Below are 137,271 nucleotides of genomic sequence, written 5' to 3'. Positions count from 1 at the left end.
ACATATTGTAATACTGTTCTACACTTATCCAATGCTTATTCATAACATGCAAGAAAGTGGTTGCATAAAAAATAGATAAAATAGCAGCCAGCTGTTTAAAGATAGCAACTCTGATATCGAGCTGGTTTGTGTTGATAAGTCTGTCTTTTTTACCTCCAGTTCAGCAATATTTTGCAGGTGCTCCATGCCTCTTAAATGCTGCCATTGGTTAAAAACTCAAAATATTTTCATTATACTGAAAATGAAGAGAGGGTTTCCAAACTCCCTGCAACAGTTCAAGACTGATGCCTCTCACCATGGATTGTACACATTACTGTAGGACTACAGAAAACATAACACTAGCCTAAAAGAAATATTCTTCCTTCCACAGGAACTGAAATGTTGATAACATAACTGTCAACCTAGGCACAGAAAAAGTATTTAAGTGTCATACATCACATTTACTCCTTTTCACAAAATGTTCTCCATGGCATGGGGCAGTGTGTATAAAAAGCTTGTTATCTAGTCTAAGAGTGGACATGCAAATACCTGAGGTCAAACCTAGTGACCATCATACTGACTGTTTGTAAGTACATATCAGGTTACACAATCTGAGAAAATAAAACCAACAGCGCACACACACACACACACACACACACACACACACACACACACACACACACACACACACACACACACACACACACACACACACACACACACACACACACACACACACACACACACACACACCCTAATTTGCTTCACTTTCCAAATCAACCTTGACATGTAATGACAACAATTCTGCCATCATTTATGCATCTTACTGAAACTTTATTAGGTAATTTCTGAAAACTTAAATGACTGTATAAAAGACATGTACATACTTTAAAGTCTGATTGTTTTTCAGACCTCTTAGCACAAGAACACTCAGTACAAAACCTTCCATAAATGCTTCAAGGCGCAATTTATAGGAAATGAATTTATAATAACTTACAATTTCCACACTTTCCCTCAGCAGAGAAAGAGTGAGGTGGTGTGAGGAGATCAGAGAATGGAGAGAGGGCTTTACTCTATTTCTATCTTACTGGAGCACTGGATCATTTGTTGACACTTGGACCACAAGTTTTAAACGTTGTTAAGTTTTACATTTGAAAGCCAAACTCCATTCATCTACTCTAGAAAAGAATACAGATTTACAGATGTCGGATTATCATATACGGAATATGTCAGGGCCATGGAGGTAAGGCAAGACCCATTTCCATCCTTGCAAGGGAAATAAATGACTTAGACTCCACATGCAATGCAAGTCAAAATGAAATTTTTCGTGTTGCATATAGTACACATATGATTTTGGTATATCTAAACGTTTTAATGTCATACACAAACTGTCATCCAAAATGCCACCAGTCACTTTAGTGCAAACGTCACTCCAAGACGAAAGTCACTACATGAGTCAGCCGGAACCAAGTCAGATCTGCGTCAAACATAATTTGTTACTACCTCTTCGGAGTCTCTTGAGACCATTTAGAGAGGAGTAAAATCTGCCACACCAACAATGACTGTCAACATGATTATTTGCTAGCTAAAATCTTAAATTGAAATGGGATTTTCCTCCCTTTTGGACTAATGGGTAACAACTCACTAGTTATTACATGTGACTCTCTGTGACATACTTCAAAGAAAAGAAAAACTGATGAATTTCCTTTCTGTAACATGTAACATCTCAAAACTTCAACATCACTAGGTATAAAATAAAATACTATGCACTATCCAATACTTGGCTATTAAATCAATTTAAAACTAAGCACTATGTTTTATAAGAGGTATGCACTCAAAATACTATAGGGATAACAACATTTGATTATTCCAGCTTTCCCAGATGTGATCTCATATTTTCGTAAAATAAATATCTTAAGGTTTTAGACTGTTTGTGGGACAAAACCAGCAACTTGAAGACTTCATCTTGAGCTCTGTGAAACGGCCCTTATTTCTACTCTAAAGAAATGGTGTTTTGTGGGTGGTAGCATGCAATGTGGATTTCTGCTCACCAAGAGTCATGTCCTCATGTGGTTGTTCTGTGTCATAAATCAACAGGAAGAGAGGATGAGGCTCTAAGAGTGGTTCCTACATACCTTATACTCTGGGCCTGTAATGTGCAGTGTATATTAAAATACATTTGCAACTAGCTTGGAAAGCAGCAGTCATATGAGATGCCTAAAACAGTGGAGTCAACTGTCTGGCGTCATCTGACTGCTTAGACTAAGGGCGTTATCAGAATTGATAATGCAGAATATAAGGACTTTATTGAGACTAGACAGTATGACGTGCTGGACAGTATGCAGAAGGAAATGGGTGTGTTGTGACACTTCATAGCCAGAGAGCCAAACGGTCATCACCAACTATGTGCCAATGGGAATAGTGCCAATATAGTGAATCTCTACTGTGGCCTATAATTCAGAGCATCTACTTTAGGCTCTATGTGACCTCTATAGTTTAGATAAAGCATTGTCCTCACATGCACTGATGAGACTGGCATATTTAGACACATAATATTTTTATGCAAACAGGTCAATACATTGTGTGTCACCTACTGAATTCAACTGGCTGACATTCCTATTTAAAATGTGTGGATTTCTTAATGCTTTCTACTAGTTTTATGTATCTGACACAATGTGCGCAATCTAAGAGTATAAATGTGGGTAAACTCAGTGGGTCATGTAATGACATATACAATCAACTACTGTCAAAAAATAGAGCAATGACAGGCCATGTAAAGGTTTGGCTAAAGACATCAGACATATACTCAGCTTAGCAGGTAGTCAATCACAACATGTTTTGACAGTCAATGTTTGCAGAGCCAACAGCAGGCCATGGTGGACCAGCAGCATCCTCTGGAGTACACCTGCTGTAATCGTCTTTTAATTATAGCTGTGTGCAAGTTTTTTTTTTCCCCCCCAAAGGAGTGTGTGTAACTAATACATTTAAAATCAACACACACTCATAGTCAAGTGTAAGAAGGAATAGTCTTTGGTTCTTGTGGAGGAGGATGCTGTGCATAGCTGTAGGTGGTGGTGGGAGGCTACTTTTCTGCACATTAGGGTATAACTAGTACAAGGGATTCAATTTAATCCCTAGAAAATCATGTGGTTGTCTCTAGTTTGTAAGCCATTAAAATATGTTTGCATCTTTTCATCAACACTAACCCCAGTCAACAGAGACAAACCTCCACTGAAAGTCTACTTTAAGGAAAGTCAAGAATTGAAATGTGTCTGGGAATTAGCATCCAATAATCACAATTACTTCTTTGCCATGAAAGGACCACTAATTCTTTTGAAGTTTATATTTAATATTCTAATTAACTGTACCACAGCAATCAAATCACATGCAATAAAAAGCAAAGTAAGTGTTAAATAAGTAGCATCTTCATCTGGTCAAGTGCTGAAGCAGCCTTTCATAGGTGTGCAGAGGAATCTAGCCCAATAAGCATTGCACTTTATGATCTAGTTACTGCAGACACCTGTGTTCACCCTTTCATACCTAAGCCAAGCAGTGTCCCACACGTGTTAAACCCTGGTTGGAGGAAGGATCAAGAAGCCTGGCCAGATAACATTTGTTAACCAAAAGGCATATTTATCCCAGGTCACTGATTTGGTCTGAAAGCTGATGCTTTCCATTTTCCTAAATACTGACCTTGTGTAGAGTATAGCAGGATACTGTATAATGCCCACCCGAGTCTCTGTGAGCCCAGCAACGTTTCATTAATGCCTTGCCAAGCAACAAAAAGCAACAGGGCTACAGCATGAGAATCTAAACCTCAGCCTGAGATTACAAGACGCAGCATGCCCTCCTTCACACCAACCAGCACAGATCAGGATAGGGATGGTACATCATGACCTGCTGGGGAACACCAGGGCAACAAAAGCTCAACCTTGGCCAATAGCCTAACAACTTTTGGTCCCATTTCCACCTTATTGGTTTTACCATTGGCACTGCAGCTTATCTCAGGCTGGCAGAAAAAAAACACATTTCATCACAAAAATGTTGCCCCAAAAAAATTATAGTTATTATATGCAAAGATGGCTGGCAAAACCAAACTTTCAGTTGCTAATTAAAATTCCACAACAATTAGCTGATGCTGAATTTCCATCCTAGCCCTCACCACAGCCTGCAATCCTTTTGATTATGACTGGCTCAAAAGGAACAGTGAAACTGTGGCATGTGGTCCAGTAATTTTGGGTATAATTCTGACAGCTAGTCCTTGAAAGTACAGTGAAAGTACAGTGCTGTCTGACAGCAGACAACTACTGTATGTTAAAGCAGCATTAAAGAAAACATCAAACAACAGATGTCACATCTTGATAGAAAACTGTCTTTTCATGAAAGAACATTCATGCATCATAGTTGACTATGCAAGAGAGGGGGGGCTGAGTACATCTGCGAGTTTGGCTTAATTTTGCTACAAAGAGCATATTAACCCTGCATTAAGTGTTTCAGATAGTTACTTCTTGAATACCCAGCAACAGGCAACTATGCTTGCAACAGCTGCTCTTGCCAAACTGGCAGTGCCACTGAGTCAGCCTGTTCTTGTCTCTTAGGACCATAACATACAGACAAATTCTCCAGCTAATGTACAGTACATGTTGGATTCACACATGACATGAGGACTAAATCTGAAGGTAATATGGGAATGTATAGCATTCATCATAGATTTCACCTGCTTTGATTCCGCCCAGAATTAACACAGACCAACAAAAATAAAATACAATATTTAAAACCACATGCAAAATTTTCTTCCCTCAAATCCAATGTTGCTGAGGACAGCACACCCATCTCCATCTCCTCAGACACTACATGACTTTGTACAAACTGAGTGCATGTCCTAAGCAGTTAACACTTTGGCATTACATGTACAGTATCTGACAGAATATTACAGCTCTGTTATTCTCCATAGTCTCATCTTTTCCACAAGAAAAAAAAACCTGCTGCCGAGTGCACTTCCTCTAAAAATTTAAACATTCAGATGAGGAACAATACTATAACTGAGTAGGCTGCATAACAATGTATGCTTGTATACTATGCACATATGGCAACTGGCCAATTATGATAAATAACATTGCAGTACCCATTGTACTGTGAAGACATATAGCTTCTCTGGAGCATCTTAAACAAGAAACACTGGTCCAGCCCCTGTTACAACATGACAGGTTCAGAAGTATATTTAGATTATACTTGATTGGTGTCAAAACCAGAGCTGAAACAAATGCACCCAAATAAAGAGGCAGTCATCTTTTACCATTTTACCATTCTTTTACCATCCCTTGTGGCAACTAAGACATACTCTGATGTTACTATTTTACAAGATTAAAAGGGGACAACGTATAATCATCACAATCTAGTGAGCAAATGTTATACAAAACACAGAATGTGTGTGTTATGTAAAAAGAGGACTGAAAGTTGTTCGGGCTAGCAGGCAAGGAGTGTGAAGCGCTGCATAGGTTTTTGAAGCAACATCTCTTAATGGGAGTAAGAATGGTCCTATTTGACCCAATTTTCTATCAGGACTTTTCTTAACGCAGTACTTACTCCAACGTTGCTTCAAAAACTTATGCAGCACTTCACACTCCTATTTTTAACAGTAAGAATAGCTGTTACCTAATGTTAGTGCTTGCAAGCCAGCCACTTCATAGGGGCAACAACAAATAGTTTGGCGGGATACAGTGGATGGACACCTGCCTTGTTTTTAGTGTCCAGCCGTGGGATCCTACTACAGAGGCCACAGCTTCGACTGCAGCACAGTGGAGGAGAAAGCTAATTTTATAGCTGATGATAGAAGGAGAAAATAACATCGGGTGCTTTCATACTGACATGCCGTTATTTGGCTTGACAGTATCGGTAGCAGCAATGTGTAGAAAACACGGCTACACAACTTGCAAATTTCTCTGAGCCCAATAAATAGATATCAAGAGAACACATACTAATAAATAGAAACATTGGGAATGACTTGTTTCGTCTTTTAGGGGGTAATTATAGCTGTTGTTTGTCTGGTAAACTTGTCATGACTGTTGCAAGTCAGAGCGATGACGGCAGCGTTACAAAGCCCTGAAAAAATGTCCCCACAGCGTTGGTTAACTTACCGTTTAGGTTTACACAGGGTCAACAATGTTGCCACTAACCAGAGTATGCGTAGCTAACAGTTAGCTTGCTAGCCAAAACACGGCCTTTCTTGGCACCAAACTGGCAAGCTCACAACAAGAATAGCTGGCTGGTGTGTTAATGTTAGCAAGCTAGCTAGCTAGGTTCGCCGAAACAAAACGGGCTCGGGCCTGTAATTTTGCCACGGTGTTTAGGCGCATATAATTGATATGACACTGTGTTGTTATCCATGCATGAACTCAAAGCATTCGTCATTATCATAATGATTTATGGAGGGGATTCATGTCACTGGCTTTGCGATTAAAAAGACAACTGAAAGGGCTGAAAATGGGAAGTCAACACTTACCTAGCTTTACTTTCTACGCCATCTTGGATCCACTTGTCAGACCATCGCAAAGCATAGTGGGATGTACTGATCTGAAGGTTGAGAGGACTGGTGTGTGTGTGTGTGTGTGTGTGTGTGTGTGTGTGTGTGTGTGTGTGTGTGTGTGTGTGTGTGATGGCAGGGATCTTCCTTGTCAAAAAGCGTTTGTTTTAAAATGCGGTTGATTTTATTGCTTTCAAACGTATAATTTAGGGATTACTATTGTTGCTTTTGAATTTATGACAAATAGAAGTTAAAATGTTTGAATTGCCCATTGTATCTACAACTGGGACAATAAAAAAGTAAATTAATTTGTATCTATTAACTTGTTTATTTATATAAAGGGCTGTGAACACACCTTTGCCACACAGCTGCTTTGGTTTATGTTGGCGTGAGAACTAAAAAGAACGTGGCAATATGCCCTGGGGCCAAACCTTGTTTTTGTTTTTACATTTTAAGACATGTTGAACAACCAAAGGGAATGATACTGTTAACTGTCTTTGCTTTTTCATAAATCCAATATCAAGATTATCAAACTCTATGTTGGATGCCATCAGCAGTATGAGTGTCTCATAGCACAACTGAGAGTTCCTGGCGTACAAACTATATTCGATATCACACATCCCAAAAGTGAAGGAAGTAGATCAAACTGATCAAACTGAAAAATACAGTATAAATTTCACAATTGGCAAGGGACCTCGAACTTATTAAAGACCTCCAATAACTCTTTTGTTTATTTTTGTATTTTATTTATTTGATTTAACCCTTTCATGCATGAATTATGACAGCCTCAGTCAGGATTTTGACGAAGTGTTTTTATTTCTCTTTAGGCATGAAAAAAAAAATTTAACTTAATTTTTTTCAAATGTTCATTTCACACAAAGTTCTTCACATGCATGGACAGCATGCGTTTGAGTTTTCAACTGAAGAAATATGTATTTAACACACCAATGAATAAAATGGAAATTTTAACAATTGTATTACTCCTTAGTTGTTACTTGATGTTACCAAATTTTATTTACTATTTATTATAAATTATAAATTTATTTAGGGTCTCCTACTATAGAAGGATTGGCAAGGTATTCCTGAGCTGCTCAGCGTTTCTGGCCTTCCGTTGGCCATCTTGGTTTTGAGACATTTGTGTTGCGCTTACAATGGCTGGCCAGTGGGTGGCAGTGTATGGGATGACGCACTAGCGTCCACTGTGGTGGTTGATGTGCAACTACACCATTAAAACCCATGCATATACAAGAAAACAGCTTTTGAATAGCTGTCCACTGTAGTGACCACTACGCGTGAAAGGGTTAATTTGTGTCTGTCTTGTGTTCAGTATTTCGATACTGATTTCAAGACACGTTTGCCTTATCATTTGTACATAAAGCAAATAGTTAATAAAGAAATTAAAAAAAAAAAACATACTGAAGAGTTTCAGGTAGCCACTCAAGTGCTGAGGCTGACATTGTCCCAAATGCTCAATGCATAATGCATATCTTCTAAGCTAATTGAGAGTGTGAGAATTGACAGAGTTAAGAATAACTTAAAGACATTTTAAAAGTACCAAAATATTATAATGATTGCTAAAATACTTCAATAGTTAGAAAATATTTCAGAGCAAAGACAAAGGAGAATCAGTAGGACTGAAGAAAATGTTAACGGTGTCAATTAAACTATAAGAATCAATAAGCATGAACATTATGATAGTGTGTAAGCTATGTGTATGCAGGGTTAAACTATTAGACATGGAAAAACTGTGAGGGGGAAAAAAGACATCTCAAAAATAGAATTCTGATTGCTCTAAAATGTACATTGTTAACAAAAGCAGGTGTGGCTGATTGTGTACGTGTATGAATAGCGGAAACAGCAAGTGAGGGCAGTTTAAATATGGCTTATCACAGTCTGTTACACTTAAGATAGCTTACAGTGTGATTGACGCTCTAGCTTTTCCCCATTAAGAACCATTATAGACCTATTTCACAGCAGATATTTTCAACCTGCCATAGCAGGAAAAGCTCAGGTGCAACACTGATGATTGCTCGTTTCCTCAGGTAACATACACAACGCCAGGCACAGGAACTGGCCACCTGATCAGAATACAGCCATTGTTAATGTTATTAATTGCACCTGTGTTTGAACAGTCAATATGTTTGCTACGAAAAAAGTCTAAAAGGCCTGAAGATAATTGATGAATTTCAGTTTTTTTAATTTATTTGATAGACCACTATGGAGAATGACATGGAAACTATGGCGAGGGGGGGGCATGCAACAAAGATTTCGAACAAGGGACATTGTGTCTGCTACACCAGCCATTATGTGCCAAAAAACAGTTATTATTATTATTGCTCACCATTACAATGCTATTACAATACAACAAAATCATACAGTAATTGGTCAGTCCAAAGGTGTGCCATCGCAGCAGTAAAAAATAAATAAATGAACTCAGAGATTGTATGCATTGTTGATCTGAAAAGAAACCAAGCAGGTAACACTATCATCAAATATGTAACACAGGATGTACAGCTTCATGCAACGAAGTGTATCACATTTGCAAATGAGGTTTCATATTTCCACCAGACTTTCGTGGCAAGACATGCTCACTCAAGACAGGTCAAACTAGTGATGTAATTTCCTGCCTGATGCTTTTTGTTTCACTTAAATGTGATTCATATTGTAGCCAAACACAATATATCACACAGTATTTCACCACTGTGTTTAGTGTGTAGCCTAGGTTACCCAGTAATGCTATCAAAGCTTAACACATATCCATTAAGATAGAATCTCAAGTGGTGCATGACCTTGTGTGTGACTCCTATAGAGTTAGTCATTCTAGCTGGGAGAGGGCGCATTAGTCAGGCATGAGGTTATGCATCATTTAGGGCTGTGCAGTGTAAATGTGCAGATGGGCACCAAATTAAAGGGTAAGTTGTGAGGTAAATAGATATGAATTTTAAAAGCCTGTGGCTCTCTACTACTCTACTGCAGGGATGATTGTCCATCTTCCAAAAAATATTCCCTCATTTGGTGTTTTGATAAAGGTGGTGTAGAGCGCTGGCTAACTTCCATAGATGTTGCACTGGGTCGAGATTTGGTGACTGTAAAAGCCATTCACATAATTTTCATTCTCAGTGACAACTCATGTCCTGAATGGAAGTATGAGTAGGCACTCCTTAATACCTAATTAACTGGTATAAAAGAGAGACAGGGCTGAGATCTTTAAAATCTTAAATCATGGCTGTAATCCATTGCACCAATATTACAAGAAAAGTCAGTGTCTCACTATGTTGCTGTAAAACTGCAGTAGACTTGTTGTTCCAGTGTTTTAAACCTTTAAACTTTGACCAATAGTTCGATAGCGGGAGCATTTCTAAGATGGAAGGAGGACAACGAAAGAGTTCAACAACAAAATAAAATCAATGTGAGTTTAAAGGCCCCCAAGGTGCTAATTTGTGATTGTCTCCTCTTTTTGCCAATATTGTTGTTTGACTGTTATCCTGTCACCAAAATAGAAGTGGAACACTTCATGAAGTTAACCAAATGATCAAAAGATTTCTTTTCCATATCATGAAAATTAAACTAACATGACCAGATGGGTAACATACGTTATGATCAGTAACAGAATTTGAGTAGAAGCGTCAATTTAGTTAACTAAAATTTGGTTCTCAATATTGTTAAATTAAATAATATCGGATTGTAACTTGCAAAACTCTTGAATGGGCTTGACAAATAATGATTCAGCAAGTCAGTTTCAGTTGAATGAAACTGAAAGGGAAGATTTTCTATATGTGGCTTAACAGCAATCTGATACACTAAGTGACGCCAGAGCAGTACCATTCTGACGCCTTTCTTCTAACCAAAACAAGTTTCACATTACTGCATTTCTATATTGCGTTTACAAGAACCACAACACTTGTCATATTAGAATGTACACCAGTCAGTTTAAATGCTATACAAAACCTACTTACAACTGTTAACCAAATGTGAGGAGTTTATTGTTTACATTGCAAAGTATACATTTAAAAGAGTTTTCATACAGCAACTAATGTATACAATGCATTAAACTGCAATGGGAAACATATCTTTCATGACACCAACAGAGGGATGCGGGGGGGGGGGGGGGGGGGGGTGCTTATGTGTTTATTGTTAATGTTTTCTGGACAGTAAAAAAAATGAACAAAGTTGGGTTGGGGTGCAGTGCATGTGCTGCAGATTTATCTCCAGTTATATGACATTGGAAGAACGCAGCATTCACAGTCCACCAATATACTGTATATTCAAAAACGTTCCCACAGAAGGAAAAAAAACAAAACACAAACAATTATGAATCAAAACATAAAATAAAGCACTATGTTCTTGTTTCACTGCAGGTTGTGGATCATCTCCTCCTTGGCAATGAGATGTGTGGTCTTGTTGACCAGAGACATGAGAGAGTTGAGTTTGTGCGACCAGTCGTTGAGCAGGTCGTTGGGGTCTTTCGGCCTCTGGAAGTTGATGATGCCAGCAAGCCGGTCGACCTTGGCATAGATGGTCTTGCTTACAACTAGGCTGGAGAGGAACTCCTCGGATTCCTAATGAAATGTTTGAGCACAGTCACCATGTTAGCGTCTTTCAAAATGTTCTTCGGTGAGACCAAATCCTGATAATGAAGTTTCCTCACTGTACAAAAGCAACTCTGTTAGTCATATTGGCTGAATTAGGATATTTTTCAATGGAAAATATACCACAGATACTCACACACTGTCCTATGCAGCATATCAATCTGTGATATGAGATCTGTTATAATATGTAATTTTGGTATTCACTTTTTGTTGTACCTAGTTATCCTCAACTAGTACAACTAAATTAGTGATTTCATACATTTGCAATGTATGCATGTAGAGAGAGCCATAGCTATCCAGACAATTCAGAATTTATGATATATTTCAGGGTCTATTTTGATCATACCATAACCTACCATAAAACCTGTACTTTGTCAATGACCAACAATTACCCATGTCAGTGCATTTAATCAGTACTGATCTCTTTATGTGTTTTTTTTCTGTGCTGTTAACGTGAGCTTCAGTTTACATTAGCTAATTAGTGAAACTGTTGCTTACGTCAATAGAGAGGTCAAGGAGTCCGGCCATCCTCTTCATTGTGATTCTGGTGTAATATTTGGCCATTATTCTGATGTTCTGGGGGGGAAAGGGGAGAATTTCATTAATATACACATCTGCAGCAGAAGATTTGCATAAATTATTGAAGGTTAGAACAGGTCACATCAACACGTACAGCTGAAAAAAAATATTCATGAGTGAAATCCAACTATTCATTAGCAATCTAATTTGAAAGTACTTTAACATCGCACAGAACAGTCACTTAGCCAGTTTAGCCATGCTGCTTGCATTGCATTTCTACTGCTCTCTGTAAAATTGACTCCAATTTCATATCCACTTAAATGGATATGAAAACCTGTATTTTCTGCATGGTCTTTGCATATATACCACCATCTACAACTGATATGGATATATCACAAAATGCAACAGTAATGTTTTAAATTTGAATCAAGGGATGTTTAAATCAGAGCCTCATAATAAAATTGACACAGTTCTACTTTGACTGTCATTGTGAATGTTTCAAGATTTTTCATTCGGTATTCACAAACTCACTTTTCATAATCAATTCTGATTCACAATGTACACACATTTTGGCCCAACCATATTACAGCTAAAAGGCAGTTGAGATGCTACTAGAAAATGTATTCGATTAGGCACCTCCCTGCTGCCAAGCACCAACAAATTCTCATTAAACCCATCTGAAGATGTGTGTATCAGGTCCAAACGAGAAGAGCCTACACTCGACTGTGGGACTTACATGCTCCACCACTCTGTTCTTCAGGTCCTTCCACCTTTTCTCCCCCTCCTCTGAATAAGTGAAGACGTCTGTGGCAGGGCTGTCAGGTGAGCCCTCTCTCAGCTCCTTCCCATAATCCTCCACCAGGGAGGCCCAGCGCATCAGCTCCATAGTGGTGAACTGTTTCAGAAGGTCCCTGGGAATGGAGGAGCAATATAGTGAACATTCCCGTGTTCCCGAGTCAGTATACGTGAAAGTTGTTATGATCATTCCGCCTGAGTGGCAAACACACAACAGCCTCTTGCCTTCTTCTCATCTTGCATTTAAAACATTAAACACTCAGCAACAGACTGAACACAGATTCACACAAAATTTAGTCAACGGTTATCTAGCTACATATACTGTATGTGTGTGTCAGGAAATTCTTTGCTGGCCACAGACATGGACTAACTGGTGTGTTGATTCAAATGGCCTTTACTAAGATATGTGTTTTCCTTCCTGTATCACACTACTGCCCATTCATAGCAGCAAAAGCCTCTCTCTTAAAAAAGGGCTGTAATATAATATATACACACTCTATCCACATCACAATTAGTCACAGGACTGTCGTATTTATGGTAATGCCAACAGGCAGAAGAGCCCAAAGTATGTCTTACTTGTATTTAGGGATTTCTTCCAGTTTCTTGTCCGCACTGATTCTGTGCACAAGGTCTGACTGCTCATTGTCGTAAGGGGAAAGAATCACGTACAGCACCACACTCTTCAGCGCCTGAAATACAAAATGCATTCATGGCTTTTCTAGCAACACTCAAATGGCAACAAGCAAAGTAAAGTTTCAAAACACAGATATAGTGTTGTTTTTATTGTTATTATTGTAAACTACGCTGTGTGTACATCATTGTGCATAGAAAAGAGCACTGGTGAAAAGGATGTTCACATCCTGGGTATTTGCTCATGTACCATGAGAAAAATTCCTTCATCAGCAATGTTTGTGCTAAATTCTAGATTTCAGAACCAATACTAAACGCAAACCTCTACAGCAGCACATTAGAGCCATTTTATGTAAAAATAAATACATTATAGAGCCGGGGGAGTGGGGTAATATTCCGACTAAAAAAGAAAAACATCTTAAAAGTCGGGAAAATTACTCGAAAAAACCCCTCAAATTCTCACCAATGAAAAAAAAAATTGCAATGTTGGATGCGTGCTATTTCCTAACTCTATGTTCTTAGGGTGTCTGGTGTTGAGTAATGGGATATGTTAATTCTGAAGGACTATGAGTTAACCGTTTGAGAAAAGAGTCTGTATTATGTGTAGCTCTAGTTGTGTCACTTGGTTTATAAAACAAACAGCGGCGGTGCTGATACAGCGGATTGTGAGCTGTTGTTTCCCTAGTAAACACACTCAAGTAAGCGATGCGTTTCCTTTGACGAAAAACATGTAAATTTAATCTTTAATCTCAGAAATCTGTTTTTTCTCTGAATATTACCCCCCCTCGGCTCTGTAATAGTTTTTTACCTACAACGGCCCACATACGCTGTGGTAAACCTCTCCCTACTAAATAACCGTGTTTACACTCATTAAGTCTAAGACAGGGTTGGTACAGTAATACAAGACAGTGAGCTACTGTATTTCCAAACATTGTTTCTTCTGCAGCCATGGTACTGTGTTCCAGCAGAAGGGCAGGAAAACAGAAAAATAGTGCCACACAATTCCTATTGTTACTGCATCACATTTGATCGTATTTAACTGTATTCTGCATTCATAATATGTTAAAAATCCACTATGGCCCATGTACCTGTTGCCACTTGCTGCTGTCATCCAAGATGCAGGGCGTGTCATAGATGGCCCGGTAGTGTTTGCAGATCGACAGGTAGGAGCCCTCGTGCTGGTCCACCTGAATCATCAGGTTGTAGTACTTCAGCTTTGATTCCTAAGTTGTTCATTACATAAGAGGGAAGAGTTAGTGTTCAGTTACACCAACCTACTCAGTTCAGATCAACCAAAATTACACCATGGCTTCCAAAACCGTGCTGTAAAAGCAAACACAAAGTCCAGTCACCAGGTGCTTTTCAAGATCAGTGGTTGTCAAGCCAACTAGAGGAAACGTTGCTGTATTTTATTAACGCTCAATTTCTGGCCTCTTTCTCTAACCTCGTTGCCCTCCTCCTGGAAGAATTTGGTGTTTATCTTCTTGCTGATGATCTGGGTGCGAATGTAATCCTTGACAGCAATGCAAAGCCTCATCTGTTCCAAGATAAACTCCACCTTCTCCTTTTTCTCCATGGAGCCATATGTCTCCACCTGAGCATAAAAGAAAAATTATTTCTGAGCAGCAGGCCATGAAACCCCCCCCCCAACAATCTAATTCTTTCAAACCTCTTAAAACATAGACGTATTCCCATTTGTCATCACAACAACTGTACAGATTTTTCTTCCTCCTAAAAAGAAAATAAAGGCCAGCAGTCTCTTACCTGCAGCTCTTGAAGAATGGAAGCTGCCTCTTTGACCTCTCCGCTCTGCTCCTTGATAGTGGCCAAGGTCTTTGTCAGCCTCGCACGCTCAATCTCTACATAGATCTGTGATGGGGGACATGTTTAGTGTATCTCGAGTGTAATGGTCATCTATTTGTCAACAAATCCTACCCTTTATTTACCTGACCACATCTGCATCCGCTCATCGGCGCAAGAGAATTTTCCATGTAAATCAGACACTCACCAATTGTGTAAAACATAAAAATTTAAGTGATTACACATGAAGAGTGCCTCAGATAAACAAACAAACTACGCCTGTAAGACACACATCTCTGGGTGCCTCCTTCATTGTTAACCTGTGACTGTCAAGCTCCCCCCATCTGGCACAGAGTGGCATGCAGTACGTAACATGACAGCTGATCAAATCTACACAGCTTTCCCTTTGTCTCTAGTCTACAGCTCCTTTCTAAACACACAAGAAACAGATTCCACACCTTGCCAGCAGTCACAGTGCGAAGTGTGTCGATGAGTCTCAGCTTGATGGTCAGATCAGTCACAGCATCCACATACTTGTAACATTCTTGCACCATCTTGGCAACAGCCTGATAGGACAGAGAGTAGAAAATAGATTCAAGTCTTACTAAGAGCTTGACAAAAGAATAGCTGCAAGGTATTAAGTAAATCATGTTTGTTTAAGGTCCTGCATATTTATTTATAATTATATTATATTTGCCATTCAGGGATCATTTGAAAAGTGGAATCCAAGGCTCCAAAATATATAACAGTCTGAATATTGTAGAGTGTACAAAGTGCTCACTATATCTTATCATCTATATCTCTGAAAACAGTGTTTGTTATTGCGTCATTTGATTAATCAGTTGTACAGCTTGCAAAAATATATTTTGGGGGCACACTAAGAATATATTTGGACACAACTGATAGAAATGAGCCATCAGGGAAAAAGAAGTATCTGACCTGTTTCAGCTGACTCCTCCTTTTGGTGAGCAACATGATGTTTTCATTTAGGGCATCCCAGTCTTTGGCTTCATAACACATCTGGACCACAGCCACGAGGATTCTGGAGGTGGACACCATGTCTGACGCCTGAGCAGGGGTTGATGGCAGGTAAGTAAAACAATTACTAAAATATCCATAAACATACACACATTTTCTGTATTTGCAAATCTTTGACACAGACGACCCATCCACCTTAATTTATCTAGAGAAACTCTACTACTATAGGTTGATACTAATGCCATGCTTCAAGGTTCCAAGGAAACTTGTTTTCCAGGACATTAATTTCATCCACTTTTCATGACATGAAAGCAGAGGTACAGAATTACAGGTTTTCCAGGATAAGTGGGAAGAGCTCTTTCTAGCCAATTTACTGTGTGTCCTTGTTTTTCTAATTTACGTGGCTTAACGTTAAATCAGTTCAAGCTGATACCACAGTTTAAGATCTGCTCTGAATTGGACATTTCTGATCCTCAATGTATTTGTGACGTTCACATTTGGGGCTCAATTTCCCAGCCACAGGACCTTCCACAGCAAAATGAGAGGAAGGTAAACAAGTTGTATGAACACTGTACAGAGACACTTACCGTTCTGGTTTGCTTCTCCAATGACAGCAAGCTCTCAATGGCCTCCTGCAGCTTCCCCTCCTGCGACAGAAAAATACACATACTTATCGTTAGTTTCACTTATTACTTAGATAAACGACAAACGTTAACCTGTATTTGGACTTACACAATACTAAAGGCACTTTGCCTATGTTAGCTACCAAGTTAGCGTTAGCTAAAGATGTTGCCAATGACTAACGTTACACTGCTAAAACTGTTACCATGCCTGTGAGCTTAAAAACAAACATAAACGTCTATGTGAGAATAAAAGGGTAACAGAAATGTGTGAAAGTTGAAAAATAAATCGACATTTATGCGTAATTTACGATCAATCTATTGGTTATAGGAGGTTTCTAGGTGGTGCTGAAGCAATTCGATGTTAGCTTGGATGCTAACACACTGATCCTGATGCACCATGACTCAGCCAGCGCTGGCCTCTGCTTACCTTAGCCATTTTTTCGCATTCCGGGAGACGTTGATCTACAGTTGAACTGTAGTCAACCTCCATCTTCACAATCTTCCCATCGGATCTTTCAGATCGCTCCTCAGACATCTTTGCGGTATCAAGGTTAAGATAATGTACGATGCTTTTCTTTTCTTGTGACCAAACTCAGCCTAGCACTATTTTGCTTGTCAAATGAACGAAAGGGGAAGGTGACCAATCAGAGGAGAGCGCCAAACGGCTGTCCAAGGCGCCTGAAGGACCCAGTGAGGACCCCCTCCCCCACGGAATATTTCAGGCAGGCGTTAAAAAAGTCTAATTTTAGCTATGACCAAAGGTTTCTTTGCTGTGACTCTGCTGGGCAGTCTACTTATACATTTTTCTTAATAAGAAAACTCTCTATGCAGGTACACAAACAAAACCATTGAAAACCACATAACTAATGTCGTTCATTGAGAGCTGCAGCATTCTACAAATAAATAAATAAACTTTATCATAGTCTGAAGTAAATGGTATGTGAATAATATAGATACAATATAAGTTCCTTTTTGGTAGCCTATTGCATGAAATCGAAACCACCTTATTTTCTGTGGCTTTAAGAGGGAGAATACTGGTGATACTTCTGATTTTACCATAGTTATATAGGTTGTATTACATGTATGTAGTGGATGCCCTATAATGATGACACATAATGACTGGTTGAATTTGTTTGGTTGAAGTGAATTCACATTTTTACACATCCAATTTCATGTCATTTCTAAATTGTCTCAACTGGACTTAACTTTTGGCACCCCTCTCTATGGAGCTACTTTAATCCTTCTATTCAGACAGGAGGATGTGCTATCTTAAAATCAGGATTTTTTTGAAGTTCAGTGCCAAACTAAATGAGTCTACATTTAGCTGAACAGGTACCTTTTTATTCTTCAAGAGGGACACTCGATTCTCTTTGACATAATTGTTGTATTTGCAAGCATATATAATGACAAAAATGGTGAAAGGCTTTGATGAATGAATGAGAAAAATACAAACCAGGCAACAACAAAAAAATCCTGACAGATTTATAAAGATTTAGGGAACAGGGATTCACTTGACAGGGAATGTCCTGAATGAATGAAGAGACAAAGAAAAAAGACAAACACAACCAGGGAGTTGAATTTTAAATTTAAATTAATCTTAGTGATGATGATAACGACGATTGTGATGATCGGGCCAAAGAGGATGTTCGTATGTCATTTGGTGGATGCTTTATGTCAAATTGAGTTGAGAGCTTTGAGTTCACACATATAACTCCAATAGAATCAAAACCCAAATATTAGAGTCATGTTGACACTGATGGTGGTGGTGATGATGAAGGTGGAGGAGAATGGCAATAAAAAAAGGATGATGAAAATAATTACATAAACTAATTTTGAAAGTGCAACACTTGTCCTGCACTCATCAATCGAATGGTCAGAATGAATGAACAACTTTGTGAATGGACATGATCATGTGAATGAACACAGAATGCAATGATGATAGTCCACCAGTAGGTGTCCCTTGAATGTCTGCATTGTGCATTCCTGTCTTCATACAGTTCACTGCTTTGAAAGGCTCCAGTGCCCCCATAAATAAAGCTAATATGGGTCAGTGATTTTCCTGCTCGTGGCAGAGAAAGCCCCTAAGCCCTGAGCTAAAATCAGTTTGATCCCAGTGCAGGCTCAGCATAGACCTTGGAGGCCTGATAACCTGAACATGACTCAGATCCACTGAGAGGAAGGTCTAATATGGAGCAAGAACTCTAATTGCAGAGGTATAAAAATATTCTTAGTGCTTTGAGCACACTTTTCAGACTTCAAAAAACATCAGGAAGAGCTCAGCTGAAAAGGACAAATTGAAGCCTCAAATGGTCATCATCATCATCATCATCATCATCATCATCATCATCAATATTATCTTCCTCAATACCATTGATGACAATAACAGGCTGCGCAGTGCCAGGGCCAAGATCAAACATGTTTTTGAGATCCTGATAAAGCCTTGATTTATTGATGTAGACAGTTCATCACTCGCAACACAGCAAAATAAAAACCGAATGTTTCCCCTGCTAATGTTTCACCTAGTTAAATGCAATGCAAATCTCTGCAAAAAAGTGGGACAGAGGTAGGCCTGTTTGGGTATTTCAGAGCTTACAGATTTGTTTGGTATTACTGACGCAACACAGCAGTTCAGATGACATCAAGATCTAATCCCCTTTCTAATCAACACAGACCTTATTGAAATAGTTAGGTCATCACTGGATCATGGTTAGTTGGTTCTGAGATACTACTCACATGAGAGCCCATCACTGCCCCATGGCCCTTAAGCTTCGGACTATCAGAAATGAAATACAGGCCTGGTATTTTAAAAAGCTGTTCCTTGTGTTATCCATCAGAGAAAAATACATGAAAATGTTGTGTGATTGCACACCAAGCTATCATCACGTCTTGGTGGCTAAGGTAATCTGTCTTATCTAAGACATGTCTATAAACCTCACAGACAATTGTATATCATAAGATGTCTTTGTCATACTGATAACGTCCAAGGACCTCACGGCTGCTCAGGTTTTCCCCTTTTGTCCCCTCATCCAAATCTGCAGTGTAGTTCAACCTTTTACAATGAAACTGTAACTATTGACTACTCACTTGATTATCAAATTAAAAAGAAAACAGCATACATGTGCCACACAAATAGCACTGAAAAGTGCAGTGTGCATAGTATTCTACCGAGACCCTTTACTGTACAATCACAGAAGTAATTTGATGTGGTCTTGTACAACATATGGTAGTCTCTCTATGTAAACAGTACTGTATATGACAAGATAACTCAATCATACCTTTATATTGCACCTGTTAGCCCATATACAAACAAGCACTTGTGACTCGTCAGGTTTATCGTTTCCATATGCCTTAATTGTTTTGAAGCCAAATGAGTGAATACATTTAATTTGGATGATTTGGTTACATTACTTCTTGTATCTTCCTGAAGTCTACAATATGTGGCAATAGGGATAGTTTTCTGGAGTGCTATTATGTAAATGATTTCATTGTGAATGTGACTTATTTAATTCATGATGCCATCTAATGGGCTGCTATACGCAAGGGTAGACCATTTACAAGAACACAAATGGGAAAACTTTAATATAAGACTGATGTGCCGTTAATAGGACGAATCAATCAGGGCTGTACAACAGTTTGCCTGAGGAAATGCATGAAGTAAAGGTTGTACCTGTGTTTAAGACACGCAGAGAACAACCTCCTTTAATCTCAAATTTAACCGATAACTTTACTGTCTGTAACCAATATTAACGACGTTACGGACAAATCCGAACAGCTAGTCAAATCTGCAGAGACATTTGATTTCTGTTGCATATTCTATTCATTTAATGACTCTGTAAATTATTTCTACATGTAAGAGGAAGTAATATATCCCAGAGTCTCAGTAAATGGTGGTGGTGGTGACCCTGCTTTAAGGAGCTGCTTGCACATTAGTTTGGGGATTATGTGGAGAGTTTAAATTTAAATGCTGTTTCAGAGGGTTTGCCACCCTGCATGAATATATTTCTGAAGGAAAAGCTGAATGCCTGCTGACAGCGCAAAATACTGTTTGTCAGCATCTTCAATACAGAATTATGAGCGTGAATTTTGCTGAGAAGAAGGAAAATAACTCACAGGTGTCAATAAGACCAGCAATGCAACTCCTACCTTAATTAAAAGTGACTGTTTATTAATGTGTTGACATTGCTCTCTCTATTTTTGTCAAGACAAGCAGGACTCAAAAGGAGTAAGTGTGACTCATTTTATTCATAAGAGTGCTGTCTTCACAGATACAGGCTTATCTCACTTGTCACTCAGATGTGCTTTTAAGTACACTTTTGGCCTAGCATTTATTTTTATGCTTGGACAGTAATATCAGTGTCACACACTTAAGCCCTCGTTTACCAGGGGAAATCCCACACCACAGAAAACTCCAAACAGCTGAAAAGCATATTACTTCAGACCAGGACCTGAGAACAGCAGCCGGGAAAAAGGTAGGGACAAAAACCTCAGCAGATATCTTTTTCATTTGTCTGCTTCACCTTGAGGTGACTAAATGATGTGCAGTGGCATACATGTTTCTGCTGTAGTGCCCCTGTACTCTACATTGCATGGCTTAGTGGATTTGAAATGAAACATATAGCGTTAAAGTGCATCTTAAGCCTGATTACATGGCTGATACATCCACATCAAATAAACCACAGATTTCTCCCCAGTTTACATAGTCGGCCTATTCTAACGGCCCAATTATAAACCAAAAGTCATGATATTTAACATTTGCTTGCAAATCCTTTGTATTCAATGATGAGCTGAATGCCAACAAGACGTCAGTAGACACAATTACTGTCTTCCTTAGAGGGGCTCTGTAGGCCTACTGGATTCATCATCACTTCCTGCTTGCCTCTGTCTGATCTTCAGCATGTGAAATGCATGCTTAGTGGGACTGAGGTCAGGTGACTGACTTGGCTTGTTGACTAGTCAGACACATTTCACAGTTTGACCACAGAAAATGGTATGTATCAAAAGGACACTGTTCACCCAATATGTGAACACCCTCAAACACCTCCAAAACTGAAACTCAGCACTTTAACTTCACAAGTGTTTCATTTCAAATCCAATGTGCATGAGAGGAGCCAAACGAACATAAAGTGTGTCACTGTCCAAGGCCCTGTTCAGACCTGCTATTAACATGCGTCCTGGGTGATCCGATCACAAGTGGACAGCTCTAATATCAGGCGTGAATGCACCAAAGACGCATTACTTGTTAAAGTAAACGCTAGCTGTAGCAGCTGTTAGTTAGTTAGCCGTGCTGCTAGCGCTCCGCTGCCCGGACTGTGAGCTAGGAACACCGGGAGAGTGTTGGTGTTTACACCGCTAGCACCGGAGCTTTTGACCACGTGGAGGATGATGTTTACTAAAGCTATTCAAGCTATACAGCTAATAGACTGCTAGCCGCATGATTAACTGAGGAAATAAGCTAACGGCAGCTACACTTTAGCAACAAGTAACGTTAAGGCTATCTGACCATCAGTAAACTCCCTAAATCACAAAGAGTTGAGGCAGAGCAGCCGGAGGACATCAGATGGTAAACAAAATATTTCTCCATAAAACACGATTAAGTTTCACCAGAACCAGTAAATAAAGTTACAAAGTTGTGTTTTTGTACAGTGATCAGTGAGGCACGGCCCCAAGAAACATTCCGCTCTGGCGGCATATTAAGTTATTGTTTTTCCAACCTAATTCTTGTCTCATTTGTGGTCTGATAAACAGTAAATACATCAGATTCAGGTTAACCCCCACCCCCCAACGTATTTGGTCTTTGCAAACACAAGTTATGACCGTGTTTATTTGCATATCGAGTGGGGAAGTGAGATCCGATCATAATTGGTCACTCGAGACGCATGTGGAGACGCATGTTAATGCCAGGTGTGACGTACTTGGAGCTGTCCACTTGTGACCGATCACCCGGGACGCATGTTGATACCAGGTCTGAACAGGGCCCAAATGATCCTGTGCTGCCTGCACTTTGTCGTCACACTGGTTGTAAAGAAAGCATTGCTCTTTACTTTCATAGCCCTGAGGTGAACTGTGACTGTGTGCATATGTGAGACCGAAAGGAAGAGGTTGGGGACAGATGCAGGGGGGGAGTGCGCGGCAGTGAGCTGATGTTTCCTGAGCTGTGGTTGTGTCAGCCGATGTTTCCACCGAGTGCCGCGTCGTATTTCAGCGGGCCTCGCAGAGGAAAGGGGGGCCGGGGGCTGCTGTTAACCGCTTAAATTTTCCGATGCCTCTGCAAGCTGCTTTCACAAGTTGAAGAAGGACCGGAGAAAGCAGAGAGAGCCTCCTCTTCCTCCGACTCAAGGACTCGATTCGTCCTCCTAACTTTGAAGACGACAACCTTAAAATGTGAAACTATGGGGGAGGGCGGTTCCACGCAACACCGCTTCAAGATGCACATCTTTTCTTTAATAGTAGTCTGGACATTTACTCGTAGCCGTGTCCAGAATAGACCCGTGTGCTTAAAGCAATGTCACATCCGGTCAAATATTTTCAACCTATTGGTCTTTTTGAAGAAGGACTAAAAAAGCTAGTTAGTAATTACACTAGGACTGAGATAGTGGGAATGCACTATACCCAGTAAAAAGTGCAATTGTTAATCTGCAGAGCACTCAGTCATTATTATGGTCCAGATGGCCCACATGTAGATGTGTCTAACAGCACTAGGAATGTTTCTGAGGTATTCAGCCAGTATGGATACCTAAGATATATAGAGTAATAACATTTATAGGCTAACGTTTGTTTTGAACCACATCATAATAAATGAGATTATGTAGACCAGCTCTGATGGAAATGCAATGTACAGTATGCTTGGTTTGTTTATCACTCCTGAGAAGACGCTATTTAGAAATTGATGTGAAATTCATGAGCAACTCGGTTACAGCAAATGCGTTAAATATCATTCACCATCTACTCTCCAAAATGTCTTCATGAAGTGAGTTCTTCTGTCTGTTATTTAGTCCTAAAAACCTATTTCAGCAAGTAAAGCATGAGGTGAGATTATTTGTTTCCATTAGAAATAATTTAGTTTATAGTGTCTAGTATCTTGAAACAAGATGTAATAAGGGCAGTATCATAAACAAAGGTGACCTCTAGGATAAAGCAATGGCTGGATTGACCTGCTAGGGGGCCCTGAGGCAAAGATTTGCTGTTGAGCACCTACTGACCCCACACATACCACATACCACGTACCCTGTTGCCAAATTCCAAGAAAGTCCTGGAATAATACTTAATGTTACAAATGAATTTGTTTAGTTTGTGGTAATTACTCATTCGTTAAACACAGCTTCATCGAGAAACACACTATATGAGCACAATATATTTATATTTACAATATATATTTCAATTTCTTATTTTTTATAAATAAAAATTTATGCTACTTTCTACTCTTGAATGGGAGCATCGGTACTGTACAGTTTCCCCCCGGGGATCAGTATTTCTGATTCTGATTCTGATCAACCAAAAATAATAAAGCTCCGAAAAAGACAAAAGAAACAACCTAATGATGCAGGGCCTGCCTTAGTTGATATTGTACTTGAGTGGTGCAAATTCCCTAAATAATTTGAAACTAATTAAAATCACACATGTAGTTTTTGGGCCATTGCCAGCTTCAGTTGGTAACCCAGCCTTGGATACAGGCTAGTTTCAGGTGAAATAATCTGTCGCATTGAAGTATTTTGATGTATTTTTTTTTTTTTTTTAGAAAGAAATACATTGTAAAGACCGCAACAGACAAAATCAATAGTCTACAGGGATAACAGGGATATCTGCAGTGTGTTTTCTTTTCGAACGTGACAAACTTCGCACTCTTATTTTGAAGCGTCAAACCCTACGTATTCCGGTCCTGCTCGGCGCTTGCCTGCTAGAGGCTTGCCTCGTCAGTGAGATAGGAGGGGGCAATCCTCAACCGAGCTCATTTCTGCTCTCACGTTCCCGGCCGGAGTGAGTGTCCGCTGGTTCCGATGAACTCAGCTGTAACTTGGGGAGTATTTCATAACCCGGGCTAACCATCCTTCCACATGCGCTGACACGTCTCCAGATATTACACACATCCCGTCGGGCAGGCGGAGGGAACAGTTACTTGGCTGGTTTGACACACTGAGAGTACACACAACAGACGCGCAGAGAGGGAAGATGTTGCTGAAGGAGTACAGGATATGCATGCCACTCACAGTGGAAGAGGTGAGTTTTGTGCTCTTTGTTTTTTCTTTTTCGTTTTACACTTTGTGTTTGTGTCATTTTCACCACGACTGAGGTTCAGTATTGTTCAAGACAACTCTGACAGCTAAACCGCTGGGTTTGCTGTTCCAGACATGCGGCAGGAGGAGGTCACATGAAGTGTTAGAAAGGCAACTCAGATGAGCTTGAAGCACTTCACTGAAGACTTAGACTCGTTCCCTCTTTCCTGTCTTTCTTTTCCTCTGTCACTACAAAGTCTAACACTTCTCCGTGGCGCCCTTTTAAAACCATTCTGCTGAGCCCGAATTGACGTGTAATCACTACTTTTTGTTTGATCTCTCTCACACACGCTGTAGGAAAAGGAACTTCAGTAGTCCTAAATATAGCGAGAGATAGCGAGATACTACTTCACACTGTGTCACACCATGAAACACTTTCACCAAATCTGTTATGGATATTGATAGTTTGTATGATTAGGTGGTAGAATATACTGTATCATCATGACCTCACCGATCAACACCCTAGAGGTCACACTATAAGACCATAGCAATGTTGTGGTTTCAGCGCTGTTCCTCTTTCCGACACACACACACACACACACACACACACACACACACACACACACACAATTACATGTAAAATTCAATTGCATTAAATTCATGCTGCCCTATTGGTTGCATATGACACAACGCAGAGCAGGGGTCTCTGTTTTATAGCACTAACAGTTGCACTTGATTGATATCACAAAGAAAGGGCCACTGTCTGTCTGTATTTGGTCTCACGACACAGTCTAAAATTAGAAGGCGAAGATGATTGCTCTCTTGTCCTGGCATGCATGCAATACGGCACGACAGCACCTTTTTCAATTATCACCCATGTCATTGTTTTCATACTCATCTCCATCGCTTGTGTTGTTGTGATGCGGGGGTGCTGTTGTTTGCTTTGCTTATAGCTGAGGGCTGGCAGTCAGGTGGAATAATGGTCTGGCTGCAGCGCAGTGTCTCCACTGACATCTCGTCAACTCGGATGCAGAGATGAACACGCAGATGAGATTTAAAGCTTTGCTGAAGAAACATCATAAAGCTTAAACAAGCAGTGCCATGGCCAGATAATCAGGGCACTTTTCATTTAAATAAAGTTATTATTAGGAAAGAAAAGGGAGAGATGAAGGCAGATAAAAGACTGCTTGCTTTCAAATCTTTTACACATCTTTTCACATTTCCTTCCCTTCCCTTTCCTGCTCTGACTATTGGGCTCCACCATCATGTGTAACCTGCAGCTAACTGCATCAAGTTTATGCCTATTTTTCCAAGGGCTTTCTAGGAATTGAGGAGATCACTATGGGATGGCGTGGAATGAGATGCGTCCCTGCTTTGTGTTATAGGCTGACGGAATGACTGCACATTTCCACAAAACTCTTGCCAAGTGCAGGTTTAAAGAATAAGTTTGTTTTTCCTTCTGGCCACCACTATGCTGCCAGGGCCATATTTTCTCATCACAAGCGGTGAAAAAGGCGTTTCAACACTGACTCATGCAGAAACCTGCGTTTGAAAGGGAAACATCATCTTCTAATACATAGAATGTGTATGCAGGTCTTCTTGCACGTGTTCTTAAATACCTCTGCAGTGTGTGTGACATTGCATGTGTGTGTCATGTGGGAGTTTGCATTTGTACGTGCGTTTTTCCGTTCAGTAAATCAACCTTGAGCCTTTACCATGCATGTATTTCTAGTCTAGAGCAGTAGTGAGAGCTTTCTTGTCACGTCCGTTGAGCTTATGAGCAGATGGTTGTTATGAGAAGCAAGAACAGTGTAATTAAAGGCTCAATCCAGGATCACATTTGAACAAAAGGGGTTATCCCACCACCAAAACTCGAAATACAGGATTGAATTCCACTATTATTCCAAAAGTGACAGGCCTGTTAGTACACGGATTAACGCTAGATAACAATTAAATCTAAGTTGTTATATTTTCCGATGATGCTAAAGATTTGTTTACATCAGTAATGTTTGGAAGCACTGGTGTGAATAGACCAGTAGATCTCTTCCATTATACTTCTGGATAATCATACGGCCAAAACATAATGGATCGCACCAACATTAAGGCTTGCCTCATCACCACCTGCTGTATGTGTGCAACTTCCTGTCATTATAAATTGCTACAGAGAAAACTTCAACTTCCTTCTCATTGCAGGCCAAGACGCTAAGCAAGCTAAACAACCAGTTCAAGCTGTCAATAATTCTCTGTTTATGCACTGGTGTAGATTTCTTACTGGTTATTGTCAAGCTGTAAGGCCGTGATAAAGGTTCATAAGGGTAAGTATAATGAAGCAAAACAGGATACTCCTTTTGAACTCCTTTTTTGGAATACAATATAATTAGAAGTGAGGTGCATACTGTACATCTGTGGGATTAGAAAGAAATTGGGTGCAGCAGATCACGATTTTGAAAACAGTCACAAGCTTTTACACTGTACTCAGATTTTAACATTTAAAAAAGAGGATGGATGCATTAGTCTTACACATTTTAGCAAACAAGACAGAGAGTGGCCATCCATTACCTCTCAGATAGGCACTGCTCTTTGCTTTCATATGTATTTTTGCAAAGATAAAGCCCTATTTGGATGAATCCCAGGAAACAGGGCGTCACTGTTTGTCGACTGTCCTAACTTATAGAGAAGTCGTCTTAATGTTCGTAGAGGAGGAGGTGGCTTTTCTTCTTATCATGGCAGTGCACATTGTGCTGAGTGTCACATCCCTTCTCTCTTAAAAGTTGAGTCAAAGTTTCCTGTCTGTCCAAAGGCAGAGGAAGAACAGCATGGAAGAAGGAAGAGTGGAATGGAAGGATGGTGAGTGAGGAAAAACTACTTTGTGCCATCTGCTGAGGGGGTTCAGGGGAAGGGACAGAAGGATGGCAGAGAGGACTGAAAGAGAAGGGGGTGGGGGTGGGGTTAATGCGGGAAGTTCTGGGAGATTTCTTTGAAACTCCCCAGGGTCATGCACTAATGCACTGTGTGTGCTCTTAGAGTTGGAGTCATGGGGACATGCAAGGTCACGTCTCTCTGTGTATTGTCTCTGGGAAGAGATTACTGTCTGCTGCTTGGCTGTGTTGCGTCATCACAGACTTACTACTGCAGATGTTGGACCGACTATCTGTACAGTGTTTATACAAGTTTAACAAACACCATACACGTTGAAGAAACCATTTAGCAATTCCAGAGCGTATGAGCTGTTCTATGAGCCTTTTATTCTCTGTCCTCTTAATCATCTCCCGCCGGTCTGGGTGTGTGCTTGGCACGTTACTCCTGCCTTTTTCCCTCCATTTTGCTTTTTCTTCATTCTTCATACATATTTATAACAAATATTTAGAGCTAATGACTTTCCTTCTGTCTTTGGGGCCTTTGGGTGAAAACTTAAAAATACATAATCGCCAATAGTTTCTTTATGTTAAAGAAATAGTTTGACATTTGGCTCAGCCCTGGATTAAGACTGGAAACGGGGAAACTTGGGGGGGGGGGGGGGGGTTATTGTCTTCTAGAGTCTTGTTGTTACCGTGAGGTTGTCAGGCAAGCCATCCGGGAAGTCAAGTCTGGCTCCTGGCCAGGAAATGGTCCCAGACAAGTTGTTTCCAACCTGTTTTCATCCTTATGCTAAAATAAGCAAACCGGCTGCAGCTTCATATTTAATGGACACATATGAGTGGTATCGATCTTGTCCTCTAACTCTTGGCAAGATGAACTAATCCTATAAAGGAAATTCAGGGCTGCCTTTTTAATTAGTTATTTCTGTGAAAACCAAGAAGATGGTAAAGGTCGCGGAGAGAACAAGGGGGGTGTGACCGCTGAGCAGTGGTTGGAATTTAAAAGGTCAGTTTGTATGTATGTATAATATGTATTTTCCATTTACCACTATTGGTATGAGGTGAGTAGAATAGGGCTACAACTAACAATTATTTTCATTATTGATTAGCCAGCTGATTATTGATATTTTCTTCATTCATCTATTATTTTTTTAAATGTTTGAAAATAGTGAAAAACACAATTTCCCAAAGCCAAAGTTGACATATTTAAATTGCTTGTTTTCTCTGATCAACTGTCCAAAACTGAGTGACATTCAGTTTACCTCAGAGAAAGCCAGCAAATATTCACATTAGAGAAGCTGGAACCACCAAATGTTTGGTTTTAAAAAGGCTTAGATGATTTATCAATAATCAAAATAGTTTCAGCTCTCGCTTTCTATCAAAGAAATGGTCCCAATGAAAACTGCTCACAGTGAGGTGTGTGGACAGCATGCATAGACATTACTTTAGTGGTAAATGGTAGAATAGTTTTGTTTCTGGCAAGGTTGCCGACTCGATCATTAATTTTTTGGTCCTTTTCATGACCTACACAAATGTTGTGCAGAAGATAATTATCCTCTGTGGAACATATGAAATAAAACAAAATAGTCATCCTTTTGTCTAGATAGGTTTTGAAATTCCAAAAACAGTTGGACGCGTCACACATGAAAACGTTTGCTACTATCACGTTTCATGTTCGTTGTGTAATAAGAAGGGCCAGGGTGACTCAGTGTAACCAAATCAAGAAATTCAGGTCTGGATAAAGTCTGTAACTTTGAAGGAGTTCAGTAACAGTGTAGCTTCTGTGTTTGAGTGTTGCTTTAAAGTTCCATCTCAGGCAAGATTTAGATATAACTCTAACCAGAACCACTTAGCCCAGAAATAATCATTTTCTCTTTTCAGTCCCTCGGGGATAACTCTGCTCTGCTCTTCTCCTGTGAGTGCGGCCATTCATCAGCCACCGCGCCCATTTTTTTCCTGGAAAGGATGGAGAGGTGATGCATCACAGGAGAGACACAGATGGATGTGTTCCTTCTCCTGCTCTGTATGTCTGTCTACTGTTAGGTCTTTCTCCGCTGCAATCTCTCTCACTTGCACCTCCCTGTCTTTGGCTGTCATGCCCTTTTTCAAGCTCACTAGAAAAATGCTGACATCGCCCAACCTTTGGCCAACCTGAGACACTGTGTGTGTGTGTGTGTGTGTGTGTGTGTCTCCGGCTGCACGCCTGTTTTCAGAGCCCGTATTCACCCTTAACGTGGCCTTTGTTGATGAATCGGAAGTTTTCAACCACATTTCTCACTCTAATAGCTTTGTCTGCGTGGGTAATAGAGCACCGGAGATGGCTCAGAATTGTTCTCAAACGTACAAAGACCCAGAATGTGTCGCCTGAAAAAGGTTTTCACAGGAGCATGGATACTATTAGCAGAAAACAGAACTGAAGCAGGTATTCATTGCAGAAGGGCAGTGTCTTTTCTTTTTTTCCCATTAACCATAGTGACTCAGAGCATAATGCCATTCAGCGAAGGCCAGTGAAAAAGACACCCATTCAAAGCTGAATTAACTCACCATCCATGTGTTTTGAGTCCATTTGATGTAGTTGATGGACGAGTCCTACCCGTCGGCTGAATGACTGTTTGATGGCACTGATTGGCTCTGGCAATAACTGAAGGATTATGGCACCATCTGATTGTATAAGACTGTAATCTGCTCTGAGACTGGTGCTGGGGGGGGGGGCATAGGCTGTCGTATGCACAGTAAACCCAAAGGTGCAAGCATTTTTGACCCCCGTGCTTACTATTCAAATCACTGCAGTACTTGATCACAATGTGGCCATTTTTAGCAGTTGGGTCCCAAATTAAACATAGCACCTCTGTTATCACTTTGCATATTTATGAGTGTGTGTGTGTGTAGTATTTGAATGGATGCTAAACAGGTTGCATGTGGGTGTGTTAAATCGCCGTTGAGATCCTGTAATGACTTTCGCAAAGGGAAGTTGCTTGTGTTGGTGCTGTTGGTCGGCTGAGAGAATAGATGGTTTGATTTGGGGATGGATGACTGTATAAATGGGAGGATTAGGGGCTGGCTGCTTGAATGCATGGCTGGAAGGACACCTGGGTTGCTGGCTCATGCCGGAATTTAGTAACGATCTTGCCAGAATTCATTAAAGAAAATGAATATCTTATAATGTACTGCGCCCCACATTTGCCAAAAAAACCATACAGTTTATTCACCTTTCTAAAGCCTCATTTGGGCTCGTACTGTTTGGTGCTAGTTGCACACCTGCATCTGCACAGCTGGCGGTGTTGCTATATGAAAACACACACACACACACACACACACACACACACACCCCACAGAAAACCATTTGTCTAAAAGCAGCTGGCACACAGACGTGCAGTCAACACCTGATGTAGTGGTATTGTGTTGAAGTGGACCCATGAAATACTGTAATAGGATTAGAAATGCTGTGTCATATTGTGCTTTTCGCCCACGAGGGATTATCTGTCATAGATGTAGATAGAAGTGTTCACGTTGTGCACACATTGGATCAGCCATCAAGCATGACATTGGCAATTTGAAGCATTCCACGTTACACTATCGTCCGTGGCCTGAGGCATCATTAAGTGGAACAAAACAGTTTTTTATTTGTGTTAATTTTTCACAAACGGCAGTAGAAGGTTTCATCAGTGTTGGCTATATTGTCTCTTTCCCCTGGTTACTTCATTCACGTTGGAGGGGGAAAAAAACTTCTCACAGATTGCTGGTTAGTTAAAAACCCTTTTTTAATAAGGGCTCTTTAACAAGATTGGTTGCCATTGTTCAATCCCGGAGCATGTTGCCATGACGCCAGCAGTTAATTTCATGTATCCTCAGGCTGGGAGGGCTGAAAAGCAGTGAGAACAAACGTGCTCAGTGAGGACATTGAGGCTTCTTTCTAGACAAATCAAACAGTTTTTTTTTTTTTTTTTTTTTTAGGAAAGGTAATTAAAGAAGACAGTGTCCTTGGAGGGCTGGAATGGGTGATGTAATGAAATGTAATAGAAAGTTGTGTAAAGTGAGACTTTATTGATCCCTGTAGGGACATTCTCCTCTCTTGTCCCCGTTCACAGAGTTAGGTCAGGGGTTATGGTCAATTAGGTGGATGTTTGCCAACACAAGAACTTCACCCTTGGATTTTGGGTTGAACTCCCTACTTATTTCACCATCTTGCAGCCCTCTATAGAACATCAACCAAGCCTAAATAATGTCCATATTATTTTCACAAGCACTGCTACCCATTCAGAATATTGTTTTCCCTCTTTATAGTTGGACCCCTCCCACCATCCACTCCGGTGTTTGTTTAGAAAATGGGGCCTGTTAGCCGCTGTTTGTTTCTTTGGTGTCATGGTAAGGTGCAAGGCCTTTTTTGCCATCTGGTATACATGACAATGTTGTGATTCAATCAACATCCCATTTACTGCCATTTACTCTTCTAGAGGAAACCATCATGGCTTGTGATGGACCATTATCCACGGATGAGGCCCTTTCTCATTTCCTAGATGGCTGTGTGTGTGTGTGTGTGTGTGTGTGTGTGTGTGTGTGTGTGTGTGTGTGTGTGTGTATTGTATCACCAGAAAGGCTGTTTCATAACACGAGAGCTACATGAGATCGTCACGCCTTTCTGACAGTCACACTCTGGAGAGGGGCCGTCTCACTCATCTGGGGAACAAATTCTGTTTGTCTCTCTCTCTTGTACACACCCACACTTTGAGTGGAAGTGTGCTTGTTTCTATTATTTAACACTGGCACGCACAAACACATCACAGGGCCACATCGTCATTGTCTCTATCTCGTAAGCTGTTCAGCGACCTGCACTCGATAGTGGCATCCACCACTCCAGTCCTGAGATGCTTAGATGAGGCCAGTGATGAGCTCAGTGTAGCACTGTTCCCTAACATACTGAAAGACAGTAAAAGCCTGATGATGGCTTTTTGGAAAATAACCCGTCAGCTTCCACTGGGAGTGTTGCTTGATTGTTTTGCTGTGGTCTGTGTGTTTTCTCCTGAATAAAACATTGATTTGCTAGAACTGTCTTATCATATTTAGCACATCACTTTAAAAATAATACATTCATTTGAACAACTACATCAGGTACGACCTTATTTGCAACATTAATTGTTCAGGGGCACTGGCCTACTTGTGAAATATTTCCTAACTTGAAGACCGCATTACCTGGATTTGTTGTTGTCGTGGATAATGGCAACAGTTTCAAAGTATTTTTTCATTTTTGTTTGAAACTGCCTTGTGTCACCATGTCAGAAAAAAAGGATTTCTTCCACCATCTCTCCGCTGCACCGACAAATCACGGGAGGGAAAAGAGCCGTTTTCCACCAGCAGCCACAGTCTGAAGGCGGCTGCTTAATCTGTAACGTGTGGCTGAAAATAGAGACAAAGCAGCCGATTCTTTAGACCAAAGCCACTCTTGTTGCAGTGTTCAATATGGACATCTTCACTGAAACTGCTAACTGTTACTAATGTAGGTTTTCTTGCTTACACTGTATCTTAGGAATGGCTGAAACGGCATGCTGAGAATAGAATGAAACGTTAACGACCGTTTGTTGTGCATCAACATGACCGAGGAATATGAATGATTTGTCTATTAAATCTTTAGTATAATTGTGAATGGACGTTTGTATAAAAGTAATGTCACCCTGTGTACAAATATGGTAAAAGGCTGAGAGGCTGGATAGAAGATGAGTGTGAGTTAATGGAATGATGTGAGAGATGAAGCTTCACAGCCTCTTTACCGTACTTGACATTACAGACATTCATTTGCTGCACTCAGCCAAGCACCTACAAGTGGCTTCGTGCACATTTCTTTGTTGTTCGTCAGAGGAGATTTCACATGCTGTGGTTGAGCAACTCTGGCAGGAGAGATGACAGGAATTACATGGAATAGTTTATTCTTTGCTGTGTGGAATGATAAATCAGTGCCAATGGCAGCAAGGCTGTACTTGTACTCCGAGGGAAGTAAAACAGCGTCACAAATTATGACATGTTGATGATGATGTAGTGATGTGATGTTTTGTATGATTGATACAGTGTGGAGACTTGGGACAAAACAAAACAGATCTAATCATATGGGATATTATTATATATATTGATTATTGTGAGGGGAGGCTCACAATTATGCGTCAAAGTGCAATGGAAACAGACTTGGCTAATAAATCCTAACGTATATGAAAAATGTCACTTAAACGTCCACTGAAGCGACAAAAAATGGCGGCAGAAGAAAACATCAGATCTGTGTTTCTGTGTTTTTCAGGGTCTAATGTAGAGCTTAGCTCACAATGTGGCTACTGTGTGGCTTTTTTTATGGTGTCACCCTCAGGCCAAACTGTATGTTTTTTTTTCACTGTGTTTCCACAGTTTATGATTTGGAGCCTCATCTACATTCTGTGAGAAGTGAGCCATCAACTATGTTGCACACAGTGTGACTGCATGTTAAAGGCTAAATGAGTGAATGAATAATTGGAATGGATTAATAGTAGTGTTACATTGCTGGAGTCACATTGCTCACAAATGGCTTGTCTCAAAATCGGTGGGGTTCTGCCCTCCACAACAACTCCAGTGAAAGCTTTAACTGGCTCATGCACACATTATTATTTGTCCTACCACGACCAAATTTTCACAACCCCTTTGTGTCTTATGAATTATTGAACAGATTTCTGCCAAAAGCAGAGGGGGGTTTAACAGGATAAACAGAGTAAACACATCACTTTGCTGTCCGAATAAAGTGTCGGAGATGACAATGCAACCAACGCAGCACTAAGTGAATTTGGATTCTGGCTGTGATGCAGAGAAATGCTTTAGAAAGGGGAATTATGAACACTATTATGATTTTGTAGAGTTTGTTTTCCTCTGTAGGTAGGCCCTGAATGTATTTTTAGCACTGCATGGCACTAAACACTGTTGACATGGTGCCATAAAGCCCTGTATCAATATCACATTGCTGATCTAGCAATACACTGAGGACAACACACTGAGAGCTTACTGTCTCCTAACTAATGTTGCCTGTGTGAATACAATGCAATGCATGCCTTTTACATAAGTTTATATTTACAGTAGATCTTTCTGAAATGCTCCAGTTTTTGTTGATTACTTAAAATGGTAATATGCCATCATACTTTTGTTGGGACAATCATATTGTCTGTTTGCTGTTAGCCTTCTGTTAGGCTATGGGGTGTCTTCTAACTGGGAAGGTTAACCAGGACTCCACTTTTGGCTTTTAATTTGTTCAAGGTCATCTGAATATAAAACACACTCCAACAACCTAAATATAGGCTTTGTAATTTTACTGCAACCTTGTGAATAAAAGGCCTAAATTTACACGATACCTGAACCGAACTGAAGATAGGCGGTTGCTCTTGACGTGCTTTTATTCCCTGTTGCTTCAATGTCCAAAAGTGACCAAACAAAGCAGACACCGGCATTTGACAAAGCAAAAAAAGTTTTAATGCAGCACACCATAAAAATAATGCACAAGATACCATGATGTGTCCATTTTTCTTTTTTTTTTTATTATCAAACACTTCCTGTTGGACTGTAATCCTCTGGTCAGCCCTGAACGTGACCTTCTTTTCTTTTGAAGAGGTTGATGAGAAACATTATCACAAGGTCCACACAAAACATATTGTGGTGCTCAAAGCGTGATTTAGGCTTGTAATATCTCCATTACTTCAGCAAATGTTGCATTGATAATGCTATCACTTGAGCGTGAAAAAGGCTTTAAAGTGGCCTTGTGTTTATTTGGCTACACCATCAGCTGCCAGCCATGTAGTGTGTACTCTGACACTGATTAGGGCTTTGGCTGCATTGTTAACCGTTAGCCTTTATTTCTGACTAGTGTTTACCACTGCAGGCTATGCAGCGTGAGTTGTCATCTGATCAAATTTAATTTAATGTTCTGTACTGTACTGTACTGTAGTTTCACTTGTGTAGTGCATGTGTGTTTGTGTATGTGTACGTGGTCACATGCACAGAGCTGGTGTCTTTTTACAGCCTGTACTTGTACAGTAGCTGCTAGTCCCTGCTTTTATCCCCACAGAGAGACTCAGAGATGGTGCAAGTGCAGCAGAAGAGGAGGCAGAGCAGAGAAAGAGAAAAGTAAAATTGTACGTCTTTTTCTACGTTATTTTCCTACTTCTTATCTTTCGATTAGACTGTAGAGAGATGAGAAGGAAAGATTTACCAGAGATTTACCAAGACAGGGTGAGGGTAGACAGATGGAGGTGGTGAGAGTAGGTTCAGCAGATGCTTTCATGCGAGGCACTTGCTGTAAAATACATGCAAATGGAAAGCTAGAGAGAAAGAAGAGAAGTTGAAAGGGGTGGAGAGAAGCTTGAGTAGTCGCATGAAATATGAAGAAGGGTTGAGAAGAAAGTCAACTATGGTTTGATGCAGACAGTGGTTTCTGAGTAGCTCTTTTATGTTGTGTCAGGGAGACTGTGGCTTGCTTACAGATGCATTAAAATGGTGCATTAATGAGGATAAATGCACATGTGTAGGTTTTTGTGTGTTTGATTTCCAAAGCTCTTTTAATTGCCTAGATTCTTAAATTGAAGCATACCAGGTTTAAGTCCTTAGCGGTGTCAGTGCCCACGTGTGCCCAAAATGCAGTTGGTGATTGTGATTCATAAGTGCATCTATTTTGTACTTGCTGTTGGAAAGTTTTGAAAGGGTTTGCTCTCCACTGTGTGTTAAGGAGAATACTTTTACACTCAGGATAAGAATACGCTTGCACACACTGGTCATCATGCTGTTCTGCTATGCCTGCAGCCCACGCACAGGTGCAATGCATCTTTGGAAGAACTATCAGCTCAGCCCACACACGCACACACATATACACATACACACAAATTAGACAGGCTATAGATAGCTATATGCTGACACACTTCATTATCATCTCTCGTTTCTATGGTAACTAGTGCCATCCATCCCTACCATTACCCCCATAGCGGAGTGGATTATAGTGATTATAGTGTAAGACCATCCCTAGGATAACTGTCAAATAATGAGGCAGATGATGGAGTCTTACCTTCCCTCAAGCCTGGGATTTAGCACTTCCTTGCAGTGTGTTTTCTGTGTTTCAGTTTAGACACAATAATGTCAGGGTAAATAGGCTGTGCTGATATATTCCAGGTAAACAACGTTACTAATCTGTTGCTCTCAGGTGATCGAATGTTGTCTTCAATGGACAATATAGGATATTATTGTGTCCCAGTTCTGTGTTTCAGCAATATAAGGATTATGTTTTGTGTATATTTAGCTAAGACCAGTGACTCTGTGAGGCTGCACTTAGGCACAGCATTGTCAGCATGCTAACATGCTGACAATAACAATGCTAAAGTGTTGATGTTAAAGCAGGTATAATGTTTACCATGCTCAACGTCTTAGTTTGGCGTGCTAGCATGCTAACCTTTTCTAATTAGCACTAAACACAAAGTACAGCTTTGTGTACAGCTGGGATCACCATAGCTATTACGATTCATCTTGAAGGCAACAGTTATTTAGACATTTCACTCAAAGCCACAAATAATAACCTCTTGGTGGCGCTAGAGGAAAAGTCTGGGGATCACCAAAGTCAGTATGATCAGTCTGTACAAAATTTCATGCCAATGTATCCAATAGTTGTTGAAATATGGACCACAGTGGTGGACAGACAGACTGACATTGCCACCTCCACAGCCATGCCACTAGCGTGGCTAAAAACGTAATGACTAATCCATATTTGAGACATTTAAATATTCCTCTAAGAAAGAACTACAGCCGTCTCCAGCTGTGTCACGTAAGGTTCTACTGTATGTTTTTCTCACAAGATTCCTGTTGAGAAGCAAGGAAAAATCATGTTTTTTAATCCCCTGATAGCCCTCACCCCACTGTGTAGCAATTAGCCTCTCAGCAGCGGCAAATGTATTTAACTCTGGAGACCAAAGACATCCACGGGTCGTGCTGCGCACACCTTTGTGAAGTGAACAAGGTTATTTTAATTTTAATTATTTCAGCTTAGACCTCATTTTCTGACCTCAAAAACCCTTGATGTTTACATCAGGTGTATTTGTTGCTTTTGGCAAACATGAAAAGTATTTAATCACAAAAGCTATTGTAAATGAGCGTTTTAGTCACTGTTCTGCTGTTGTCACTCAGTTGTTAAGAACTTTCATCTGGCTTTGGATGAAATATGACACGGCATCGTCATCCGTGCATCCTGTGTTTGCTAAAAGTAGCAGCTGGAGTGCATTTTTTTCAGGTATCTGTCATACGGATACAGAATAACTCCCATGATGGCCATTCTAGGCCAATTGTACAGATTTCAGAACTGTGCTGGTGTCAGCTGGAAAATGAGCCAGTTTGTCTCAGTTCCCAGTAGGTTGAGATCTTGGTAGGTGCGAGGTTTTTAGGGGACAGCGGTGTTCTACAAGCCCAGGAAAGATGTAAGGTCAACATTTCGTCTGACACTTCCACACGAAGGAATTGTGATGAAGGAACACCGGGATCATCAACTCACTGAATGCCTGCTGAAATGAAGCTAATAAACTCCACCTCTTATCTAAATGGCTTCACAGTGAAGGTTGATGTTCAGTCTCGGCCACTGGCAGGAGAGCGATAGGGCGAGAGAGGGTGTGTGTGTGTGGGTGGGTGGCATGTGTGTGTATATATTCCCCTATTTTAGTGTCCTCTTCACCCGAGTCAGCCCTTGCCATGGTTGATTTGTAGTTTGATTTAGAGGATTAGGCAGCGAAAATGCCTGCTAAGATGTATTGACTGGCGGAAGGGAAGTGTGTGTGTGTGTGTGTGGGGGGGGGGGGGGCGTGTGTGTATGTGTGCAGGCTTGTACATGGTGCACAGGGAAACGGAGGAGGTGAGAGGAATAATGTTTGGGGGAACAAGAAGAGAGATGATCTTATCTATTCATTTAGATAACAGGAGCGTTAATCATATTGGGTTTTTTTTTAATCAGACAATAAGCACGTTGCCTCTGTGCAGTTTTGTAAAGAAAAGTTGATTAGAAATAAGAAATTAAGTATTTTTTGTACGATTAAGGATAATGACACTTTGCTGAAACTAGTATCAAAATTTCCCTTCACAGTTAAATCAGAATTTGTGCGTCTCTCAACTAGTCTGTCGAGTCTTTCTTTTTTTTTGTTTCAGCTTTTTATTTGTCATTTTATAGTCAAAGTCAGGTTTCGGAGCCAATTAGCCCCCAGCTTATCCTTTAGCATACTCTTTGTTTTGTTTTCAGGGTTCATCTGAACATCACATCTTAATGAATTTAAACCTCAGGTCCTTATTCTTCCTAATGCCCGTTTTTACTTTGAGAACTTTGAAATGCTGGTGAACGGACAGAAGTCTTCAGCCTTTGAGAGGTTCTGCGTAACTGTCAGTCTTTCTCACAAGTCTCATGAGTGCAGCCTTTATGTTCCCTTTCAGCCATTCCAGCCTGACTGAGCTCGACAACACACTGGTGAGAGAGTTCAGCTCTTGACGTCTGGGCACTCATTGACCTCTGGAGGCCAGAGCATTTGCGTTGTGATTATCAGAGCCATGACCTTGGGATTTGATGCCAAAATATTAAGTTAACAAGTATAAGAACTTATGAAATACTTAAGGCGAATTTCAATTGTTGCTACAAAGTGGAGCACTGTGTGCTGATGACAGACTGCCAACTACAGAGGGATTCCTGTTACATTCTTGTGGAGAAGTTATTAGTTCCTGCCTGTCCCTCATTAAAAGAACCATGCAGCCCCCAGACCAGAAACAGAGAATATTCAACATGTACAGTGCATCCGGAAAGTATTCACAGCGCTTCACTTTTTCCACATTTTGTTATGTTGCAGCCTTATACCAAAATGGATTAAATTCATTTTTTTCCTCAAAATTCTACACACAACACCCCATAATGACAACGTGAAAAAAGTTTTTGAGATTTTTGCAAATTTATTAAAAATAAAAAACCTGAGAAATCACATGTACATAAGTATTCACAGCCTTTGCTCAATACTTTGTTGATGCACCTTTGGCAGCAATTACAGCCTCAAGTCTTTTTGAATATGATGCCACAAGCTTGGCACACCTATCTTTGGGCAGTTTCACCCAGTCCTCTTTGCAGCACCTCTCAAGCTCCATCAGGTTGATGGGAATGCGTCGGTGCACAGCCATTTTCAGATCTCTCTGGCTGGGCCACTCAAGGACATTCACAGGGGGGGGGGGGGGGGGGGGGGGGGGGGGAGTTTTTGTCTGAAGCCACTCCTTTGATATCTTGGCTGTGTGCTTAGGGTCGTTGTCCTGCTGAAAGATAAACCGTCGCCCCAGTCTGAGGTCAAGAGCGCTCTGGAGCAGGTTTTCATCCAGGATGTCTCTGTACTTTGCTGCATTCATCTTTCCCTCTATCCTGACTAGTCTCCCAGTTCCTGCCGCTGAAAAACATCCCCACAGCATGATGCTGCCACCACCATGCTTCACTGTAGGGATGGTATTGGCCTGGTGATGAGCGGTGCCTGGTTTCCTCCAAACGTGACGCCTGGCATTCACACCAAAGAGTTCAATCTTTGTCTCATCAGACCAGAGAATTTTGTTTCTCATGGTCTGAGAGTCCTTCAGGTGCCTTTTGGCAAACTCCAGGCGGGCTGCTATGTGCCTTTTACTAAGGAGTGGCTTCCGTCTGGCCACTCTACCATACAGGCCTGATTGGTGGATTGCTGCAGAGATGGTTGTCCTTCTGGAAGGTTCTCCTCTCTCCACAGAGGAACTCTGGAGCTCTGACAGAGTGACCATCGGGTTCTTGGTCACCTCCCTGACTAAGGCCCTTCTCCCCCGATTACTCAGTTTAGATGGCCGGCCAGCTCTAGGAAGAGTCCTGGTGGTTCCGAACTTCTTCCACTTACGGATGATGGAGGCCACTGTGCTCATTGGGACCTTCAAAGCAGCAGAAATTTTTCTGTAACCTTCCCCAGATTTGTGCCTCGAGACAATCCTGTCTCGGAGGTCTACAGACAATTCCTTTGACTTCATGCTTGGTTTGTGCTCTGACATGCACTGTCAACTGTGGGACCTTATATAGACAGGTGTGTGCCTTTCCAAATCATGTCCAATCAACTGAATTTACCACAGGTGGACTCCAATTAAGCTGCAGAAACATCTCAAGGATGATCAGTGGAAACAGGATGCACCTGAGCTCAATTTTGAGCTTCATGGCAAAGGCTGTGAATACTTATGTACATGTGATTTCTTAGTTTTTTATTTTTAATAAATTTGCAAAAATTTCAAAAAAACTTTTTTCACATTGTCATTATGGGGTGTTGTGTGTAGAATTTTGAGGAAAAAAATTAATTTAATCCATTTTGGAATAAGGGTGTAACATAACAAAATGTGGAAAAAGTGAAGCGCCGTGAATACTTTCCGGATGCACTGTATATGCCAAGATAGATTTTTTTAATTTGAACTTTTAACCAGAAAGAATCACAAAACACGTGAGACGTCAAGAATCGCAACTAGGATTTGATAAGAAGCAGAATTGTTACAGTAAGCAGTAACACACAGCACACATGATGAGACCAGTTTCATGGAGTAAAGTCAGGAATATTGCTATATTTTCAATTTAAATATTGTGGCCCTGACCATATGAGCTTTTCATAATGAACAACCACTCGTGGGAAAGGTGAGGAATCAAAATATGAAAAACGTTCGCTTGGCGAACACGAGTGTGTTCAGTGTAGTCGTGTTGTGCTATAGAAGTTTTCTAGGTATCAAAGTCCTCAAATTTCAAACAGATGCTATTTGGGGCCACAAACTGCATAATACAGCTTTAAGGTGCTTTCTGTGTGTGCTTCAGTTTCATAGAGTTTCCATAACAACAGTCTAATGTTTCTTGACAGCCATCTTAAGTGTACCTAGCTAGTGGAAAGGGAAAAAAAACACTTGAGAAGGTTGATTTGTATGTACAAGTCCCATTCTGTTCATTTGAAGTCTGCGGTGCAAACAATCTAAGTGTGCATCTCATAAAGACTATCTCCCCTCTCTCTCACCACGGTCCACCTTCCTTTCACTTTTCAGGTTTTACAGCCCTGGAAAGGCAAACAGGGGGCAGATGTGCCGGCTCTTTAAATAGACCTAACGAGGTCTTAACAAGCAGCCTGCTAAGCTCTAGTTAAAGTCCGGCTGCCCTTCACTGCCCCGCAGAAATTCCAGAAATCGCACTTACTATTACAATTACAATCACTGAATTGTATTCACTGTTTGTTTTATTTTCTCTTTTTATATGGGGTTATTTCTGCTACACCAGTCATTCATCTGCTGAAAAACTGCTGCTGTCATTACTAAGCCATACATTTTTTCACAAGAGGAGAGTGGTGCAGGACCTAAAGCATATTTTGTTTAGATACATAATCCAATATATGTGTAATACTCACAACAAACAGGTCAAACAGCTACATGCAAATCTTTATTTACCTTGCTCTTGGGGGCTCAAGAATCTGACAAAGCTGACAAAGCTCACACTGAGGCAGAATCGGGATTATCACATCACATTGCATAAGCCATAGCACCTGTTCTTGGTGATGGAAGTCTCTGTGATTTTAAAGTCTGAGCCTTTTTCCGTAGCTTCTCCAGGCTGCATGGAGTCAATGACATGATCTCCCTGTGCTTATTTTTTACTCGCTTGCTTGTTGCTTTCTCACCCAAAATGTACTGTTTGTTTGGTGCTTACACACTGCTGATCACTTCCCACACATATTTCTTTTCTCGGTGTGCATGCTTGCGTGTTTTTGTGTGCACATGAATCACTTTCATCCCACATCCTTCTCTCCTGAGGACGACCCTTTTCAAAGCCCTGTGCCACAATCTCAGAATTCACTAGGGGGAGGGAGGGAGGGAAGGGGGTGCTGAATCCTTTTCTGCTGTGTGTAGTGCCTTTTACAAAAAGTGTTCCATAGAAACTATACAATCAATAATTAGCTTTTCCTCTCATCTTGACCTCGGAATTGCATAGGCCTTCCTCTGTGTTACAGATGTTACAGAAGAAAAGACTGGAAAGAGTGAGAGATGAGTCACAAAATCCCTGAAACAAAGCTTATGATGGCTTTGAGTGTCACGTACTGGTATGTTGCTGGTAAAGCTGGTTTTGCCATTTTTCTGGTCTGCCTGGATCAATGATCATCACCAGTATGTGTTCAATTTAAAGCTAAGACCATCAAAAGACCAGCAAACAGCTTATGCTGGTTAGGCTTTCTTTCCCTTCTCTGCAGCAGTATCACACTAAAGATTCAAAAAGGCTCATTAACAAGCAAGACACAGCAAACTTCATGTGGGATAACTGACAGTTAGAAAGGCGGCAGCATTGGCTGAATATAGATGGGGAGTAAGAAACACAAACACTATTAGGCTTTCTTTGAGTGTTTTAGTGAGATGGACAAATGTAGACACTGAAGCTCACTCAAAAAACAGCAATTTAAAACATATCATTACAAATTAACTGTGTTAAATGTAATCATTAGTTTAAAAAAAAAAATCATGATAAGGAACTGTCATTGCAAGCATGTCTAAAAAATAGAATACAACATCCAATAAGAATCACTGTGTCAGTGCAGTACCTTTCTCTACTTGTGTTACCATGATCCTGTAATTGTCAGTTGTGGTTGAGACGACTTCACTAACACGAATCCACTGATCATGGCGGCTTCATACGGATGCGTTACATTTAGTTTGAAATCTAACTGTCATAAGTGTAACTTGTCCCTTATTGTTACAATCGGTTGATTATACATGCCCTGCCTCAGACTCCCTGGTGCCTGTAGTTTTCCTGAGGAGGATAAACAAGTTGGAAGTAATTTCTTTCCAAGGCTTTTCCGTTGCTCTGTTATTGTGAGAAGCTTGTTTTAGCTCTATTTCCTTGTTGCCACAAAGCAATTTACCTTGTGTGTTGTTGATAGCTATGCAGTTGAATCTGACCTCCTGGAACACAATGTAAAATTTAACATACTTTATAGACTTTTGTTTATGGTAAGGATGCTGATGTTTTCAAATTAATGTGGTTATGTTGAGATTAAAGTAATACATGTACAGTAGTGCCTCTACCAGTTTGGAAAGAAAGACGGAGAGGGTAGTAAAACGGAGCCAAGCCAACATTTAACATTTTTTCCAAGCAGCAGTGTATTACTGGATAATTAATGACATATGACTCTGTCTTGTCTCTGTCTAACTCCAAACATTTTCTTCCCCTCTGCACCCCTAGTGATGTCATCACACACAGCTACACACACACATACATCCTGATCCACACACACAGCTCACACACTCTGGCCAGGAATCAACAGTGCAGATATTTTGGAAAAAGCTGAGTGATTTCCTCGAAATAAAGGGGAAAGAGAGGCATTGCTGCTGGGCTGATTTGGCCTTAATAGGGCTTTGACGTCAGTGGGAGGCGAAACTGGACCGAGGTGCATATTTCTGAAAGCTTCACTCAAGAGGCCTTAATAGAGGACCTTTTGCATTCCCTCGTTTTGCTGTTACTGTGAAGTTGATCACACTTGGCACTCCATCTGAAGCTCGTAGATTTGTGCTTGACAAATATTGTTATCAGTACATTATGCAGTGAACCTTCCTTTCTTTCTTTTTTTAATCGGTTGAAAACATTCAAAAAAGCTTTAACTTTTATTGTTAACCTAAATTTTTCACAATTTATTTATACAAGTATTATGGTGTTGAATACCATTATATAATAATGTTGGTTTTCCCTTGTGTGTATGCTGCACTCATTGAGCAGCTGGAGTTTTCTGACCAACTTGCATGCTTAGTTAACATTACGTAGTCAGTTAGATGGATTAATATTAACCTCGTGGCTGTCATTGTACATAAATGTACTATATCTGTTTCTGTGATTGACCCTAGACATGGGTGTGGGTGAGAAGCACATTTGCAGCATGTTTGCAGATGGATGACGCAAGCAGCCGGTCAGGGAAATTGGAACCGGTCCAGAGGGTAGAACCATATGTTGAGGCTGAATGTTAAGTTCCCTTCTCTGTTTGTTTACCTTCCCCCTTCCTTCCCTGGGTGGCTTCACTGCTCTGAGCGAAGACATGTGGAGAAGGAAAAAAAGAAGGAAAGAAGGAAGAGAAGAATTCAGGAGGAGGAAGAAAGATGGGGTGGGGTGGGGGGGGGGGGGGGGTTACAGCCGTTCTGACAACGTTGACAGCTGGGAGGAAGTCATTTGTAGAAAACAGAGGTGGAGCCAAAATGAAAGTTGGCCTCAAGTACAGTATATAACAGAGTACATGTGGATTACATTTCTACCCTGTACCCATGTTGGTATGTACAGAATGTGCTGGAAAGGCAGTTGGATATAATATCCAATATATTGTTATATACTGTTTTGTGAAAAAGTACCAACTCCTCACTTTTTAAGGTTTTAAACAGGCCTGTTTTCAAAGAGCATGTTGATATGTATTTATGCCACACACTTGGGTAGTGGGTTTTGAGAAAGGGGAAGTGATTCTGGGAAGTTCAGAACAATAATATTAAGCACTAGCCATAATAAGGTTTGACTTTGACTCTGCTAAAAGACTCAAGAGGATTTATTCACCACATCAGGAGCTCCTATCCATTACACAAAAAAACAAATGAAGATTTGAATCATAAGATACATGTCTTCTGCTGTCGTTGTTTATGTGTAGCTTGTTTATGGTTATTAGGCTGCAGTTGTGCAGCATAAAACTAAAACAGTGGCTATGAGGCTTTGTTGCTATGTTTGAATTTACGATCAGATTTATGAAGCCACAAATTTGTTACGTCATGGAAAATCAGTTATGGGCACACATACATGTAGCCTTTAGTGGTGAAAAGCTGCGGCGGATTTCTAATAAAATATGAAATGAGAAAATTAGACAGAGAAATGCATAGCTGACAAAAAAACATTATTGTTGTTATTATTGACCATGGGTGATGCATGAGGTCAAGTTGACCTTGCAATGAGGTCACGTTGACCATGGTGAGTGAGCACGGCCACGTTGACCCTAATACTGGTGTGGCCAGATGACCAATAAAATGTTGGAACCTTTATGACCTATATGTCTTCCATAAGTGTATGTCTTCTAGGTCAGCCATGACCAGCGATGGTGAATAAACAAAAATATCAGCTGTGATACGCATATAACTGGTGGTAGTATCTTGTTTTATGGTTGACTTACCAGGCATTAGGGCTTCAGAGATCTTTGATTTGCGAGGATAACAATAGGGCTCATGCTAGAGATGAGCAAATAGAGAGAGAGAGAGAAAGAGAGAGAGAACCTCATAAACAACAACAAACCTTTTCGTCAAATCACAACAAATCTCACTGTCAAACATTTATATATACACACTGGAGTCTTGGTGTCTGTTAGGTTGTTTACCATCCATCAAAGCCTGAGGCGAAATGAGGGAAACTGCACTCTGTGTTTGTGGTAAAAATTCTTTCCTTTCACATCACTGCCTTTTGTTTTAGTCCAAACGGAGATGGCATGTCATGCCCATATTTTGCAGGGTGTTTGTAGATATACGGTGGTTTGTAGGTCACAGTTCATACATTTGGTTTGAAACTGTGAGCTTGCTGTGAAAAACGAACATTATCTATGCTTTGTGACACAGAATTCACTAATGCAAAGTGTGTATGAGTGTCCATATTCCATGTGCTCAGTCTGTTTCATCTCCTTATTAATATTGTTTTGACTACTCACCTTCTTATGTTCTGCCTCCTTTCTGCTGTGTGTGTTTGGCCTTGGATCAATGGTCCCTGTTAGCGACACTGTTATGGAAACACGGTTAGTTTTTCCTTTAGCCACAGAAACACAGACAGACAGAAGGTCAAGGACCTTCAGGCAGAAGCCTTTTAGTCAATCAGCATACTGTACCAGCTGCTCTTGGTTTGACATTTTAGCTGCTGGAGAATGAAAGTGGCTTGATGAGTCAGCTTTTTTATCTTTGTTGACCCAACAAAAGAGAGACTGCTGAAAATCCCAAGTTATTGTGAACGTACACTCAAAAGATATTCTTTTTTTATGTCTTTTATGTCCTCCATTGTCACCAGTGTTGGAGCTGCGTAGCTTACAGGCTAGCTGCTAGCTTAGCAATCATAATGCAATCGCTCAATAAGTTTAAGATAGTTTTTAAAAAAATTCAAAGCTTCTTTTCCCACCTGGGATGAGCTAAATCAATGTTTCCTTTTGTAGAAGTGATACCAGGCTACCGCTGGCTTTGAAGAGAACCAGCCATTAAGTAATAAATGTCTCTCAAGTGATTTACAGGGACTGAAATGTCTTGTCTTGGCTGCCTTTCTGGCCACACCACCTTGTGCCTCCATCTTTCTCTGCTGCTTTCTCTTTTCCTGTCTTTCTTTCTGACACACACACAGACAAATTGTTCACAGGCATCAACTTACACTCCTCCAGAAAGAAAAAACAGACTTCTGCCAACCTGTAATGCAGTTCTGTTTAGCTGTGTAAGTCCATTGCAGTCCATTTCAATCCATTTATTCCAGTAGCTGTCTGCTCGGTGGCAGTGCCCCTTTTCTGTCTCTTTGTCGCTCTGTCTGCCAGCCTATATATGGGCCATATCGCAGCAGGACTGTTAGTTCTTCATACCTTCAGTGAATGAAATGTCACTCTTTGTGGTGGGTTACATTACAGCAGATGTCTACTGTTAGAGTGTGAGAGCAAAGTTGTCATAATGAATTGACCGGTAGTGGGCAGCAAAACATATCGAACACAAGCGAACAGATACACTGCAACCATCCTACTGCCTTATAAAGTTGTTATGGCTAATGCTAACAGCAAACAGTTGCCTATTTTTACATCCACATCATTAGCATTTATTTGGAGTCGTGTTCAGGCCACCTGAGGAATTAAAATCCAATATTCACAGTCCTTTTTAACTTCTCTTAACGGCATTGTTTTCCATTAGCTTAACTTTATCTTTGTTTGCTGTTAGCTAAATTTTGTCTATCTGCTGTTTAGTGCTTGGTTGGTGACGATACAAAGTTGGGAGATAATTCTCCATGACTCAGGCACTTTGAACGACGTCTTACACATTAAACAAAGTCATTTGAAAGAAATAGCCTTTTTGTTGTAGCATAGCATTTGTTTTTACTAACAAATGGGATGAAATTCCATTTTGCAAGTTTCAATCAATCCGTGGATCATGAATAGTCAGACTTCTTTCATGACTATCCTGAGTTTGGAGAATGTCTGTCTTAATGCAGTTTCAGTGGCTTATCCACTGTGAATCACTGGGGAAATACTGGTCAACAGGGGGTAGAAGCAGACTTGTGATTTTCATTTTTTTTGTTACTCAGCAGTATGTCAGAGGGGCTCTGTACTCAGCAATGTCTCGACGGAAATGTCTCAGATTCTTGTTGCATCAGTTTTCACTCCAAGACAGCTGAGAGAAATATGTACAATCACACATGCGCACACACACAAAGTCTTCTCGCACACACACGTTCACAGACAGTCACCTCCCCTCACTGCAATGGACACTCAATAAGGAGAGCTCTATTGATCTACCTGCAGGTGGTGAGCTAAAGGAGAGCCCATTACTGTTTTAATAATACACTTTTCCTCTGTGTCAGCCTGCCATACCGGCTCTGCACACTGTTGTCATGATCAGTGGCTGACCGACTCAACTCACTGAATTACACACATCTGCTATTACTGTAGATCAACAAGTTACCACGTCCCAAGAAACTCTCACGCCAGTTTTAGTGGGATTTTATTTAAGTTTAAGTTGTTTTGTTTTTCTCCTGATATATTTGCTAAAACTCTCCAAAGGCTCAATTGTGTTTAGGTCACAGCCAGAGGTGCTGAGAGGCTAGCACAGAATATCCTTGAATTTTCTGCATAATATTGCCAAGTCGTTGTCTGGGTTATTGTCTAGGCGTGAAACATAAAAATGGCTACAATCAGCTGACACAATACAGATCAATATTAACTTGCCAAATACTAAAAGGCTTTCTTCTTTATGTTGCTTTTGACATTCACAAAGCCTTTTACTTTTCGATGACATTTCAGTCAGTGTCAGTCGTTTAATGGAGATACTGTTTGTGTGACTTGTAGTTTACTACTTTGAATGGAAGCTGACAAGCCACTCTGTACCATTAAACGTTTCCCTAGTGCTGATGGATGATGGACTGAATGAATACTCTAGGAGCCGTGGACACTGCTGTGTTTTTTTCTCATCATATGTCTGTGACATTTGATATAAATGACCATGGAAGTCCCAGATTAAAACACTTAGACCAGAGGATTTGGACGTAATAGGGATCATGGGATTCATGTAGTCTAACCCAAAAACATACAAGACAAAGACTTACCTATAAGTGACCTATAAGGGTAGAGGCCGCTAACAATGAGCCCAGTCAGAACTGGGAAATCTGGAAAACAGGAAAGGGAGAGAAGGGGTGTGTTAATGTGACAAAATTAGCTTGTTGCCCAACATTCCTGACATACTGTAACCCTGCTGACTGTCATTAATTTGGTTGCTGAAAGGTTTGAGTGTATATGTGCGCCTACAGTAGTGTGTTTTGTCTTTCACTGTTATTTTTATTTCTGTTTAGTACTGTTCAAGGTAATGGTCCGAAATAAATTTAAGAAAGCTACTTTCTGTTATCACATTTCTCTGCATCCTCACTTTGATGTACAGACATGCTTTGCGGTACCTCTCCTCACCTCTGACCTTTACCCATCCCTCATCACCATTACCATGGCAATCGGCATCAACGTCCAATTAGCCAGTTCCTGGAAAATCAAGTCCTTTCTTTGCTTCCTGGAAAGAAAGAGAGGCGATTTGGAAAAGCTTGGGCTCCATATTGATACTGTGCCAACTAATTTCTATGCTTCAACTGTTCATGGGTTTTCAAGCCTTTTTCTTTCTTCCTCCTTTGGTGGATTTGTTTGTGCTGTCTAATGTGTTTGTGTTACCCAGGCAGTGGGTCAGAGGGTTTGTTGCTCAAAAGTTTGTAATGGCTCCTGGTGGTCGCCTGTGGAAGTGTTGGAGAGACTTGAGTTGCTCCTTTCTTTCTCTGCCTCTTTCTGTGTGGTCTGCCTCTCTCGTTAAGTTATGGTGAGAGGGGAAAAAAAGTGACTTCATTTCCACGTTGTCGAGCATTTTATTTGCAATTTGGCCATTTACTTGTGTCATAAAGAGATCAATGGCTGGTATTGAATACCAATAACCATCCTCTTAGCAAGTAATGTTTAGATTGTTTTCAGTGATTCTACAGACTTTTGGATAAACACTTCACTCATCCATAAGGGGTTACCATAGTAATTGCTAATTATTAGCTACATCATTAGGCTGTGTGATATGGATAAAAGTAATTTTGTATTACATACATACATTACATATAGGTTTTTGGCTAATCCAGCAAATACAAACATTCAAAAAACATATTAAATTGTCACAGTGTTGTCATAAAGCAGTCCTCCTCATGATTTGCAGCAATGCCCAATGGCCTCACACATCCAGAGATGTAAAAGGGATAGCTACCATCAAGTAAATGGTGCCCAAGCCTAATCAGTAACATAAGGAATGGTCATGGTTGTCTGTTACATGTCTGCATAGCTGCAGTATCTAGTATCGAGTAATGTTGGGGATTGGCATTGGTTTTATTTAGAGCTGAAACAGCTCTAGTTTTATTTTTGGATATTGTTTTTAATTAATGAACTGGTTTCCCCTGGTAAATATAATAACCTTGCTTTAAGCATTTTAATAATGCAGTGCTGGGGTAAGACTGTAGGTCTGCCGGGTTGTTATTGTTTGTGTATTCATTCATCATAAACTCTTCACAGGATTAGGGAAGAAATGATTTTGCTCTTCTGTGGTTTAACAAAATGTATCTATGAGCATCATTGTGCCATCTATACTGTGCTGCTGTGTGCCCTGAATCTGTCCTTCTGTGTGTTATTGTCTGTGTAGTCTCAATTTGACCCACTGCCTCCCTGAGACCCCACCTGTCTCATATTTCACAAAGATGCTTTTTTTCCATCTCTCAATGCGATGACTGCTGACATTTGCTTGATAAATTCCACGGTGAACATCAGAGCGTAAGAGCGTGTAGCTAATGAAAGATGGCCTGTGTTATCATACATACAGACCTATATTTAAACAACCTCCTGCTCTTTACACACAAAGCAGATTCTGTGCCTGCATTCACAAAGATGCACGAAATGGAAGCTTTTTTTTTTTTTTTACAACTTTGTATGCTGGGATCACACAGAGAAACTCAAGTATGATTTTGCTTCCCCACAGATACTTACACTTTTAGATAACGTCAGTCTGTGCTGTTCAGTGAATTCTGAGACTTGGTTTGTGATAAAGGCTTTTCATGTAGTTTATGTTGTAGAGGGCTGCAATGAATGATTATTAACATAGATTAATGATCTGTCAATGATTTTCTTGATTTAATAAAGTCATCGCTTGGTCTGTAAAATGTCACCTTGATAGTTTGTTGATATCTTCAAATACCTTTTTTTTGTGCAGCCAACAGTCACATTGCACCGAAAGTGTTCTGTCACTCATCAGCTACAATAATCAACTAACCGTTCCAGCACAAGTCTTTGAACTTTTTCTCATCCTGCCTTTAATTCAGTTCTTTTACATTTCCCCAGACTGCCCCAGACTTTTCCTCACCCTGTTGCTTTCTGCAATGGGTCATATTTGAAGATGAAAGGAGAAATAACAGTAGCATATCACAAGAGGAAGGGCTTTTCACGAGTTAAGTGAGAACACCATTAGTCTTATGGCTGCAATGCATTCTGGTCTCTTGAGGATTCTGAAAATCGATACATTTAATGGGAAATATAAGATATCCATTTATGCATGCTCATATTCTACTTTACAATCCATTTACTCATTTAATCTGCTATTCAAACCGCATAGCTGCACTTCAGCCAGCACATGTGCAATCATTCTGCAGCCAGAGGATTCACATTTCCATTATTTATTTATTTTTTGCCAGCAGCTGTTTAGCTGCACTCTGCGCCTATCAGGAGACTGTCAGGCTTGAGTCCAATTCAAACAGGATTAAATTCACAGTGGCAAGCTCTGTAATTCTGATTATTATCAATCCATCCACAATTGTAATCCACTATGCATCTGCCATGTCAAATCTAGAGCAAATTACCTGCTGGTTTTCAGTGAACTCAGAGGTCATCTGATAATAGCAGTGCAATCAAACGTGACTCTGTAATGCAGAAAGGTGTTGTGTTTGCGGTGGGCAGTGGATTGTGCCAGCAGCATGTGTTGGCTGTGATGTTTTGAGATTCAAGCACATTGGAATTCCTGTAGATCTCATAAGTAATTGTTGGTGCAGGTTTACTACTGTAAATCTGGCACAGCACACATTCAAAGATACAAAACGGATTGGGTTATGAAGAGTGCCATGTGAATAATGGTTCATGTACCATATACAGGTAAGAAGAAGCTAATGCAGTGTCAACACAGGTTATTAATGACTGCACCCACTTTCCCTCTGTGAGGAAACTTTAGCTGTCCAAGGTACTGAAGTGTGTTTACTGCCCAAGTGGCTGGCCTTGGCACGTCTCGTGCGTGCGCACGCACACACACACACACACACACACACACACACACACACACACTTGTAGAAAATGCTGACGTCTACGTTTCATTGAGCCTCCAGCCAACCAACTGTGTCAAGTGAAGTACGTCATTCCTTTTTTTTTTCTTCCAGATGATTTTTTCTCTTACTGCAGCCAGAAGTTAATGGTGTGTGTGTGTGCGTACAAGGGTTAGACTCACGTTCCTTGCTGCTACCCCAAATTTTCTATTTAGTGGAAAGCATCCGCAGGGCACATGATGCAGCGGCTCATTGCTGTAAGCACTGACATGTGCTTGTGTGTGTGTGTGTGTGTGTGTGTGACAGAGAGACAGTGTGCAGTTTGCTTGTGCCTGCACATGTGTGTGTGTGTGTGTGTACAGGATTGATTTTAACCGGCAATATCTACCAGCATGTACACTAAAATGGTTCATGTAGATTTCTCAAACAGCTGCTTAAATGGTACTAAAAGTGTAACTCTTCATTCATATCCATGTAAAGTCTTAACCTTTAAGATATGTTAGCATTTATTTTCTTGCTTACAGCTAGCTAATGCATCCCACTGTAGAAAAATAGGAAATGTCTGAATGAGTGTTTTGCTCTGTTCAGGGAAAACCTGCTTACCCATAGCATACAATATCCTAATTTGAGTATGAGTAAATTAGTAAATGCACTGCAGACTGTTAATCTGTGTCTGTCAGTGATCTAAGGGTACATCCTTTTTTAGTGATGTTGGAGATGGGAGTCACTGTTTGGCAGTGTTCCCTTTCTGCTTCATCATTGCCTGTGGTGGATTTATGGAAGCCAGTTACCTCAGCCTCAGGCTAGAAACTGTTTCAAGGTAGAAAACTTATCAAGATGAGTGACGAGGAGGAAAGGGGTTACAATGTATGTTGCTGTTCGGGGTTTAAAGAGTGGAAAAAAAGAAGAATGCCTCAAGATAAAGGGATGGAAATGCATAAAGAACAAGTTATAAAAGGTACCTAGAAAAGGTCAATCTATGGATGTAGATTTTAGAGAGATGAGATGATGAAAGTCAAGGAGATAGAGATGCAGTTGCAGAAAATAAAGACCGTTTATTTATAGATGTGAGCAAATGTTCGTCGTTTAAAAGGCCAAGTGACTGTACTGAGGCAGAACGTCGGATTTTGCAGCTGATTAAAGATGCAGGATTGTTTTTTTTTGCAACAGAATAGCTAATTATATATTAAATTGTTGCTTTCAGCGTCTGTCCCATCCTGTCTTCTGTGGCGAGCAGCAGACCACACACCATAGAGCAGTATGATTGTTGGTGCAACACCCAAGGGAATACTTCTATGAATTCAGCCGCAGAAGCCTGTTTATTGAAATAGTTTCTGGCCTGTTGTAAGATACTGAGAGCACTGTTTGTTCTGTCAGTTAGGCTGTTTAAAACGTGTTGTATATCCTTCAGCGTATTTTGACATCAGCTTCCTTACTCACTGAAATCTGCAGAAAGCCTTGACGTATGTTTACATTATTCAGCCTTTAAATAGAAAAAGCCCTGCCTTGATTATATTCTGTGGTGGTACTTCATATGTAGATATAAAGTGGGTTACACACTTTAATTCTACGACAGTAAAAGACATCTAAGTTGTCTAATTGGCCCAAAATGTTCTCCAAGCAGGCGTTCAGACCAAAAACAGCTCTGCGATACAAAAATGGCATGGGCTGCGTCGATGGGGCCGTGTTGTATGTTGCAGTTTGAGTAACACACACATGAGTTTGAAGTCTTTTCAGACGCCAAAAGACTGTACAGCGGTTCATAATATTGAGAGGAGGAATTCTACAATTCTGGAAAGTTATCACGGTGGCAATTGTGTAATATTTTATCAAGATGATTGGGAGGTTAAACAGTAGAAATGCTAAATGTTACAAAATAATTTGCCAGGAATGTGCTCTTGCACACATTTGATTGGCCACCAGATCCAGTGATGTTGCGCCTTTTCTGCATTAGGGGGTTGTGTTTTTATCATGCAGGGCTAAAGTCCACCTGAATGCAGTCTGACTCTGATTCACATCTCCTCCTGTTTGACAGGCAATTCATATTAAGCATGACCAATTTTTACCTGGATTCTTCTCATCAGTGCTCACAATGAAAAGAGAGTTAATTTTTACCAAAGCATGATGTCCGTAAGGACGAGGATTCATTGACAGCTCACTGAAGATAAATTGCCTGGCTGCTCAGTGTGTTTGTCCATGTGAGTGTGCCTGAGCATGAGTTTGTGTCCCAGAGTCTACAGCTATAACTATAATTAGCTCTTGTGTTTTGGTTGCCTTGGTAGCGCCACAAAGTCCTTGTGGCTATGGCTGTGTGTGTGTGTGTGTGTGTGTGTGTGTGTGTGTGTGTGTGTGTGTGTGTGAATGTGTGAGTGATTTGCCTTAACAAGTGTGCAGTGGCATTTTTCCCTTATCGATCAACTGCATAGCTGCATAGATGTGGCATCGGGGACACATTTGGACAAAGTTACACAAGCACAAAATGCATGGAGGGCTGCTCTTAGATCAGCACACATCGCTCATTTGAACAACAGCAGACACACAAAATTAGATTGAATAGATCTGAAAAGAATTGTATCCAGCAGTTGTTTCCAAGAGCTAAAGCTGACAGAGTGCGTTCACATCAGTAATCTTTGTAGCAGTTTATTTGAACTCTGGAGCAGTTAGAGCTTTAGTTCAGCGGGTGCTGTTTAAAGTGGCGTTTCATGGCAACACGGCACATCAAAATGCAACTCCCAGTCCTCGTCCAAGAGAACCGCAATGCATTCATTTCGAGTAAAACCTAATCCAATCCAAAACACAGGGGTTTTATGGGTGTTACAAGACCAATGTTGAAGCATAAGCAGCAGCCAGCAGTCTCTTAGCACAATAAAATTGAGGGTAAACTGCACTCTGGACTGATGCTCAGCTATTTATTTGCATTCCTACCTGGTGTGAACAATATAAATGACAGACAAGACAGACCAATGTGTTTAGTTTAATTCCACTGTGGTCCACATCAGGGTAAACCAAAATGACCCGCAGGCGACTAAACCCTCAGTAAATATAGTTAGAGTTGGGTTTTGACGTACTTGAGGGTAATGAATATTTGTAACTGAATAAAATCTATTTGCAGTTTGACTATAACACATTCATTGCACACATTCCTTTAGAGGAATTCAGCTCTTCAAGACCTCCTTCTCTTGGTGTCACACCCGCATATATTTGCAGAGCCCTAGGCAAAGAGCCAGGTCAGGTGTGCAAGGTCAGTCCAAGTGTATCCAAGCATCCCTCCTATTTTTGTTTATCGAAGTGCAGCACTGTATGCCTATACCTTTTAAACATCTGTGCCAGTTGAAGCAATGTATGACTGAAAGAGCTCAGAAAATGAAGAAGAAAGTCCAGATCAGCCTCTCTGAGTAGGAAAATAATATTGTTGTCTGTTGTCAGGTTCAGCATGGCAACATGCGAATATGAGGTATTACGAATATGCTGGCAAAGACACGTGCTTTTCCATTTACTGTGAGTGAATGTTGTGGGTGGTGAGTATTAAACGTTCACTCGTGTTCCATGCGCGCTGAATGGAAATGTGGCACTTTGGCCATTAATAAAGTTGTATTTAATTGGTGGTAGGTATTAAGGTTACATTTAATTGCACTTGTTATATTAATGTGGGGGAGTTTTAATCCTCAGTTTTGCGATACACATAAAGACTCTCCCACTGATTTACTAAGGCGCAAACCAGATAGATTAAAAAAAAAAATGTTTGCGCCTAAATTAAAACATTAACTGGGCGGTAAATACTGTGATTAAATAGACAAAGTTTCTCCTTTAGTAAATTTCCCTCTTTTTGTGCTTGTCAGGAAATCATTTCAGACCCTGTGTGTGTGGCAGGGTGCGCCCGGTGTTGGTGTGGACCGAGGGTGGCGGCTTTTAATCATGGTGTTACGATGGTAGAGGGCTCAGTGGTTGATGACTGTCAGCCATCAGTGATGGACGATGCACTACTCTTTGCACTGCTACGAAAATAGAGCCCATAGTCTTATTCATTACTCAACAGCGTCACTGGAGCATTTGCGGATTAGATTCCTTATCTCAAGAACACTTAGACGTTAGTTACTGAGGTTGCATCTCAATCATCTCCATGTGTCTACACAGCACACCTGCGCCCACCTAACGCTGTCCAGTTTATGGAACTCTGGAAACACGGCAGAGATGGAGAACAGCTGAATTGATTTAGACTTAGCTGCAACTGCTGCTTGCTGTGATAATGATGCATAATCAGCTGAGTGATGCTTATGTCCATGGAGATTAGTTGTTAGACTTTTATTGTACACTTGTAATCAGCCTCTGCTTTGACCTTTGGATTTTGGTGGAGAAAGAAAACCCAGTGTTCCCAGACCTGGGAGCCTGGTCTCAGGCTTCTTGGCCAACAAGTCCCCCAAATTATTGGTTTATGATCATTTTTGTTTCTTTTATTTCTTTCTTTTGTCCAAGTGGCATACCCTGTGGTCATAACTGTGAAGATTTCAAGATGTTTGATTATGATTTAATTATAGTCTAATTATTAATCTATTCAAATAATATTATAGTCTTTGTGAAACAATAACCTCGGCCACACAGTTCAATTTATATTGATTTTCTTCCATTCTTCCCAACTGCTAGAACTGTCTATTGAAGATCTTTGTGGGGCTACAATAATGTGAATATATATTGCTTTATATATTGCCCAAGCTTAGTATCCATGACTGCTGTCCCAATAGTCCACCATTGATTTCCCTCAACTTGTCAATTTGACAAACCTTTTGTTGTAAACAGGCCTGTTTCACACCAGGGTTCATAAAGTTCACAACCTCAAACAAATCAATGATGTATTATTGGATATCAATACAGCATTATATCAGTGCTGTCCTGTATTCAACCATACAGACAAAGTGTTTCAATCCAGGGTTTTACATGGTTTTTAGTTGTTCTTAAGAGCTTCATCAACAACAAAATCAATCAAGAGGTCATTTACATGAAAATAGTATTTTCCTTACTCCCGCTTTTTGCTAAAATAATGTGCTTGATGCCAGAGGAGCGATTGTGAGCACGGCTGGTGAGAAATCAACCTCAGCTGTCTGGCCGGCACTGTCGTGTTACATCGTGAATCGTTAGTGCGTGTAGAATTACACCACCGTGGACAGTAACACTATCTGAACTGTCATTATGCAATAGCCCAGCATGCCACTTACAAGTACATTGCATCAGTAATGCACAGGTCATGAGAGGGTGACATCGACGTCAATGGATGATAAGAGTAAGAGTGACAGAGAGGGGGAGGGGAAGGAAGAAAAATGGCAGGACATAAAGGCAAGAGAGAAGTATATGTATGGACACCTGTGTGTTTATTATTGGATAAGGCACAGGGGTCAGAGGAGAGGTGAAGTAAGGGTCAGGGTGGAGGTGGAGGGAAGGCTGTTTTCCTGTGACTTTCCATAGTTAGTGATGTGTTCACAATTATGGAAGTTACCCTAAAGACACTATATGAAGTTCTGAATGAAAATCTTTCTCATCGCTACTGTAGCTGCAATCTTCTCTCTGTCCGGTAATCCACATTACCACTACTACTGTTTCAGTCTGTGCTTTGGCCAAAAGCTTGAGGCGAAATTAATCTTGAGAGGCAGTAACTCCATTTAAGAACAAAATTAAAGTAACAAAATTCACTCTGTTTATGCTCAACTTGGCACAGCGGTCAAAAAACGATCTTGCTCCACTGACTGATTAACTTTAACTGAGATAACTGAGCTATTGGGTATGACATATTTAGTAGCATAACTAAAGGAGCTTTTCAAAATTACTAAATACATCTCATCAGTTCTTAACATGGCTCTTACAGCTATCTCCTATCCAACCAGATGTAAATGCAATAGTTTGTTTGTAAAGGGATGGACAGTCTGTTCTTCATCTCACTGGGGCTGAAAGCGGTCAGCAGCTACAGTGGTCTCCAACTAGATCCTAAAATAACTCTGTCCCTCTGCAGATGTTTGCACAGCTGGTCCAATTAGGTACTGAACAGGGTGTGTCTCACACTGGTCCTCAGTTGGTGTAGTAAGCAGTTAATTGCTATACTCCTATGGTTAATGACCAGCGATTCCAAGGTGTGACATCTCGTGAAAATCTCGTGAGAGATTAAAGGATGAACTGCACTGTAAAGGAAAATAAAAGCATCCACTGTACAAACACAACAGTACAGCTTTTTCACCAAGACCTTTTCACACAGGTGTCATAGCATGGAACACACAGCTGCCGCTAAGAAAATGAATTATGGGTGAGATAATCAGTACAATGGTTAATGTCATTGTTCATGCTTACTAACTGACACACCTATATCAGACTTGGCCATCATTAATTAAATTACTTTCTGCTGTGTCCACCCTGCTACTAATGTGGAAGAGCATGTGTAAATACTTTTTACCAGTTTCAGGGCTCTTTTATTGTGTATGCTACCTCACTGGCATGGCTTACTGGGACAGCTAAATGGAACAAATCCATCATTAGTGTTATTGATTACACCTTTGCCTTTCCTGCTGCGACACATGACACGTCTGCTGTGAAAAAGGCATATTCTGTATTCTATATTAGTGGATTCAAAAAGCTCCATGTAAATACAGCTATTGATTCGCCTGATTTTCATTTGTAAATATCAAACAAGCAATCTTATCAGGTTCAGTTGGGAATGACTAGATTGGAAGGAACATCGTATGATGTCGTCTCCTGACTGTCAACAGCAACCCAGAGTAGAATAAACTCGAACCATCTTAATATGATCAGCTATGGTTTCCAAGGTTGAACCCTGAAAAGAGACTGAGGCATTAGTAAGAGATGGAGGGAAGGGAACAGAGAGAGAGATTTACAGTTTTTCACAATTGCTAAGACACATTTCTTGAAACCTTTTCCACAAAACTGTAAACACAAAACCAAATCTTCACTACATTCACAGAATTCATGAATTCACATTCATGGAAAAGATGTCTTTTGTGTGTACTGTAATAAATGCATTTTGCATTTTCAACAAAAAAAGTATATTAACAGTGAACATATTGTATACTGTAAGTACTGCAAGTAATACAGTATTGAATGTCTGCCATATTCAGCACTTGCATAAAAGTACAATACTGCAAAAGGCCAAAGGACAAAGAAAACTAAGTGAAAAGTTAGTACACTGACAGTACAGTACACTGTAAAATGTTGTGCAACTGCAAAATCAAAGGCAACAAGAGATTCATTCAGCGTCAGCATCACGTCTTTGTGCTGTCAGGCCAGAGGACGTTGTCTACATGTTTCCATCCATTGTTGCTATCTATGACTTATATTCTATTCAATTGGTTTGTGTTGTAAACAATGACAACTGTGTTGTAGTTGCGTTTGACTTCTGCTGACCATGTTTACCATGTTGCAACATAAGTGCATCACAGTGCAAAATGTGTTTTAGTGAGTGAGAGTGTGTTTTGCCACAAGAGTGATTGATTCGATAAACAGGTTTAGGGCACTGGGATTTAGTGTTCTAGTAATTGTGAAAAACTGTAAAGGACAACAAGGACATGACGACAAGTGGAGAGCTTAGGAAGACAAAGAGAAAGAGGAGGAGGCAGGGAAATTGACTGTCCTTAGTCCCTGATGATGAAGTCAAACTTCAACCAGCATGGCTAAAAATAGCACAGTAGTGGCCCTGCTGCTCCCACTCACACAGACACACAGACACACACACACACACACACATAACCCCAGTGGGGATTCCCATCAAAGCCGCCTTCACCCATCCCGACCTTTTCATTTAAGTTATGTTCGCTCACTCTCTCACTCCGTCATTCACAACCTTCCTGTGCGGTATGAATCATTCACCTGCACTCCTACACTGAGCCATTAGATTCATAAACACTTACTAGCAGACACACACACACACACACACACACACACACACACACACACACACACACACAGACTCTTTGTTACTCCTCTATTCATCTCCCTTTCCCACACACATTCAGTACAGATCACACACACCTGTCTTTATACCTGCAGCCTATGATTTACTATGTTGCGCAGCGGAGCTGCTCTTTGAAAATTTAGACGAATGACTTTCACATGAATTTCCTCAACATGCATTATACTGCAACAACTGAGCAATTAAGTGAAGAAAAAGCACAGCAGCAAAGCACACATAAATTACATTGTGTGAGCACACTGCAAACTGTGTGATGTGTAGCCAAGGAAACAACAGAAACTTGCAGGCATTAAGGGATTCATTGACATTTTAAAGTCAGTTTGTTGGTTATTCATCTCAATGCTTGGCGTCGGAAAAGCAAAACAATCTACAATGTAAAACAATTATACCTGTGTGAGTATGCGTATGAGTATGCATGTGTGTCCGGCTGAATGTGCATTTGTGTAAACTCTCTGTAAATCAAGCCCCACTATGTATATGTTCAGAGACTTTGAAGCATACCCAGTCAGTCCAGATCAGATCTCTGGAAAAAACAAAAACATGACACCTCTTTTAACCCCTTTTTTGCTGTTCACACTAATTAGAAATCATCAGGTTGTCATCACTTGAGAGCGAGCACTAGAAATGGAAGGTCTGACGCTCTCTGTTTAAAAATAGAGCTGTTTTGTTAGTTAAAACCAAGGACAACATAGTCCCGTAGGTGAAGACCGGTAAATACAAGACGACCAGTCAGTGTAAGAAATGTTACAAGTGGAGGAATGAAGGTGATAAAGGACACTGAATGCAGATGTACTTGCAAGCCAATGTCCTGCTGTGGTGCATATCCTCCGGTCTTTGTCCCCAAGCTGTCGTTGTGTTGCATTGTCTCGGTGCAGGGTGACCACAGCAGCCAGGAAACAAACACATGTGTGTGAGCACCTCTGAGCAGTGAGATAGAGGAGAGGAAGTGCTTTTAGTGACCACACGTATGCGTTCACACGACAGACGTTCGTCTTGAGTTCTAAATTGCTATCTTAAAAACATCACTCGCCTCTGAGAATGGCATGGAAATGATGTGATGAGACAGGGCGGAAGTGAAAGGACATATCAAGAGGACTAAATGAAGTAACAGATAGAAGACAGATGACACGGTTACAGTTAGGAGAGAGAATGGGCCTTTGAGATGTAGACAGAACTGAACAAAGTGTGGTGAGTTGTGTAAAAACATATAAAAGCCTTCAGCTCGTGGCGAGCGGGCTGCTTGAGTACTCGCATGACACAGAGGGCACTCAGATCAGTCGCCTCCCCTCCTCCTCCTCTTCACCAGACTTTATGGCTCTTTAATGGGATTTGGTGTCCACTCACCGCCACTGTCAGTCTCCCTGTTAATCACAGCCTTTGGAGTTTCTGTTGGTCATTGTGTTACATTTCCTCTCTATATACACATACATGCACAAGAGACACATTTCAACATAGATCTCAAGACGAGCTGTGCTAATCATAGCATGTTAACCGCTCGAAGCATCTGGCTGGAATGTACAGTACAGTCCAAGTTGGGAAAACTCTTGTATAACTTTTCTCCTCCGTTTTTGAAAGAATAAAACGTCATATCGCACAAGCAGTTCTAGTTTTAGCCAGTATCATTGAAACAGGAATCAATCCATTGGACAGGTTTTGTCCAAACAGAATTACATTGTAAAACTTTAAGTGTACAATTTATGGCTTATATCTCGTATTTTAAATCCTCTTTTTGGATCTGTCCATTTCTCCCTGTTTTTACTACTTTGTCAAACCTAAATATTCCAGTCACGGTGGAAAATCAGTAAAAACACTGTTTACTTGTGACCAACCCCTTCCTATTTCTTACTTACTTACTTACTTAGTACTGAATTTTACCTAACATTTGTTGTAAAGTCAGGCTGATAAATCAGCTTGGCCAGTATATCGACAGATTTTTGCTTATATGTTGCAGATGTATCAGAACATGTCGCCTGATAAGTAACAAGAAATTGGTGCCAGAGATATATTTGAGGTCATTTACACAGCCTGTAGTGTTGCCACTGCATTGTTTTTCCACCAAAGAACACTGAAAGGTTTATTTTTCAACTGTAAAATGTTCCACTGAGTACATATCTTGGTCACAATTAAAAAAATAAAAAGGTTTTCTACTACAAATATTAACTGATATATATTTATTGGACTTTTTAAAACTCTCAAGTATCAATATACCGAATATCGGTCAGGCTCTTAATTTATCCATCATCGTAAGGAAAATTAGTGACTTCATATGTGTTCTTTTGGCTTATGTGACATTGAAAAAGACAGTAAGCCAAAAGAAGAGAAGGGATCAAAGGTAAAAAACAGAAAGAAAGCAAAAGTTAAAACCTTTTTGCTTATAAACGCCAAGCAGATGTCATACGGTTGAACATAGGGAAAAAAAGGGGGAAAAAAAATCCCAAGTAGAAAATGACTCAAATGGGACTCAATTGCAAACATTTTAGGAGAGTCAAGTAGGGAACAATGTGCTCAGTGTGTGTGTGTTGTTGATTGACGGGTATATTCTGTGTTCTTAGCCGGTGACCCACCGTGTTCCTGGACAAATTGTGAGTCTTTTAGTCCAGAAGTGGCTGGACGTGAGAGGGTTGTATAATGTGTATCTGACCAGGAAAATGGTCTCATTTACAAAAAGAAGGACAGTGCAGTGAGGAGAAGATCAGTAGATGTGAGGTGCTTGCTTTAACATTGTCTTTGGTGTGTGTGTGTGTGTGTGTGTGTGTGTGTGTGTGTGTGTGTGTTGTATGTACTGTATGTACTTTCTCTTGCAGGCATGCACCCTAGTTGGTGAGCATGTCTGCACGTTCACACCTGTTTGCATGTGTGTCAGTGTACTATGCTCCTGTGTGTGTGTGTGTGTGTGTGTGTGTGTGTGTGTGTGTGTGTGTGTGTGTGTGTGTGTGTGGAGGGTGGTTGTCCCTCCTGTAGAACAGGGCTAATGGTTTGTTTACATCCTCTCAAGTTTCGTGGGGGATTTACAGTTCCTGTGTTGGCCAGCACGGACAAGGAGGGAGGACCTACTGAGTCAGGAACCATCATCTTCCTCTGTATCCTCTTCCTTCTTTTTAGTTCAGTTCTCTCTTGTTAAATCCTGCTTATACTTTCTTCATTATTGTCTTGACTCCCCATCATTTTTCACTGTCTCATTCTCTCACTCTCTCCCTCATGAAATACTCTCTCACTGTGTTTGCCACCTTAATGTAGAGTCCCTCTCTTTATTATTCCCTCCCGATTCGTTTGACACTCTTTCTTTCTTGCTGTCTGTCTTTCAAATTCCTTTTCGCTCCATCACTCCTGTAATAATAAAATATTGTTGTGTAATATTATCTTTGCCTAATAATGTGTTTTCTTGCGACCCCACTTGTCACTAGCTGCAGAGGTCTACCAGTTTTAACCAGTTCAAATAAAGACAGATTTTCTTCCCCTTGTGTTACTTGAATAGTTTGTACAGTCCTAAAGATGTCAAATGATGCAGCAATCCACAGGACTAAAAGCAAAAATTAGAGGGAATCTTGAAAAGATTAACATGCCATTGTTTTTGTTCTGGCTTCCTTCTCCTGTCAGTAATTGCTGATATTTAGAGTATGCAGCTTCTAAAAGGGCAGTAGTTTTAAGAGACAGTAGGGGAATCATTAGTAAGAGTTTAAGTAATAATGAGTCTTTGTACTCAGATGTTATCATCATTCCAGTTTCATAGAAAAAATAATTTATTAACCTTTTACATCACTTGCCGATCTTTTCAAATTCAGATTACTGAAATGTCATTGAACAGCTGACAGATTGCTTTGCATTTCACACTTTTTGCATCTTTTTAAGGCTTGTTGCAATAACTTGTGTTTAACAGGTGTTCCTGATGGTAAAACGTGGTGAAACTCTTGTGTTTCTGTGTGTGTGTGTGTGTGTGTGTGTGTGTGTGTGTGTGTGTGTAATGTGTGTTATGAAGCAAAGTAAAAAACCTTATTAATTAGGCTGCTTTGACCTACCGCTTACCTCCATTCATGTTTCTCCCAAAGGCCTTCCACATCCATCTGTTTTTAGCAAATGTCGGTTGGCATGAATTAATTGTTCTGAATGCAGACTCATTTATCTGTTAATGAATACAGTCAATTAAATAATCACTCAAACTGTGAAAATGACAAATTCGGTGTCACAGCGCTGATGGAGAAAACAAAAACAAAGTAGTGTAGAGGAAGTGTTTTAGTGCTGCTGCTGCTGTATGGAGAAAAAGGTGTTGACTGTGTGTGTGTGTGGGCATACAATAGAATACAGGATATCACTCATAAAGTAACTACACCTTCTTTCATCCACACACACACACACACACACACACACACACAGTCGATGTACATCTGCCCACTTTGAAAAGACAAAGCCAATGACACACGGAACATTGAGCATATGTTCTGCCCCCCTCCACCGCGCTCCAAACACCACACACACACACAAAACATGGTGGCATGTTACAGAGTGCTCTTCACACCACACTCTTGTGACACACACAGGCTGCAGCAGCTGTGGCGCCGATCTGCAATTCATAGCACATGACCTTCACCTCAATGCCAACAGCTAACTGGGTTTCAGCCCAGCTCCATACAGGCCGGGCTTGGACTCCACTTCCTCTGCTGTTACAAGCATTTTTCAGTCCGGACAGGTGTAACATTATCCTGACAAGCCAGCATTCAAATTCGGTGTTGAGGGTAAATTTTAATGTGGAAAAACAAGCCAAATAGTCTGGCATGTCCATAATGCTTCATTTTCTGCTCCTGGGACAGCAGGTTTCTAGTAATGGATTACCCTTTGTACTCCATGTAGTTCTGCCAACCTGCGTCCACATGCCTGTGCACACCAATTTAGAGTGATGATCTGAATGCTACGTCAGAGCAGTGCTGTTATCTGAAAATAATCCAGCCATCAGGCTCAAGTATTTTCCTTAACCACAGTATAACGATGCAATCGCAGTCCTTTTAATCTTTTTATTTACACGGTTCAACAACGGACTGATATTCAGATAAATGAGAAGATTGTTCACTTTATTTTCAAGCATTAGCAATTTTTGAGACTTCTACCTGGTGAAATCATTGATGAAATACACTCTAAACATTAAATATTTTTCTTTCCACTACTTTCTTTTCCTTGTGTTGTCATGACCAACATCTTAGTCACAGGAAAGCATCCATCTAACTGTCTCTGGCATTGGATTTGTATGTATACATGTCTACTGTGCATCATCTGTGTGTGCACAGGCCTGTCAGCATGTGTGATGATATGATGAATAATAATAGTCCCGGTGATTTAATAGTTCTGTCCGAGGGGAGGCGTGCGTCCCGGGTGTATGCCTCAGCTGGCCAGCACTTTATCCCACATTAGCAGGAAGTTGAAGCTGACAGGTATCAGGTTGAGTCACAGGTGGGCACCTCAGCACAGTTTGTTTCACTTAAAAGTCAAAGGAGCGGCCATCAAAATCAATATACAACAGTTGAAATCAGTTTTTGTAATACATTTCCCATTTCAATGTGATATTTCAGTGATTGTTTGGCCTTTAAGTCTTGTTTTGCATGTTTGTTTTGACATTGACAAGTAATCAATAATCTGTGATTCATTCATTCAGGATATCTTCTATTTTTATTATTATTGTATCTACCCTTTCACTACTGATTATGTGTGGATACTTAGCCATTATAGGATATTAGACAATCTATTGCCTGAATCTAATTCAAAGACAAATGTGTAACATGTCAGAATTTTTAGTAAAGTGATTTTGTTTGCGGCCTGGCTTTGAGGATGGCGGTTGGTCCACCGCTTCGGTCCAGAGTGAAATATCTCAATAACTATTGGATGGATTGCCATAAAGTTTGATATACACATCCACGCCCCCTTCAGAATAAATTCTAATAACTTTGTTGATCCCTTAACTTTTCATCTAGCGCCATCATCACTTCAGCATTTCAGTTTGTTCAATACTTTGGATTACTTTGTTATATGATATCGGCCTGTGCTGAACATGCCAGTTCTCTGCTGTGCAGCCGTCTGAACCAAAATGAACTGTGTCTTATTCCCATTGAACAGATGATTAGAATTTTAGTGTGTAAACACACAGTTTGCTTCCTGTATATGAGATTAGTCACCACAATAAAAGCACCAAAGGTTTGACTTCTACGTATACGGAGCACATATGCTGACTATCCAGAATAACAGATTGACTTTGACAAAAAAAAAAAAAACAGATGAAAAGATGACTCTTGCACAGCAAACTTGATTTGATGGGAAAGACAGAGGTGGGAAGCTCATTAGAGAACTTTTATTTCAGAATTTCTATCACAGTTCAACCTAGCTTCTAGCAGACGTTATCACTCTCACTCTCAGTTAAACCTCTTGTACTCTTAAAACCAATGTCTTATTTCACTGACAAACTAACACACACACCCAGTAGTTTCTTTTTCTCATACAGATTTGAAAGTCCCACTTACCCTACACTGTGTACCCACAGGAAAGGCAACGGGGAAGGTGGGAGACATGCGAGGCTTCTTGTGCACGATTGGACAGAAATATATTGCAGATGTTTCTACATTGCTTTCTTCTAAGATTGTACAGGCTGCGCAGCACCGATAACTTGTCTCTGAGTGAGTGAGAGAGAAAAAGACAATCACTATCTTTGCCATCTTTTTGTTGTCTTGTTCATTCGCCCTTTCTCTCTACTCTCTCTTGTCTTCATACACACACACACACACACACACTAATTACACTCCTGGTCCACCTATTGACTGTCAGGCCTACAGCTGAAGGATAATCTTATCTGGAGAGAGCAGCCCAGTGCACTGCACACTGCCGCCCAGTTGATTAAATGTGCACAGTACAGGGGAAGAAGAGTGCGTATATGTGTGGCTGTGTGTGTGTGTGTGTGTGTGTGTGCCTTTGCCATCATAGGTAATGAAACTGCAAAGTGATGGGCCCATAGCTGTGCCAGCAGTATTGTGTATGTATGCATTTAAGTGTGTGTGTCTGTGTAATAGATGGATGTAGGAAAGTCTGCAAACCAGTGTAATCCAAGCTACATACTTTATAGACCGGAGGTGAGGTTAAAGTGGGGTTTTTTTCTTCAAATATGTATTTTCATATATCTCCAAATGTAGTGATATAGTGATTTTTAGGTAAGATATTCTGGTTCAGAAGCTGTCGGCTCTAGTTACTTTACATGTCACACAGTTTTCAGCCACACTGGATAGAAATTAACAATGTTGCCGGGCAAAGTAACAAATGGCTAAGATGTTGGAACAAATTACCATTCCATGTCGCCAGCAAGGTCACCCAGTCTCTGCGTTTACATGGGGATTGCCTGCGAGTGCCACAAGGGAAAAAATCAGCTGCCCCCCCCCATTTTCCTTTTTAAGGGATCTCTCTGCTAATTTACATGTCAGAAATACAAGCAAGAGGACTTGAGGACATTTAATCAGCTGCATCATACATTTTAAAATTAATCACCTTAGTTTATGTGAGAATTCTTCCCCTGCATTGTGCTTATTTTCCTACCGGCAGTAGTAAAAAGTGGTAAAAAGAAAGCTTGTGCGGCCAGAATTGAAATAGAATTTCTACAAACTGGAAACCCATGTTTGAATGCCAAAAATGAATTATAATCATAAAGAAATGTTGGTGGGCTCCAGTAGTGAAAGAGGCTTTATTCTTCTCACGTTCCCTGTTGTTTCCTGATATCGGTTAACTCAGTCTGGTCTAATATTGCACCCCTGTCCACATTCCCACCACCTCCCCCCATTACTCAAGCCACTATCGCCCCGCTAATGCAGCCATCCATCAGTATGAAGGGCTGAGTGTGTGTGTGTGGGGGTGAGAGGGGGAAGAGCTGATAGTTGAGAGAAGTAATAAAGCACCAGGTTTTTTCCTTATTTGAAGTTCAAGATTTGCCCAGAATTTTATTCACTCATTTGTTCTTGTTAATGGGTGCCACGACCTGCCTAAGCATCAACCCTGGCCCCTGGCCCCTATGGTACGTTATCTTACATCTTCAGGAAGGTTCACATTCAGAGTTCTTATAATTATAGGTATATCTATATAGTAGCATAGCTAGTTGCTATAGAAGATATATGAGCAATAGATAAATAACTTTTTACAGCGCTCTAGACTGCATCATCATTATTACACAGCTGCAAACAACATAGTTGGCAAACAAAATGACTACAGTTAAATGAATGAATGATAGCAGCACCGACTCCCCATGAGCTCATTGAGATTTCTCCTCTGAAATGGGAACATATGGCATATGACATGCATTCCTAATACTGATCATAAAAAGTAAAGAATATTGACAACACAGAATAGATTTCAACAGTAAAATATTGCAACAAAAGGAAGTTGCTGGAACAGACTGACAGTGACTGGCATGAGCCTTGTTCCACAAGAGTACCACAAAGGATGGGGTCTGGTGTTTTTATTTAGGGTCCGACACTCTTCCTGTGTGGGCTGCATGCCAGTAGACATGCTGTCTCCTCAGGTGATGTTTTTTTAAAATTGCTATGAATAAAAGAATAGTCCACCTTTCTGCTTGCGTTACCACAGGTCCTCAGCGTGTGATCATAATAGCACAATGTAAGGTGCTTCCCACACAGACTATTTCACTCGGTAACCAAGGAAAGCACACTGAGCTCATTTATACGCACTGTGAGTCAAGGATTATTTTCATGCTTTAGCTGTTATCTCCACAGGTATTTCACTCCTTCAGGCGGAAATTGAGCAATTAAAGTCATATGAGCTATGGGGCAAGAAAGGTTTCTTTTTTCCCCTCCAAAGTCTCTTGTAAGTTGTCAGTGTTTCAGTACCTGCCGGGCACAAATTGGTCTCTCTGTTGGGCTGCTGTGGTGCTCCCAGAGGCCATTAATGTGGCCCTCTACAAGTGGAACACAGTGATTAGCAGGGCTATTAGTGTAGCTATTACGTCACATTGACATTCAAATAGAGAGGTGTGCTGACCTGGCTGCTGAGGAGCAGTGCTGTTTGACTGTAGGTTAATTATGTCCTCACTGATACTTTTGTTGTTTGTAAGAGTCTGTCGCTGATGTCTAGGACCTCTGTGTGCAGAAGGTCATTTATTATGCTTCATCTGCCAACGTTACGTGTAAAAGGTATTGTAGAATATGTTGCCGGAATATAATACAAGCTGAATAGAGATGAATGTAAAAAATATATGAAAATATAAAGGAATGTCTTTTTTCTTTTTATTTATTTGGCAAAATGTATCTAGTTCCTTGAGGCATTACTGCCTCCTCCTGGTGGCAACATTATACATACATATATTTACATATTTCTTATCAATATGTCTTACTCAGCCCCTGATGGATCACAATGTGTCTCATTGGTTAATGCATATTTAATTCCCACCTGTAAAGTATAATTTGCCCTCAGTCAAATTAGCCAATTACCTGTGTTTGTGAAAGCAAAGTGTATTTTGAAGTAGTTAAACATCTGGCTGAATTTGATAATGGCTTTCATGTTAATAGCTTTTCGCAGTAAAACATGTAATGTAAGATTTCAACTTACATTAAGTTCCTTATTTGTCAGTCTCTAACATCCACTGAAAGGTGCATCAGCAGGATAGATTGATTACGGTATCGCCTCGATAAATGAAAATTAAATGAGCAACTTAATCCGTTGATAACAATATATTTTTTTGACTTATAACTTAATTAACTAATAAAATCAGTTGCAATCAGGTGGAATGGTCAATTCACACAGTAAGGGTCAGGAAATCTGGGGCTCCTTATTCATAATGAAGCAAGCTCTTCTGAACAATAAACAACTAAAGAAAAATATCACATATATTGTCATTGAGAGCTTTGAGTCAACCTTCATCTTTGTTTGCCGCCGTATGGAAACTCCATTGGAACAGGGCTTTTCTTGATATGAAACATTTGGGTGTCTGTTGGAAACATGAATTTGTGATGGTACCATTAATGATGGTAGTTGGACATCATTATAATATCCAGTGGATTATTTATTTCTGCCAATTCTTTGCACATGTCCAGCACAGAAACTGGCACAATGCTGGTTTATACTGGATGGGCGTGGTTTCCGCTTCATTTCAACTTTGCACACAAAATGTCACATGCCACTTTACATTGAATTAAATAGGTGTTTAGGTTGCATAAAAGACAATGTTTTACGCTCACTTTTACAGGCCTGTTTGTAGTTTACCTTATTGCAAATCATCCTCAACAACAACAGATTGAAGTCAGATCTTTTCTTATTAAACTGATTCAGTGGTTGCAATGGGGAAAAGTGTTTGGCGCCCATCCAAAGCACCACTTCCACATACAATCAAAAGCCAAACTGAAAGGCTTCCATCACTGTGTTTGTTTGTCTAGAGTGTGCCAGTGAAGCCAAAGTACTTGAGAACCTCCATGTCTTTGACGAGTGATGTTGTCACACAGAATAACGAGGGAGATCATCTCTCAGTGGACAGAAAATGATTCTGCTCTTTCCTCTATCCATTCTCGCCTGTCTTGGTTTATTGCTCTCATTCGTTTGAGGTCCCTCCACATCCTTTGTTCACTGAGGCCTGGAAATGTAGTGATATACAGTGATGTGCAGCCTGCTAATCATAACTCCTCCTCTCCCTTTCCACTGTTTCTGTCCTCCCTGCTGCCTTCCTCCTGTACTATCTTCCCTATCTGCTGATTCTCCATTTATTTCTTTACCTTCTTCCACTGTTTATCCACTTATTTTTTCCTCTCTGTTCTCTGTTCCTCCTTTTTTTCTCCATTCTCGTCCACATCAACAACAGCACTGTAGCTGACCATTCAATGATGGCAACCCCTCTCTTTCTTCTCCTCCTTCGCCCCCCTGCATCACTTTCTTGATGATGGTGCTGCAGCATTATCGGCTGCACAGAAATGCAGAGGGAGTCCAGATAGACCATATATTGATTGATTCAGCTTAAGGCTGCAATGTTGTCTATTCATATTGTGTTTCTTCAGTCCAGCGGTACGTCTGGCTGTCTGACAACTAGTCTAGACCATGTTAAGGCCTTAGAAATGTGAGCAGTAGTACAGTCTTTTCTTTTGTTAATGAATGGAACTATTTGTGTTTCAGGTTTTGTTAAGATTGAATTAACCACTTTCTCACTGGTTGGGCAAGAAACCCTTCAGGTGGGAAGAAATAAATGAGATGAAAATGAACTGGATTGAAAAATTGAACTGTGAATAATTTAAATTATGTCAGGCACAACTGATTGAGTGTATTGGTATTTGGGGGGAGTCCCAGGCATGAAAGTGTTAGAACAAGTGTGTAGAAAAAGAATCTCCCACAGTTTTTATTACATTTTTGTTAAAAATGTTCCATCGTTGATCTTTCAAAAAAAACAAAAAAACATTTAAATAATCTTTTAAATAATTATATGGATTTATTTAGTTTAAAACTATCCGGAGATGTTGATACAAATTTGGAAAGACAAACAGTAAGAATTACACTACAGTTTTTCCAATCCAGGCATTTTTGCTCTCATGTTGTACTGTGGTTGGTGTATTTGAACATTTCTTTATTCATCTGGGTAGCTCAGCCCAATGGGCTTCATGCAAGAACCACAAGAACGAACAGATTTGAAGTGGCACGTAGGAGTGATTTTAAGAAATGATGAGTCGCATTCACCAATTTTCTACAGTGGTACTTACAATTTTCTCTGAGATATAAACAAAATTCATGAGAGGTTCGAACCAGTATGACTCATGTAAAGATAGTCCGCCTCTCTCACCATGGGAAAAAAATCTTGGTTGTCAACTAAAACAAATAAATAAATAAACTTTAAGCTTTAAAATGAATAATCTATTCATCATCATCATAGCATGCAAAGATGAATATGTTTAGCTGAAGAAACTGAAATCCAGTTTGTTTTTACTCGACCTGCGGCTGTCTAACCTGGCAGGATAACAGGTTGTCGAAACAGCAACTAGTGAGTCTGTGTGCCTTCACTTTATTAAGTCCTCAGTTGTATTTGTGTGAAATGTAAATACACCTAGGGCAAAGATGCAGCAAAGCATTTTCTTCGAATGGAACCATTGTGTAAAAGATTGAGGCGCTTAAAATCAATGGTTCACACACTACTATGTCTTAAGTTTTAGAAATGACAAGTAGTTCAGGGGCTGGTTGTGGGTAGAGATGCTCCAGCAGGACACAGTTGAAGGTTGTGATTTCACTCTCGTCAGAGCAGTGCATCCCTCAATGAGTGGATTTGGGTTTTAAGACCTAGAGCAGAACCCTGTAATAAGGGGTGATGATGACAACACACTCTAGTTTATTGGCACTGATTAATGAGCAACAACAAACCACAGTGCCTTGTCATCAGACAAATCGAATAAAGACAAGGCAAGTGCTGGCTGCGTCATGTAGCTAAATGATCGATCACGCTGTGAAGATTCCAGACAAGAGACAGAGCGAGTGGTACTTCAGCACTGCAGCGTTCTCTGAAGTGATTGCCTATTTTGCCTCAATGGGGGGAAAATAACAGGGCTATTCAACCAGCCACTACAAGCTTTTATTTGTTGTTGTGCAAACCTTCCCTAATATGGAGCGGTTTGTTTTTGACCTGTTCATGAGCACATTCATCATGGTGTCCACAAACATTTCAAATAATCGCACCGGCCCGGTAATGTATCCACGTCCTTGATATTTTTAGAAGTTGACGAAGTGAATGGGAAAGGACGCCTCTTGTATAAAAGGACATTAAATTAATCTGATGTCACACTTAACTGCCTCTGTAACCCTGTGTCTCATGCCTTTATTTCTGTCCATCTGTACCTCTCGCTCATTTTCTGCAACTTTGTCCTCCCACAAGGACTCACAAAAAAACTTTTTGTCCTTCTTTTAATTCCCCCCTCAGCTTGTCCTCTGCCTCAGTGTCTTTCAATCCACACCACTCACCTCCCTCATTTCTTATGTGGCATGGAGAGCAAATGCATTATTTACAGTAGCTCTTAACCTGGCAAGCTCGCACTCACCACAGCCCAGGGCTGTTTTTAGAAACGCTGCCTTTTGCTTTCGAGACTTCAATGAAAAAGGTGAACTTTTATTAATGGAGCTGAGACTGAATTGACAGAAGGTGATGTAAAAAGAGCATGTTATGCAATTGGCTCTGGCCGTTACTGTGTACTCTGTAAGTGAGGTAATGTCATAACTTCAGGTCATGTATGCTTCATTAATAAATTAACACACACACGGGCAGAGGGCTTTTTTAAACACTGAATTACGTAACTTTTCCAATACAGCTCTACCGTGTTTGGATTTGTACATTTTCAGTACTGATCTTCTTGACATTCCTGATAATTAATTTACTGACAGACTGTTTTAGTCATCAAACTTGGGCTACTTATTTATTGAATACAAACAGACCTAATTTGTATTAAATAGATGTACCAATGCAGTTTAGTTGCATGTAGTTAGATGGGCCTATCCTTGTATCAGTATTAGATAACACATGAAGATTAGTCATTCATTTCAGACAGGGCTGCTCTGTACAGAGCCTTACACTGTGTACGGGTCATTTCAGGGCTGAGCCTGCCGAAACTCACAATGTCCTTTAGGTGTGCTGTGAGTGCGGAAAATGTCCTTTTGCTTGATGCATTTCATAATCTTGCGACATGACAGCCCCCCGCTACACTGCACTTACTGAACTTTTTTGTTGGTTCTGCTCCACTGCTGCTCATGTTGGTTTAGGATATTAATAGTGCAAGTGGCTGTTAAAGTGTCTATGATTAATAATTTTATATTAACAATGGATGATTGTATGTGAAAGGGGTTGCTTGTAGTGATGAATGAACCTACAGAGAATGATCAGGCGACTCTGCAGTTCCCGACGAGGCCTTTATAGTGTCTTTCAGCTCATTGTTTTGGTTTTCTGTACTGTTTTCAGGGAAAAAAGCACCAAAAAAACATTTGGTGCCTGGCAAAAAGCATACAAACAGACAAAGTTAGCAATTAGCTACATGAACATAGTGGAACAAGAGTGAGATATTTCCCTCAGGCTATTGTAGAAACTAAAACAGAGCATTCTGCTGAATGTGTCAATATGCAACTGTTTGCTAGCAAGTTTGCAATATCAGCTTAACAGAGTAATAACTAGTATGTCAGTGTTGTGTTCACAGCTTGTTTCTGCTGCCCCCAAGTAAAATCAGTAATCGCAGGTTTAAGGTTTTTGAAGGAATACGTCAACATTTTGGGAAATACACTTATTCGCTTTCTTTCTAAAGAGAAGCCAAAACAAACATTCAGAGATTTCTCTTTGGTACTGTGGGTCTTCATTACTGTCACTGTGTAATCAATGTACAGCAGTAGACACCTGCAAAACATGCCGCGCAGTGGAAAAAATGACAAAAAAGGAAAACATTTTTACATAACGTGTTTTACGTAACTGTGGCAGAGGTCAGCCAAACACTGCATGTCTTAATAACTGTTTGTCTCTGATCTTAACCTGCTATTGTGTCTGTGTCCGGGGAATTATGTGCTCAGACAACCCTCTTTAGGCCTGGTATTCTGTGTGCGCGCGTGTGCTTTTCTTTTTTTTTTCTGACACTGCAATCTTACACGACTAGAATCTAGAGACTGGGGGCCTCGGAGTGAATGGATACAAAGGATGTGAGTCATTGCGTCGCTGCCCTTTCAAAGTTTCACAGTGAAACTAGTCTACAGCACCACAGGACACAGAGCCAAGGTGCCGCAGCTGGCTTTGTGACCTTTAATGCACAGATTGTGTACATAATGAGGTAGAGGTTTGGTGACGTATAGCTGAAGAACATGTGTGTCGGAAACATGTTTTTATCAGGTTGACGGTTGTATTTCATGCAACTTTCATTGCTTGATGATTTTAATATCCAAGACATTTGCATTGAGGCGTGGTTATGATGTTGTGAGATTAAGTGTACTCGTGCACATCTGTGTGTCTATGTACTGTGGGTTTGCATTTGTAAGACTTTAAGTACATGCATGTGGACGTCACATCTGGGTGAAATCATTCCGGGTTGCTGGGGTTTACTATATTAAGTCAGTCCAGGAACAGTATTTTCAAATAGTATCTGACCCAGGTTTGGATGTGCATTTGTTCCCATGATTAACTGCTGTTTTTATATTCCAACAAAATGGCAAGCTGTGGAAAAGACTTAACCCAACAGGAAAAGAAATGCAGAAAGGATGATTTTCATTTCCTGCACTTAAATGAATCAGAATGGATTAAAAGCTATTCTAAGTCATCGCCCTTGTCCTACAGCATGTTAAAGCCTCTTTACTCTGGTGGGAGTGTCTATTTTTCAGATGACTGCATTCTCCTCTCTGGGGCAGAATTGGCCACTTAAAGCTCTACTGAGCTTAACAATGACCAACACCACACCTCAACAGAACACTAAGACTTATTTGATACAGAGAATTTACTTGTATGGTAAATATTCAAGTTTTTTTTCACCAGACTATTAGTTAATTCCGCAAACGTATAGTATGTATGCGTATTATATTGCATGGAAAGGATCTTAACATGTAGTAGTGTACACTTGACCCTCATGCATCCACTCTGAGATCAGTATGGGATAGTGGTCATATACTTAATTAGACCAAATATACGTTGATTTTACAGCTTTGCTTTGTTAATGGAGCTGGACATTGTGTCCTTAGTATTCAGCTAAATTCAACTGGAAATAAGCATCAAACATTGTCATGCAAGTGTAAAAATTTCTAACTATGCAAATCCCCCATGATCGTATCTGTTATGGCTTCCTAATTTTGCGTCCTTCCACTAGACTTGCCCCCCCCCCGACACCCCCCGGTGCTATTTTGGGTGAGCACCTTACATTTTCCCCTGACAGCATTTCACAGCTCAGCCAGCATCCGTGGCAGGTAAAGGTCAGGGAAAGTGGAAGAGTGAAATCTAGGGGAAAGCGGTTGATTTAGCTCTCCTTCATTACCAGTGCCCTACTCTCACTTGTGAGATTTCTTTGTAAACTGAAGTACACGTGTGGAGGAGACGAGCACGGAGGGAAGCGAAAACATACAGTGACTGAGCAGGAAACAGAGTGCAGCTTCACTTGTTCACAGCCTGTAACAGATAAAAGGATTATGAGCATCACCGGCCATCATCAAACCATCTTTTTCTTGTCTTTGATTTAATTTCGGCCCCATCTTCTCATTAAAACTCCTTAAGTTGCCCTCCTTTGATGCTCCTCGGTCTCTTGCTCTCAGGCAGCGTCTTTTCTCCCTCTTTGAAATCATTCATTCATCTCCATATCTTTCCTTCTCCTGTCTGGGTCTTTTGTCACCAACTGAAGCTTTGGATTTAGAATATGAAGATTTAGGATCAAAAGCAGACAGAAGTGCTTCCTGCTATCGGTCAATCCACCGTATATCGCTTGAATAAAGTGAACACGCTGCAGGGCATCTAAAACTAAAAGCTGTTATTGCATGGCCAGAGTATTCACTTAACTGAACACGGTCCACTGTGTACAAATTCCAGCCTTGTTCATTAAAACAGAAGTAGCTCAGCCACAAACCTACCGCAAGCCTGGCCTTTTACTGAAGAAGCATTATTGCTGCAGAAGCTGACATGACGTTGCTTTGTTTTTGACCTTTTTCTCAACCAAGTCTGGAAAATGAGGCAATAAATAAAGAATGGGTGTTGACTTGAGGCCAAGCAGACAGGCAGTTCATGGTCAAACTCACCCAAACATCTGCTTTTTACCTCGTGGAGGAGTAGTTTCCCACCTTCTGTCGGCCTCAGGAAGACTAAAGAAAGGAATAAAGAAAGAAGAACAGTTGAACTAGTTTCAAATTTCAAGTCAGTACTGAACCCTGATGTTTTTTTTTATGATTAATGACAGTCTCACTGCGCTATTTATATTCTCAACTAGTGAAGGCTTCTCATGGATTATTGTTGAACCTGAGGTATTGCTTCAGATCTTCAGGAGTTATATATAAAATATATTTATATTTTGCTTCTACAGAGGAAACAAAAACGTGCTAAAGTTGCATTGCATTCGCTTTGGATTTAATTCCATGGTGAGCTGGTGTTGGTTGAAGGTTGTGCACAATAGCGACACCTACATGTTCTCTGATTCTAGTCTTTTATTATTGTCAGTGTTTGTGTTGCTATTCGTGTCCCAGCCTCATGTTCCTGTCATCATTTTGCTTGATAACAAAGCAGCGTGTATTGGTCTGGTAAAAAATGCAAAGATGCAGATGGGGTATGTTTTATGATAATTAGACAGGGTATTATTTTCTCAGCTGAAACTGATGTAGTTGCCATCAAATTTACTTCAGACCCATTACTAACTTATCAAGACGCAGAAAAATAGCAGATGAAAGATATCTGTGGCTTAAACTACGTGTGTGATTCTTGTGTTTTAGTTTGTCTTGTTAGAACTGCATATCATTTTCATGTTTCCAAATGCCTCAAATGCACAGTCTAAACAAATATAACACGTACATTTATTTATTGTTGCCATGGTGCAGAATTTGTGTTCTACCTCCATTAAAATGACTTCCAATAGTTACATGACACCTTTTTGAGATTTGATGCAGACTGTGGTAACTCAATACTCGAGAGTGTAAACACTTCAAAAACTGAGGTTAAAAGTTCATTTTTGACTTTGGAAACAGCAGTCGAGAAAACATTCGGCAATCACACCACAAGGTCCATTTAGAAGCTGTTCTGGAGCTTTGGATCACATCACATGATCTCCATCAGCAGATGGGGATCATCTGGACAAGAAATCCTTTAAGTGATCTGAAATTTTAATATCAAGAGTGACAAGAACATGTGATATGATCGAAAGCTCCAGAACAGCTACTAAATGGACCTTGTGGTGAGTTTGTTTTCTCAACTTGACACTTGATCTGTAAGCATTTCTGCTGTCAACATATCGGTAAATCTTTGACTGCAGTATGTCCCCAGCCTGTTACACTATGTACTCAGGTTTCTAACGTGTCCTGTCTGTGTGTTTTATCCTCCAGTACCGGATTGGGCAGCTGTACATGATCAGTAAACACAGCCACGAGCAGAGCGATCGAGGGGAAGGGGTGGAGGTCGTCCAGAATGAACCGTATGAAGACCCGGCGCACGGCCAAGGGCAGTTCACAGAGAAACGAGTCTACCTCAACAGGTCAGTGGAATACGTCTTTTCTTGTTTTAGTGTCTGACTTGTGATTTATTTATGTGCGGAGTACTCTTTCACTCGACTGCCAGTTCTTTTTACCCATTTTTAGTTTAGCCTGTTTCTGTTTGTCTCATGGTCTCAAGGCTTGTTCGCCACCTGGGTCTAGATCTCCTGTTTCTGAGCTCAGCTCAAATTTGATCCTTAGCCGTGACTTTTCCTGAAGCTGGAAAATCCTGGAGTACAAAGTATATTGTATATCTGCATATCAGCTGACTAAGATTACATTCAGCCATTTGATAAGGCTGTGAAGGTTTACACACACACACACACACACACACAAATACACACACACACACACACACATACACAAATACACATGTGCTGGCCACTGCAAGTTGTAACCAGCAGGTTTCCCTGAGTTACTTATCCATCACAGTTATATATCACCCCATACTGATGCATGTCACTGCATCCCGTGAGCCACTGCGTGGACTGATATGTGGTTTGCGCATGCAGATGCATGTGTGACCCTTCCACACACAAACCGTTTTGTTAGACCCACATGAATCATAGAGAGATGACAGAGAATTGGATGGAGACAATCTGAAGAAAAGGAAGAAGAGACAAGAGAATGACAGCAGGAGAGAAAGGAAAGAAAAATAAGAGCAAGAGAGGGAGAATGGTGGGGGGGGCAGGGATGCTGTAGGCCATTTGTTTGAGCACAAATACCTGTGTCAGCGTTCGCCATGCCGGGGAACTAATTATGTTGAGTCAGCACAGCTCTGCTCTTCAGAGGAGAGGAAGAAGGCAGAGGGAACAAACAGAGATAAGTTGGGCTTCCATTCAGGTTTCATGCAATTTGCAACGCTGTTTTAACAAGTTCCCCAATTTCACAAAAAAACTGTTGCTTAAGGCTTTGTTTGGAAATCATGGTTTGAATAGCAAAGGAAATAAAGTGCTTGTACGGACTATTCTTGTCCATGCACAGCCAGTAGCTTTAGACGTTCTAAACCACGTCAACCTCCTAGACACGCTAAAGCACTTTCTATGTTTAAGTCTCTATTGTGTTTTTAAGTGTGAACAGTTAAAAACTCGCTTCAGGTCTATTTCACAATACAATACAATACTCACAACTCTTTTTACCCATGGAGGGAAATTCAATAGAAAGAAAGCGAGAAAAACTCTCAACTCGCATGTCCATTTACGTCAGCAGCTTAAGATGGAAACAAAACACTGACCTTTCCAGAGTAGCTGACATTTTGTTAAGATAAAATGTTCTTTTGATGAACCTGAGATGATGCATGAATACCACTCACTTTGAATAGGTGAGAGAGGGAGCCGCAGCTTTCCATGTGGCGTTTCAGTCCTGTTGGGAAAGGTGAAAAGATTTGTCATCGAGTAGTTTGCTTCCCTGACAGAATGCAAAAACTTTAGATGTTAATGCTGATAAACACATAACAGGACGGCCCCGTACAATCTGTGTATAGCCATCTGTGCTAATAAAAGTACAAACTCCTGAATCAAAAAAGATAAGAAAATAACCAAACTAAAAGTGAAATTCAGTAAATTAAACTAATTTTCATGACATTACATTAAGTAAAGTAAAATGAAATTAGATAATATTATATTAAGGATTTTAGCATAATTAACCACTGTTCTGCCCCATTCAACTGGCCATCCATCTGGCTCTGCAACATTTAGCTCTGATTCACCAGCAGGGAAGTCAATCTGGACTCGTTCTGTCACTCTTCAACCACCCCATTAGCCCTCACAATCTGCCTCGCGCTGTGCCTCACTATTTGGCCCGATCCCATCCGACCTGAATATCGATCCCATGCTTGCACTGTCAATAAACTTCATTAAGAGTGGAGAGGGGATGGTTGATTTTATGATTGAGTTGATTGATGATTCAGTGTTGTCTTTCCTTGGATGAGTTCAACTAAACTAAGATCAACTTATTCTAAATACAAACACCGGCTTTGGCGTGAAAACTCGGAGCAGCCGCCCACCACGCTTGCACGCTTGGCAACGTGGGCCCCGTCGCAGCAGCTATTGGCAAAGATCTTTAAAAGAACAAGGAGGGAATGGGAGAAATCAACAGATGGGGGTGTAGGAGGAGTGTCAGTCTCTTTTGTTGGGAGGGAGAGAGAGAGAGTGAACGAGCCTGCCAACATTCACACAATGTGACCGTCAAAGGCTGTTTTTATTCACAGCCGTCACGATGCAGTGGGCGCCATTTTTGTCCTCCTTAAGAAATTGTTTTCCATGTCAATCAAGGGAAGTGGAGATGAAGACAGGCTACATGAAAGTCTGTGCGCTTCTGTTCGACACGTCTCGTAAATACGTTCTCAATGCAGCCTCATTTATAGTCTTAGCAGAGTTCAGAGTTCAAGATAAGGGAATGTCAAGCATGCACACTCACACACAAAGTCCCCTGAGTCACATATCGGCAGCATACTGTACCTCCCTGAACACTGAACACATGGTAGATAATATAGAGAGGTTCAGGGTGCCAGAAGGAGCTCTGAGAACTCTCGAGTCTTAACTAAGGGAATAGTTGGGAAATATGGAAATACTTTTTTGCTTTCTTGCTGAGAAGTTCAGAAACTATGAAGCTACTCACTGCAGCCGGTTAGTTTAGCATAAAGACTGGAAACCTGGTGAAACAGCTAGCCTGGCTCTGTCCAAAGGTAAACAAAATTTGCCTACCAGCACCTATAAAGCTCACTAATCTTGTCCAACAGAGACTCCAGGAAGTTATTGTGCCAAGAAATAGTCTAGCGCAAACCCCCCCCCCCCCCCCCATAAAACTTCAAGTCTTCAAATTGCTTGTTTTGTCAGACAAACAGTCCAAAACTAAATATATTCAATTTACTGTAATATAAGACAAAGGATAAGGAATCGTTTTGCATTGAAAAGTCCTCAGATCTTTTTTTTTGTGAATGTACGTAACTGTGTGAATGTGAACAGGGTGTTCCTGGAAAGAGTGCATTGCTTTCAGCTAAAATTTCATGTGATACATTTGATAGTAAGACATACAAAACAGGCAGTTATGAAGTTTGTGTCCTGTTGGTTTTTGGTCTTTAGTTCCTAGTAGGTTCAAAAAGCCCTTAAAAGTCTGTCGGTACTGTAGAGAAAAGTATGAGTTTGGTCTCCTGAAGCAGCTCCCCTGAATTAAAGCTTTCACACCATCCCTCTGTTCTGTACTGTGAGCAGATTTTTTTGATGATTGCTGCGATAACGGAAACAATTTCACCCTCATCCCTGCTTCGCTGCTACATGCTCACAGTCTCTCTCCTCATATGTCTCTGTCTGTCTCACTGTCTCTCTGCAGTAAATTACCCAGCTGGGCTCGAGCAGTGGTCCCGAAAATCTTCTATGTGACGGAGAAAGCATGGAACTACTACCCTTACACCATAACAGGTGAGCAGATGTGTTTGCTGGACTGTCCAGCTAACTGGTCTGATGCAGCTTTTATTTTTAATAGCCAATAGCACTCATAGACCCACACGCTCACCACTCACATCATATCAAATCCAGTTAGCTAATACTTGCCTTGTGTAGAAATGGAGCCTACAACAGGTTAGGCTGCAGTCACATGACGCACAACACTTCTCAACAGGTTTTCAGTGGGCCAAAAGTTGTTTATTTCAGTCAAAACACAATTCACTCAGCACTCACCACTGGGTACAAACACTTTGCTGTATGTTTTTAGGGAGTTGGAGTAGTGTGTGTGTAAAAACATAGTACGAGTTTTCAAGACGCATTGAGAAGAGCCATCTCTAGCACATGGTCGAAGATTGCTAATCTCCACTGCATTTTTTAACACTTTCTTTTGAAAACACGCCTCCAGGAAAGAGCTTTTCCACCAAATTCCCTGTGCAATTTCAGACATGTGTTGTATAATTCAGGAAGCTCTGATGCTCAGCTTCCAGCCACTCCATATGTCATTTCTGAAGAACATGTGAGGGTTTTATCATATGGATCCTGAGCAGGATGCAGTGACGTCAGAGAAAGCCTCATGTAAGCAAAATGTAAATGAAATGTGAAAAATCAGCGACCTCTGAAGACAAAAGAGGAAGGAGGATTTTGCAACATGGATCAATAAAGTATAACCTTACCCTCTTATAGGTTATAGTATTGATAATACTGACATGGGACAGCAGCTGTAGATGAAAAACGCCACACACTGTAGATTCACACTTTAATGCTGACATGCAACATTCAGATGTGACCTGATCACACTGTCAGTCACACCATTGCAGCTTTCTGTTTGTCACTGTCTGCCAGGAAGACATGGCAAGAGAAAGCATGAACATGTTATTGACATATAAACATGTTAAAGCCGACATGTATTTACATGTTTACAGTTTTGCCATGACTTGAGTGCAGCGGTGGTATAAGCTTTGCTTCGTAAATCACAGACGTTACAAGCAACCAGCAGTCAGGAGTGCAACGATTAGAGCTGCAGTGCCTAGAACAGATTTCTGTGATGCTTTAATGATCCTGATCTAAAGGAGAAGTGTTACAAGCAGTGGAGTGTAGATAAAAGGGGGATTTCTTTTTGATGAGAGCAAAGGAGGGTCACAGAGGAGGGGATGATGTGAGGTGTGGCAGATATGTGACTGGCCTCCTCATTTCCTGTCATGCTGTGGCAAATATGAAGAGGTTATATGACTAACTGTATTTCTCTTGTCTTCTGTCTCTGCTCTGACCTGATGTCTGTGTCACCCCACGCCACGCTCTGTAGAATATACAGTAAGTATCCTCTATGCATATTTGGGAATACATGCATCAAAGAGAGGAAGAAGATGAAGATCAGAGGTGTCTCCAAAATAAAGAAAAGGAAGAACCTTGTCCCCTCACTTCTTTTTAACTTTAAATGTACACAAGAACACAGGCGGTGTCCAGAATCACTCCCTTGTTTACTTATTCACCATTTCCTACATACAATAATAAATCCTCAATCTTTTACACTTAACTTAGGTTTCAGATACTTATGAGTCATCAGCATTGCAAATGTTTTGTATTGTACAAGCTATGGATGCTATTTATTCTATACCACTGTGGAAATTTGTGAGGGCACTATATTTACACTAGACCTACACCAGAAATAACTAGAACCAGCTAATTGGGAATGATCTTAGACACAGCCTTTTTAGTATTGGAAATGGTGGCATGGAAAATAATTTAATGAGTGTTTAACTGGAATTAATAGATTTATTTTTGGCAGAGGAACAAGCTGTAGTCGCAACACTGACAATTATCACCCTTTTTAAAGTCATTATGGCGAACATTTATGCATCCAGCAGACACGTTAGCATTCATTTGGAGTCGTTTTTCTGATGACCCGCCAAATATAAGTCACATATTAACATATTCACATATTCACACACTCCTTTTAGCTCTGCTTCTTCAACAACTCCTGAGTTCTGTAGCTGCTAAATGCTCCACTATGTTTAGCTAGTTGCTAACTTTGTCTCTTTGCCATTAGGGTTGGGCAAGTAGTGTGCAGTGGGTTTATCTGAGCTTTTTTGCTAAAAACAGCTGCCTGTTGTCTGACAAAATTAGGTTAATGAGAGCCATGAGAGTGAATCAAAACAGTAAAGCTGTGGTTTGAACACCAAAACAATTAGCTAAAAGACGCTAAAATGCATGGTAGAGTTGAGGGGGAGAGCAAAGCTTGGTGATGATTCTCTGTGGGTTTGTCACTACGAGTGAGTCCTTTCATATTATACATAGCAATTGCTGATATAAAAACATTGATTATTGCAGCTTTAAGAGGCAGCTTTGAGAGGGAGCCTGTTGACTGGATTAAACTGTGACTGAGCTCTGATATTTCCAAAAGATTCACAGCTGTATTTTTCAGCACAGAAATCTCAATAATAGCACAGTACAATATATATATATACATACATCATGTTTGTGTGTTCACGTACATGTGAGAGAGAGTTGTCAATGTTAAATAGTTAATTTAGCATTTGGGGATTAAAAAATTGTCTTTAGTTTGAAGGATCTGACGGCTCATAACATATAAATGATACAAAAATGCAAACATTTACATATTAAAGTATTTGTGGTTCTTTGTAGAAGCTATAATGTCTGTTTACAGAAGTGAATCATACAGTCAGTGGCTGTTTGAAGCCCCAGTATCTTGCTGTTACAGACTTTATTTCCACAAAGGGATTAGCTTTGTTAGTTACAACATCTGCATCTCCCATGTCTGCAGTGATCAAAACAACTCTGTTTTACCCTTCCAACACACAGACACGCACACGCACACACACACCCACACACACACACACACACACACACCAGTGGGCATGTCTTTCCAAATAAGCAGAACCGCCTATGTGACCCGTGATTAACCCTTGAAAACATACAAAAGCTTTGGCAGAATAAGCTGGCACATTTTTAAGACACACATGCACACGATTAGGCTTAGCTATAGGGCGTCTGTTGTGCAGAGTGAGCAATGTCGACAGCATGAGTCACGCCGCTTTAGGGTGCGGGGATAAAAGGGGGGAGACAACAATGACGACAGAATGCTCGATATTGTCACCGTTTATGTGTGGCAACGTTTTTGTGTTCGTGTATGAGTCAGTGTAAATACACTCATGCCAAGATTAGTTTTTAGGCAAAAGTCTCACAAAAGCCATAAGAATCGTCTTGGCCTTTGTCAATTTTGACAAGGAGACAGACATTGAAATACTGCACTATCACAGCCTGAATTTTTGTTTTTGTTTGTTCACTATACAGTGATGAAGAAAATAGAAAGAGAGAGACAGAAAGCAGCAGCTTTGAAAGTCTGTGATAATACAGTAAAAGTACTTTGAAAGTCTACTTTTACACTCTATAGTTAAAAGAAGTTACAGCAAAGTGTATTACTAAGTGGCCTCTTTTTGGCAGCTGTATGTCATAAACACACAGATCCAAACCAAGTAACCCTATCTGCATTATCACCAGATGTAAGGAGTGTTAACTTCAACTTTTACTTTAAATGCTTTAAAAGGCCAAAAACAACAATGATCTTTTCCTTTCTTTATCCACAGTGCTCATTCCTGCCCAAGTTCTCCATCCACATAGAGACAAAATACGAGGACAACAAAGGATGCAATGACAATGTGAGTATACTGTGTGTATGTATACTTTCAATTGGGGTCTGTGGGATTTTGGGTGAGTCTGTTTCTCAATAGTACACTCTGGCAAGGAGTGTAGTATGAGTGCTCTGTACATATGACATGTAATGCATGTCTGCCCGACCAGGAGGAGGAGTGGATTTATCCGAATCGAGGTCTAATGATAGATGTACTATACAGAATATGACGCCATTTTAGCAATGTGTGATTTTGGGCTATGCAAATAAAATTTACTTGACTTGACTTGGCTGTTAGTCACAATAATGTGTCCCATTACTACACTAACCAATACTGGACTTTGTGGGCTGATTTTAAAAATACAATACAATATACAAGCTGACATAATTTTTTAATATAAACACATAACATATGCAATTATTTTTTAAACTTACATTTGTTTTTTACAGAATTGTGACCAAGATATGTGTTGAGCTGGACATCTTATAGTTGAAAAATGGAATTGCTTCATTGTTTTTAAAGTCCCTCCAAACATATCTTTGCCGTTTCTGTACTGCAGTTTCTTCTTACTTATCGGCTGACATATAAACTGACACTGATATTTCCGCAGTAAGTATCAGCTCATAGGCCCAGTAAATGAATCAGGCAGGCTCTCACTCCCATACAAATCTCTAAGCTTTATATAACACTGCTTCCTGTCTTCTGTCCTTCTTATACAGAAATCTGTACGGAAAAAAATAGGCCAATTTAAAACACAAAATATCTCATAGACATATGGTTGAAAACGAGACCTCAGCGAAGGCTACATGAGTAAAACCATCCGGGCAGATTTGGCAACTCGCAGACCCTCCTGTGCAATCACGTCGTCTCATAATGCCAACTATATTATGTGCATTGAGAGTCTGCCAAAAATTGCTCCACTTGTTGGACAGCTAATTTCATTTGGGCTGTTGGCCTACTCACTTTCTTTCTCTCTATATTTTATTCCACTCTTCAGTTTATAGGGGCATTAGTCATCACATGAAATGCTGCCACTGCCTGGACAGTGAGGAAGAAGAATAGTGGGGTAGTGTGCAACAGACAAATTGCCTGAAATATATCATGGTGGGCGGCCAGCAGGTTCATTTTTACTGCGTCTTCATATTTTGCTTCAAATTGTCAGTGATTTGGCGATTGAATAAGGGACGAACGGCTCCCAACTTTGCTGATGTGTCTCAGAGTGTTTTTTACATGTACTCATAAAAAACTGAGGGAGACAGAAATGGACAGACTGCCGGTGTGCATTAAACATGTATTGATGTTTTTGATTGATGCTTGTTAGGTTTGACAAGACAAGGCGACAGACCAAAGACTTTTTTATTAAATCTAACAGAAATCGCCTTCAGCAAATGCACTTGGTTGGTTAAAATGGGTACCCAACAGAGACAAATCACAGTGCTTTTAAATAAATATGTGTTTTTGTGTGTGTGTGTTAAGATGCCAGACAGTTTGAAATGCCTGTGCATATGAACAGAGATATCGTCTACACACTCAAGTCAATGGTTTAATCATACAGCTGCACTACTTTGTGTAACATCTTCAGGGCAAACAAACGAGAAGCCTTGCATGTTTTATGACATTGTATAATCAGTTCATAAGTATGTGAGGTGTATTTGCTATAAAGGATGTTATGAAATAATATGAATGCAGCTGTGTGCGGCTTTGTTTTGAACATTTTATATAACAACATTGTTCCTGAACAAGTGTTTTCCCATGTGTGGATTCTGATGGCATAACATACATCTGTCCACTCGGGGTGTCTTACTGCTGTGTATAAACCGAAAGGAAAGAACAGCTGGAAAAAGAAGGGCTTACTGAGTGGAGAGGATTCAGAGATGGAGGAAGAACAGGAAGGATTGGTGCAAGTGAGGGAGGAAAAATCGTGGATGTGTGGACAGGAAATGAGTGGGTGTGTGAGTGGACATCATGCACCGTTTGAATGCAGTAACAGTACATGCCATGCAGAATTCCACATCCAATGTCAGACACACACATTCATATGTGCTCACTCACACACACACACACACACACACACACACACACACACACACACGCACACGCACACACATTCACACATTAAGCTTTAACATGTGTCCTGAGGCCCATGTTGCTTTTGTAATCTCTCCAAGGACCCCTGAACTACACAGCAGGCAGAATGAGAAAACACGTGTTTCATTCTTTCTCTCGTTTCTTTTGCCATATTCAGCTTTTTCAACCTTTTGTGCACCATTTATCCACTTATTTCCACTGTTGTTATGCTTTTTTTAATTGGTCACATGTGATAACACATGGCCGTTCAGTTTTTGATGAAATCGATGCATTCCATCACTGCAGTCTACATCTTCATATCTTCAGACTCCCAACAAGTCATGCACATTTAAAGCCGTGCCCAGTTTAGACGCAGTTATGAGCTATTATTACAAAAAGTGGTCATTGTCTTGGATTTACAATCTGGCCACTTTAGATCACAAACTCCAAAAGAGCGATTTGTTGAAATTAGACATTTCATTTTGATTAATAAGAAGAGCATCCTCAACGGCATGTACTGCATTCCTCCTGTTGGGCAGAAAATGTATGAAATAACTTTCAAATGAGCAGGTAAGTGTAAACTGATATTTCTGAAAATATTCTCAGCCTCATTTTATTCAGTTAATGATTCTCTCTTGTGCGTGCCATGAATGAGATTGGTCTGTTTTGTGTGTATTTTCCCTTTTGAGGATAATGAAGTGCTGTCCAATCTGATTTTTTTTTATTTAGTCAGTGATTACTATGAGTCTACAGAGGCCTTCGCTGCAGAGCATTTGAGGGCAAATGCCCTGCTTTGCAATAAAATTACCATATGGTCTGTCTGTGTTTAGAGTTTGTAATGTATTCAAAATGAAGCAACAAATGCTGGCATGTACACTAGAATAGTGCCTAGTATTAGCATACACATGGCATTGGAGTGGGAGGCAGCTCAGGGCATATAGACTGCGATTGCCCAGACCGATACTGGAGTAGTGATGCTATGATATTTTTTCATGCTGGGAGAAGTGGGAACAGAGCTACAGTATGTTAGTGTGAAGGTAAATGTATGAGGGTCTTTTTTGGGGTATTGTCATTCTGGCATTTTCAAAATAGCCCTGAATGGCCTTAAAGGGTGCTACATTTACAGGTCAAACCAAGGTGATGTGTTACTGATTAGCACTGGGGGATGCTGTCATCCTTCATGGGGTGCCAATGTGTTTGTGTGTGTGCTCTTTGTCTAACTTGTTTTTATTTTCTTTTTATTACCTTTTTTTCACCCTCTCTCTCCTCCAACTTCTTTTCTTTGTCCTCTGCCTCGGTACAATATGGCATCACATTTACTGTAAATAACCATTGGAAAAGCCAGTTTTACTTTGTTTGAAAATGCTTCAATAAACAGACTACAGAGGACTTTTCTAATTAATTAGTTTGCTCATGTATTTATATTTTGCTAAGTGATGCGTACATGTTCATTGCAGATATGTTCCCTTTTTTCCTTCTCATCCCTGATTACACAAACCCATGTTTCCTCTCTCATTTTACAGTCTTTCTTCCCTGTCATTCCATCCTCCTCTCCCTCCCCCTCGTCTCCTATCCTTGCCAGTCTCTGCATACATGTCCACTGTGTCCCCCTCGGTTCCTCCACTCTATTTCCCTCTCCCTCCCTGTGACTCCATCCCTCTCCTCTTATTACACACTATCTTGCTCCTGTCATAACCTCTACCACCGCATCTCTTTTTCTTTGTTTCCCTCCTCCCTGTCTCCTCTCATACACCTCTGCCTCTGTCCCTCTCTCTTCCCAGTCTCCATTACTGTTGCTTGGCTGCACTCATGCATGCTGACATATCACCCTTATTGTGCCAGCAGTGCTCATCCACACTGTAAATGACAGAATGCACCCTTGCAGGGGAGGAGGAGAAAAGAAGGGAAAGGGAGGGAGGGCAGGGGGGCTATGTAAGCTTGTTTTTTTTGTTGTTGCTCATTTTAATAATCCAGCAGCCTGCCTTTAGTTAAATGAAATATAAATAATCCCTTAAATGAAGCTGGTGGCCTCTAACCTCACTTTAAATGCACACACACAGACTTCCCTTGTGGCAGGTACTGTAGTGAGAGCTCTGTTCAACGATGCTCATGTGAGATTGTGTGTGTGTGTGTGTGTGTGTGTGTGTGTGTGTGTGTGTGTGTGTGTGTGTGTGTGTGTGTGTGTGTGTGTGTGTGTGTGTAAATAGCCTGCATGACTATGGATGGATTAATAAATTGATAAAAGGATATATGCATTATGTATTTATGTAAGTATATACAGTACATTCATACTTGATTCATTGTAGAAGGAGGTTCCATATAATCAACAGCATAAGAACTAATGAAGAATAATAATAACATTAATAAAAGCTAAGAAGGGAAGGTTGCACTCACTTTTTGTACAATCAGCTGACTGTCTGTCTTAAGGTATGACACAGTAATCGCAATGTGTCATTTGGCACAGTAACAAAGACATGGGTAAAGAGCACCACCTAATGGTTATGTAATGGTTATGTCAAGTGTTAGTCACAGCCATCTGATGATGTAACCTGGAAAAGACCCATTTCGGAGGTGCATATTTATTTGTGAGGACTCAGGAGCGATTGGCAGGCGGAGGCAAACCGATCTGTTCTGTTTTCAGATCTTTGACACCGAGCTGAAGGAGCAGGAGAGGGAGGTGTGTTTCATCGACATCGCCTACGATGAGATCCCTGAGCGTTACTATAAAGAGTCTGAGGTGAGCTTGTGTGTGTGTGTGTGTGTGTGTGTGTGTGTGTGTGTAGATGCTCATGGCTATTAGGCGCTAACACCACCGGAGGGGTGTAAGTGTAGTATTGAATCTGGAAATGCACAGATCTTACTCACAGGTTTTCTCTATGTCTAAATTGTTTTATATCCAGTGAAAAAGGTCTTCTATCCCTACGAGGATCTTCACAAGGACGATAATAATGATAATAATAATATATGTTCTTATCTGTTAAATTTGTTATTGAAGCCCAAATACTCGCTCTAATACAAACTTTGGGGACTTCAGTCCCACTTGTCTAGCTGCTGCACTTGCTGCTTTTTATGGCTCTCCCAACTCACACAGCATTCATCGAAGTGTGAGAGCTGGTAATTGTCTTCAGAGCAGTTTGATAACAGATTGCCTCAGCTCTAATGAGCCTGGATAGAGATTCTCCAAGGACCAGAGGGGTTAATGCGAATGGTATTTAATACCGGCATTCAGTCATGCATCTAATTTTAGGCTCTCCCCTACGTCTCTCCACTGGGGTGCAGAAACAACGATGCCTGAAGGTTTGGGTTAATTATTGTAATATTAAACGTGTGTGTGTGTGTGTTACCCTCCCCCCTTCTGCAGGACTTGCGATATTTCAAGTCAGAGAAGACGTCGCGGGGGATTCTTCAGGAGGGTTGGAGGGACACCCAGGATCCCATCATGTGCTCATACAAACTGGTCACCGTCAAGTTTGAGGTGTGGGGTCTGCAGACACGTGTGGAGCAGTTTGTACACAAGGTGAGAGGTCACCCATGGGATGAATGTTCGAATCCTTCACTTTAGTCCTACTTGAACCTTTGCTTTAAATTGCAGTAATAAATCTTTACATGTATCCCTCTACATGTATAAAACACATACAGAATGGCACAAGTTCACCATGTTTGGTTCATCTTTTGGTTGGGAGTTAAATAGATTACTGAAATATCATAATGAGTGTTTATTTCACATTTAATTTCACATCATGTCTCAGTTAATTGTACGTAGTTAGGCGGTATGCAGCTAATTGAAAGTCCTAGAGGGTTAGGTGCTTTAGTCTCCATGACCGTACTTCTACAGCCTCAATCTTCAATATTTTCCTTTTAATCATAATTAAATGATAAAAAGATGTTGCGTGAGTAAGAGTTTCATCAGTGGTCATTTTGTTGTGTTATAGGTGGTTCGGGATGTGCTGCTGCTGGGACATCGACAGGCATTTGCCTGGGTCGATGAGTGGATTGGTAGGTATATCAGCTCTTTTCTACTGTCCTGCTGTCTACACACTCCTGCTAATTCACAGCCATTGGCACATTTCACCCTTTCAGTCATCAACTGTGTACTCACACCAAGTTATAGTGAATGCATTGCTGCATTGCCTACACACGTTTTATATAAATATGGGACATCTTATTTTTATGAATTCAGGGATGAAAGCAATCCCTTTTCATTGTTGTATATTGTGAATGACTGCTTATATGAACCTTTAAGAAATACATAAATAGTCCATAAGACCTTTTAATGTCCCATGTATTTGTATGTACTTAGATTTGAAGTGTTATGTTACTATAACTGATTATTCTTTTAAATGTTGGCACTATCATAGCTACTTTGGTTATATTAATCACTGTTGTGTGATTACTGTTTATTTACCAGCCAGTGTGCATGAAAAATCACTCCACCTGCATCTAACCCTGCCACTGCCAGTCTTGCTCATTCTCCTACAGCATGGACCCTCCTTTTGATATCACCTCTAACCCACTAATGACACTAGACTGTTGTGCCTAGGCACAGTCAGCGTTCAAAATGCGTTTCAAATGAACACCTGCATGATAAAAATAACTCTTAAACCACACTCTTTCATGTTTCATGTTAGAGAAATTCATATATATCAATTTATTTAGAGTCAAGAGTAGACACAGTACTGCTAAAAGTGTTGTAATACACACATTTTTCACTCTATTTGGCACTATTTTTCACATTAAAGCCAAATATAAAGTTGCAAGAAAACCTGTGTGCACGGATATACCCCTTCCCAACAAATTGGCTGCTATTACATGAAGGAATAATGGGAAATTTACAACAGTGAAGAATGATGCACTCACTGAAACATGAAAGCTGCCTCAGTCTGTTTCTCTGAGAGTCTGGTTGCACAAGAGGTGGCTGTGCAACACATTCACTCACTTTCAGCTGTTGAGCTTTTTCCATAGCTGAAGGGCGTTAAGATAACAAGCCCATTATCTTTGCCATGAAATATAATCCTCTCCTCTCCTCTCTATAACCACTGATCTTTATACCACAACTCCCTACTACCTGGATGCGTCAAATGCTCTCTAAATTTGTCACATGTGGAATGATTAAGTGAACCCTTCCAGGTGTTGCTTTCTTGTGCTTCCAATGATCCAACCTCTTCTTTGGGTGTGGATTGTTCATGCTTTTCCTTGATCTTGAAACGTCCTTGATCTCATTCTTCCTTTCCTCCCTTCTTCCTGGTGTGGGTCGGATCTGTCTGGCTGTCTCCTGTAAACTCTCTGGGTCATGGGAAGCTAGCACATTGACCTCTAAAGCTAATCATCCCTTATAAAAAGCTATACTCACCCATGGAATGCATCTTTTGCCACCTAACTCTCCTTCCCCACCTGTCTGTCAACTGGAGTGCCATTATTACCAACATTTCAACCCTCGTTCCACCCCTCCCCCCTTCTTCCAGATATGACTTTGGATGATGTGCGGGATTACGAGAGACAAATGCATGTGCAAACCAACATTAAAGTTTGCCATGAGCAGCAAGAGCATTCCACAACAAACCCATCTTCACTGGATGACATAGAGATCCATGACAAAGCAAGCGTATGTGTCTTTTTCATTGTTTCCTTACTCCATTGCCCCTCCTCTGTCTCATATTTGAACCAGTGGTGACTGTGAATGAAGTTGTCACATATAACTGTCCGCATACATCCACTCATTCTGTCCTACATTGAGTAAAACAATGCATACATGAACAGTTGAATATGTGAAGAATGTAATAATTAAGGTCTGCCAAAATTCCCCAAGGTTTCAAAAAGTATCTATGAAACATAAGGCAACACAAATGAACTCTAGAAACATCTTGGTTATTAAAATAACAATGTGAGCTGACTTAAATATTTGTTTTTTAGTTTTTGAATGTGTTTTTTTCAGTTTTGTACTGACTTTGATGTGTGTTTTTGTGGGTGGTTCTAATGTGGCTCTAATAATGACATGAAGTTTCAGCCTTTTCTTCTCTGAAATTGAAAAAAATCTATTTCCCAATTGTTCCTCTCATTGCTCTCAATTGGTTTCTTTCTAATCCAGACATGACAATGGATGAGGTGAGAGAGTTTGAGCGCACCATCCAGGAGGCCACCAACCAGAAGATTGGGATTTTTCCCCCATCGATCTCCATCAGCGATACGCCCTTGTCCTCCTGTGCCCTCACCGGCCCTGCCAGTGCCCCCTCCACCCCCATGTGCACTGATGCGCCTGATTCCCTATCTGTTCCCAAGGACAGACCCCGCAAAAAGTCTGCTCCGGAAACCCTAACCCTTCCCGACCCTGTCCCCAGTGGTGTCCCCCAGGGCTCTACCCTGAGCCCACAACCTGTTTCAAACCACCTCCAATCATCCACACCGCCCTCCTCCAACTCTGATCTTGCTGAGATGGATGAGCAGTAGAGGGACCTTGGGATTTCTTCCCCCACCCCTTGCTTTACTTATTCCCCCAACCCCATTGTCTCAGTTGCCCAATGAGACTAGCCTAAACTCCAAACACCAGTGCCCAGGCGTACAAGCTCTCTAGCCATATCCAATGATTTGCCATAATCCTGGACACACAACAATCGCTCTAAAAGTCTTCATTAGTGTCACGGATACCATTCAGGCAGCTGTAGGCTCAGCCACCCTGATATGACTGACTTCCTCTTCCTGTGAGTCTAGCCAGCCACATGTCTCATCTAATATAACAACCACCCGTGATGTCTAATCAAAACAAAGAGCATCTGTAATAATCTTTTGTTGAGCAGCGGCTCCTTATGTTATATGAATAAATTATTCTTAGTGTTTCCTTAGTTATGTTTTCTTCAATCAGACGAGCTGATTGCTTTCAAGATGTTGAACTATGAAGTAGTTGCCTTAGCACCACAGAGCCAGTGGTGTTTATTAGTTTTGACAATGTGCGCAAAATGAATAACTGACGGATATTGTCCTTTTTCAGTCTGTAAAACGGCTGTGTGTATTAAATTAGATACTAAATCAATGACACAAAGTAGAGTAGCACAGTAGACCTAATATGTTAGAGTAACACACACCAGAAAGACATCCAAGTACCCTCATAATGCAGAACCGCTTACCAACTGTTTCCTGAGCTGTCCAAACTGGCCTGCGAATCAGATTGCACCCATCCTTTCCATCCCAAACTCCAATTATACAACAGATGCAAGATCAGTACAATCATAGATAGTTTACACCTCAGGTCTCCCCGACTCTACCTGACTCACACTCCAAAGGCAGGGATATTACTGTACCTTCCTCTCCCTGCTTATTGCCAAACAGCCACATTTTATACCTCCACAGATATTACTATACAGCAACTATTGTATGTACTATACCAGTCTACTTAACCTTTGGAATGTTTACACATCTGAAACCTTGGAGCATTTGCATATTAGTGGTAACGTTGTAGGTTAAGCTGTTGTTATATCTGCACTTGCGGTTTTAGCCTGACAGTTTAATGATTCTAAGATTTAATTTGTTGAAGTTTATTACTGCATATCTCTTACTCAAGTTGACTGAGAGCAAAAAACATGAGTAAAATGTTGCCTGAAACTAATGCTGGACATCCTGTGACATAAACGTGATCCGATTTTATCAAATCAGCAAACTTCTTTAATGTCATATGTAGGAACAATGCCATTTTGGGGAATTTTTAAACATTGACTAATCTTTGTGCACAGTGGAGGTAATGAAAACTCAAAGCCTGAAGGGCACGTGCATCAAGCTGACTTGAGTATGTGCTTTGTTAGCTGCATAGCATTTGCAAAAGTGCTGACACTTTTGCTTTGCCAGTGCTGATTAGTAATACTGAGCCAGTGCTTTGGTGGGCGCAGAGAATGATTTTGAAATGGGAACATCCTTTTGTAGGGACCCATTATTTGTGCTGGGCGTGAACTGCTAGTTACCTTCTAAAACCCTAGAGGAGAAACAAATTTGTGAGGACAGCAAGTTATTCTTTGAACCCCCTTTTCCATACAATGATATTCAAAGAGGGGTTTATATGCTGCATGGAATACTCAAAACATATATACATATTATGTGAAGTATATATGTATATACTGTAAATGAATGGATTGGCACAGTATATTTGGTGATGCAACTGTATGGAGGAAAAAAGTGAATGCCAACTTTGGGAGCTCTATACTAATTTTGTATGATAGAAAAAGCAGATTTTGAGTGAAACGTAAGCATGCCCAGAGAATATAGGCCTAAGACTCTTTCAACTCAGTGCCTCTGCATGCAACAATTATATCATCGCCTACATGTGTGTAAAACCAAAATCTCTTATATTTCATCTATAGAAATTCAAAATTTCATTGCATTTCTTTGCCTGTTTCTCAAATGTTGCATTTAACCAAGAATAAAAATGGGCTACAGCCCGTAATACAGTAGCTGAACTACAACATAATCAGATCAAATCAGTCATATCAAACTACATCATCAGATTCTCAAGTAACAGGGCTAACTTGTTATTATATTTTTGAAATGAACATTTTTGTTCCCCTATTCATACCAATTATTTCAAATTTTACAGCGCAAATGCATTTTGCACTTTCCAGTCTTTGACATCTTATTTGACAATGAAGAAATGTGTTACATTACAGTCTTGTTGGGTTTGTTGGACCAAAGTCCTAAAATACAGCATAGTGACTTCAAAGAGAGCAGGTCAAGGAGAGAGTCCTCAGTGGTCTTGCCATAAAATACTGTTAATATTATGTACAGTTTCTCACTTGCTTTTGTTAAAAAAACAAAACAACTGTAGCTATTTATCTGTAATTGTAGCTTTTGTCTTTTCCTTTTGAAGATAATAATGTTATATACCAGTTATTGGCCCTCTGTATTGATCTATTATGTATAGATTATACATACTTACAACTCTGGTATTCACCATCTCTCTTGTCAGGAACACAGAGATCCAGGGATATGTTTGATCTACCATGGGCTATTAAAAGTAATGCAAAATATCCAATTGTGTAACATTAAGCTCTGCTCTGTTTAAAAGAGTAACATATTAGGTATTGTAAATACTGTTATTAATGACTAATATAGTAGGTTTCTTACATTGAATCTGCTCCAAGTTGCATCACTGATGTGACATGAATGTGCTCAAAGATTTCAAATAGACAGAGAAGGATATTCTTTAGCGTTTGTGTGATAAGGATGATAAAGATGTAAGGATCTTCACAGACATCAATTAAAGGTTTGCTGTTATCTAGGAGTAATATGTGTCTGTATCTATGAAGTCATTGTCATCTATTGAGGATACTGAATTCAGTTCATTTTACTCTTCTCAATCGAGTATCAAGATTCCTCATTGTAGTGGCACTTTTGATTATCCAGTTGCTTTTGGTGACCCTGCAGGGCAAAATTATTTGTACAAGTTGTGAAACAAAATTAAGCTTTTATTTTTAGTGGGTGGCTGCTTTGACGTTTACTTGCCATATTAATTGAGAGGTGATTGGCTTTTCTGTTGTTTCTTTTTCATGTAGTAAACCTGCTGTACTTTGATTTTGTGGTTGCTGTATTGTTTGAAGGAAAATCTAAATTAGTCATTATTTCTTTGTATAAAAGGACCAAGCTTTTCACTCCTCCTGATGCAGGTTGCATTCGACCAGGCTGTTGTGCTGTCTCTTGATAACTGGGACCTGACTCACCAACCAGGATCACTGAGTGAGCAGTGGAACTGCACTGAGTGAAACCAGTGTTGGAGATCAGGTGTGGTTCTGGCTTATCTAGCTCTCTGAATTAATCCTGCTTTGTGAAACGGGCCTCAGAAGTGCCATTCGTGTTCGGCTGCTGGAAGTCGCTCTTAGTTCTTCCACTTAACTATTATTGTATTTGTTATATTTTTACTGCCCTTTGAGGTTCATTTGGTTCTTTGTTGTAATTATTGTTTTACTTTTTCTGAAATAGACAAATAAACTTTACTAGCAATTGCAACTGTGTTATTATTCATTCTGTTTACCATGCACGTTTCACATAACCACTTATGTATGTTTTGTTTATGAAAACCATACTGTGCAGCTTGCAAGTTAACAGTATCTTACTACTGCCTGGGCCCTGGTGAAACCTTATCTTTGACCTCTTTACCACCAGTTGATGGCACTCTTCACTCAACATGCATCTGATCCGACCATTTAAAGGAAAAATCCACCCTAAACACCAACACTGTTTAAAAATCACAGCCACTCGAGATCCATTTCTGGACTCATTGTTGTTTTCAGGTCTGTTTTTTATTTTTATTTCTGTGGATAACTGGCTAAACCGAAGTGTAAAGTCATACGTACAGTATGATGTTAGTAAATGTAGGAAATTTACTTAGGTAAAAGCAGTCATTTTACATTATAAAAATATCAAATTCCAAGTAAAAATTTTACTTAAGTAGATGTTCAAATGTACTAGCAGCAACATGTACTATAAGTATCTCAAGTAAAAGTAGTTGTTAGGCGGCAGAATGGGGCCTGTTGGAGTGTAATTACATTATTAGATTTTTTATTATTGATGCATTGCTGTGTAAGCAGACTTTTAATGATGTAGCTGGCTGAGGTGGAGCTAATTTGAATCACTTTATACTGTTGAGTAGTTTGATCTTTAACAAGGCATCATATGCTTCATACGTAAAATCTGAAAAGTAACTACTTAAATGTAGTGCACTAAAAAGTACAATATTTTTCTCTCAAATGTAGTGGAAGTATAATGTAGCATTAAATGGAAATACCCAAGTAAAGTACAGCAAGTAGACCAAGATTTATGTCTTACATGGAACACCTACTGCTCTGTTGTTGTCACAGTGTGCTACTTATTCCTCTCCACCTGTACTTTCTGTAGTTGGTTGATGAAAGACATTCTCGGGAACTTAAGAAATCACAAGCTTTAATTTAAGTAGACAAGACAGGTTGAAAGAAACCAGGTACACTTATAGTCATGGGAAAAAGATTGACTATTGATTTGTAAGAGAAATGATTGATGATTTTTCTGATTAATTGAATATATGAATTTTCTTGAAGCCAGAACCTAGCAGAAAGTTCAGGCACCTCTTCCTTAGCTTACTAAGACATTGAGAGATGCACATGATGATTATTTCATTCCATTTGTCTCTTTCACTTCCAAAGGAGAGAAACCACTACACTGATCCAGAGACAGTGTGATGTGCTCAAAGTGTGACCTCCAGTGGATGCTGTGTTAACTGTAGCTGTGATCACAAGGGGAGTTTTAATTAAAGAAGTAGTTGTAGTCACAGGGGTAGTTGTAGTCAAAGGGGTAGTTGAAGTTAAAGGAGTAGTTGTAGTCACAGGGGTAGTTGTAGTTAAAGGAGTAGTTGTAGTCACAGGAGTAGTTGTAGTTAAAGGGGTAGTTGTAGTTACAGGGGTAGTTGTAGTTAAAGGAGTAGTTGTAGTCACAGGGGTAGTTGTAGTTAAAGGAGTAGTTGTAGTCACAGGAGTAGTTGTAGTCTCAGGGGTAGTTGTAGTTAAAGGAGTAGTTGTAGTTACAGGGGTAGTTGTAGTTAAAGGAGTAGTTGTAGTAGGGGCTGGTGTGGTAAGCGCTCTAGCCCATCCCACACATGTCCCCACATTTCCTACCCTGTCCACAGCAGCCAGCACTATATTCTGTGAACAGCAGGAGGCGCTGTAGGTGGCCACTGTAATGTTCTCTCCCCCTGCTCCAGCCACTGTGCTGGTATTGAGGGTACCGTTTCCTTGGCGAATGGTGGTGCTTGCAATGCCAGTCCCATTAATACCATCGGTGAGATAAGCGATGAACTCCCACTGGGAGGAAGCACAGAGTGATGAGGAGGCGGGACAGATACCTGATATGTTGACTACCTGGCACACTGGACCGGCCAAATCTGTCACCTGGAAAGAGAGATTAAACAATAAAACAGTAGTGTGGTCTCATACAAATAATAAAAGGAACAGGAAAAAAGTTATGAGTAGTATTTTAACATCTGTGATCCTTAAAGCAAACTTTGACACAGTAGTGTACAGTACATACAGTAATAAAACAGGTTCATGGGAATTCTGAGCAATATTAACCGTTAGATTTACCACTGATGTGAGACAGAGGCTACCCAGCATCTCTCATTGGGTCTTTTTTTTTGCATTCAGTATATTTTGTATTTGGCCATTATGTATTATGAATGATTAATGATTAATGGCGAAAAATGGCCCTGATCCTAGCCTTGATCCCAATTCTGGATCTCCAAGCCAGTGACATTTCAGTCACTGAGTGGGTCATAAAATTAGTAATGGGAAGAATGTTGAAGATATTCTCGTCTATGTTCTTAACAAAAAATATGATGTAGTCCAACTAAGAAAGATCTCTGCTAAAGAGTATTCCGTCAATTTAGCATTGCACTATAACACTCACATATCAAAATCAAAGCAGCAGAACCAAACATTATTGTCTTTTCTATTCCACACATTCTTCTTCCTTGTCAAAACCTGGTGCTTACATTACCCACAATGCATTTCGGCTGCTGACAGTTTGGTCAGAGATTCAGGTATGCTAGTGGGGCTAACGTAGTCAAACGGCTTTATACTGCTTTTTTTTTTGCATATGCAGTAGTACTCCAAAAGACCTGTAAAGACGGTGAAGTATAAAAGTTACCCTTAAAGGTCAATACAAACCATGTAAACTCACAAACTGGAGTGCTGAAGATACAAAAGCATCCTGCCACTGCTACAGACATCCTGAACCATCTTTGATTTTACATGATTTGCATTGACTTATCGAAAGACACCTTTCTTGGTCTGAGTCAATCATGTTTTTTTGTTACTTTACACCTTCCTGATATTGTTTTTTTCCATCTTAAAAGCTGCTAGGGAGATTGACTACTATCGGGTAAATTTGTTATAGTTATATTATAAGGGTCATGAGCTGCACAGTGATTGAAATGTTGGAGTTTAATAAGATGATTTGACCATGCAGAACTGTAATACAGTATGTAGTATGAAACCCAAACATCTCCTTATACTGCTTCATTTCCCATCCAGCTAAATAATTCTTTCTGTTACCTTGGCAGTCACAGAAAACCTGAGGACAGTGTAGTTGATATCTGTGGCAGCTGCATTTTGTGCCTCAATGGTAAGGGTCACGTCTGTTCCTGAAGCAGCGCCGGCTGTTGCTGTTAAGGTTACAGTGCCATTGGCTTTACCCCCACTTCCTGCCACTATGTTGACAGTGCTGGGTGCAGTGAAGGAAAAGCTCCGGTCGTTGTTGACTTGCACTGTGAACGTCCCAGTTGTGTCTGAGGATACTGTGAAAGGGATATCGATGGTGGAACCTGGTTCTATGTTGATGTTGTCGGCTTGGGCCTGGAAAAGTGGAGGGAGAGGAAGAGGGAAAGTTAAAGAAAGAGACAAGGTGAAACATTTCTTAATGTATTTTATGTAATAATATGGTGATGGATGTTGATTTGAGCAAGGAGAGTGAGAAACAATGCCATCCAACTCTGTCTTCGACTCTCTGGTATTAGACCAACATTGAACAATCTTGATATAACTGACCATCCGCTAAACCATGCCTTTAAACAGCCCTTTCTCCGTTTTTTCTATGTCTTCCACATGCTGACTTTGCCTGGGACATAGCCAGTCTTTTGGGAAGCCATCAAGTACATAGTTAAGAGGATTTTTTTTTACAGGATTCTTGTTTTAAAACGAGCCAGCCAGAGGAAGTGCTTTCAACCAATTAATGGAGCTAATGTTACCTTAATTAGCTAGCTAACTATAGCAGATAAAATCAACCAGGGATAGTAATTATTTCAGCAGGTAATCACTGGCTGCCAGCAAGAAACAAGAACCCTGCTTTTGTCTACTTCTGTGTGAAATCACGGACCAATTTTGTTTAAAAAATGACTAAGAATTTGGGGTGGTAAATCTCCCACTATTGACACTGTATTATGCATATATGCTGTACGAGAACAGAAAGCTTAACAGGCATAGCGACAGTCTTGAGGGGGGCAGGGCTTAATGAGTGAAACAGGTCACCCCTGTGTTTTGGCTATTGTCATATTTCCAATCAACCTTAATTTAAAAATGTCCCATTATAAGAGGTCACTGATGGGTGGAGTTAGATGAAAAAAGAAGATATTAGAGATTTAACCCTTTCTATGTTGGAAATGTGATATCAACAACGCAACTGGGAAGCTGTTGCAACTATGATCATCCTGGTATGATTCATAGGAGTTTATGAATGAAGTGGTCATTTTACTGGTTGTTAATTGTCAACTAGCATTATCTTTACAAATGTTAAAGCAAAGTGAAGAACTGCTTCACTGAGACAGAAAACAGATTGTGATTTTTTGTGTTTGTGCTCACGGTAATAGAGATGCTGGAGGTCTTGATCTGTGTGGAGGCCTGTCTCTGGAAGCTGACCGGTGTTGAACTGGAGGTGGAGCTGGTGTCCTGACCTCTAAGGTAAACCACAAAGTCACCAGCTGGGACTCCACTGAATCTTACCAGGAAGTTACCACTGCTTAATGTCTGTGGAGGAGAGCAATCAATAAATCAATAATACGAGTCGACCAGAGTAGCTAGAGTATGATTAATGTTAATTATATTTAATCATTCTTCTCCTAACCCTAGTGCTAGTGCTATATGAGCTGCCTGTTGCTTTGAATACAAATTAGTACAGAATTTATATCAAAGGCTGTGTAGAACTTGTCTCTGTTGCAGCTGTACCTACCTAAAAACAAGCACATTTTCATTAAGAAAAAAATCTTTCCCATTGCATCAATAAATCATGCTACGTCTTGAAAAGAGCGTGTTGTTGGTTTTGTATGTTTTGCCCCATTAACTACAAATCATGAATATTTGACCTCCTTGCCAACCATCCAAAGCTTACCCAAAGTTTTGTTTTATTTTAAGTTCCAGAGAGCCAGTGCTTCCCATTCATTTCAAAATGAAAATCAACTTTAAATGACGGTTGAAAATCTCTTCATAACTTTTTTGTTAAGTGAAGCATTTTGCCACCCTGACATTCAAGATGGGAAAAATCAGTTGTCTGAAACCAGTAGCTTCCTCCCAGGTAGGAAATAAATCTGAAAACTCTTATAAAACTTTATATACTTTGTTAGAGAAATGGCCAGCAGTAATGTAAAGTATACTCTTCATTTGTAGTTAATTGGCTAAAATATGCAGGTACAGTCTTTTCAGTTGATCAAGTGGAACATGTGACATGCCTGCAATGATCCGCTGATCTCTCTTGACCCTGAGCTGCCAAACAGAGAGACCTCTGTGACCGCCACCGTGTCACTTCCTGTCACAGTGACCAAGAGGGTGACATTACCTCCTGAAAGTTGTGGCAAGAGAAAAAAGGAAAATGAGTATGTGATAGTTCCTCAGACATAAACATAATGTATACAACTAAAGAAGAGTTGTGGAATAGACAGAAAAGTTTAGGGCTGATGGGTTGGACTTTAATGGGGGCTCAATAAGGTAACATGCTTCAGTTTTATAATATATAATCTAATCTAATCTATATAATAATTATAAATGAAAATGGTCCGACCTGTTGTGGGACGTCCCTCCTTTAGACTGAAGCCACTGTGAGCTCCCGCATACGCTTGCACAAGGTTATAGACAAAATTCACGAAACTTTGACCTGTGGACATTCACAGAAAACAGATCAGTAGCGATTTAGAAGATTCAAGATCTTTTCAAACATCTCATCTACTCACTCTGAATTCATCATACTACTGACCTATGACCTTAACAGAGTAGGGATTAATAGAGTTAACACTGATTCCCCATAATCCTGTTTGATTGCCAATGTTGACGCTTAACCGACGTAGGTTTCCCACTGTGGTGAAGGATCCCAGAGGACCACTGGACTGACTAGAACTCTGAGAGACACCTGGAGGAGAGGGAAACATATTTCTTGCTGTAATATATAGCATGTTAAAGGGTTAGTTCACGCAAATTACTAAAAAATAACAACATATTTCCTCCCCTGCCCTTTCATAGCTGTCTTTCTCCATTCAGTTTAGAATAAAATATTTGCCCTGTTCCTCTGTAATTAGTCTCATTGTGTCTTACAGCATTTTAATAACTGGCAAATTACAGGTGATGATTTATTATTACATTATTTAGCTGCAATAGGATACTTAAAGTACTCAAATGGGTCATTTTTCAGAGCTGTGTCAGATGGATTTCTGTTCACTGATGGTGATGTATTGGATTGCTACACAACAGAAACTTAAAGACGACACTGTTATACCAGCACAGACAAAGCTAAAGTGTTTTCCTGTGATGACAGATGATGGACGGAATAAAAAAGCTCAACATTTACTTAAAATGTATGCCTTTAAACATTATGTTTGAGGTTCTGGACGAAAACTGTCGCCACATAATAAACACAATTATTCTGTTAGGTTAAATATTTATATTCAAAGCTCAATCAATAACTAAACAAAATATTTAATAAATAAGGGAGGGGAAGTCTTTATAATACTAACAGTAACACATTAGTCCCAAACGTGTCTTTGAACTGAACCTGTGGAGCTGGTGAGTCTGAAGGTGAGAGATGAGGCTCCTGTGATATAGATGATCAAGTTGCTTAGTGAGGCATCAACAATGAAAGTAAAATTATCATGCTTTCCAGGATTCACCACTGCCTGGAAAACTGTCACCTGGAAGAGGAAGGAACAGAAACTGCTGTGAGAGAGGAATCAATATGAAAAGACGTCGTATGTGTGAACAGTTGGCAAATGTGTTGCACCATCTCCACTCGGCTATTCATTCTTTCTTGTTCAGTGTCTCACCACAGCGGTGGCTGATGAATCCTCTATTACTCTTGTAGCCAGAGAAAGGTCTGACTTGGTGACCTCTATGGCCTGACCTCCAGAGGCTCTGGCTAGGTCACGGTACAACTGCACATCTGATTGGCTCAGGGTACGTGGTGAGAAACCTTGAAGATTAGTGTTCCGTCGACTGGACAAGACATCTGTCAACATGAAAGTTACCTAAAAGTATAAAGAGAGACAAAACCTACATAAACTGTATTTGCAGTACAACCTACCCGGTACAATATAAGAAGTGGACAAAATGATTAACAAAGCAAAAAATGGGTTCACATTTGGTACAACTAATTTTCTATCCTCTCTGATGCATGTCGTGTAAAATCAACTGATTCAGTCATTTTTGATAACAAAATCAAAATCTGTACTTAATTAAGGCTGTGGGTTCAACTCATGCTGCAGTTTGATAAGTTACAACACGGTACTGTTATCACTGTGTGCCACTCATGTCATGACTTTGGCAGTAGAGGAAAACTGCTTATTGTGACAGTTGTTGACATTACATTTTCAAGTTAAAAATTCCTCTCCAACTCTGTATGCATGGAAAGTGTTTTAGTTACATGGCTGTGCGATACTATTTGGTAACAATGCATAAATAAATTTTGGTAAATTATTAATAATTACTCAGGGGTTCCTCTGTTTCCCATTAGCCAACAAATCAGTCAGGAGTTACCAATGTTAATTCATTAATAAAGGGTTTCTACAACAATGGCTGGAGCGCTGCAGATGTTGGTCTGGATGCTCTGTAGTCCTTTTTCTGAAGCTAAGTAGTCAAACAGGCATCTTGGAGGTGTCTTCCTGATGAATGTGTTTCAGTTGTTGCTAGCATTTACATAAGCTCACATATGTTAACATTCGATTTGTCTGTTTCTTCGTGGGCTGCATTAACATCTGAAGTGCAGGAATAAACTCGACTCATACACAAAGTTACCTTAGACATGGTGTTCTCAATAAGGGCAGTGACGGTGCTTTTCAGGTAGAAATCTTTGGCTGGAGCATCAGTGAAGACAAAGATCTCAGAGGATTGCGGAGCAGCAGTCAGTGCAAGCTATAAGTCACATATAGGACAGGAAAAACGTTCTTATTAGTTATTCATTTGATCTATTAAACTAAAAACCTGATGGTCATGATCATATCAGTGTTATTGCTTTACAGAACTCTGTTGTCCAAATGGATGATTCCAAGAAAAGGACTTTAATACAAAATTAGTTACTGAAGATTTATTTATGCACACACAACCACACACACACACACACACACACCCGCAGTCCAGACAAACTCATCTCTGGGTTGTCCCCTCCTCCATTTGCAGTGAGCCTGTTGATGCTTTCTTTGAAGGTGTCTGCATTGGTTGTTCTTGTCACAGGTCCAAACGCTAGAAAGGAGATAAAGTTGTAGATAAAGTAGAGTTTGCAGATTTTTGCAGAGCTCCCTTTTTTTGCTTTCACTGTAGAATTAACTATACTTTATTTGGTAGCTGCCAGAGGCAACATATGCACCATCTGTAAAATGTTACCTACCTGGGTCATTAAAAGGTACCAATATGTAGGCGGAGGGCTCCTGTGATGTTCCTCTCTTAAGGTCAATTATGTCAAAGGAAACTCTCTTAGCTTCTGCTATGTCATCGCTCATACTGCCAGTGGTGTCGATGACAAAACACAGCACAGAGGACTGGGAGAGGCCCATCAATCTGCAGGAACATGAGAGACACAAAACATAATTAGCTCTTTATGTTATAAGCAGGTGTTACTTATCTGCGTTATCCTGCTAGGAGCCCCTCTGTCAATGATCAGTAATTACCATTTGACTAAAGGAGAGCGACAAACTTATCACAGTATACATACAGTACATTAGTCAACTTCATCCCTGAGCAACAGTATATTATAGATTATACTGTATGAGGCAATGTTTAGCTGACTAGGGGTCATACAGTCGTTTATGGAAGCAGAGTGTGCTAGAACAACCTAATCAGATCAAATGTGGTAAATCTCAAATTTCTTGGCATTTTGTTTTGCAGGTTACATGTTATTGCTTGTAATCTGTTTGTAGTGGAACCATATCACAACTGAAATTAGTGAAGAGATTTATCAACATGTAAATCCAGACTGTCAGAGCTCTGGATGGTGTAAAGCCCAATCTTAATCTTTACTATAATTTGGTGTTATAGCTCCACCGTGCATCTGTTGTATGGGCACACACACACAATGGCTCAGTTGAAGGTGGCCCATACCGCAGGAAGCTCTTGTCTCCGACAGCTACTCTGATGTCCTCCAGTAGCTCCATAGTGGCATCCCCTGCCAGGTTAGCTGCTTTGTGGTGAAGTGAACCATGACTGGACTCAACATCATCCTTATTGATGCCCCCCACTGGGTCCTGTTTGCTTGTCCGGTCAAATAATCCACCGTGGCTGCATTTACCTTTGGAGCAGAGGTATGAATGAGTTTGTTATGTTACCTGTTATGCCCCCCACTGTGTCCTTCAGGCTTGACTTGTCAGACAAACCACCGTGGCTACTTTTACCTTGGAGCAGAAATACAAACAAGCTCAGATTTTGTACCACCCAATAGTATATTCATTGTGATGACAGAGAAGTAATTAATAATTAGTTTATTTGAATGGGATTTCTTCTTTCTGGGTCAAGGTTACGAAACATTTGTAGAAGCTGATGATTTGTACAAGAGGATGATGGCATATATACAGTACATGGTGAAGTACAACAGCACCCAGTTTTAGATAGATTCCAGGTAGGAGGTTACACCATTTTCAAATAGCCCTGACTATTTCTACCAATGCTTCTGTTTGATTGTGGTTTATTTTTAGCTCTCTTCTAAGTGGAAATCATTTTGCCAATGATGATGTGATAAAAATTGTAGGCTACTAAAGTCATGGCAGCTAGTTAGCTAGCTAACATAGCTAAACTTGTAAACATAAGACTAACCATGGCGTGAGTACCTTAGCATACTAAACATGAATGTAGAAGATAAATAAAAGTGACCTGCAGGTTTTGCTGAAGAAAAGACGTTGAAGTAGCCTGAAGTGAGAAGCCCCTGCTGCAGCACAGCAGGCAGGATGTTGTCAGCACAAATCTTCCCTGTACAGCTCCTACAGGTTGGAGTATCTGGGCCTGGAGGAAATTATGAAGTTAATCAGTAACATATGACAAAAATCTGTAATAGATCTGGAAATAGGATAGAACACATTTGAAAGGTTTATGTCCAGATGATAATTCAGCTTTGATTGGTACTAAACTGTGGGTGTGTGTATATTGAGTAACAATGCATCGATTGTCATCTGTGGATTTGTGTGTGTGTATGTGTGTTTGCAGGTTTGGATCCTACCTGCCAAGTTCTGCAGAGGTAGGTCTGGTCTGATCAGAGTGCTGTAAGGAGTTATTTTCCCCAGCTCCACCCAGTTACTGTGGCTGTAGAAGTCCTAAATATACAGAATATGTAACATTATTTGCAAAACCAGCATTGCCTCTTCTCTACAAATTGGTACCACCATCCATTACAAACAAACAAAAGAACGTAACTGCGGTAACAAAATAATCATTAACCTCACCTGTAGGGTGTGACAGACTCGACCAAGAGTCTGCCTCCCTGCGACAAAGTTCTTCAGCTTCACATTAGCCTTCACAGAAGACACACCTCAACAGAAAAACACAACATAAGACTCTAAAGACTCTGATTATTGCTGCATATTTCTATATATGTGTTTCTATTGCCAGTTAGGGCCAAAAGCAGTCTCCAACAGGCTCATTACATATGGCAAATAAGATCCAGTCAATAAATGGCCTTGATGATGGGTTTTTAACACAATTGAAATTTTACCTGCTGTGATGATATTCCGTCCTTCCTGGAAGGTCTCATCGTCAAAATGGTACTCCTTTGCAAGTGCCAATGAGAAATCCACCTTCTCGTTGCTGTAGTAGATATCATTAATGGCAGTTTGGAACATGTCCGAGGAGGTGGGTGTGGAGGAACAGGCTGTTTGCACCTTGCTAACTGACAGGTTGTCATCAATCTGGGGACGAAGAAATGTCTAGTGATTGACTGGATGTTGGGAAAATACCATCAGTACTTCAGAGTACATCAGAGACTTTGTGAGGAAAAAATACGCAGGGTTAGGGTTAGGCCCGACATCAGGAAGGGGCCAGGAACCTCCAACAACATCCATAATGAAATGTGATCAAAACTGGATGTCTAAAACTCCTCACCTTCAGGCTGAAGTATCGTCCCTCAGAGGCAGCAATGTCTCGGCAGACCTCAGCTGTCTTTCTGAGAATTGCCCTTTGGGTCATGTCACGGTGAGTAATGGAAGTCCCATCAAATGAGAAGAATGGCTGGAAGCAGTGAGCAAGGCCTGGCAGGGAGAGGGCCACCACCACCAGGGGCATGACTGTCCGCCTGGCAGCCATAATGGAAGATGGAGCTGAAATGGAGCCAGGAGGAAGAGGAGTGAAGGCAAAAGAAGAAAACATCTGGATGGATACTGTCTCTAAACCCTTCTCAACTGTCGCAACTCTTCTTCTGCTTGTTTTCAACCATTTCCTTCACCAGTTCTTACTGTCATTAATTCATTATTTATTTATTTATTTTTTTATCTAGATCTCCCAATATTTACAATTTATATCATATACACTTCCTGCATCAACAACACAAAGCAAGACAACCCACATTTACCCACATATAAAAGAAACAAGCTCATATCTTGATTGCTAATCAACTTAAATCAATAAATATTCATGATCAAATAATAATAAAACTTCTTTTTTTCTTCTAGTAATGCACGAGGGTATGTGGATTTCCGGTGTTTGAGTTTAAGTTTCCTAAATACAATTGATGAAAAATGAATAATCCACTCCACGGATACCTCACTGTATCTTGAATAAATCTAGTACACAAGATGGATTAAATTTAAATTTCATCCCCAATATCAACAACCAAACCAAAGCAAACAACAATCCCGTGCATCAATGAATCTGTAAAGTCTTCTTCTTAAGACAATTCCTGGACATATTTCTACGATATCTATTAACTTTATCTCTTGCACAGTAGATTCTGTAGAATATTCTATATGGGATTCAATGCATCGACTGTAATATCTCTCGTTAAATTCCATCATTCCCTCCAACCTACATTGATATCATTTCTCCCTAAATCTTGATTGCAAAAATGTCAACAGAATTTGATTTCAGCAGGATTCTGTAAACTTTACCTGTTGATCTATTGTCTGTTTATGAATCAAATATACTAAACTGCTCTGCTGTTCAAATTAATTAAATTCCCACTCCCACTTTAATTTTAGGATTTGTAATAATAGAATATGTTTTAAAGAATAGTTTATGTGGGGTAATTGGTCCTGTAGATAATAGAAATGAGAACTTTGGAAGCCATTTTCATGGCCATTGCATATTCAGAATGAATTTTAAACAAAAGAGGTATACATTTTTCCAGGTTAGTTAAATACATCAAAAGATCAAACTTCATATTGATGTTGACCTATATATATACTGATACCTGTAACTTTTGGATCTTGTCTGTTTCTGTCTGTAAGTGGTTCTATTGCTAGAGCAAAAAGGAGTGGAGAAAGTCTGAAGGGGATTCTCCAGACTTACCTGTTTTTAATATAACAGAGATTATAGTTTGGTATGTAGATCTAGGGCAGACTGAGTTATCTGACATGTATCTTGTCATTTGAGTGAATACAGTGCATCCGGAAAGTATTCACGGCGCTTCACTTTTTCCACATTTTGTTATGTTACACCCTTATTCCAAAATGGATTAAATTAATTTTTTTCCTCAAAATTCTACACACAACACCCCATAATGACAATGTGAAAAAAGTTTTTTTGAAATTTTTGCAAATTTATTAAAAATAAAAAACTAAGAAATCACATGTACATAAGTATTCACAGCCTTTGCCATGAAGCTCAAAATTGAGCTCAGGTGCATCCTGTTTCCACTGATCATCCTTGAGATGTTTCTGCAGCTTAATTGGAGTCCACCTGTGGTAAATTCAGTTGATTGGACATGATTTGGAAAGGCACACACCTGTCTATATAAGGTCCCACAGTTGACAGTGCATGTCAGAGCACAAACCAAGCATGAAGTCAAAGGAATTGTCTGTAGACCTCCGAGACAGGATTGTCTCGAGGCACAAATCTGGGGAAGGTTACAGAAAAATTTCTGCTGCTTTGAAGGTCCCAATGAGCACAGTGGCCTCCATCATCCGTAAGTGGAAGAAGTTCGGAACCACCAGGACTCTTCCTAGAGCTGGCCGGCCATCTAAACTGAGTAATCGGGGGAGAAGGGCCTTAGTCAGGGAGGTGACCAAGAACCCGATGGTCACTCTGTCAGAGCTCCAGAGTTCCTCTGTGGAGAGAGGAGAACATTCCAGAAGGACAACCATCTCTGCAGCAATCCACCAATCAGGCCTGTATGGTAGAGTGGCCAGACGGAAGCCACTCCTTAGTAAAAGGCACATAGCAGCCCGCCTGGAGTTTGCCAAAAGGCACCTGAAGGACTCTCAGACCATGAGAAACAAAATTCTCTGGTCTGATGAGACAAAGATCGAACTCTTTGGTGTGAATGCCAGGCGTCACGTTTGGAGGAAACCAGGCACCGCTCATCACCAGGCCAATACCATCCCTACAGTGAAGCATGGTGGTGGCAGCATCATGCTGTGGGGATGTTTTTCAGCGGCAGGAACTGGGAGACTAGTCAGGATAGAGGGAAAGATGAATGCAGCAAAGTACAGAGACATCCTGGATGAAAACCTGCTCCAGAGCGCTCTTGACCTCAGACTGGGGCGACGGTTTATCTTTCAGCAGGACAACGACCCTAAGCACACAGCCAAGATATCAAAGGAGTGGCTTCAGGACAACTCTGTGAATGTCCTTGAGTGGCCCAGCCAGAGCCCAGACTTGAATCCGATTGAACATCTCTGGAGAGATCTGAAAATGGCTGTGCACCGACGCTTCCCATCCAACCTGATGGAGCTTGAGAGGTGCTGCAAAGAGGAATGGGTGAAACTGCCCAAAGATAGGTGTGCCAAGCTTGTGGCATCATATTCAAAAAGACTTGAGGCTGTAATTGCTGCCAAAGGTGCATCAACAAAGTATTGAGCAAAGGCTGTGAATACTTATGTACATGTGATTTCTCAGGTTTTTTATTTTTAATAAATTTGCAAAAATCTCAAATAAACTTTTTTCACGTTGTCATTATGGGGTGTTGTGTGTAGAATTTTGAGGAAAAAAATGAATTTAATCCATTTTGGTATAAGGCTGCAACATAACAAAATGTGGAAAAAGTGAAGCGCTGTGAATACTTTCCGGATGCACTGTAAGTGAGCCAATTTGGTCCAAAATTCAACAGGAAATCCATCCTTACCTGGAGCTTTCTTAGGTGCAAATTGTTTGTGCTATTTCAATCTCAGATATATCTGAGATGTGCCGTTGGACATGTTATTGTTGCTTTATTCTGTTAGTTATTGTCCACACTAAATAAAGAAGTAAGAAGTTCCTGGTTGGGGTAATCCGATCAATCTAAATTTCACAATGGGATGCTGGAAACAGTAGCAAAGTACAAAGAGGGTATTGGCAGTGGACCATGACACCGCAAGAAGAGTCAAGACAAAAAAGAGCACAAAAAGGAGGAAGGAGGAAACTGTAAATGTAATATTATAACAAACAAAAAACTATTTCAGTCATAAGGAGGTGAGGTGGTGTGGCTCAGATCCTACTTAGCGGGCAACACCTGAAGCTGCTCAACCACTTTTTCTTCACAAATTTTTTGGAGCAGTTTCACCACCACATTTTTTTCAGCGGCAGGCTGCTCCTCCGTTTCCTATGTGCATTACGGGCGAATAGTAACGCCATCAACAGAACACCTTTTAACGAATTGACCGCATTTTGGATGCATTCTGTCTACTTTGAGTATACTTTATTTGGTGACTTTTCCAGTGTGAACACATACCAAAAACCTGCTTGGATTCACTATGTAGCTGGAATTTGGGATGCAGGGTTTTTTGCGTAGTCTGGATTAGTGTTATTTCTGCTAGTAGCTGCCGTACCCTGGAATTCCAGTGTCATGTTAGTTACAGTAGCTGGAGCCAACAGATGTCTATCAACGCCAGATGTGTAGTAAGATAGTTTTGTAAGAATGAATGTTACATACAAATTCCCCTCTAAAAAATAATTTAACCTGTTTTCAGCAAGTTTCTGAATACTGAAAATGTCCATATATTAGCTTTGTACCCCCGTGCTGCACATGCATTCTTAACTTTTAGTAAATTATAAACTTGTCTAATTATTGTAATGTCTGGATGTTAATGTTTTGTTTAAAAACCAAAGCAACACATTCATAACTTATTACATTATAATTGGGTAACCAACGTTTATATATTATTTGAAAGAAAAAATTAATATTTTGAGGAAAGTCTGATATTTTTAAAATGAACCCCAATAAAATAAATGCTACTCACACGTTCATGTGTGGGCAAGATAAATGTGGGCTACTTAAATGTTTTCAGATCAATATTTAACCTATCTCAAAATAAAAAATGACATACATATTTGTAGAAGGAAAAAACGCATACATGCCAGTAACACCACAAATACATATTATGACACTATAAGTCATTTTAAAGCAATCACAACATATACAAAGTTATACAACAAGTGTAAGATTACTGCTAATACAATGAATCCAAAAAAATGGACAAAAGATGCAAATTAATTTTGCACACTCTTACCTTTGAGTGTTCTGCTCTTTGCTGGCAGCTCGGCCTTCTTCAGATGGTAACACAGCTTGAGTGTTCTGTCAGCTTTTGATGTACTCACTCAGGTAGGTCACTGGGTGTTTCCTGAGTAACAGTATCTCAAACTTTTAGGTGTGTGTGTGTTTGATAGTCTGTATTTTAGAGAGATTAAGTGTACAACCTCATTCTTTCCTGTTGTACCTGCTTACCACTTCCTTGAGTGATGTGGATATTCACTTCATTGGGATGATGATTAAACTTTGTTTCATGAAGTTGGCAGCACATTTACAGGATTTGGATTATGCTGACAAGATGCTTCCTGTTAAAATGTCATGAAGGAATTTATGTGTCATCATAAACCAAGAAGTATCAAGAATGATTAATATTAGACATCACTTTTAGTTAACATTGCTTTCTGTTACTAACATTGTACTAGACAATACATGACAGTGTTGTTGACTTTAAAACTGACCTCTATAATAGCACCTTATGTTCTGGCATTATTAGCCAAATGAGTAAATGATAATATTCGTGTGTAGTATATGCACCACTTTACAGTAGGTGTATAGACAAGTATCCCAAATTATAATTTCTCTATTTGAACAAATGTTATACAGAGACCAAATGTGGCCTGTAACTCATTCTTGTAACTACTTGTATCTAGCATTGTCCATTACTGCCCTAGTTTTCATTGATCTTTTGTCATAGCATATTTTAGTATAACTGCACATTGTCAAACGTGCATATAATGAAATAAAAATGTATTGATAACTTGTCCAAATACATGCAGCGGAGGGCGTTGTCTGCATATCTTTCTTAACAAGCTCCTGTGGTGTCCTTCCCAACAGTCTACACCTTATGTGAGTAATGTACGTAACACAGCAACACTGTGCACAAGACACCTTTCTGAAAAATACTTCAGAAACCTCCTGATGTGACTGCCAGGAATCCTAGCCTCCTGAATCAGAACCCTTACCATAAAGCCGGCATTAAATCATCATGAATTAATGAACTATAAGGGTATTTTGACATACGTTATTTAACTTTATAATACCCCAGACACTGGAAATCACAAACTTTAACAAATGTTGCAAACTCTGATAGGTGCAGGGAAATACATGAAATCACCTTTTTCCAACAGAACCCTGCTCACTTCAAACCAGTGTTGCAAGTAGTGCACTGAAAAAAAAAAAGAAAATACGGAAATCTCTCATATGAAATAACCAAAAATAGGATTCCCTGGCCTTTAATAGAAGTAGACAGGACAAATAGAGAGAAACTATTGTAGGTACACAAGAAAAAGATTATTCAGTAACAGTGATATATTTCAAATGGAAAGAAAAAAAATATTTTTTCTTCAAGCAGTGGTAATTACCTGATAAAACACCCGATGAAATAAATCAAAGATACAAAAGACTTTCTAAGAGGACACTTGATTCATTCCACATTTATTGTGTCATTTCCATTTATCCTTTTTACTTCCAAAGGAGAGAAACCGCAACACTGATCCAGAGACAGTGTGATATGCTCAAAGTGTGACCTCCAGTGGATGTTGTGTTAACTGCAGCTGTAGTCACAGGGGCAGCTGTAGTCACAGGGGCAGCTGTGGTAGACTCTCTAGCCTGTCCCACACATGACCCCACATTTCCTACTTTGTCCACAGCAGCCAGCTCTACATTCTGTGAACAGCAGGAGGCGCTGTAGGTGGCCACTGTAATGTTCTCTCCCCCTCCTCCAGCCACTGTGCTGGTATTGAGGGTACCGTTCCCTTGGCGGATGGTAACGCTCTCAATGCCAGTTCCATTGACGCCATCGGTGAGATTAGCGATGAATTTCCACTGGGAGGAAGCACAGAGCGATGAAGAGGAGGGACAGCTGGTTGATGTACTGACTACCTGGCATGTTGGGCGGGTAACATCTGTCACCTGGAGACACAGGACAAGAAATGAGACATTAATTAGGCATAATACAAATCATTAAGGCAAAGAACAAGAACAAAAATCAGTAATTGTTATGACAAACAGACAAAGTAGTATACTTATTGTTACCAAAAAGCACCATTAACACCAACAAATCAAGAAAATGAATGGCCAAAGAAGGAAAGTCATCTTTACGCCAGAATAAACACATGCTGTAAATGGGAAATGGCTATAGCCCAGTATAACTCCTTTGGTCTCATTTGTTTGCAGTCAGCATATGTATTTGACATAATGTTTTTAATAATTGTATTTTCCTGCCTCCTTTCATTCCACATCCAACTACAGTGGATGTGAACAAAAAGAAGAGGGCCTTCAGAGCTGGCAACAGAGACGAGGTGAGAACGATCCAGGGGGAACTGAAGGTAAAGATCAGGGAGGCCAAGGAGAAGTACAGGAGGAAGCTGGAGTGGAAACTCCAGCAGAACAACACCAGAGAGGTCTGGAGTGGAATGAGGACTATCACGGGTTACAGGCCGACCAACAACGGAGGAGCTGAAGGCAGTGTGGGCAAACGAACTCAATCTGTTTTTCAACAGATTTGACTCTGTGGGCCCTGCTCAACCCCCCCATGACTCTTCTGCTGTCTGCCTCCAACCTTCACCTATTCCACTCCCCCCTCCCCCTCCTGCTCCTCACAGCCCCCCACCCCCCTGTGAGAGCTTTCCTCACACCTCGTTCCCCAGTCCCCAGGCTGACGGCACTCTTCAACCTGACGACACCACCCCTCCCCACCGGTCATCTCTACAGTGTGCTTCACTGCCGACCATGTTAGAAGACAGCTGATGAGACTCCACTCCAGCAAGGCTGCAGGCCCTGATGGTGTCAGCCCCAGGGTGCTTAAAGCCTGTGCCCCCCAGCTATGTGGAGTACTTCACCAAGTCTTCAACATGAGCCTGAGTCTTCCCAGGGTCCCCGTGCTGTGGAAGACATCCTGCCTCGTTCCTGTGCCGCTTACAACACTGTGTGTCAGACAGAGTGGTCAGCAACACCGGGGCCCCGCAGGGGACTGTCCTCTCTCCCTTCCTCTTCACCGTCTACACCACGGACTTCAGCTACTGCACTGAGACCTGCCATCTTCAGAAGTTTTCTGACGACTCAGCAATAGTTGGATGTATCAGCAAAGGTGATGAGGAGGAGTACAGGGCTGCTGTGGACAACTTTGTCGCATGGTGGGAGCAGAACCACCTGCAGCTCAACGTGACAAAGACAAAGGAACTGACTGTTAATCTGAGGAGGACCAAGGCGCCGATGACCCCTGTTTCCATCCAGGGGGTCAGTGTGGACATTGTAGAGGATTACAAGTACCTGGGAGTTCACATAGACAATAAACTGGACTGGGTAAAGAACACTAATGCTCTCTACAAGAAGGGCCAGAGCCGTCTCTATTTTCTGAGGCGGCTGAGGTCCTTCAACATCTGCCGGACTATGCTGGGGATGTTTTATGAGTCTGTGGTGGCCAGTGCTATCCTCTATGCTGTTGCATGCTGGGGCAGCAGGCTGAGGGTGGCGGACTCCAACAGACTAAACAAACTGATCCGCAAGGCCAGTGACGTTGTGGGGGTGGAGCTGGACTCTCTGACGGTGGTGTCAGAGAGGAGGATGCTGTCTAAGCTGCGGGGCATCTTGGACAATGTTTCACATCCTCTCCATGACGTACTGGTCGGACACAAGAGCACCTTCAGTGGGAGACTCATTCCTCCCAAATGTACAACAGAGCGCCACAGGAAATCATTCCTGCCTGTGGCCATCAAACTGTTCAACTCCTCCCTCTGAGTGTCAGACTGGAAATCTGTATTCACCTGTTCATATACTACCTCACTATTTATTCTTAAATGTTTAAGTGCAATAGATATATATAGTCATACACTTCAGTGCAACACATACATACATATACATTGTTATTGTATATATTTTTTTTACGTCATTGTTATATTTTTATTTTTAATTTTTATTTTCTATCTCTTATTTTTATATTTGTACATACTTTTAGTTCTAAATTATGCTACTTTACTCTTGAATGGGAGCACCGGTACTGTACAATTTCCCCCCGGGGATCAATAAAGTACTGATTCTGATTCTGATTCTGATTCTGAGTGCATGAGTGTTTCTTTTACCTTGGCAGCCACTGAAAACCTGAGGACAGCGTAGTTGATGTCAGTGGCAGCTGCATTTTCTGCCTCAATGGTAAGGGTCACGTCTGTTCCTGATGCAACGCTTGCTGGCACTGTTAAGGTTATAGTGCCATTGGCTTTGCCTCCACTGCCCCCTGCTATGGTGACGGTGCTGGGTGAAGTTGAAGTATAGCTGCGGTCATTGTTGGCTCCCACTGCGAATGTCCCAGTTGCAGAGTCGTTAACAACTCCGTTGGTGGTAGTGGCGACAGTGAAAGGGATGGAGATGGTGGATCCTGGTTCTAAGTTGGTGTTGTTGGCTTGGGCCTGGAAAAGTTAAGGGAAAGTAATACATATCTTTTTGTATTGTATGTAATTGTATGTTGATGTTGATATATATATATATTGTTGATATGGGTTTGGACCTGCGTATATACTGTATATTTAATTTAAGACATTACAGGACAGGTCGCCAGTTTATTGTAGGGCTAACAAATAGAGACAGACAAACCATTCACACGCACACTCACACCTATAGAGTGATCAATTAGCCTAACTTGCATATTTTTGGATTGTGGGAGGAAGCTGGAGTAGCCGGAGAGAACCCAGAACCCTCTTGCTGTGAGGCAACAGTGCTAACCACTGCACCACCATAACACCCGCTTCCAATCGACCAACAACAATATAATGTGGCTGTAGAAATGGCAATGTCGATCGGTCGGTCCATCACTAAAGTATCTCAGAAACTATGGATGGATTGCCATTCAATTTATAAAGACATTCATGGTCCCAAGAGGATGATGCCTAGTGACCCCCCTTAATTGATGGCACTTTCATCTAGGTCACAATTTAAATTTGTCCAATACTTTGGTTTATGATCAAACCAATGACGTTCCCATCAGCATCAGCCTTACTTTGTGTTTAGTGCTAATTAGCTAATGTTAGCATGCCATGATAAACTAAGATAGTGAACATAGTAAACATTATACTTGCTAAACATCAGCTTGTTAGCATTATAATTGTGAGCATGTTAGCATGGTGATGTTATTAGTTAGCTCAAATCTATTGCTACTATTCATTTGAGTATAAGGAGATACAACTGATAATTTTCTCATTTTATTGGTTGGCAATTACCAAAAGCTAACTGGCATTACCTTTACAAATGCTGCAGCAAAGTGAAGAACGTCTTCACTGAGACAGAAAACAGAATATGATTGTTTGTGCTCACGGTAACAGAGATGCTGGAAGTCTTGATCTGTGTGGAGGCCTGTCTCTGGAAGTTGCTTGGTGTTGACCTGGAGGTGGAGCTGCTGTCCTCTCCTCTCAGGCGAACCACAAAGTCACCTGCTGGGACTCCACTGAATGTCACCAAGAAGTTACCACTTCCCACTGACTGTGGAGGAGAGACAGAGAAAGATTAATGCTGTCACAACGCAGACAGTAATATGAAATGGTCAGAATAGCAAGACTTTGAATACTGCTGAATACTAGCACCAAATTTTTTCTTTATTATCTGCCTGCAATCTCATCATTTTGCATACTATATTGTAAAAGTCTAGAGCAGGTGAAGTAGAGGGGATGAGAAACATTTCTCTGTTGAAGCCCTGCCTTATAATTTAGACCAACAAAACATGTATTTTTCATCAAAAATCTTGCCTGTTGCATTACTGAACGCCACAAATTATCCAAACTTACTTTCATGCTTTGTCTTGTAATCAATGATAGAGGTTAAACAACTAGTCTTTTGTGTGCCCTCGTATTATAATTCTACTATTAAAGGTGTGAGAGTCAGTTGTTGGGAAGCATAGTGACATCAACAAGAAATGTAAAGTGTAAGCAGCTACTGTCCCTTTAAGTTTTTCAAGTGTAACATGTGACATGCCTGCAATGATCCGTTGACCTCTGTTGGCCCTGAGCTGTCAAACAGAGTGACCTCTGTGACCTTTACTGTGTCACTTCCGGTCACAGAGACCAAGAGGCTGGCATTACCACCTGAAAGTTGTGGCAAGAGAGAAAAGGAGACTAGATGAGTATCATGAGTGATAGACGTAATGTATACAACTAAAGCTCTGGAATACACAGAGTAGCTTACAGTAGATGGGTTGCACTTGGTGACTGTAAATGTACTTTCAAAAGCAAGGAGAGTCAAATTATGATTCTTTAAAAGGTGATATTGAGGACCATAAGAAGAAAAACGTCAGTATTATAATATGTGCCACACTAGAGATGTACAAACTGAAAAGATGAAGGTGAGAACTATTACAAAAAAAATGGTCTGACCTGAAAGAGGACGCCCCTCCTTTAGACTGAAGTCCGCGTGGGCTCCTTCATGAGCTTCCACAAGGTTAAATATGAAGTTCACTGAACTTTGACCTGATGCGCGCACACACAAACACACACAAAACAGATCAGCAGGGCTACCATTTACAATGGCAAACACAATTGTAGACAAAGACACACAAAATAAAATATTTTGAACATTCTTCTCATTTAACTCTGGCTCATTTAACTGGCAATAGGGGAACTTATCATAAATCATATTACTGACCCGTGACCTTAACAGAGTAGGGGTTATTAGAATTAACACTGATTTCCCATGATCCTGTTTGATTGTCAGTGTTGAGGCTTAAACGGCGTAGGTTTCCTGCTGTGGTGAAGGATGCCAGAGGACCACTGGACTGACTGGAGCTCTGAGAGACACCTGGAGGAGAGAGAAACACGTTAAAACAACACTGTGGTCTACCAACACAAAACACAGGCAGATGGAACAATCAAAACTAGTCTTAACTTGAGAGACATCAGCACAAATCAGAGAGTATCAACACCTGTGGAGCTGGTGAGATTGAAGGTGAGAGATGACGCTCCTGTAATGTAGGCAGTCATGTTCCTTAAAGAACCATCAACAGTAAATGTAAAATGATCAGGCCTTCCAGGATTCCTCACAACCTGAAAAACTGTCACCTGAAAGGAAAGGAACAGAAACCGCTCATTTAAATACAAACTGTCCAGTAGCACCTTCAGTCAGGTATGATTTCCTTGTTTGGTGTCTTACTACAGCACTGGCTGATGAATCCTCTATTACGCTTGTAGCCAGAGAAAGGTCTGACTTGGTGACCTCTATGGCCTGACCTCCAGAGGCTCGGGCTAGGTCACGGTACAACTGGGCATCTGATTGGCTCATTGAACGTGGAATCACACCCCGAGGGCTTCTACGGCGCCGTCGACTGGCCAGGACATCTGTCAACATGAAAGTTACCTAAAAGTATAAGGATAGATTTAAAAAAAAAAAAATGTCCTTATGGAATATATTGACATTAAAGAGCAATGATGGTAAAAAGTCATCTCTCACCACAGACTTGGAGCTCTCTATAAGGGCAGTGATAGTGCTTTTCAGATGAGCATCTTTAGCTGGTGCGTCAGTGAAGACAAAGATCTCAGAGGAAGGTGGAGCAGCAGTCAGGGCAAGCTGCCAATGAAAAAATGTATTTATTAAAAATGGTCTCGAATTAAAACAAAACATGACAAACTTTAATTTGAATGAAAAGTGATTTACATTTAGCATCAATTTGTTTAGTAGTGAGTATGGCTGGGCAATAATTCAAATTTATCGTTAAGTGACTTTAAGTGGAATCGTCTCATGACTTGAGGATATTGTTTTGTTGCTTTACAAAGTCTTGTTGTCTAAATCAATGATACCAAGAGAATAACAGTAGACAACACTTTTGTCAACACCTGCAGTCCAGACAAGCACAACTCTGGGATGTCTCCGCCTCCACTTGCAGACAGCTTGTTGATGCTGTCTTTGAAGACGTCTGCATTGGTTGTCATGACCAATGGTCCAAAACCTGGATATAGAATAGATAGCCGTTGCCACTTACTGTACTGTCACTCACTTAATTATACATTTTACTTTGACTACAGGGATTAAAGTACACACACAGAGTTTACAAAGGCAGAAAAACATGCAGCTTTACAATATACAGTAAAACTAGGCCTCCTCTACAGTCTTCACTCATTAACTACAAATACTTCTGTACCTGGGTCATTGAAAGGTACCAATACGTAGGCAGAGGGCTCCTGCTGGGTTCCCCTCTTACTGTCAATGATGTCAAAGGAAACTCTCTTAGCCTCGGCTATGTCATCGCTCATACTGCCTGTGGTGTCGATGACAAAGCACAGCACAGAGGACTGGGAGAGGCCCATCAATCTGCAGGAACACGAGAGCGACCAAACATAATTACATTATACTGCTGATCATGGGTAATTAATCTGCCAGTGATCAGTGATTACCATTTGACCTTTGAGACGACTATATTATCAAAATACAGGGGTTGTGGGGAACTTATAACATTGGATATTGCCTAATTGCATGCCCGAGCAACATTATATTATAGATGAAGAACATGTTTGATAGGACCCTGCTATTGCTAAGCACAGAAGTCTTTTCTGTAAGTCTTCACTGGCAGCCCAGTAAGCATGGCTTTTGTGATTTGCAAGACAGAAGTTGTCCAGCCGTCCTGATTAAAGATGACCTTTTTAGACCTCTAAGATACATATAACTGCTGTTTCAGCACCATATCAGTGATTTTATTTCAATGTGAAGCATGATGCATGGAGACATGCTCTTGATCTTTGCTGTCATCTGGTGTTACAGCTCCATCCACCCTACGTTCATCTTATAGTGGCCACGTTTTTATTTATTTATTTATTCTTGTAAAGGGTCACAAAATGGCTCAGGTGAAGGTGGCCCATACCGCAGGAAGTTCTTGTCTCCGACAGCTAATCTGATGTCCTCCAGTAGCTCCACAGTGGCATTCACAGCCAAATCAGCTGCTTTGTGATGAAGTGAGCCATGACTGGACCCAGTGTCGTCCTTACTGATGCCCCCTACTGGGTCCTGTTTGCTTGTCCGGTCAAATGATCCACCGTGGCTGCATTTACCTTTGGAGCAGAGATTTGATATATGTTTGTTATGCTACCTAACGTTTAAAAAAAATTTAAAATTTAAAAAAAAAAACCAAAAATAGTGGAATGCATCAAAAAATTTAGACGATTCCTAAAAGTGACCTGCAGGCTTTGCTGAGGAGAATATGTTGAAGTAGCCTGAAGTGAGAAGCCCCTGCTGCAGCAGGTCAGGCAGAAGGTTGTTTGCACAATTCCCTCCTGTACAGTTTCTACAGGTTGGAGTACTGTGGCCTGCAGCAAATTCAACCACAAAAATTAAACCTTTACATGGTTAATTCATCTGAAAATGTTGGATAACATGTTTAAAATAAACCAGTTTTACAAACACATTACTTTGCACATTACACTGCTTCAAACCAGAGAGAAATGTGTGGATAATTGTATTCAATCGAGAGTCTATAAACTGGTTTGATTACTTATCATATAATGGTTTCTGTTACTGAATAACTTCTGCTCATCGCTGATTTTAAATAGTGATAGATTGTTTAAAATGTAGAAGTTCCTCTTGAATGATCAGAGCAATGGTGAATGATGGAGTGAATTTAAATGGGTTGTGAACAGTTTGATGTAGTTTAGTTAAAAAAAAAAATAATGCACTGTGTGGGTACTAAGCTGTAGGCTTGTGTGTTGATATGATAAGATACTGAGTAACAATCCACCCATTTTCATGTGTGGCTTTGTGTGTGTGTGTGTGTGAGTGCGCACATGTACTGTAAAGCTTTACGAGCCACAGCAGGGTGGGTATTTGTTAACTGAAAGATGACAGATAAACTGACAATGTGCCTAGTGTGATATCTCACTCAAGCAATCAGTGTTACCAAGCAGCAGTTTTGTGGACAGGAGGCAGCACTATCCTACCTGCTAGGTTCTCAAGAGGTTGGTCTGGTCTGATCAGAGTGCTGTATGGAGTTGTTTTCCCCAGCTCCACCCAGTTACTGTGGCTGTAGAAGTCCTTAATAGATAATAATTACAATATGTAACATTATTTACCACATAACCATTGCTTGTTGTTCAGATCATGCATGCCACCTCTAGAATGACACCACCATCCTTACAAAAATCAGTAACAATAATCATCAATCTCACCTGTAGGGTGTGGCAGACTCGTCCAAGAGTCCACCTCCCTGCAACAAAGTTCTCCAGCTTCACACTGGCCTTCACAGCAGCCACACCTCAACAGCACAATAGAGAACAGAGAGAGTTAGATGCATTTATGGTAAACAAAATTCCTGACATACATATACATTTTTTTGTTTTCATTGTGTTTCAGGGATGTCTTGTGTAGGAAAGCAATGTATGATGTGCACCTGCTGTGATGACATCTCGTCCTCCCTGGAAGGTCTCATCATCAAAATGGTGCTCCTCACTCAGCGCAAAAACCACGTCCACTTTTGCGTTGCTGAAGTACATATTGGCAATGGAAGTTCGGAACATGACAGTAGAGAGGGGAGAAGAGGAGGTACCTGTGGAGGAACAGGCCCTTTGCACCTTGTCAACTGACAGGCTGTCATCAATCTGGAGACAAAGACATGACAAATGACATGTTTGAATAACTGTGTTTAAAAGACAAGCACTGTGCTCTCAAGTTCCCGCCTCATGCAGTTTTGCACTGAACACTAATTTATTGGAGTTATGGAGTTTTTAAGATCTCCATCAATAATAGAGACTCATATCTCTTCCTGTAGTTTTTCTGGACACCGACAGCAATGTGGGAGCCAGAGCTCGAGAAGAAAGACGGAATACAAAAGAAGAAATCTATTTATTTATAATTTTCCATCATCATGTCCAAGGAGGTGACCTTAACTTCTTTCAGTAAAACTGCATGTTTGATAGTCCTGACTTCTGGGGAAACACAGTAGTAATATACAACAACTAAATTTTAATGTGGAAAAATTGGCCTCATGTCACATTATAGAAATAAATATAAAACAAATACTATTTAATCTAGATATCTGAATGCACTACAGCTTCTCTGTTTCAGTGTGGCTTTCCAACTCACAGTCAGGCTGAAGTCCCATCCCTCAGAGGCGGCGATGTCTCTGCAGACCTCAGCTGTCTTTCTGAGGACCGCCCTTTGTGTGATGTCACGGTGAGTGGTGGAGTTTCCATCAAATGAGAAGAGGGGTTGGAAGCTGTGAACGAGGCCTGGCATGGACAGGACCACCGCCACCAGGAACACGACTGTGTGTCTGGCAGCCATGATGGAGGACGAGGACAATGAAGTGTGGAAGAAGAAGAAATCTAAACCTCTCTCAACTGTCCCAACTCCTCTCTCTTCCTGTTTTCCACTCTTTCCTTCACTAGTTTTCACGTTTTGTGTTGGTATGCCTATTGCCCTCACCAAAAATCAACTGAAGAGAGGCAGGGGAATTTTGTTAATCTATCTCCCCCACTGTGGGCAGTAATTCCACAATGGGTTGCCACCAACAGAAAACAATGTGGTCAAACACAGAGAGGTAACTGGAAGTGAACCAGGTGTAACGAGACAGCAAGTGGCAAGTGGAAACACCTGAGGAAGAAAGGGAAAGACAAAATCAGCACAGAAAGTAGGAAGGAGGGATATTAAACTGGCTGAAGTTTTACACTTTACAACAAAAACATTAAGCAAATAGATAACATTAGTGCTGAATGATCTCACAAGGTTACATTAAAATTTACATTTTTTAAGAGAATATGCATTTATTGCAATTGATTTTTAAATTCTTGTATTCTTGCTTGTGAAGTTTCAGGGTTAGCAGAGACAAAATTAATATTGTTTAGTCAGTTTCAACATAATCCCCAAGAAAATGTGCTACTTAAATATTTTGGAATCAGTGTTTGACCTAGTCCTTATTTTACGGAGAAAAAAATGCTATCACAAATGTACGTGTAAGATAAATACCAAAACAGTTAACAATATACAGAAGATGCAAATACATTTTACACACTCTTACCTGCCTATGAGCTCTTTAGCAGTCCAGTCTTATTCAGTCTTACTGTGTCAGCATTCCATGTTTATGCTCAGGTAGATTATATTGTGTGTAGACCTATGTGTTTCCTGTGTTATCTGAGTGTGTGTGAGTGTGTGTGCTGAAAGACAGTGAGTGTGTGCCCTCAGTCCTTCCTCCTCTTATAGTTACGTCTATCTTGACTGTCATGAGCTGATGAATGGAATTCCTCCGAAGAACTTCCACACAAGGATATTTGTGTTTGAGTGACAACATGGGTGTGAGTGTCCTTTTCATTGTAATACAAGATTTTTATTTATCAATCCTAAATCTATTTGGCAACATCCATCCATCCATCTGTTCCTCTCAGAACAATACACCCTAAACAGGTTTGCCGGTCTATCACATGGCTTAAACATATCTTCAAACCATTCACATATATGGGCCATCTTTTTCCAGTTAAAGGAATAGTTCAACATGTCTGTGCGCCATGTATGGAGCTGGAGTCAGGGCATGTTTAGCCTAGCTTAGCATAAAGACTGGAAGCAGGGGCACACAGCAAACTTGGCTTTCAGAAGGTTTCCTTCAATGTCTCACATCGTCTCCATGATGTACTGGTCAGACACAAGAGCACCTTCTGTGAAAGACTCATTCCACCCAAATGCATTACAGAGCACCACAGGAAATCATTCCTGCCTGTGGCCATCAAACTGTTCAACGCCTCGCTCAGTGTCAGACACTCAGAAGAAGCAGACTGATTCTGGACTTATTTCACCTACCAGTGCAATACATACATATACATACACACACATATACATTGTTAATGTGTATATATATATATATGTATTTTTTTTCCCACGTAAATAGTGTAAATGTATATATTTTATCTTTTATATCTTATTTGTACATACTTCTCATTTCTAAATGTATGCTACTTTTCTACTCTTGAATGGGAGCACCTGTAACTGTGTAATTTCCCACCGCGGATCAATAAAGTATTTCTGATTCTGATTCCTGGCAAATCGTCTGTAATGATATATCACTCCAAGTCAGTCAGGTTAATACCTGTCATGCGTAACCTCTCTCACACATGCACATTTAGAAATCTATCACACAAACTTGATACAAACAGGTATTTCCCCAGGCCTCTCCCAAGGCACTCCCTTCTCACATGGGGTTCTTCAAATGAGGACAGCCTTGGGGAGGTGATATGGACCATACCCAACAAATGGACGCCATGCTGACCTTACACCTCAATCTTACAATGACGTCTTATTCTTTCTCTCCTTCATTCTGTCTGATGATGGTTCTGAAATGTCAGTCCTGTGTTCATCTGATTGGGATATAACTAATCTCAAAAAATCCTACATGTCATTAAGAGCTCCAACTTTCACCCATATACGTGCACAGTAGCACCTCTGGTGGATTGCAGGTAAGAATCTTGTTTGCATGGTGCCACAATGTCAACCTCTAAAATCCTGCGTAACAGCATGTTTTGTGTCCAACCTTTGTTTGATATATTCAGTATGTGTGAGTCATTGTGCACAAACTAAAACAACATAGGCAAGAAGATAAAATCTCTCTGTTTATAGACGGGGCGCTAAAGTAGCTGACATACTTTCACCACTTCTCTCTCTCAATGGGGTTGTTGACATGACCGTGTCCTTCTACACAGACAAGTGATTGAGAAATTTCAGAGAAGCATGTATGTGTGTATGATTGTGAAAGAGGCTAACTTGTAATGTATCATTCCTCAGTTATCCACAGAAAAATGTTAAAAAAAGTTGGGTGAGGATTTCTTTATATGGGCAGTGTTTTCATCTCATCATTCGGCTCTGCAGTGGGTATTAGGCCGTCATAAATCTACTGAGCCCTCTGACAGGCAACGCCACCCTGTAGCACTGACCTAACGGACCTTTTAAGCAGCCTTGAAATCCATAAAAAAAGAGCAGATGTCAGCGGCTTGATTGGGCCTACAGTGGCTGGTCCAACTGGCTTTGATAGGCAGCTTCATCTGAATGCCATGGCTCGCTCAGTTGTCCAACCACCACCTCAGCATCACAGACAGTTTAGCACTGTCCTGCCAGTGGGTGGTCTGGCTCTCTTTCTTTTTGAGGGAGAAAGCAGTGGGGTGGTTACATTAGTTACTGTAGGAAAAACACAGGGGTAAATAATAAAATGAATCATGGCTGAATTCCTTTTAGCTGCCTCAATTTCAGGGTGCTGGTATTATGCAAACTGGCTCACTGTCACGGCTAACTGGGTGGAATACTGGGTGGACTTTGATTAAGCAGCAATTTGGCTTTGCCCAGGATATTATTATAACAACTGAGAAAGTACGAAAGGCAGCTGGTCCTGATTGATTAACTCATAGGATACTGAAGGAGTGAAGGGACGAACTAAGTTTTGTTTACAGTCACTTTCAAATGTCTGTTGATACACACTATGTTCCCAGGGCCTGGAAATCTTCACTTACAGTGCCTGTTCCAAAAACATCCAAACCACTGGTCTTAAATGATTACTGTCCAGTAGCTTTAACATTTATTGTAATGAAGAGTCTTGAGAGAATAGTTTTAGATCGTGTCCTCAGTGAGGTGCCAAACAATTTGCATACAGAAGGGAGAGGAGCACAGAATTCAATTTCAATTCAATTCAATTCAATTTTATTTATATAGCGCCAAATCACAACAAAGTCATCTCATGACACTTTACAAAATAGAGCAGGTCTAGACCGACTCTTTATAATGTTATTACAGAGACCCAACAGTTCCCACCATGAGCAAGCACTTTGGCGACAGTGGCAAGGAAACCTCGAGCAGAACCAGACTCTAGGTGGGCGGTCATCTGCTTTGACCGGTTGGGTTTTAGGGAGAGAGAGAGAGAGAGAGAGAGAGAGAGAGAGAGAGAGAGAGAGAGAGAGAGAGAGAGAGAGAGAGAGAGAGAGAGAGGGAGGGAGAGACAGAGACAGAGACAGAGAGATAGACATAGAGACACAGATAGACAGACAGACAGACAGACAGAAGAGGCTGTTGTACGTTTTGCATAGAATTTGCAGTCATCTTGATCAACCAAAATTATCTCTCCGTGTTATGTTTATGGACTTTTCACCTGCATTTAATACTATAAGACCACGTTTTATTGGAAAGGCTGTTACAACTAGAGGTGAATAGTAGAATCATCTTACGGATGGTGCCCAGAGATCCTTCATACCCTCCAGTACAGCTCTGTTAAACAAATCCATGTGATATGAGGGATGAGGGGTGTGTCACTTGCATTTTGTTGTACTTTATTCTTGATTGTTGGTGATGTTGTCGTGGAGCGCTCTGACATTTTCTGTCTGTCTTTCACGGCAATGTTTTTTAGTTGTGGTTGTATTTGTCTGACAGTTGCCACAGACACAAAGGGACTTTCTGGAAGGATAATAAACGAAACTAAACACACACACACACACACACTTACTGCTCTGGACATGCATGGACGTGTCTCATCATCTCATCATCATATAAGAAATTAGCTAGTGAAAAATAAATAGAAGAGTAAGTTTAAAATTGTCTTATCAACTGAATGGTAGTAAAGCGGGAAAAAACAACAGTATTATTCAATGATGTATTCACATGTGTTTTTGACTTGCCTGACACTCTTTTATAACATTCTTTTCCATATACATCATGATCTATTACGATCGCAGAGAAACTCTTTGTATTGTATCCTCAGACCTCACCCAACATTGTGGGTAGGTGAGTTGCAACAGGCTCAAAACTTTCAGCAGTTATGAATTCAGCACTTCAGTAATAAGATTATGACAAACAACATTTGTAAATATTAGATTAGGAAATTATTGAATTATTCTTTTTAAAACAGAAATGTTTGCCTACTCCATGCCACAATGTCATTGATGCCAATTGTAAAGGTCATCTTTATTTGTCACAGAGAGAGAGAGAAAAGTCTGAGGACACCTGGTGGACAGGTAAAGAATAACGTTGGAAGAATGGAGACGTGGTGTAAGAGAGGGACCGAGAGACATTAGGTGTTTTCAGACCAAACTGTTCTGGGGACTCCCTGAGAGGAACTGCCCACGGGGGGGAGCTCCCCCGAGAACTACATACCTTCAAGGGCCTTTTTTCTGTTTGCATTCATTCTTCGAACTATGAAAAAGTTCCTCTGGTCCGAAAATGCCTATTGTGACATTATTGAATATTAAACCTTGCCCTTTAAATGACAACTCTAGCAGGATGAGTATTATTATGCAAAGATGAAACACTGTAAACCGCAGTTTTCTTATGGTTTTCCAACACCTTCACAATGACAAAGGTTAGCAAAAGAGATACAATAATCATCAAGTGATGGTAAAAATAAGCCAAAATCCATCCACTGGTAATGCAGATACTGAATGCAACGTATTGCTCTCTCTATTATAAATGCAGTTAAGGTTCCTCTTCAGTCTGTAGACGACTTTACACTTCTGTGTATCTGTCTCGACGTCAGTGACTTTGAAAACCTCATAGGGAGGGATCAGCACCTGGCTGCTTTGTTTCAAGGCTGAGTAATGTGTTATGTCAGCACCAAAACATGTGTGTACTTCAAAACATGACGCGTTCCTTGTGAAGTTCCACCTGTCAGAACCTAACGTGAAGGTGCTGAATCGAAACATGTTAGAGATGTTCAGATTTAAGAGGGTTTCTGTTCTGTAACTTGTACTAAGACACGTCACCTGATTGTGCTTCAGAATCTGAATGGCTTCACTTAGGGAAACATAAAAGGAGCAGGACTCAAATGTCCCCCTTAGTTGTTTTCCAGTTCTTTCTGCACTGTCGAGGTCTTGCTTGACAGGTTGCAGCATCATATTTGTGTACATATATATGACAACCGAATGACGTTTCTCCATATAGTAGTGTGCAGGCTCTCTAGCTTTTTGCTCTGCATTGCTCCGGGCTTGACTTAAGTTTGCACTGGTATCCCATTTCCGCATTATGGCTTTATCAGTCACAACTGTAGCTTTGGATCTGCAGTCGTCGAACATGCCGTCATTCTGGTCGTAGGTCAGATCCTGAATAGAATGCTGAAATGAGGAGAAACATGTTGTTCAGTATTTATCCAGTACATGGAAACATACACTAAATGAACAGTATTAAACTGGAACCTCTTTTGTACAGTCCACCTCTTTTTTTTTAAACAGTCTTTTAAACTTTAACAGTTTGTACCTAAAAATGAGAAAAGTGCGATTTTTAAAACACTATTTGTGAGCGGAGTAACTCCTTTTATATTATGGTAAGTCCTCTAGATTGATTCTGTCTTATGTCAAATATATAGTGTTAAATAATAAGTGTTAAATACCTCTTCAACAATATCCTGCCAGCTGTGTGTCAGATATATGACGACAAACATCAGCAGTTCCACCAAAAGAACAAGAGAAGTAATGGCATATGCAGATACAGTTTTTCTCTGACATGCTTGCCTCTCCCAGGAAGGCATAGTGCATCTGGAACAGAGGAAATCTGTCAGAGGAGCTGAGATCGTGGGGTGGATTTGGTTCCATCCATGTGAATTGTTTTTCATATTGTCTTTTACAGGAAATAATATATATCAGTAATATGAGGTTGCACGGGTTGGAAGCTATAGGTGTGTGATGGTAAGGATACCTGTAAACTATTAAATATTAATGTACTATGGGCCTCTCTTCTTCTTGCACGCACACACACACACACACACACACACACACACACACACACACACACTGTATTATACCAGAGTTAGCTTAGAGATAATTTTCATCTGCATCTTTACAGTTGAATCTACTTGAAGGGATTGTGACTCTCCCTGTAATCCTCATAGCATGTCAAGTTCTACCGTAAATCCAGCTGAACTACATACAAGTAAAGTTAATGCTGATGTGTATAGATGTTCATTGATAAGAGAGAACATTACATTTTGAAAAAGTTACATGTTTTTATAACTCACCATATCTCGAGCAGCACTATAGTGTAGTTTTGTCTTGTATCTGAGAAGAGGAGCTGTCAACAACCTTTTCCAGAGAGAAAAATGTTGTCTGTGCTAGTCTGCGCTTTTTGTGTTTTGCAACCCGATGAACTTTATTAACTTTACTTGTTTTTGTCTGAGCAAGCTGCCAAACCGGATTTACTAGTTTTATCACATGTAGAACCTCCCTCTGACAATGCAAACAAGGAAATGACAGAGCCAGTGTGGAGAAAGGCTTTCATTTACACTTGACCGATACATACATACACATAAAAATAGCAGTAAAAATAAAGATGTAAATACAGTTTCTCATCAAACACTAAATACTGTTTAAACATCACATGCCAAATAAGATCCATATGAGCTGGTACCTTTGGGCAAAGGTATTGAAAAATATCTGTGTTGTGTGGTTGTACCAGTAAATCCTGTGAGCTGGAACTTCCTTGCTTGAAAACAACACTGCATCCGCACTCTCCACATTTCTTTCTTCCTCAAAGGATTATCATGCTGCTGTTGAAGGAACTTGGCAGGAGAAAGGTAAGCCCAAAATATTAGATTTCATAGATTGTTGGTATATGAGTATGTTTATTGTTAGATCAGACTAGAAGGACATATTGTGTGACACCTGACTATGGTTTATTGTTTATCTCTTACATTTCAGCCACAAGGCTGGTAATGCAAATCCTGATGCATTTTCATGATGTTGAAAGAATTTTAGGAGCCATTTTTAGTTATAAGAGGTATTTTTCTTTTCATTCAGATATGAAGTTTGGCAAAGGACCAGAGTGTGAGCTGAAGTCACTGAGAAACTGGGCGACCCTTTGTGTGTTGTTGGCGGTGGCACTCCTATTGTATCGTGACCCATTTCTACTACTCTGGTGGCCTCAGATACCTGTTGAGGTGGGATGACAGTTCTGTCTTTTACATGCATCAAAAGCATGCATATTACTATAAGGCTTCTGTTAAGTTGATTTTGCTCACAGCTTCTTATCTGTTACTGCAGAAAACTAGTGGCAGTTTACCTCTGGATATGGCAACAGATTCCGTTGATGACATGTATGATGGATGCCGATCTGAAGCAGCCTCTATGATCAACCTGTTTGGCGTGTTTGAGTGGCACTTCAATAGAAACTTCAGTTTTGCCTGGGCTGCAGCTGAAAGAAATGCAAAGAAACCTGCGCACAAGAACCTGAAAGAAGAACACGCTATAGTTATGCACATGTACACAAAAGTGAAAAGTATCCAACAAGATTTCAACAAAGCAGTGAAAACAGGGAAACACAAGTACAGCACGCAGGGATTTAAGTTCCACTATTTCTACTTCTACCTGACTGAAGCCATTCAAGTTCTGCGTCACAATCAGACATCATGCAGAACCACCTATCACAGGACATGGAAAGAGTTTAACCACAATGTCATCAACACAAACATGCGTTTTGGTGCTTTCACCTGGGTAGCTTCAAACAAGCAGTCATTTGACTTTAATGGCAATGTGTCTTGTTTTGAGATCCACTCCTGCTTTGGTGCCGATATAACATATTACTCTGCGACAAACCAAATGGGACAGGAGCTGATTCCTCCCTATGAGGTCTTCAAAATCACTGATGTCCTGACAAATGACCCATGGTGCAGTGTGGTGTACAAGCTGCAGAGCACCAAAATACCAAGGAGAGATTTAAATTGTAAATTGAATCAAAGACAAATAAAAACATACTTTGTAGACGTTTCAACTCACTGGCAGTCAAGCAGGGTTTGGATGATGTTAACATGCATAATGCTGTTGATTATGATTTCTTTAGTTCTTGTAAAACGCAGTCAGAAGTGTTTTGTGGCTGCAGTGTTGGGTGCTCTGCTGGTGCTGATGATTATTCTGGTGATCTTGAGAGTTAGCCACTGATCAAAGTATTTTGTATTTTGTTCATTATTGACATCAAAATGAGGTAATTTCCTTAAAAACAACTAATATTTAGTGGTTACTTAATGAAACCAGTATGAGTACAGCTCTACAAATTTCAAAGAGACAAGATGGCTGTTCACACCCTAAAACTATTTGTTTTTATTGGTACATTTCTTATAAGGACTGGAGAGCCGTTTCCAATATTGAAAACTAAGTATTGTCACCTCTTTATTGAAAAGTATCTAAAAAGAGGTAAGAGAAGAAGAGAAGAATTATATTTTGTTCTACTTTTTCTATTTTATTGTGTACCAAAAGTGTCATGGAGGTGCGGGAGAGTGGCAACAGGGGAAATGCAGACAGTTGAGACGGCAGGATGATATCAGTGGTTTAATGATCAAAATAGCTTACAGGAAAAGTAACATACAGACAGGTTCAGGTTCAGGTTCAGGTTCGGGTTAAGGTTTGAGTTACATAAGCGTGAAAGCAAAAACACAAGGCAGCATAGCAACTAGGACGAACTAACAAAGGAACAAAGGATCTGGCCCTTTACATGCAGAGAGTGGCTGATGAGGTGATGGGCGGGGAAGGTCAGGCAATTGCAGAGCAAATGAAGGAAGTGGGGTGTCAGTGCTTAAACTGACATTTTGGATTCATGGCTTGTACTGCACTTTGTTCCTTGGGATGTTTTATATTGTAGTGTTGTCTGTTCTTTTGTTTTGTGTCTGTTTACAATCCCTTGTTTTTATCTTGTGCTGCTGTCTATCTTGGCCAGGATTCCCTTGAAAAAGAGATTTTTAATCTCAGTGGGACCTATCCTGGTTAAATAAAGGTTAAATACTAGGACGGACCTATTTGCAGACGGAACCAGAACAGCAGTGAATCCCGGCTATGTTAAGTTTAGTGAGGAAAATGAGAGGAAGGAGAGTGAGTGGAAAGAGATGGTGAGAGGGAGAAGATCTATGAAGGCGAACAGCTGTAAGAGAAAAAAAAAGACTGATGTATTTTTTAGGGAGGCAGGATATAATTTCAGGATGTCAAAATAGATTTAGGAAAAAAAGGGGTACTTTGGATTCAGTGTTATATCTAGAAGATGAAGTAAGGAAAGCACACGTTAATAGAGAAACAGTAGCTGCAGTGTTCTTTGATGTAGAAAAAGAATAAGAGAACCATTCAGGTATAAATAGGATCTGAAATTTTCAGTGTGTGGTCGAAAATCAGACACCACAGAGGAGTGTGGAGTCCTGTACTATTCTCATCTTTGAAAATATAATATTAGATATGGGAAGATCATTATTTGCAGATGGTGGGATGGGGCTTTGTGGAGGCTAGCAGGCAGGAGGCAAGCAGTTTGGGATGCAGACTGAAGGCTAGCAGGCCAAAAGCTAACAGACAGGGGGGCTAGAGCGATGGTCAAGTCCTCTGCAATTCCGGATAGCAACTCCGCTAGCCAGGGCCTGAAAGAAACCTCCTGCAGTGCCACTGTCAGATCTGCCCCCTTGTGTTCAATAATGGAAGTGTTGTTGCAGTATTTAAGATGGCACTGAATGGTGTGAATCACCTCACCAAGTCCAGCCACTGGATCCATGTTTATGGTCAGTTCTGTTAACACAATCATGTCTTTCACTGCCTCTGTGCTGTACAGCATGCAAAGTCCTGTTGTCTCTTCACCATGTGTATTACTGCTTGGACTACAAATAAAAAAAATGATTATGCTCGTGTTAAAAAAAGTGTTTCGTTGTTAAAAAAACATTTTCAAATGTTAAAAAGATACAGAAAGAACAGTAGGTTTGTCAAAGGTCTGTGTGTATCTAAACGCATTTCCCTGCATGTACACTGATTATTTCCATGAGGCTGAATTTAATGTTTGAGTCATACATTTCCTAAAAACACCTGTTCCTACAATGGTAATTTGAGGGTTATTTGTAGAATTGAAACACTCACACACACATTCTTGTCTTAGGTACAACTGCATGATTCCCATATGCACAGACCCTTATCATTCATTACAATCAAAAAAGAAAGGTTTGACTGTGTAGTCCTTATGAAGGTCCCACCCCTGATTGGAATGGCCTGCAGCTGGTGAAAGACAAGCAGGAGCTCAGCTTAACAGGTAACCCACAAATCACTGAAGTAGCACTACACCAGGTGAGACGTGAACTGTGGTAAGTGAATAAAAGTTTTAAGTTCTTCCCTTTTTGATCTAGATTCAAAACAAATATTAAGGACTTCACTTTTATTTTTACATTCAAGAACTTGACAGTAATTGTGTTTACTAAATTTTTGTGTGCAGGTTTCTCTGCTGGTGGAAGATGGCAGTGATGGCAGTTTGGGCAGCAGTGCTAATGACATATGGAGTCTCTATAGGAATTGCAAAGGTAGAGTATAAACTGTGTAACTGCGGTGTACTGACATCTGTAGGTAAGATTATCAGATTGTCTTTTGCTCATTGCGTCTTTTATTTTTCAGAACTCTGCAGATCCTGGGTTAAAAGGTCAAGTTCCACTGGATTTGGCGCCAAACGCTGTTGATGACATGTACACTGGCTGCAAGGACAAGATGGAGTACAGAGTGAAGAAGGAGTACCTGGCGAATGAGAAAAACAAGGACAAAAACTTCACCCTGGCCTGGGGCGAAGCAGAAAAATATTACAACAAGAAATGGAAGCGTAAAAAGGGAAAGCGACCTTCCACCTCCCTGGGGAAAGAACAGATCATGGCCATTTATGCTTATACCCTTGACAAACCAAAAGTCTATCTTGATTTCAATAATGCAGTTCGAACCCAAAAATCGAAGTACAAGACCACATTCAGGTATCACACACTTCACTTTTTCCTGACTGACGCTCTTCAAACTCTCAACGCTCGCAAACCTGAAGAAGAAAGATGCCTCACTGGCTACCGTAGAGTCAACAGCTTCTTTGGCCAAGATGTTCTCAACAAGATGATTCGCTTTGGCTCTTTTACCTCCAGCTCAATGGGTTGGTACCCCAGCGCTGACAGATTTGGAGACAAGTCGTGCTTTGAGATTGTCACATGCTCTGGAGCAGACGTCTCGCTGTACTCGAAGCTTGGTGAGTCGGAGAGAGAAGCTCTGATTCCTCCTTATGAGGTCTTTAAAGTCACAAAGATTGAGAGGAGGTCCGACCAGAAGAGTCTTCCATGTGAGGTGGTCTATAAAGTGAAAAGCACAGGAAAAACTCTGTCCAATATGAATTGTGCACTTTTCTGAAATAAGCAGCCTCCCACATTTAACATAATATTTGATGTTAACTAAACATGCAAAATATTTCACTATTTTCAAAATGCATTCGATATGGATTCAAAGATTTAAATAAAGGCATGACATAATTTTGATTATTCTCTTAATATACAAATAGGAAACACCAGTATTTTAATGTTCGAATGACAAAAACTTTAAAAGCCATCAGAAGTGAAGAATTTAGGGAAATGTATTTAAATATCTATTATGATTCATCCCGTGTCCTTTTGTATTCATGTCATCTCTAATTGTATAATTGAGTGCATTCAAGTAAAATCTGTCAAACTTGTAACAATGAAATAAAATGTTGCATAATTCATACGCATGCAAGCAATTAATGTTAAAGTAAAGTGGTTTGAATGTGTAGAGCTCCTATCTGTGAGTGGACAGGCCTGAAGCTGGAGACAGACTGGACAAGTTTCACTGCTTTCTATCTACCAGCAGGTTACTGTATAAAGTGTTAGTGGTGGCAGTAATCCACATGTTAATTGGACCATAAATATATGATTGGGGTTTTATATACAGTATGTGCATGGAGCAATAGAACTCTATGTGCTGCAGTGTAAAATTTTATGCAGATTGACAAATAAGTGAAACAGTACAGTACATCATAAGAAATATTCATACGGTAATAAGGCTACATGTTCTTAAAAAAATAAACTCGAGTTTACTGTCGATACAGATATGGATAGGGTTAGGGTTAGGGTTACATATCTGAGCATCGAGGAGGGTTAGGGTTAGGTTAGCATAACCCTAACCCCTAACCCTAACCCTCTAACACGGCCGTCCTATTGTCAGTGACTGCGGCTCAGAATCCTATGCAATAACGGAATACATAGATCACTTTATAAATCCACTGTCTAAACTTCACCCCAGTTACATTAAAGACACATATGACTTTGTTAATAAAATAAAAAACCTTCAAGTACCTAGCCACACTCTTCTTTTCTCCATAGATAGATTCTTTATATACTAACATAGAAACACCACTTGGCCTCACTGCCATCCAACACGTATTCAATAAACATCAAAACCCATCCAGACCCGACAGTTAAATTCTCCAGTTACTTCAAATTACTCTCACCCGCAATGATTTCATGTTTAATAACCAGTACTACCTCCAGTTGTGCGGCTGTGCAATGGGCCGGAA

The 137,271-nt window shown here is 40.4% G+C and overlaps 6 protein-coding genes and 1 pseudogene across 7 annotated transcripts; 3 read left to right on the top strand and 4 right to left on the bottom strand.

Annotated features, from left to right (window-relative positions):
- Window positions 1-10,468: 10,468 nt before the first annotated feature.
- Window positions 10,469-17,021, bottom strand: psmd12 (proteasome 26S subunit, non-ATPase 12). 2 transcript variants are annotated; one of them, XM_070919659.1, is made up of 11 exons: window positions 16,864-17,021; window positions 16,401-16,460; window positions 15,775-15,903; window positions 15,294-15,401; window positions 14,800-14,904; window positions 14,480-14,629; window positions 14,124-14,258; window positions 12,982-13,094; window positions 12,347-12,521; window positions 11,590-11,667; window positions 10,469-11,061 (listed from the first exon to the last, which is right to left on the bottom strand). In XM_070919659.1, exons 1-11 carry the CDS (start codon window positions 16,969-16,971, stop codon window positions 10,852-10,854), a joined length of 1,371 nt encoding a protein of 456 aa, XP_070775760.1. In that variant the 5' UTR covers window positions 16,972-17,021; the 3' UTR covers window positions 10,469-10,851. The 2 variants fall into 2 exon arrangements, with proteins under 2 accessions (XP_070775760.1, XP_070775768.1); XM_070919667.1 differs by lacking the exon at window positions 16,401-16,460.
- Window positions 17,022-24,435: 7,414 nt separating this feature from the next.
- On the top strand, window positions 24,436-97,386 carry LOC139293371 (cytoplasmic phosphatidylinositol transfer protein 1-like). Its single transcript, XM_070915391.1, has 9 exons — window positions 24,436-24,650; window positions 78,105-78,253; window positions 81,582-81,670; window positions 82,998-83,005; window positions 85,300-85,371; window positions 90,053-90,148; window positions 90,773-90,928; window positions 91,344-91,407; window positions 93,497-97,386. The coding sequence occupies exons 1-9, from the start codon at window positions 24,603-24,605 to the stop codon at window positions 93,853-93,855; spliced, it is 1,041 nt and encodes a 346-aa protein (XP_070771492.1). The 5' UTR covers window positions 24,436-24,602; the 3' UTR covers window positions 93,856-97,386.
- A 1,166-nt stretch (window positions 97,387-98,552) lies between these two features.
- Window positions 98,553-108,665, bottom strand: LOC139298652 (von Willebrand factor A domain-containing protein 7-like). Its single transcript, XM_070921356.1, has 18 exons — window positions 108,465-108,665; window positions 108,079-108,271; window positions 107,810-107,895; window positions 107,587-107,680; window positions 107,244-107,372; window positions 106,479-106,665; window positions 105,769-105,938; window positions 105,511-105,623; window positions 105,180-105,296; window positions 104,213-104,413; window positions 103,945-104,080; window positions 103,153-103,305; window positions 102,961-103,053; window positions 102,632-102,741; window positions 101,769-101,933; window positions 100,467-100,766; window positions 98,963-99,305; window positions 98,553-98,641 (listed from the first exon to the last, which is right to left on the bottom strand). Exons 1-18 carry the CDS (start codon window positions 108,663-108,665, stop codon window positions 98,553-98,555), a joined length of 2,880 nt encoding a protein of 959 aa, XP_070777457.1.
- Window positions 108,666-114,310: 5,645 nt separating this feature from the next.
- LOC139296209 (von Willebrand factor A domain-containing protein 7-like) lies at window positions 114,311-124,263 on the bottom strand. Its single transcript, XM_070918560.1, has 17 exons — window positions 124,063-124,263; window positions 123,371-123,578; window positions 123,150-123,235; window positions 122,922-123,015; window positions 122,166-122,294; window positions 121,853-122,039; window positions 121,136-121,305; window positions 120,831-120,943; window positions 120,448-120,564; window positions 120,151-120,354; window positions 119,924-120,059; window positions 119,647-119,799; window positions 119,379-119,471; window positions 118,977-119,090; window positions 118,327-118,487; window positions 117,102-117,425; window positions 114,311-114,933 (listed from the first exon to the last, which is right to left on the bottom strand). The coding sequence occupies exons 1-17, from the start codon at window positions 124,261-124,263 to the stop codon at window positions 114,484-114,486; spliced, it is 2,940 nt and encodes a 979-aa protein (XP_070774661.1). The 3' UTR covers window positions 114,311-114,483.
- Window positions 124,264-128,888: 4,625 nt separating this feature from the next.
- On the bottom strand, window positions 128,889-131,050 carry LOC139297416 (T-cell ecto-ADP-ribosyltransferase 2-like; annotated as a pseudogene).
- Window positions 131,051-131,450: 400 nt separating this feature from the next.
- LOC139298048 (ecto-ADP-ribosyltransferase 4-like) lies at window positions 131,451-134,584 on the top strand. The gene is made up of 3 exons (XM_070920878.1): window positions 131,451-131,503; window positions 131,727-131,866; window positions 131,970-134,584. The coding sequence occupies exons 2-3, from the start codon at window positions 131,729-131,731 to the stop codon at window positions 132,861-132,863; spliced, it is 1,032 nt and encodes a 343-aa protein (XP_070776979.1). The 5' UTR covers window positions 131,451-131,503; window positions 131,727-131,728; the 3' UTR covers window positions 132,864-134,584.
- A 576-nt stretch (window positions 134,585-135,160) lies between these two features.
- On the top strand, window positions 135,161-136,425 carry LOC139298990 (ecto-ADP-ribosyltransferase 5-like). Its single transcript, XM_070921826.1, has 2 exons — window positions 135,161-135,238; window positions 135,330-136,425. The coding sequence occupies exons 1-2, from the start codon at window positions 135,173-135,175 to the stop codon at window positions 136,089-136,091; spliced, it is 828 nt and encodes a 275-aa protein (XP_070777927.1). The 5' UTR covers window positions 135,161-135,172; the 3' UTR covers window positions 136,092-136,425.
- Window positions 136,426-137,271: the final 846 nt, after the last annotated feature.

The sequence above is a fragment of the Enoplosus armatus genome, chromosome 2, assembly GCF_043641665.1.
Source record: "Enoplosus armatus isolate fEnoArm2 chromosome 2, fEnoArm2.hap1, whole genome shotgun sequence".
Taxonomy (NCBI): Eukaryota; Metazoa; Chordata; class Actinopteri; order Centrarchiformes; family Enoplosidae; genus Enoplosus; species Enoplosus armatus.
Note: the sequence above shows the minus strand (reverse complement) of the source record. Positions and strands in the feature narration are given on the sequence as shown.

Excerpts from the sequence above, each read along its gene's own strand:
- LOC139298652 (XM_070921356.1), bottom strand. The coding sequence starts at position 108,665 with ATGGCTGCCAGGCGGACAGTCATGCCCCTGGTGGTGGTGGCCCTCTCC. Across the intron at positions 105,624-105,768 it reads GGTACCTTTTAATGACCCAG|CGTTTGGACCTGTGACAAGA; the intron begins GTAGGTAACATT and ends TCTCCTTTCTAG. Across the intron at positions 102,742-102,960 it reads GGAGGGACGTCCCACAACAG|GAGGTAATGTCACCCTCTTG; the intron begins GTCGGACCATTT and ends CACAACTTTCAG.
- psmd12 (XM_070919659.1), bottom strand. The coding sequence starts at position 16,971 with ATGTCTGAGGAGCGATCTGAAAGATCCGATGGGAAGATTGTGAAGATG. Across the intron at positions 14,905-15,293 it reads GCACTGTGACTGCTGGCAAG|ATCTATGTAGAGATTGAGCG; the intron begins GTGTGGAATCTG and ends CCCCCATCACAG. Across the intron at positions 13,095-14,123 it reads ACAGCAGCAAGTGGCAACAG|GCGCTGAAGAGTGTGGTGCT; the intron begins GTACATGGGCCA and ends TTTGTATTTCAG.
- LOC139296209 (XM_070918560.1), bottom strand. The coding sequence starts at position 124,263 with ATGGCTGCCAGACACACAGTCGTGTTCCTGGTGGCGGTGGTCCTGTCC. Across the intron at positions 121,306-121,852 it reads GGAGACAAGAACTTCCTGCG|ATTGATGGGCCTCTCCCAGT; the intron begins GTATGGGCCACC and ends GTGTTCCTGCAG. Across the intron at positions 119,472-119,646 it reads CTACTCTGTTAAGGTCACGG|GTCAAAGTTCAGTGAACTTC; the intron begins GTCAGTAATATG and ends TGCGCGCATCAG.
- LOC139298048 (XM_070920878.1), top strand. The coding sequence starts at position 131,729 with ATGAAGTTTGGCAAAGGACCAGAGTGTGAGCTGAAGTCACTGAGAAAC. Across the intron at positions 131,867-131,969 it reads GGCCTCAGATACCTGTTGAG|AAAACTAGTGGCAGTTTACC; the intron begins GTGGGATGACAG and ends CTGTTACTGCAG.
- LOC139293371 (XM_070915391.1), top strand. The coding sequence starts at position 24,603 with ATGTTGCTGAAGGAGTACAGGATATGCATGCCACTCACAGTGGAAGAG. Across the intron at positions 78,254-81,581 it reads AAACGAGTCTACCTCAACAG|TAAATTACCCAGCTGGGCTC; the intron begins GTCAGTGGAATA and ends GTCTCTCTGCAG. Across the intron at positions 90,149-90,772 it reads GTTACTATAAAGAGTCTGAG|GACTTGCGATATTTCAAGTC; the intron begins GTGAGCTTGTGT and ends CCCCTTCTGCAG.
- LOC139298990 (XM_070921826.1), top strand. The coding sequence starts at position 135,173 with ATGGCAGTGATGGCAGTTTGGGCAGCAGTGCTAATGACATATGGAGTC. Across the intron at positions 135,239-135,329 it reads TCTCTATAGGAATTGCAAAG|AACTCTGCAGATCCTGGGTT; the intron begins GTAGAGTATAAA and ends TTTATTTTTCAG.